Source organism: Perca flavescens, chromosome 4 (genome assembly GCF_004354835.1).
Source record: "Perca flavescens isolate YP-PL-M2 chromosome 4, PFLA_1.0, whole genome shotgun sequence".
NCBI classification, from domain to species: domain Eukaryota; kingdom Metazoa; phylum Chordata; class Actinopteri; order Perciformes; family Percidae; genus Perca; species Perca flavescens.
In genome coordinates, this window is record NC_041334.1 from 29,537,505 (window position 1) to 29,654,210 (window position 116,706).

A 116,706-nucleotide genomic window follows, 5' to 3' on the forward strand; every position below is an offset into this window, starting at 1 on the left:
ATAGCCTCCTTTATTCAGTGCTCCATAGAATTGGCTAAAACCAAACAAGTCATTCCCGATGGATGGATAACACAGGCTCTACCGTAAGTCTGTCCACCTGAGTGTGGTTTGTTATCTAAAACTAGTCTATAGTCTATTACCATGGACAGATACACACACACCCCCAATCTATTATTGAACAAAAGGCTCACGCCTCCGCTCAGCCCTTCAGGGAGGAATCCATCCCTCCATCCCAGAATAATTTCACACATCAGTAGATACACAAAAGAGAGAGAGAGAGAGAGAGTGAGAGATGGAGGAAGAGATGGAAGGAAGAGAGGAAAGGACAGAGAAGAGGAGGAGGAGTGGATGGGGTAAAAATGTATGGGGTCACAGCTCAGTGCTCGTGGGAGGCCAAGGTGTCGGGAGGAGCCATGCGTGACAAAACAGAGATCAGAAGATCATATGCAATCGCGCACATGGCCAAGAAAACAAACGCACTCACACGCACGCAGAAACCCACACACACTTGCACAGACATACGCATGCCAAGAAAAAGGTGAGAATAAGGACAGACTTGTAAAGATTGGGTCCGACTTAATCAGAGGCTCTTTATCTATCACACTCTCTTCCTATTCACACACACACACACACACACACACACACACACACACACACACACACACACACACACACACACACACACACACACACACACACACACACACACACACACACACACACACACACACACACACACACACACACACACACACGATGTGAGGACGAGGAAACAAAACCATTTATAGATTTTTCTTAGAAAATAGGGATTCTAAGGGAAACCCAAAAAGGCACAAATGTACACACATTAACAAATAATTACTTTTGTCAATAACACATCACCACATTTTATGAGCGACATCTAGACCAGAATGATATTATATTTGAATACAAACAAACACACTTTGAGAGGATGCGACTGAATAAATTAATTGAAAGCTTCAAATTTGACAGCTGACAGCTGATTGGTCTGAAAATCCCACGTATAAAATTGTGTTACGCCACAATCTATGGTGGATGTACAAACCCTACATGTGTCTAAAATGTAATGACCAATGATGATTTCAATTTTCAATATGCTGCTGATTAAACTGCTATACTTCTTGCAATGTCTGCAATACAGACAGATAAAAATCAACACACGCAGAAAAAAAATCAATTCTTTTTTGCAGCAGCAGCTACAGAATAATCGACCGCAATAATCTGGAGCTGTGCATGTCCTTAACGGACACACTTACACACGTAGGGAGAAACACATACACAGATTGAAAAATATACAGTACATGCACTAGACGCACAGTGAGTATACACGCGGCTCCCCCTATGAAAGCACCAAGCAAGAGGAGCAGCAGACACAATGGAGTGTTTAAGTATGCAGGAAACTTTATGCCTGGGTGGAAGAGGAGCTTTGAAGGAATCCGCTGAGGGACACCCAACCTCCCTCTGAACTGAGCCTATACCTCCTCATCAGAGAGAGAGAGAGCAATGGAGAGAGAGAAATAGAAAGAGGGAGAGGGGGGAGGAGAGGAAATGTTTGATAAAGATAGAGAGGACTAGATGGTAAGTTGGAAGGGAGACTGATAGAGAGGAAGAGAGAGAGGGCAAGAGAGGGGGCAGCAACAAGGTGCTCTGGGCTAGTCCCTGTGCCTTCTGCACAACTGCTCTTGGATAGGCTGATGTGTGGAAGTCCCTAACCGGCAGCGGTCACGTTGATCTGAACCGCGCGCACACGCACACACACACATGCACGCGCGCACACACACACACACACACACACACACACACACACACCACCTATTCATGTGAGCACACTATTTAGTAGGCGCTGTGCTTAACTCCCAGTATGACCTTCATTGAGATGGATTGCATGAAAAATGTAATGACTTTCCTGAGAGAAAAACCACAGGCCAAATCAGCTTTGTATTGCATAATAATGCTGGACTTGGTAATCAATAACACAAACACACCAACACGCATTCATAATGGAGTGCACAGCCTGCACATGGAGAAAATGTCTCAGCAGAGCCCCACAACATCACAATGGATGGAGCAAACCACCAGTGGTGAGCTGTGCAATGCATAAACAAGGAGCTATTGACGATAAATGCCTGCATCCATTTACATCCATCAAACACTTCCCTAAGCTAACAGCTTAAGTCTGGAACAACATGCAACTCTGAAAGGCTTTTCACACCCCAAATGTTTAGCTCAGGGTTATCTTTGGCCATGAGTAAAGAGCTGTCCCAACCTAATTTGGCCTCATTTAACAGTGTACCACTTAGCCAGCAGCACAGTTCAACTTACCTATTGTTAATGCTGCAAATATGTTGCTAGTTTTGTTCCAGAGCAGATCAAACTCAGCCCTATATTAATGACTGGTAGCCATGAGTTTGTGTGAAATTGTCGACAGTCAAAGCATACTAAAAGTTAAGATAGCTTTTAATTTTTTTTCTTCTATTTTTTTGTTTTGTAGGACAACTTTCCCCAATGTAACATAGCAGGGCTGGACTGGGACAAAAAATCGGCCCTGGCATTTTTGGCCCAGGCTGCCCACACCCACCGTGATTGGTCAGACACATTCCCTGCAGAAATATATCTTAAAATATGCATGCATTCTATGATATGAGTTGCCTAGTGTTCAGCCGCGTTCATGTGATAGTTTTGGATCCTTCAAGAGGGGTGTCAAGATTTATCTGTTGAAATTACACTTAAATAATTAATTCATTCTTAGAATTATGATTTGTATATTTATGGTATTTTTATATATATTTTTATTATTGATATTTGATATTGTATTGTCATTATTGTTATTATTACTATTTTGCTTAATATTGGCTTAGCAACTTTAAATTTAATTTTAACTATTGTAAGATTCATATTTTGTCGCTTTGGACAAAAGTGTCTGCTAAATACAATAACCATAACCATAACCCTTCTCAAAAGCTACAATAAAGCTGAGAGTAGTATATGCCCTGGAAAAGAGCACCAATACAAGAGAAGCTAATTAAGCTATTCAAGGAACACTGATGCTTGTATCACCACTGATTTTATAGATCACACAGACTTTTCAGCTACCCAACAGGCTAACCGCTAGCATTTTCAATGTAAGCTTAAACAGTTAGGTTACCTCACAGCCACTAACTTTAACGTTACAGACAAACTGGTTGTTGTCGTTATGACGTGACGCGCGCGCGCGCGCGCACACACACACACACACACACACACACACACACACACACACACACACACACACACACACACACACACACACACACACACACACACACACACACACACACACACACACACACACACACACACTCCCTCCCTTCCTGAGAGTCCCTGTTAATTTGCCTACTCCTTACCACATCGTCCTCTAGCCTACTATCTTTTCCTCACTCGCTCCCGTGGCCCTGTCGCCTCCTCCTCGCGGCTCTGTCATGAAGCTGTTTCTCTCTTCTCTCTCCTCGGCTTAAGGTTATGCTGATGTTGAAGCAGCTACTACAGCCCCAAACATGTCCGAGATTTTTGAGGAATCCGCCTGTAGATTTTTAATCTTTTTCTCCTGTAATTTCTCTGCACCTCCCTTGCACTTTAGTGGTCGTTTGTCCATTTTAACGGTGGATGCTAAACTTCCAGCATAACTATTACAGCTTGTGTGTCAGGGCCGGGAGGCGTGGCCATGGTGGGATTCGTAAATTTGCGGCCCGGAGTGCGGAAGGGGGTTCCTGGATTTGATTGGGTCAGGCCAGTGCCAATAAAGAAAATTAAGCAATGGGCCACTGTGAATTCTTTATGGGCCTGCCCGGCCAAAAAATTAAAAAAGGCCTATTTATATCGGCGATTCGGCCCAAAAGTGCGTCGGCCCACCGGGAAAATGCCCGGTATGCCAGATGGCCAGTCCAGCCCTGTAACATAGAGCATCATTTTTACGCATAACACAAAGCAGAAAAAAGCAACTATGAGCAGAAATGTGCCACACATTGAACAACTTTGTATGGTTGCATAGCAACAATGTTAGGTTCAGATAACAATCTGCATCCTACTGACCATAAGGGTTTTTGAACCCAGCAACACTCAGCAGTGGAAACATTCAATCTGTAGCCTACTTTTTTAATTTCTAAGCCTCTACGCCATATATAGTGATGTACTGATTCCTACGCCTTAATCCAGAGTTGTTTGGATTACCAAGCGAAACAGACAGCATCACACCAATTGGAATGTATAGTCAGTGGGATTTTTGGCTGTGAGCTTGGGTTGCTGTTTTTTTATTTCCTAGTGTCACAGTTTTAGGGTCCCAAAAAAGCTACCATTGTGTTTGTTTACCTCCTCTTCATTTCTCAATATGACATTAGCTAAAGATGGGTCAACCAACAAAAAACACTGAGTTCATCTCAATGTCACAGATATTTCCTTCTTCAATGTGTCTTAGTCTCACCTCGTTGGTGTTCCAGCGATGGCGCTCCTTGGGCAGAGAGGAACATTTGGGTAGACACTCTAGCAGCTTCTTAGGAAGGTAGATCTTCAACTGGCCTGGCTCATCTGGAGAGGGAAGGGAGGTAGGGGAAGAGCGGGGGTGAAGATAAAGGAAGATAAATGAGGGATGAGTAGGAAGAGGAGAGGAATCTCTCATCAGACACAGAGACATTGTGCAAGGAGAATACCAAAAAGCAGCATCTCTGGAATCTAGATGAATACAATCATAACACACTTTTATTGTGTAGCGTTTGTAAAGGCTGATGTAACCTTAGGCAAGTGAATTTGCACAAAGATGTGATCAGGACTATGAAAGAAATAAGATTCAATTCATTTTGGTCAATCCAGTACTTGATGTGTGATCACTTGCTGGGATTTGTGATTTATCAGAAATACAGCTGAGAATGTTTGGCATAGCAGTGAAGAGATGTCAGGCGTATACTTTGTATGGCCCAGTACAAACTAGTGTGTTATTCCTAATGAATAAAGCAAATTGCACACAAACCGTGTTTCATATTTCCAAGTCATCTTTATGTAAGTTTGTATTATTATATCTCATTCAATTATTGGTGATTCACAGTGATATAGACAAGTAAGGGCATTAACCTTGGCAATTAAGGTACAGGTACAAACAATAGTTAAGTTTGCAGTCACAGAGGGAGTGGCAGCACACTTATTTGTGGATAGCAGGTGGAGGTGCACAGCGCACCTGGGGCCCACCGGGAAACAGATTTGGATTAAGAAGAATCCATTATCATACATTATCATTGCATTTGGGGTTGGTAGCAATCATGGCCAACCACATGGGCATCCCTTATCCCCTTTAAAAGCAATGCTCTCCCGGCAGTTTTATATAGACAGTTTGGTAATAGAGCAGAGACTAAAAGACTAGCTCCTCTTGAGAGGAAACTAATATTCTTGTATGGGAGCAGTCACAAGTGCAAATATACAGCAGCCCAAATGTTGCTACAGGCAGGTGATGTTTAGGAGCTTCATGGTTTCTGTGTGTAATGATGCACATTATTTTAGAATTACAATGATCCAAACGCTACACAGGTGAGGAAACGCAAAAGTTGGTAAAAATCTGTTATTAACCTTTACCTCTTCTGTATTATTGCCTGGTGATATTCTTTTTTTTTTCCTTATTATCAACAAATTCTATAAAATGACCAAAAATCAACAATGGATCCTACTGACAAGTATTGCCTGTGTAGCCAAAGCTTAATACAGCTTATTCCTCTCTGCCATAATCCTCTATTGTTGTCCAAAAACTGTAAGTTATTTTTTTAGATCAGTGAGCTACACTGTTGCACTGGGTGCTAGCACCAAATCTGCAGCTGAAAATAGTCCCCAATAAATGTATTACTTATATCTGTTTGGGTAACATTTGCTAAAAACTACAGTGCCCAGCTGTTTAAGGAAATTGTAAAACAAAAAAACAAAAAAATCTAAATGTAACAATATACAGTATTTGTCACCCATGTTTAAGCCATACACAGAAAGGGAGATTTGTTGACAGTGACAAAAATATAGCGCACCTTAGCCTTCAATTAAAAGAAAATATGTTTTGTTTTCCCCAGTGTAATGACTGGTGGTAGAAGAATGTATAACTGAACAGGCAGAGAATCACCAAAATACTGAATATTTGCAGGTGAGGAAAAAAATCCCACTGTGCCTCAGGAAAGTAGTACTTTACCAGTGCATTGCGTCCACACAAAGATAGAGCCCCTGGTGTGTGTGTGTGTGTGTGTGTGTGTGTGTGTGTGTGTGTACACATGTGTGTCTACGTGTATGTGCATGTGTGTGCCTGTTTGTGATTGTGTGCCCAACGGGTGTGCCGCTCAGAAGTCAAAGAGAGCAAGCACTCAAAAGTTATAGATAAGCATTTGAGTAGAGGGCGTCCATTCATGACTCCCCTGGGAAGATAGGAATTATACTCTACCTGAGGGCAGACGACAGAGCGAGAGAAAAAGAGAGCTAGGTGGGGTGGGAGGGTCAGAGCGGGAGACAAAGAGGCAGGGAGACAATGAGCCAGAGAGAGACAGTTAATGAAGAAAAAAGAAACTTGGGGGGGAGAGAGAGAGAGAGACAGAGAGAGAGAATATTTAGAAGTAAGAATCATGCAAGGACGAGAAAGAGCTGGAACAAGGTAACAAAAAGACGGAAAGAGGAAATGATTGTAGCAGGACAGGAGTGGGGTCTATGTGTGCTCATGTGAGTACGTAGGTGTCCGGGCATGTGTGTGTTTGTGTCAGTAGGAAGTGTGTTCAGGCACGTATGCTCCCCCTAATCAATTATGCATTTATTAATAGAAGGCCTGAGAAGACAAAATTTCAAACAGCTGAACGGTGCAGCAGCTTAGTTAAACAGCTGAATGGTGCAGCTTAGTTAAAGCCTAATTTCTTTTTTAGCAGCACTCCAGCCTCTCTGCTATGAATGCCAATCAGCGTTTAAACCCCACCCCTCCTGGCTATAACCCCCTCCCCTCCCCCTGCTGTTCTGAAGAATTCTCATCAGAGCCTCGCCTTTGAAATGTACCAGAACCACCACATCAAACAAGCCCGTTGCACATGCGTCGGCACACACACACACACACACATACACACACGCACAAACACCTGCGCACACACCCCCACACGCTCATACATGCAAACAGACACACACATATACACACACAGTGCCTGCCGATCAAAGAACAGACATCACAGTATTTGTCCCAGAGTGGCGTTTTTTGCCAGTGACCTTGGTACCGAAATCTTTTTCAAAGCACACCTTCATGGACACGATCGTCATCTTAACCTATCCTCACATTTACTCTCCCATCTGACGAGGAATGGAAGACCAACTTTGCAGATTTGTTGAATGCTGATGAGCTTTTACACCCCAAAGGGTTGTATCTTGTATTTCTAACAATTCCGAACCAGCGAATGCGTCCCTGTTTAAAATAATTCAGCCTGGGTACTGTCGCAATTGTCTTTTCCATCTGTTCCGAATGGCTCTCAGTGGAGCTATACTGTGGTGTGACATGGGGCAAAAACTTCTCTTCTGTTTCTGGCTACCCAGGAAAATGAACCATCCTGGGACACGGGAAAAACACATCTAAATATGTAAATTCAGTGCTGTTCACATTTATGCTTGAAATAATCAAACAGTTTCAATACCTGCATTGCTTCATGTGAGTCCCTCAGCAGTAAGCCACACATTTCTGGCTGTACAGATCACTCACTCTCTTGCTAATCTAGTAAAAAGAGTCCAAAAGAGTGACAAAGCCTGAATGCTAATGTGAAACTGCTGGCTGATTAAGTTATATAGAGGTATACATGCTAAAAAGTGAAAATGTGCGGCCAAAGTGAAACGTTGCTTTGGTTGCCTATCAAATGCCATAATTTAGACTGGAATCACACAGAAGAGCGGCCTACGACTGATGAATATTTTACCTCATAAAACTGTCATCTCCATATTTAACACAGAAACAAGCCAATGCCCTTGTGAGATGGCTGTCAGTTAATTATAAAACTCTACTCGGTAAAGAGAGAGAAAAACGCTCCAAATGCAACTCTTAACTCTCCCCCTACTGATATTAGGAGGCGTCAGGGGAAATTTTCAAATTTTTCCCCTTTTCGGGATGAAATTAATGTGACAGAAAGAAAGGCTCATTGCACAGCAGCTAGATATAGGGATGGGAGGGAGGGTAGGAGGGCAGGGGGGAGAGCTGGGGCAGGGAGAAGAAAGGGGGGAGCATAGCATTGGATGAGCGAGAGTGCAGGAAGAGGGAGGGAGAGCAGGGGGCGGAGGGGGGATAGAGAGATGGGCGTGCATGCTAATTTTATCATTCTGCTGATAAACTTTTCCTCCAGTAATCCTCCAGCTGGGACGTGAGAAGAGATAGGAGACAGGGATAGGCCCTGGAAGTCTCTGCTCATGTTAAACAGCCATCCCAAACAGAACTATCTGTTCTAGTCTATTGTATTGTGTATTTTATTTTTAAAGATTTTATTTTAATTCTTTATTGGCTATTTTGTAACAGTCTTGTTTGCTCCTATCCCTCTTTACACAAAAAGAGGGTCTGGTGCAGGTATGAGGCCATCTGCTCCTTTTGAAATTGAAAAGAGGTTGGGGTGTGCGTTGGGGGGGGGGGGGAGGTTGGAGGGGAGGGGGGCGTTTCCACATACCTCCCCACCCTATACCCATAACCCCCACCACCACCTCCCTAAGCAGCGTGTCTCTCTGCTCCTCCTCACATCTGTTTATTTGCTTCCAATTTGTCCCCATAATACACACACACACACACATATACACAGAGGCAGAGACATGCATCATTCTGCGTCATGTCCTCAGAAATCAATAACCAATCAATGCAATCATTGCTTTTATAGTCCCTCTAACACACCCCAGCGATCACACAACCATGCCCAGGACACACGCATACAGCTACACGACCATGCGGCGACCCCAGATTACACCCTCCATCTCACTTCTTGTTTAACCAGGCCCATTGAGGATTATAGATACATAATGCCATGTGTACAGATTAGGTATGACAATAAACTACTGATAGGCAAAGTAAGCCCTGGCTTCTCTATGGCTATGTGTGTGTGTGTGTGTGTGTGTGTGTGTGCGCCCACTAATACTGTACTGGCATGCATGAATAAACATGATGTGTAACAGAGCTGAATTGGAATGGCGTCTCAGCACAGAGACAGTGTGTTTGTTTTGTCTACGTGTGAGTGTGTGTGTGTGTGTGTGTGTGTGTGTGTGTGTGTGTATGTATGTGTAAGTGTGATCTGTGACAGAGCAGATGAGAAGGAGACCTCAGTTCCCGCATCACATCATTCTGCCAGAAGGCTTTTATACTTGCTCCCAGAGTCACAATGTGCTACAGACAAAAGTGCGCATGCACACACAAACAGTGTGAAGGGCGTTTGTGTGTCTCTTACTGTTGGCGTCAGTGTCATCACTCTTGGGAGGGGTGTGTCCTGTGTAACCAACGGCAATCCTGACCATTCGCTCTGGATTTCTTATCTTCTTCAGTCCTACAAAGTGAGAAAGAGAGCGAGAAAGAGACAAAAACATATTTAGGAGACGCTCCAGACTTTGGTTTCCTTGGCAGTCGCACACTTTACCTCATTCTTCCTCCTCTATAGCCCAGAAACCAAACTCCAAGTGATATGCATGTGGGCTGATCCTTTTTCTGATCCACTAACTTGTATCCATTGTGTCCCCTGATCAATTGGCCACAGTAGATACACTGCCTCCATGTGTGTGACTAACTTGTACGCAGCTTTAGTTTCCCTTCTCTCTCATCGTTTCTCTGTTTCCCTGACCACTGTTGCTATGATACAAAGTAGACCAACCAGCGCAGAGGGAGATGGTCTTCCAGGCTATATGGTGGATGTTGTTCTCATGCCCACTGGTGTACTCTGCCACGCACATCTGCCAGGGGATTGAAAGAGTGGATCGCTGTTGTCTGGCTTTGTCGCTCCTTTGATTCATTTGGCTTCCATTTAGCATGGCTGAAGCTCGTAAATTATTACATCGCCTCTACACATAACACAGAGGGGGCAATGGACAAAAAAAACCTCATACTGTGAATACGTGAGTGTGTTTGCGTGTGTTTGTGTGTGAGTACAGCACAGTATGGGCAAGGGGGGATGGTTTTTATATTGATGTGGTGACAGTGCCTGCTGATCTGCCCATGGGCCATCTGTCTCATCTACAGTTTTAGTCTTTTCATGCAACGGGACTCTCAACCCACGGCCTTCTCTTTGCCTCTGGCTGCACTCGGCATGCTCTCCTGCACGCTTCTATGTATGCGTGTCTGACTTTTGGTCCTATACACCTGAACATTTGCATCTCAGATGTATGCTACTACTACTACTACTTGTAAAGTTTAAGTTATCAAAAAATTGCCCGTTAAAGACATCTTGCTCAGCATCGCTCCCTAGTGGAGAGAGGGTCATTTTCGGTATCACTTTGCTGAGGAAGAGATCAGAAGAATCAATTAAGAATAGTCAAAAATAAAACGGATGTCTTTAGTGCAGTGTCATTTTTAGCTCTGAAACTGCTGAGGACTGTGTGTGTCATCCATAACAAAACATTCAGATGTTGTGTGTGTTGGCTTAACAGAGATGTGTGATAGCAGTACTTTGAACAGGCAGGAAAACAAAAGCACTTCTTAGAGCAGACTAAACCAGGGGATGTTTATAAACAAATGTCAAACACACTGAGTAAGAAATAAAGATTTCATCAATCTATTAGTTGAGATGGAGATAATATTGCAATGGTGATTTTTGTCACCTTTTAAATAAATCATGAAAGAATGAATAACATTCCGAACAGTCTGAAGGAAATGGTGGCTTTTTGTGACAACAACGATCCCCAAGAGTTTAGCTGAGGGAGTAAAAATGTAGACTACAATTATACACGATATGACCTAAAACTGACACACATACGCCATCAACCCCCTACCCCCTCCCCAAATGCAGCCAGATTCTCACCTTCACTGCCTTAGCAACTATAAGCACACATCAGATGAACACAAACATAAACACGCAGGCACTCACGCGCACACACGCGCACGCACACACACACACACACACACACACACACACACACACACACACACACACACACACACACACACCAATTGGATTGTGACTAAAGAAATGCACAGCTGGTCTGGGAGGTTGCGTGCATGTCAGAAAGGGAAATCTACGATTCAGTGGTCTATTTTATGCTTAAAGACACACACACACACACACACACACAGAGAGAGAAAGCATCTGAATTCCTTCAGCGTGAACCACTCTCATCCTCTCTCATCCCCATCCCTTTATGCTAAACGCTTCAAAAGCACTCATAAACCAGCTGCTCAGGGAAAACGCTGGCAAGCACTGGACGGTGAAAAACTACCCTATCCCGACACACTCAGAGCCCACCGACGGGACAACTCTCCTTCCGTTATTTATTTGCTGTCGGTTAACCGTGCTCTACACAGTCGCTGGTTCAGCACCAGCGTCCGTGTTTTCGGGACGGGCTAGAAGAAAGGGAAAGCCGTGCCGTTATCTCTCTCCCCCTCTATGCCTCCGTCCCTTCATCGCCTCGTCTGAACCCCGAATAGCAGGACTCTGCCACCTCAAATAAAACCAGTTATTTCTCTCTTACCTTCCGGCTTGTTTTCGGCAGCCATTTCCCCTCCGCCGCGCGCCTCATCCCTCCTCCTCCTCCTCTTCCTCCTCCTCCTCCTCCTCGACTCGACCTAGTGGTGGTGGAGGTGGTGGTGGTGGTGGGGGAGAGGGAGGGAGGGGGACCACGCGCGTGCACAGAGAGGACAGCTCAAGGAGGGGGGCGGTGCTGAGAAGAAGGGGTGGGGGGACGAGCCTGTCGTGTTCAGCGAGGCTATTGGTCCAAACGGTGAGGATTGACAGCGGGGATCCGTGATGGTGACTCGCGGAACTCTCCATCCCTCCGTTTGTTCCCATTGGCCCCGCCCCCTGACGTTCACGCGCACTCTTCCTCGCTCTCTCTCCCCCCTCTCACGTCACTAAACGACGTCTGTATTCGAGGACACCTTGACAGCCTCCCACAGCATCATCATCATGCTCATCATCGTCTTCTCTCTCTCTCTCTCTCTCTCTCTCTCTCTCTCTTTCTCTCTCACACACACACACACACACACACACACACACACACACACACACACACACACACACGTATACATTACACCCACACAAAGGCGCGCGGTCATTTGTCCACATGCAAATTTAGTGGACTGTTGACAAAATGCTTTGTAAGGTCGTGTCTCGCCATAAATTATGAACCTCCCTTGAATCTAAATGACAAGAACTGCATGAGAGAGACTTGGATGTGCGGCTTGAACATTTTCGATGGGTTGGCGGGTGCTGTCATTAGCTGTGGTGCTGAAGCTCGCGGTGCTGAAAGGACAGCTCCACACGCGCCTACACAGGTTGTGCGCACTCCCTGCCTGCTGTCTTTGAGCCGTGTTATTGAATTGAAGTGATGGTAGGTCAGGTGAAAACTTATAGGATTAAATTAAACACATGCACCCCCCCCTCCCCGTCTCCCCTTGTTGCGTATTTTGGCTCTACCAGAAAAAAAATCGTTGTTTCCTTGCTGTAATATTCCTAGGGGAAGTTAAGTTTTTTAACGAGCCTTTCACGATAGTGTTACTGAGAGACTATTTTTGAATTCTACCGTTTCATACTAGGTTATCCCTTCTAAATCGTGGTGGTTAACCGGGACCATTGTGTTCTTGTTCTAAACCCACACTGTCGGCGAAGTGCTTTGCGTAGCCTCGAAGTGCAGAGGCACACAAGGCTCTCTGAATCGACAGAATTCGAGCAGGATGAATGCCAATGAGGAGCATGTACAGATTGTAAGATATGTAGCCAAAATAATCGATTTCATTTATTTAAACTTTCAAAGCCATTGGTCCAATGGAAGTATGCTGCTACATGCACAAACGTGCACGACAATTGTACTTTCATACAAACAACAAAGTCGTAGCTTACATTGCACATGATTAGGTTTGGCAGATACAAATTTCAAATAGAAACTAGAGTAGTCTATAACATATGAACAGAAATATAGCACTAAACCCTATAGGCTACTTTGACTAGTGGTTTAAAAAAATCCAAAACTATCATTTTAGGTAGAATTTTGAGGCATCTGTACTTTACTGATTAAGAATGCATGTCTAATCATAAAACTGGTCTACAGCAAATATTCTGTGCTGTATGTAATTCTAGCTCTGAAGTTGATGTAGAACCGAGTCTCATTCCAACACATTATTGTAGCCTACATTTCATCCAGAAAAAAATAAATAGGATGAGCTTCTAAAATTAGTATAATATTCCTATAGATCACGACACGTGTCAAACTCAAGGCCGGGGGTCAAATCCGGCCCCTTGCAAATTTTGATGCAGCCTGCATATCAATTTAGGTTCACAACTAATATTGGCCGCCTAGCTGTGCACAACACAAAAAGTCAGTCACATTGTAATTATGTGACACTTAAAGAAGATTTTGGCAGATTGGACGACATTGAGCCAAAAATTCCCCCACAACCAGAGAGTTTACATATTCAGGCTGTGAAACAGGTTGCTGGGAGTCAACTGTGTGGTAGCCTGCTTTTAAAAATGTAAGCTTTGTTTTACATGTTTTGCTAAATTCTATAAGAAACGTTATAAAGCTATATGAGACATGCAATAAAACACTTTGACTTTCTCGGTTAAATAAAAGCATGTCAGTAAACTTTACATGTCTGGCCCTTATTGTGATTCTCATTTTCCAGTGTGGCCCTTGCCCTGCTATAGATTAAGCTATGCCTAACAGTATCTGTAGCCTATTTAAAATTAACTCCACCATGACTGGCAACAACATAAAAATGCTGCTTAAATGTTGATGGATCAGTAATAATAATCTAATCTAATGTATAAAGTGGTAAAAGAAGTTGTCAGATAATTTACTAAATAGGCTACTGAAATAAAAAAAACAGTTTTAAAGAGAAATAGAATAATCTATTCCATGTAAAAGTCCTGCATTCAAAATGTTGAAGTACAGGCCTAGTAGGCTATGATAAGCAGAATGTATCGCTCCTGTCAGTATGATCATTTATTGTGTTTCTGATCATTACTGAACATAGGAGCAGTATTTTAAAGCTGTATAGCTGTATAGCATATTGTTTGGGAGTTTAACCCATATTTCTAATAGTTCTAAAAACTAATATTTTTTTATTGTAAAATCTTTATCTTTATATGGCGATGCCAAATGTTTTCAATGAGAAATAAAGGAATGTAACGCTAGTTTACTCACTGACAAATACAACACCTTCTATAACAGGGGTGTCACTAAGGGCCACACTGGAAAAAGAGAATCACACCAAGGGCCAGACATGTAGAGTTTATTGACATGCTTTTGTTACTGCGTGTCACTTTTTTTAAAAAACATTTTGTTAGCTTTTTTCCTCATTTTGTGTTGTTTTTGTTCGGACTTTTTTGTGGCTTTCTCAGACATTTGTCACCTTTTTGTAAATTTGTTGCTTTTCCCGAAAAATGTTTATGCTTTTTGTCGCATTGTTGTTGACATGAAGCCCTACAAAAGTCATCAAAAGAGTTCCTTAGCCATCATAGAATTTAGCAAATCAATCAAATCAATTTTTTTTTTTAACAACAACCCGTTTCACAGCCTGAATATGAAAACTCTCGCTGCTTCTGGGGGGATTTCTGAGTCTCAGATTCGGCAAATCTGCCATATTCTGCTTTGAATGTCATATAATTGCAGTTTTAAAAAACACTTTCCTGTGTTTGTGGTTTGGCGCACAACTAGGTGGGCCAACATTTATTGTGAACCCAAATTTATATACGGGCCGGATCTAAATCTGCAAGAGGCCGGATTTGGCCCCCGGGCCTTGAGTTTGACACATGCGTTCTATAAAGAAAAGCCACTTCACAATCCGCTTTCTTCTTGTATGGAGTTAGGACATCTATTTGGCACTAAACTCAAACCCAAATACAACCAGCAGAGGGCGGCAGAGCAACTTCCTCTTCCCGTACGGCTGACCAATGAGTTTCCAGAACACTGGAGGAGTGGGCGTGACCGTGCCAAACGCAAACATGGCGGCGTCCTTAGATGATGATGATTTTGAGTTTGATAACCAGGATTACTACTCTCTGCTCAACGTCAGGAAGGAGGTACGGTTCATTTCGTTTTACAATGACGCCGAATGGTGACGGACCTTTTGCCGTGAATGTCGGGTAGATTTCCATTGAGAAACTGGTCTGCAGTCGGTGCATCATCCTCCAGTTGAATGACGGTCTTCTTCATCAGCACGATCATCCGTGGAGGTTGAGACCGGTGTTGATGCCGCAGAGGCGTGAAAAGCGTGATATTTCAGCATCTACTTTACTTGATTGGAGGCAGTGTTTGCACTTTGAAGTGGGTGTTTGCAAAAACTAATGTCTGCATTGATAAGCACCTTCTCAAATATCAGTTCTCAATAAACCAGGGAGCCTGGGAGGCCTGGACTCACGTTTGGACGTGATAAGAACTGGAAAACGTTAGCTAACCTTAAATAGTTACTGTGGCAGACACCCTAGCTAGTCTAACAGGAAGTTGTCACACTTTTAAGTCCTCGTTTAATGTCAGTGGACTGTTTTTTTTTTTTTTTTTTTTTACGTTCTATAAAAATAGGATGCTTTAATGCAACAGTGTTGTGTCAGCACCGGGAATGAATTATTGATTAATAAGCCTTAGCCAACTGATTAGAAATAAATCTGCAAGGATTTTGTTAATAAGTTATTTTCAAGCAAAGAATTCAACAAATTAGCTGGTTCCATCCTCTAAAATGTGAAGATCAAATACTTTAGTGTGTCTTATATAATAGTACATTAAACTGAACTGTTTGGATAAAAAAAATAGCAATTTGAAGACCTTATCTTTTCTGGCATTTTACAGATGAAACGGTTAATTGAAGAATCAACAAAATATTTGGTAGATTAATCAGTTATAAAAAATAATTGTTGATTGCAGTCCTATAGGAGTGAGACACGTCCCCTCTCTTGTCACAGGCTACATTGGAGGAGCTAAAGGCGTCATATCGGAGGCTGTGTATGCTCTACCATCCTGACAAACATCGAGACCCAGAGCTGAAGAGCCAGGCTGAACAGCTTTTCAACCAGGTGCACCAGGCATATGAAGGTAAGGACGCTTGCAGGTATACACCAATTGGAATTTTAAACTATTTAGTTTAGATTTTTATTGCCATTCTTCTTGAGTAAATACAGATGAAATTATACTGGGCATGGAAGCAGACAAAATGCCATTCAAAGCACAAAGAGAATCAAGACAACAACACAAAACCCCTACATAAACTGAACCGTAATGTCCCTCTTTCGCCTCAGTGCTGAGTGATGCTCACTCCAGAGCCATCTATGACATCTTTGGGAAGAAAGGGTTGGAGGTGGAAGGCTGGGAGGTATGTATTCTGTCTAACAAACTTTTTTTTGTGGTTTTGCTGCTACATAATACATACTTGACATTAACATATCTTTATTGCCATACCTTATGGTGATGATGCTGCGTAGGTGGTGGAGAGGAAGAGAACTCCGGCAGAAATTCGAGAGGAGTACGAAAGGCTGCAGAGAGAAAGAGAAGAGAGGAGACTGCAGCAAAGAACTAACCCTAAGGTTTTCTCAGTCACAACTGCACCGCGTTCATCTGTCAACTTCACTACTTTCACTGTATTTCTTGTGTGGGCCGCTACTTTTATGCAGATATTACTGAATACATTGTGTAACACAACTCAAATTTGACTGTGGACGGTTTCCACATTCATTTCATTATGTCCCTCACCCTTTTCCTTCTTTCTTAATTAATTAATTAATTAATTCTGTCAAACTCTCCCCTTCACTCCCTCATTATTCAGGGCACCATCAGCGTGGGTGTGGATGCAACAGACCTGTTTGACCACTATGATGAGGACTTTGAAGAGATGCCAGGAGGAGGATTTCCTCATATTGAAATCAACAAGATGCACATTTCCCAGTCCATAGAGGTAAAACAAAACAAACACTGACTTAGCATTTTCTTACCTAAATGACCCTTACCTAAGCCTGGGTCACTGAATAATTCTCTGTTTTATCCGGCACAACTTTCCTGTCTTTCTTAAGGCTCCTTTGACAAACTCTGACACGGCGGTGCTGTCTGGTTCGCTCTCTACACACAATGGGAATGGAGGGGGCAACATTAACATGACTGTACGAAGAGTTACGTCAGCCAAGGGCTGGGGAGAGGTACACACACACACACACACGCACACACAAAAACTACAAAGTGCATGTGTTAAATGTTAGAGTAGGATTGTTTTAGTAATTTTGGCACAGACTTGCCCGCTCTACCAATACATGTTTCTGTGCATTCGGATTTGCAGGTGGAGTTGGGTGCGGGAGACATACTTGGACCTCTGATTGGGTTAAAGGTGTTTCGCAACCTCACTTCACGTTGGTGAGGCCTGATTGTTTGATCTAAGGGACTCTAATCCAAACTGTATTGACATATGAACGGCATTCTCCCTCTCTTTAATGTTCTCTCTTTTTGTCTCCTCTCTGTCCAGTTTCTTGACAGCCCAGTGTGGTTTGCAGTTCTCACCTCGAGGTCTGCGGCCAAGTTGTTCTCTGATGACAGCACGCCACCTGGACCAGAACACCATGGGCTATCTCCAGTGGCGCTGGGGGCCCAACAGCGCCATGACCACCAGCCTGGTCCGAGACACAAAGAGCAGCCACTTTACTCTGGCTCTGCAGGTACACACAAATGCGAGAGACACATGAGATTTGCTATTTGTTTCACTGTATATACTATATGCATCCTGTATTACTTCTCTCCCAACCCCACCCCTTCCAGCTGGGTGTGCCTCACTCCTACCTGATGATGAGCTACCAATACAAGTTCCAGGATGAGGACCAGACCAAAGTGAAAGGCTCTGTGAAGTATGTCTGTCTGCTTATCTTGTCTCAAAGGACTTATTTTCTGTAAATGAGCTGGTTTAACGGACAGGCGGTGTGCAAAAACATAGCAATGCAAAAAAATAATAATGTATTGATTAGCAGATGGAATTTCCTTGTCAAAGCAGCTTAACACAAGCCGAAAACTGTGTGTGTGTGTGTGTGTGTGTGTGTGTGTTTTGTGTGTGTGTGTGTCTAGAAGGATTTAAAGTGTTTTTTAATTACATTTTCTTGTTATTGCAAGAACATTGTGAAATTATTGTGATGTAAGCTTTTCATGAAAAATAATTACAAGAAAGCAGTTTGTCTTTTCAAATCCCAATAATGTCAGGATCAAAAATATGTTTTGTGATCATTAGTGAAGGAACATGAGAACTTTTAGCAGCGTTTTATCTACGATTATAAGGCTTAGGTGCAGCACCCAAGCCATTTTGGGCACCTATGTTCAAATTCATAAATACATAAAACATTCATAAATACAGACATTAACATCAAAGGAAATATAACAATAGATGCCAATTTTTTTTTTTTAGAAGTTGTAAAAAGAAAACCAGAGACCCTTAGCTCCACAGTTGCGCCCAAAACATTTGAATCTCTGGTTTTACCGTGCTTAACTCTAATGGTCTCTGTTCATTTTTGTGTGCCTCCCTTTCCAGGACAGGCTGGTTTGGTACTGTGGTGGAATATGGAGCAGAGAGGAAGATCAGTCGACACAGTGTCTTGTCAGCCACCGTCAGCATCGGGGTCCCTCAGGGAGTCACACTCAAGATCAAGTACTGGCCAACCCAAAATATGATCTCATTCTCTCGTGGATCCTTATCTACCTGTATCGTTATCTAATGTGTGTGCATGTTTGTCCTGGTGTTTCCGTGCAGGTTGGCGCGTGCCAGTCAGACGTACCTGTTTCCTGTCCACCTGACCGATCAGCTGCTGCCCAGTGCGGTCTTCTACGCCACTGTGGGACCCCTGCTGGTCTACATGGCCATTCACAGACTGGTCGTCATCCCGTATACACAAGCACAGAAAGAGCAGTCAGTACATCTCCTGTCCTCATAACCTCTGACACTCAATCAGGATCTCCCGTTGCCAGAATTTGACAGTGAATGCTCTGCTTACCTTTTACCAAATCTTTATTTGTTAACCTGTGAACTACTCCTTAAGCTTTGCCGTTTTGTAGCATATTTTTTTGCATGTATGAGGGATAGTTGAAGGGAACTACACAGCCCTGAGTTAAGCAGAAATGCAACGTTGTTGACATTGCATGATTATGGGTGTTAATACTACGGGGGTTTTCTGTCACACTGTCGTCATGGAGAGCCTCCACAGTGCATCCCAGTGGGTGATTGTCGATGTCTGCTTTGTGATTCTCAGAGATCTGGAGCTGCACAGGAAGAGCTCAGCCACAGACATCGCCAAGAAGAAGCACGAGGCAGAGTCTGCTGTGAGTACTCGCACTCGCATGCAAACACAGTTGTGTGTGTGTGTGTGTGTGTGTGTGTGTGTGTGTGTGTGTGTGTGTGTGTGTGTGTGTGTGTGTGTGTGTGTGTGTGTGTGTGTGTGTGTGTGTGTGTGTGTGTGTGTGTGTGGGGTGGGGGGTGGGGGTGGGGGGGGGGGTGGTCATTGATCATTGTTTTGAGGTTCAGATCGCCCTGATCACGTCCTCTCTCCTATTCTATTTTGTTCTTCTTCTGCTCCTCCTCTTCTTTCTCCCTCGGCTCCTCTGCAGGTTTTGCTGATGCAGGAGTCTGTGAAGAGAATCAAAGAAGCGGAAGAATCAAAGATGGGTGAGGAAACACACACACACACACACAAACACACATACACACAGACGCTACACCGTGGTGTGAAACAGAACCTTTTTTTAAAAATTTGCAGCCAAAACTTGGTAAAAATCCAAATGTGTAATTCAAACATTTTTTTTCATCGTAGCTCCAGGACTGTGTTTGCGTGACTTTCCTTATCTACTGCTGTGAAGCAAGTGATGAAGATGTAGCCCATCTCCATGCTGCAGTGTTTTTAACCTTGTTAGTCTGTGCACAGAACACCAAAGTGTGGTGTAAATCCAGTGTGCTAATGAAGTTCCTGTTATATTTGTGTAGAGGGTGTATGTTTTTAATTATTTGAAGAGTCACTATATGGGATGTGTTCACAACACCTTCTAGATGCTCTGTCCAAGAAGTAGAGGTATAAATTGTTAGCAGTAATGATATCAAGCTAACATAGTAGCAGGACCGCTGTTGCCATGCCACAGCTTGACGTAGCTGACATAGGTTCTGTGTTTCCACAGCTGTAGGTGGAATTTACACAATAACACTCATAGTCATGTCCTGTGCATTATTCCAGTCCGTGTGCACTGCTCTCTGTTTTAAACTGTGCATCATAATTCATATACTGTATATACACACCCAAGTAAAGCACTACACGCTGTACGTTACCGTCTAGGTCTGATCATCCTGAATGCCTGGTATGGAAAGTTTGTGTCAGACACCAGCCAGAAACAGGAGAAAGCAAAGGTCATCGATGTTACTGTGCCTCTGCAGTGCCTGGTCAAGGACTCCAAACTCATCCTCACCGAGGCCTCTAAGGTTTGTGCGTGTGCATGTGTGTTTAAATGTCAGTGTGTCCATTTGCTAATCCACACATCTGTATGCGTGCCTATGAATTGCCTCTCTGTGTGCAGGCAGGGTTGCCGGGTTTCTACGACCCCTGTGTGGGAGAGGAGAAGAGTCTCAAATTACTGTACCAGTTCAGAGGTGTCATGCACCAAGTCATCTCTGCAGACACGGAGTCGCTACGAATACCCAAGCAATGTCAGTATGCAGCCACTTTACCCAGAAGACCCAGTTTTCTTAATAATACAGCTGCACACTACTACAGTACATGCATGCATCCAACGTATATTTCTTTTCTTTTTCAGCTCACAGAATTGAGTCTGAGTCCTAGGAACCCACCGCTGTTGTATACACCAGAGGACAAAATGCAAACAAAACAGACCGTGTGCAAACAGAAGAACCCAAGAATGAAGGGGACACAACAATGAGTCTCTTTCTCTCCTCTGGTCCTCTTTAACATGGTATTAGTGAATCTGTTTATTGAGTTCCTCCGCTCCTCCTCCTGTGGCCCGTCTCCGAGGTTCAGCAGAATACGGGAGTCAGCTTCAGAGTTTCTACAAGATGTTAACGTTTGTGTCTCTAGTCTGCTACACCTGACAGGGCTGCTCAAATATCTGCGTGCTGCAGGAGATCAGACACCGGCCCTGAACATAGTTTTATATATGCACAACACGGAGGGGACTGATGGTCACTGCGGACGTGGTGACCATTCCCGTTAAATGATGAGCTAAAAGTGCATAAACATTTATAGATGTAAAATGACAGCACCGCTTATATACTTGACATTTGAATATGTCAGGTATATGAGCCGTGCTGTAATTTGACCCCATATCATTGTCGTCTTTGTCGTGTATGTGTATCACCCTGGTAGGTTTGAATCTAATCATGTATGTTATAACGTTACAACAGTAATTTCACTAACTCGTGCAAATAGTTAGAGTAACACTATGCAGGATCATGTCTCAGTGACCCTGAGGCTGGACTGAGGATCGATTGCGTAACTCATGTTATTGTTTTCTTGTTGAAATGTCCCATCCTCATTTATTATGCCTTTCAGTGACATGTCTGCTGCTCAGGTGTAAACTGGTGCTCAAAACTTGTATCTGTGAAGGTTGGGATATGGAAGTTGGAGGAGGGATTGTACAGAGAGGGAAAGTGCTAGAGATGCCCTTTGATGGTAGTCATCAAACCAAGGACAGAAAGGCTTGAATTCTCCAAACAGATTTTTTTTTAAAGATTGCAGCTTAAAGGCAGACGTTTCACTTCGATTTGATTTGTGTCAGTGTTTATTGATTGTTGCTGTGCAGTTGCAGCCCAAACAGAATTCCGTACAATGGTTTTTAATAAGTGAAGTTTATAGTTTGTACTTCACTGGTGTACATCCAGCCCTAAGCCCCTGATAACAGTTGCTACGGGTATGGATTTGTAATAAACTAGCAAAAATGGAGATGTGAATAACTGTTTTCTGGTTGTGATGCGACCAGTAGAGGGCGTAGGTCAACACTTTTACCTCACAAAGGTTGTGTTGCTGCTAAAACTGTCACTGTGACAGACAAAAAAAAAATGTGTGACTGGAGCTGAACTGAGCCACACTGCAACCATTCTGATTATGGCAACATACTTTACTTTATTCAGTTTGTACACCAGTCCTGTGCCATATATTTTAATTTGATGTCCTCTGTCCCTCTTTTTTTTAAATTTCAATTTAGGATTAATCTGCTAATGTCATGTCAATTCTTATATATGGTATATGATTTTAAAACCATGTGTGTCACTTGGCTATCATTGAGGAGATAAGCTATTAGCTATTAGTAGCTATTTTCTTATTAGAGTGGTGAGGTTGACATGGTGAAATCTAATGTGCTGCGATGCACTTTCTGTTCAGATACAGACGTGTTGTTGCACAGTAGTCCCAAAGTTTTTAATATTAAATGCACATTTAATTAAATTCACATTACAACTACAAACTCCTTTTTGCAGATTGACACTAACTACAAAGGGAAATGCTAAAAGAGTGAGTTTGTGAAGTATTCTTAATTTTGTTGGGCGACCATGTCGTGGGCTATGGGGAATCCCTGAAAACCACTACTGTAGGATACAGATGGTATTTCATTGAATACAAGGGGATATTTTGCACAAAATGTATAGTATTGAAACTGTAAAGCATATTGAAAGTGGTGCTGAAGCCTCTAAAGCTGTACAGTTTCACTGAACTCCAGGGTATACATCTAAGAAGTTTCGACTAGTCCGGTTGACTTGTAGTGCCCTTCATTGATTGAATTTTTTATTTTTTTTTTCCTCCATTGCTGTGATTGACCTGCAAGACCTAAACGCGTGGATAAGCTCAGAACAGTAAGCATTGAGATGGAAAGGTTTTGGTATTTAGTTGGAAGGAAATCTGTCTCTGCAGGGAGATGCAAAACGTTCTTGCGTTGGGGTCACCATTACAGCAGCCATTTTGCACCAATTCTGTTTGTAGTATTTGTATTGTCTCATTTGTTTAAAGTGTACTGTGAAGTACTTTGGCAGGTCAGCTGGTCACCACTGCTCTAGAGGCCAGCAGAAAACTGCTCCCTGCTGTTACACTCCAGCCCATCATCACCACAACTGACCTGCACTGGTATGTGAATAGACTGTATGGTTGAGGAGCCTGTGTTCTCTCTTGTCCTGTTAAGACTACAATAAATATGAAGCGATCAGAGTCTTGTTTGATTTCAAGAGCATTGCAGATGTACCATCCGGTTAAAAAACAAAAACAAACAAGGCATGTGATATTATGAAGGGAAAAGGCAACAAATTAAAATGGTAACTCTTTATTTACAATAGTTTACAATAGTTTCACAGAAACAGTTTGCACCACAGTACAGACAACGCTTTCTCTAAGGGGATAGGATTATCCAAGATCAGAATAAACGAGCATTGTTAACATTAATTACACTGATGTTTTAAAGACGCAGATTAAAATTAGAAATTTGTGCCTGAAGAAGTCTCTTCAGGTTCTCAAGACATTAACATCCTGAGAAACCGAAAATGATTTTAGGTCTTGAAACATCCTAAAAACACCAACGGATGCTTTTTTTTTGTAAGATCTGGCAATTGCTGGGTACGGACTATTTAACCAACATCTGTAAATACCAGAAGACAAGTGCAGAGATGAGCTTAACCACTTTAAACCTAAGAAAGTTTTTTCTTCTTTGCATACCAAACATTCATTGTGTGTGTTAGTCATTCCCTAGGCAAGTCGTTGATTCTCTGCATTGTAAAATCCCATCCTTGACTAAGATAAAGGTTCTGACTCTAAAATCTGTCACAACAGTATGGCTTTTATATAATCACAAACAGCAGATGGCACATGAATACCAATGCTTAAAATCAAATTTCCAGCAAGTTTTGAGGAAAACGTTCCCTACAAAACAACCCACTGCATATGGAAGTAAACTAATACTGCTGTGAAAACATGAGATGTGATAAGAGACCGAGATCTGTTCTTCTGGTCTGACCCTTCAGAGACACAAACAAAACAAACAGACCCTGCCCGTGGTACTTTGCTGATATCCATTTTCTCCATATTACAAAAAGGCCAAAAACCATGAAGTTTAGTTGAGCCATACCAGGACATGCTTTGCCTGCACCCTCGCACAGTTTCAACCATTCAAACAAACAAACTCGCATGCATAATTTCAAATGGACTCTTGACAGAATCTTTCTAACAAACACTATTCCAGTAAAGCTAGCTTTTTGATACTTAAACAGGACGGCCCAACAGGACGGCCATGAGTTCCCTTCTGTGAATATACTTGTCTCTGAAAACTGTCATGAGCATGGAACGGTTGAAAACAAAATGTGAATTTAAATAACTGTTTGGCAAATAAGGTATTTAATAACAATACCTCGGTTTAATCCTGTCATAAAATGCAGCAAAAACACTGACCAGAGGCAGAACAGAACAGAAAACACCTTTACTGAAAACTCTCATCTGAATCTCGTCTGTTATCTGGCTTTTTTAAACTGTGAAATAATAGTTATTTATTACAAAGAAAGAAAACTCAACAGAAAGAAAATTCTGGTGAAATAAGAACACCGTTTCAACATTTTTGAAAAGATAATAGTATGAAAGCTTTGTGTGTGGCCAAGTAACGTCTTGATTTAGGAGGAGTAGCCGAGGCTGGAAGACCGTTTGTGAAGTAGAAGGGAGAGGAACAAGCGCTTGGTTCAGTTGTACGGGCTTCAAGCCTCAATGATATTCTTTCACAATGTCTTAAATAACAAAACAGAATAAACACATGAAGCAGATGCAGTCTCTTGTCTATTGTCCTACATCTTTGTTCTACTGGATTATACCTCAGCTTAATACTATAGCACCATCTGAAGCAATTAACGCAAGGCTTAACTTGTTTTCTCATTTTTAAAACGGTAAAAGAAATCAAATCCAGTTTAAATCAGAAACACATACCTGCCTCTATGACAGAACAGTCATGTGGATTCTTTTGAAGAAAAAGAAAAAAAAAAAGTGAGAAAAGTGCAAACCGTCTTTCCCACAAATCCCAGCATGCACCATAGTGGGTGGCAGTTGTGAGGGTATTCTCTCTATATGGCAGTTCAAAGGTTTCCAGTGTTCATGAGACACCAAGTCACAACGGTAGAGGTTTGCTGCTATGCTAATGTCATCTACAAACAGACATCCATTCAGTGATTGCCTTACGCGCAGGGTCTGTAGGGAAGCAGGAACAAACCTTAGTAAATCTAAAATAGCACTCAAACGGTTTCCAAATGGGATAAGGGCTTGGGATAGGTCCATCAAAGTGTTTTTTTTTTTGTTTTTTTTAGAAAATGTTGGTTCATGGTTGACCATGAAGGACAGAGACCGAAGGGTGCAAGACCTGAATTGGAGGAAGGGACAGTCCAGCAGGTGTAGGGGAAGCAAGAGTGGAAAGGGGGTCAGAGTTCAGGGTTCGGCCTGGACTCAGTCAAGCAGATGCTTGCGTGGGCCTATGCGTGAGCGGTGGGAGCGGCGGGCATCTGCAGTTCCGCGGGACTCTCGGCAGCTCTGGCACACATATGTCTCTGGCACGTGGCTCTTGCGGATCTTAGCACACGACAGATGGATCCAGGTGTTACACTGGTTACACTCGATCATGGCCCGGCCCGCAAAAGGCTTCATGCAGAAACACGTCACCAGGTCCCACGAGTCGTCATCTGAAAAGACAGGAGAGAGCATAAGCTGAGTTAAGCTTGGTCACTTTGTCAAACTTGTAACAGTGCAATATATGCAACAATAGAAAACCTTACCGGAGTCTACCATGATGTCCTCATCCTCGCCTGATCCATCTTCGTCTCTGAACACCACCTGTTTCCCCTGGCGGAACACTGTTCTGTTTCCTGAAAGGCCCTCCACCTTCTGTACCTTTACCATCCCTTCTTCAAGGTCTTGACCATCCCAGTTCCGACGCTCCTCCTTGGGCTCCTCCTTGCAGGGGGCTGGGTTAGGCAGGTGCTGGGGGTGGAGGGGAATGCAGAAATCATCTTCAGGCTCTTCTTTGATCGTTTGGCCACCAAAGGAGATGGGGTGCTGCAGCTCTGGGACCGTTGAGTGGGCCTGCTGAACCCGGCTTTCCTCACCAACCGAATGCTCTCTCTCCTTTCTCCTTTTCTTCTTCTTCAGCTTGTCACCTTTCCTGCGGTCATCTGGGTGCAGGTTGGTGATTGTGTACTGCAGAATAGAAAATAAAAATAAATAAATAAATAAATAAATAAATAAATAAATAAATAAATAAAGGAGCATGCATGTCAAAAGGGATGATGGTGAACATATAAGGGAAATGATGTGACATCATCCAACTCACATCTTTCGTGTGACTGGACAGCGTGGCTCCTGGCTGTGGACGTTTCCTGCTCCTGTCCTGGGGGACCTTGGGAGGGCGCTGCGGACAAGAGGTTGGGGGTCCCGGAGTCCAGCCATCACTGTCAGCGGTGCTGCCTGTACTGTTGGGAGGACTGGAACTACTGCGCAGTGGAGAGTCCTGCAACATGGGAGAACAAAGGGTCAGCGAGCGCAAACTCAGACCTGGGGATAAAGCTGGGGATTAAAAGGGATGGTTCGAAGTAATTTCACCTTAGGGTCCTTCGCACCATGACCTCGAGCCAAACACCCCCAGAAGCTTCCCTTGGTCTAACATTGGGGGAGTTAGCGCTATCAGCCGAAATGGCTTATTGCAGGCGCTAATGGATCCAAAAAGTGTATCTCATAAATTACCCCACTAATAATGCCTGAAATGGTACCAAACTTCTACAATAGTACAAATAGGTTCTGTATTCATAAAACGAGGCACTGGAAAGTTTGTAAGTACACCAGGAGTTTATTTAAATAACACCTGATGGCTTTGGTCTCTACTACGAGCAGCCGGCGGTGAGACGGCAGTAAGACGAGAGCTTAGGGACAGTCTACAAACTACAACACCGAAAAGAGATACAACAAAAATATTTATTAATTTAACGATTAAATAAGGTAGTGTCTCCAAACTTACCTCAATTATAACTTGTCTCCTGCTAGTTGTACTACAGCACTTACTTTCAAAAAATAAGTTAAATTAATAAATATTTTTGTTGTATGTCTCTTTTCTGTGTTTTTTTTACGAGATACTCCTTTGGATCCATTAGCGCCTGCACTAAGCCATGTGGCTAATAGCTCTAACTCGCCCAATGTTAGACAAGGGAAAAAAGCTTCTGGGGGGTCGTGTGCCTTTTTCTCGCATGTAAATGAAGTACTGTAAATAATGTGAACAGTTAGTTTTAACCACACTATAATTTAACAGTTCCTTTTTTAAACTAAACAAGAATGGCTTATTCAAGTGCTTTAAACAAACATTTCACAACAGCTTCAGACTATGAAAATTTGGCTGTCTTTGGTTATAAATTCCATTTCCATTGTCTAACAATGCAGAAGCATTGGGGTTATTAATCGGTTTCAAAAAGTGACCAGTAATCAGACTGCAGGCAAAGCTAAAGTACATTTTAATGACAACTTGAATGTTGGGCTGCGCTATGTATCATATTACATTTTTCCACTTACAATTGAGATCTCTATGAGCTGTCATTCTGACGTGACAACAATTGAGATGCATTTACAGTAGCAAGGATATCTGGCACATAAAACCATCACCGAGTATCAACAAATGACACGACATGACGAAATGCACACAGCCAGAGGGGACGGAAATGAAAACAGAAGTGCAACAGTGACAGAAAAACCTTTAAAGTAAAAAAACCAAATTACAAAATTAGTCAGAATCTAGAAATCTCTGCCGTTGATGAAGTAAATTTGTCCAACATCAGTTCAAACACAATAAATAAATAATTTACTGAAATAAGGGGTCACACTTTGTTGCAGGTTTTAATGACTAAGCTTTCTATACAACAGATGGGCTCAGGTAAGGAGTTGACAAACGGCACTGTAGTGTAGATGACGGATCACACAGACCGATCCAGCAAACTAAACAGGAGGCCATGAAGCTATGTGTTAACACCAATAACAGTCACAACCGAAATTGTGCGTACAACAAAAAAGAAAAGGTTAGTTCTTTGCAGAGGGCATGCTGAAACTCAAATAAACTCTTAGAGCCAGAGAAACTAAGAGACAAAAGAAGCAGTTCCTGATAATGTCATTATCTGGCTATCTGCCTTCCTGTCCCCAAACAGTAGATGCTATTCAATGGGCAAAAGAGAACTCAACGTTCCATATCCAATTTACAGAGTCGACACAATTAAAGATTACATAAAAGATATGCGCCTTACTTGTTAAGACCGTATGCAAACACCTTTCCAGACAATGACATCCACCAACACAGTCTAGACTGCTCAATGTCAATCAAAACAAATTTCATTGGAAATGATTATATATACATTCAGATCCTCTGTAAGTGTACTGTCCTCATCAACTTACCACAAATATTTTGATTTCATTGAACGCATTGTGGGTATGGTTGGCCCCCCCTTGAGGAATTTTAGAATTTTGTTACCCACTGTAGGTATATTTTCATTTTGTTTTTAGATAGGATTTTCTACTACTACCAGGATATTTTCCTAGTTGTTTATTGGACTTTGTTTACATGAAACATGCTGTAACTCAATGCAACAGTCCTCAGACGTAAATGAAGTATGTCATGTAAATGTAGCTGAATAAAACGAGTGCATTTAAAAATATAATTTTTTATGTAAATGCAGTGCATGTAGCTAACGTTACTGTGTAGCTACAGGCACAAACGGTCTCATTTACTCACCTCTTGGGGGTATGGGATGTAACCGGCATAGGCCAAGACGAAAGTGCAAAACTTGTTAAAATCCTCTACTGTCCTCCTCCGATATGGCGGACTGAAACCCTGTCAAAAAGGAACATTAGCATTAAACCTAACGTTACACATCCTTATATACTGTCTATGTACACATCCTGACATGGCGCTGACATTAGCGACAAGTGATTGGCACACTACCATAACGTTACTCTGCAAACTGACAATCAGCGTCGCCTCGATGCGACGTAACAGTTAACAAAATTTAACAAAAAATTAAAAAAATACATTTTGACAAACATATGCAGAAGGTTAATTAATAGCATTGACAAATTTCTTTCTGGACTCATCAGTGAAACCTCCTACCAACAAACTATAAACGACAGCTAATAGTCGCTAGGTCGGCTAGCAATAGACAGCAAATAAGTAACTAACGTTAATGCTAAGAAGCTAGCTAGCTGCTGGCTAGTATCGGTGGAGTTTAACTAGCAAAACAAAAACTATGAAGTAATTAATACATTTGAGGTAAAGACTGTCGATGAGCCACAGAGAGTCATAAAAGCATCACTGTTATCTAACTGACGATACAAGCATATTGTGTGAATACGATGCTTAGTAAGCCAACGTTAATGTTAGCATGCATCGCAATGTTTTCTTTTCGATGAATCGTTAAGCTAGCTTTAGCGTTAACAACCTTACAAAGTACCATCTGAAGTAACGTTAATTTCTTAGCTATTCTTTAACACAAAGTTGACAGCTTTTCTGAATGCTTAGCGTGTGTAACTTATTTAATTTCTGCACCAATAGCTAGCTAACATTATGACAACATTAGCGCAGTAAGCTAACGCTAACTAACCAGCAGCTGCTAACGTTACAGTGTGGCGACAACCTCGATCAAGTTGACGTTTGCTAACGTCGTTAGCCATGTCTGCAGACAACTCACTGTAAAACAGTTAACGTTACTCTTACCTCTGACTGAAATGCATTGGATGTCGATGGGTTTATGTCACCCATCTTTACCAAGTACCCGGCCACCTGGCTTTGTGTAGATAACGTGACAGACTAGAGCGACTGGCTACTCGACGCGCCGTAAACACTGAGGTTAAACTTACCTAGCTTTTGCTTGCTAGACACCTAGCGCCATAGCTAGCTAGCTATCTATCTAACGTCAACGTAGGGTAACTTAACTAAAACTCGAAGCAACAGTGTTTGCTCAGTATGCCATCATCACCAACGATAACGTTGGACTAGTGCGGGCGGGAACCAACTAATCGGTTCAAGTTGTAAAACGTGTCTCCCGTGAATAGTTAGCGTTACTATTGTATTTACACCGAGCTGTCCGGTAATGTCTTCTGTTGACTGATGGAGGAGCGGTTCACTGTCAGAAGCTGCCTGCCCCCCCCCTTCTTCTTTTTCTCCTTCTTCTTCTTCTTCATAGTTATGGTAGCTAGTGAAACTAAATGGTGCATTACCGCCCTCTTATGTGTTGCGTGTGTCGTGGTTATCCCCTCCAACTCTTGGAATGACTATCAGATGATAGTGACGTCTTCCTTAGACCTCATCTCTTTAATCCACTGTCATGCCAACATAAAAAACATAAAACATGTTTGTTTGTATAAAACGACAAGTTGTCATTAATTATGTTCCCAATATGACAAATGCGATATTTGTAATGCATTGGTAAAACAACTGTAGGCTACTAATACATTTCTCTCCACTGGTTTCTCTGCAAACTGACAATCAGCGTCGCCTCGATGTAACAGTTAACACAATTGAACAAAAAATTCAAAATAAAAAAAAAAACATGTTGACAAACATATGCAGAAGGTTAATTAATCGCATGGACACATTTCTTTATATATATATGCTTTTTATTTATTTTTAAAGAAACTAATAGTAGCTTAATGCTTTTTTTAAACTTGTCATATAATATGGTACTATTAAAATGCCAACAAATCAACTGAGGTATTGTTATTCTTATAATATTACTTGAAAATGTTATAGGCAAATAAAATTCATTTATTTTATTGCTATCATTGTTTGAATTGTCGATTATGTTGAATTTCTAGTATATTATTTTTCCTGTATACTATAATAGTAGGCTTTAACATTCTACTAGCCAATGTGACTAATTAGCCTATATGATATGGTCATACGCTATGGAAGCCCCCAAAACTCATGGAAATGGTTATAAAGCTATGTATATTTATTGCTATATGATTGTAAAATTATCATTTTTAATGTCCTATGGACCTTCCATTTGTGTCCTGAATAAAGTTATTATTATTATTATTATTATTATTATTATTATTATTATTATTATTATTATTATTATTAAGCATTGTATTGATTGATGTCTAGTCCACAGCGCTGTGGAGATAGGTCTGGCATTGATACTAAATTGATGCTTAATCATATCAGGTACACCTCCACTGAGGAATGAATTGCCAAACATCATGATGAGGGCGCTCATGTAACAAATTTAAAGCAACACCAATGATTCTTTTGTACCTTAAAGGTCCCATGGCATGAAAATTTCACTTTATGAGGTTTTTTAACATTAATATGCGTTCCCCCAGCCTGCCTATGGTCCCCAAGTGGCTAGAAAAGGCGATAGGTGTAAACTGAGCCCTGGGTATCCTGCTCTGCCTTTGAGAAAATGAAAGCTCAGATGGGCCGATCTGGAATCTTCTCCTTACGAGGTCATAAGGAGCAAGGTTACCTCCACTTTCTCTGCTTTGCTCGCCCAGAGAATTTGGCCCACCCATGAAAGAGAGACATCATGGCTTTCAAATGAGCAAAGTGGCAGTTGGTCAAGGCCACACCCCCACCCTCCACCTTGCCTGTGCTCATTAGACTAATCCCTCAATTTAAAGGCACCCTTGGATTCTCATTTTGGGATTTTGGTATCGGATTAACAATTGATTTAAGCCACATAGATGGTATTTTGCCGGATTCAAAACATCCTTTAAATAAATCACACAAAATATCAAATAGTTTGGGTGATTTCAGTATTTCAGTTGGGATATTTTCAACCCCTGTCGCTTTTCCCAATTTATCTTGTATGTATCTGTTTTCCGTTGGATTCGATTATAGATTTAGATTTGAATGAAAAATAGATTTGAATGTTAAATTGCTAACTGTTTAGTGTTTGTAATAATACTACTACTACTACTACTACTACTACTACTCTTTTGATAATACCTAATTATAGTTTGAATGTTACATATCTAGTCGTTCTGATTGGCTGCTGATATTTATTTGCTTTTTTTTAAAAAAACTTAAATATATATAATTTCTATTCACAAGGCTTTTTTTGATACCTGGGAAACTAATACATGTGTTTGTCATTCAATGACTTGATTTTGATTATTTTTGATAACATTAGTAACAACAATAATAGGCCTATATTAGGGCGTAATCATTATATCAGTATATAAGCGGCCCTCTATCTGCTAAAACCGCACTATGCAAGTTTGCCAGGTAGCGGACCTGTAGTTCGAATGAGAACGGTAATGGACAATTCCGCTTCCAACCTGTAGGGGGGACCGAAGAGGAAAAGTGCTTTGGTGTTGCTTTGATGCCAAACGTTTTTAAAGAAGAAGCCTTTTCCCAACGGAAGTCTTTTTTTTCATGTTCCGGTTGATTTTTTGAGGGTCCGCGCGCTTCGTTCGCATTCCTCAAACTCAAAATATTTCAATCTCACCCTAATTAGTACATACGCGTTCAAGATGTCGAACACCAAACTACAGAATCTTCGGGGCTTTATAACTGAACGATTTACTACCGTGGCTGTGGAGATATTTGGAGAGATTGAAACTATTGTGGAGGCGTACTACGAGGAAAACAAACGCCTGCGGAATGTACTGCACATGGTCCTCAACCCCGAGATAAAGTTACCGAGGATAGGTTTGTCCCTTTAGATACTCTCAACTGAATAACGTGACATACTACAATGGCACCTGCTTTGTTGAAGTAGGTTGCAGCAGTTTGTCTTTGCATAAGCTTGAAAATGAGCTATCTTGGCTTAATGTATCATAGCATGTCTTCATGTATTTACATGTTGCATTTTATGACTAGTCTCGCACCCGAGTGCAATAACAGATATCGGTATGATCAGACAAAGAATAGAAAATAGCAAAGATGTCTCTTTTTGTTGTTGTTTAGTCTGTCCTACAACTTTTGTTTTCTGGTGTGTAAAAAGAAATACAGATTCAAGGGGCCACTACTGTGGCTGGTTTTCTTTCCCCCTCCCCACAATAGATGTTAGCAGCCAATACACTGGAGCAACAACAGATGTCCGAGAGCAGCACCCTGACCTCAATACTAGGGCGGACCTGGAAACATCAGAGCCGTTGGCTAAAAAACCCAAAGAAGAGGAAATTGAATGTGACATAAGTTGGGAATCGGAGCAACAGCATGGGCTGGGGGAAACTGAACACTTTATTTCCCCAGATTGTGTGAAAAATGACCCAGAAGAAGAAGATCCAAGAATGCTCTGCATTGCCGAAACATTCCACATAAAAGTGGTTGAGTGCAACCCCCAATCTTCAGGCACTCTCTCAGCTGATGAAGATGAGGACTGTTCTGCATCGGACTTGGAGAGACTCACCGATTTCCCACAGCTATCCAGGTGCAAAGAAAGCTCAAGTGGAAGTCGGGAACCTCAAAAACATGATATAAAGTCAGGGAAAAGCTTAACGGTAAGCTTGTTTCAATGCTCTACATCCCATAGATCTGACTGTGACAGGCTGGAGAAGCTTTGTTATGTATTCAAAAAGCCATGTCTTACATCCGTGTGGGTCACCAGTCAGTCATCAAACACCACCTCATCCTTGATTTTAGAGCACTTTGTCATTGCATTTATTAACTGTTGAGCCTGCTGGGGCAGAGCAGTTTTTTAGATGAAAGCAAAATGATGTAGTCATTAAGCTTTTATCAGAAACACAATTACAATGCTGCCCCAGACGGGCTAAGGTACAGAGCGAAGGTTTGGCTTAACTATTCGGTTCATGTTAGTGCTGAAGTGATTAAGCAATTACCTAAAGAAGAATTCATTTCCAGTTTTGATCAGTTAATTATGTACTTTTCAAGCACAAAAATACAGCATATTTGCAGCTAACAACCACAAAACTGTGAAGAGTTGTTTGCTTTTTTTCCTGTTTTTATTACAGTGGTGCTCATAAGTTTATAAACCCATGCTAAAGTTGACTAAAAAGAGGAATACAAAATCATTTTTTGGAAATTGATCTTAATGCCTTAATTAAAAACAAATTAGGAAAGATCCAACCTTTAAGGACACCAATTTTCTTTGTGAATGAATAATGTATTGTAAATAAATAAATGTTCTTCCTTAAAATACGGGGGGCATAAGTATACACACCCCTATGTTAAATTCCCATAGAGGCAGGCAGATTTTTATTTTTAAAGGCCAGTTATTTCATGGATCCAGGATTAAAATAGCCCCCCACATCATCACATACCCTTCACCATATCTAGAGATTGGCATGGGGTACTTTCCATAAGATCATCTCTCAATGCAAATCAAACCAGCTATTAGGCTAACTGAAATAAAACCATGCCAATCTTTAGGTATGGTGAAGGGTATGTGATGATGTGGGGCTATTTTAATTCCAAAGGCAAAGGGAACTTTATCAGGATGCATAGTATCCTGGATCCATGAAAAAAACGGCCTTTAACAATCTAAATTCCTCTATGGGAATTTAACTTAGGGGTGTGTATACTTATGCCCCCCGTATTTTAAGGAAGAACATTTATTTATTTACGATACATTATTCATTCAAAAGAAAATTGGTGTCCTTAAAGGTTGGATCTAGGGCTGTCCTCGACTAAAGTAATTCTTAGTCGACTAACACTTATACGATTTTGTCGACTAATTGATTAGTTAATTTAATTGACAGAGCTGTGCACTTTGAGAGGTGGTTAAGACTAGAAAAGCACAATATAAATGTAGTTAATTAACCATCTGTAAAACTGAGTTTCTCCACAATTAATCCTGCAAAAGCACCACTTTAAATCTTGTGTTTACCATAAATGTGCTCAGAAGTTTCTTTGAAATAAGTAATTAAGCATGAATAAGCATAAAAAATGACTAATCGACTAAAGAAGACCAAAACGACCGATTAGTCGACTAATCGACTAAGAGGTGGCAGCCCTAGTTGGATCTTTCCTAATTTTTTTTTTTAATTAAGGCATTAAGATCAATTGCCAAAAGATGTTGTATTTTTTTTCCCCCGTCTTTTAGTCAACTTTAGCATGAGTTCATAAATTTATGAGCACCACTGTAAATTGAATGGGGTTTTAAGCTGACATTTTCATAATATAGCTTCCAGAGATCACTCTTAAACCCCACAGTTCATCAGTTAGCCTAACACTTGTCTTAAATGTAGCAAATTCAATTTTTGAAGTTTGCATAAGCAGTTCTTAAACCAGAAAATCTGGATTTGCCTCTTCACTGAAACTAACTCAGGATAACTTTTTAAGCGTTTTTTTTCTTCTTCAAACTATTCCCTTGTTTCAATGTTTGAATTAAACCAACCAAACTCTTACATGATCAAATGAGACTGCCACAGAAAGATGGATAGAGTTTCTAGGCCTGAAGATTGTTTACATTGCAAGCCTGGTTTATTTTTTAACAGTTGAAGCATAAAATAATGAGTTTTTCTTTTCTTGCTAAGAAATGGAAGAACCCAAAGTGGTCCCTGCAGAAAACCATGCTAGAATTACCAAGGTAAGAATGGAGACTCTTAATGACTGCAGTTTTATTTGTAATTGTTTTATTTGTATCATTATATAGCTAATGGTGTTAACCATCTTCATACAGGATGGTCCCCCAACAATGTTTCATTCCTGCCCCAAATGACTGCCAGGCCTTTTTGGCAAGGCTCACAGAAGCCTTCAAGGACTTTCCAGATGACAAGAAGCCTCTGATAACCAAAATGGGCCTCACGGAGAATGTGGAATTAGTGGACTGTGCTTTTGGCAAAGTCCCTAAAGGTTCCCCCCTGTCCTACCAGTGCCCTGTGCCATCAGGTCAGGATTACAAGACTCATGACGATGCTCCCCCTCGACCGCTGCTTCCCCTGAGTCATCACAAGCTGGAGGTAATGTTGCCTTCTCGTAGCCTCAATGCCAAAGAGGCTGAACATATGGAAGTCATGGAAATCACCTGGGAGGCAGCACGCAGTCTGGAGCACTCCACACGTGGAAGTGAGGAAGCAGTAGAGGAGCTGCGCAAGCTGCGCTTGACCAGTCATTTTAGGGAGATCTGCAAACTTAAACCAGGACGGAGCAATGCGAAGCTCCTGATATTCAAGATGCAGAAAGGTTTGTCCAGGCGCAAGACGGCACAGATAGAAAAGCAGATGAAGGCTGAGGCGCTTCGGGAATATTGTAACCATTTGTGTGTCAACTGGTCCCCCTGCGGTTTAGTGGTGCATCCGAATGCTCCGTGGCTGGGGGCGCTGCCTGACGGGTTGGTGTACGACCCCAAGGAGAAACCTAGTTTTGGGCTGGTGCATGTCAAATGCACCAGGTTCCGGAGCTTCATCGAGTGTGGGTTCCTGTTCTGCCAGGATGGAGTCTTGCAACTGAAGAAGAGCCACTCGCACTATTGGCACATCCAAGGAGAGATGATGGTGACGGGCACGGAGTGGTGTGATCTGTTGGTGTTCTCCAAAGATGACATACTGGTTCAGCGCATCTACAGAGACTTGGTTGTCATTAACGTCATGAAGAAGAAGTTGGATAATTTCTTTTTCCAGTTCTACCTGCCATGTCTGCTTTAAGTGAGCTCACAGCTTGAGCATCATCGCAGTCGTACACACTTGCTGTTCCCCTCAGGTCCTTAGTTGTGAGTTTTAACAGATTGTAAACCACTTGAAAGTGGTCTTTTCTGACCACGAATGTTCTGTTCTTGTTACATATATATATTTGTTATTGGTTTCATTCAGTCTAGTCATGACGAAGTTTGTGATTTTGGTCAAAGCCATGGATACATTTTTGGATCTTTTGTATTTTCTTTTACTTTGAAATGTCACATACCGTATGCAATGTGAAACTGAAGTCGAGTTTATATTTGCCACGTTTACCTCTTTTGCTACTCTCCAAAGGTACCCTGTTCTAAGGCTGCACCTACTGCAAAGATTATTTTTTTTACTACTGATTTCATTGTTTATCTGCTGATCATTTACTTGATTATTATATTAATCATTTAGTCCACAAAAGGTCAGAAAATGGTGAAACATATTTACCTCAGTTTTCCAGAGCCCAAGCTCACATGGATTATGTCTGATGGTATTCTGTTTAATATCCTACAAGTCTTAGAAAACTAGCAAATCTAAACATTTGAGAAGCTGGAACAAGGGGATATTTGGCTTTTTTTTTTTTTTTCAAAAAAATGACATACATGGTTGATTGATTACTAAAATTGTTGCCAATTAATGTTTTTTTATTTTTTATTGTTGATTTGTCAACTAAGCATTTTTTCATGTTGGTAGAAGCATTAAAGGTTCAAATGTTGGCACATATGGGAAATTTCAAGAGACTACCGAGCACAATAAATGGTTACTGCAGTTTATAAACAGAACATCACTTCAAGCTGAATGTCTGCTCTTCTAACTTATACTACTTACACTGTTCATACACAACTGCTTCAAGTACCTACACTTCAGCACTGCAACAACACTGCCATCCACTGTAACGGACCTCCGTTTCAGTTCTTTACTTGAACAGGCACTAAATATTTCAGGAAAATGTATTACCTTACCTTACCTGACATTTCTACTCCTTTTAGCACTTTCACTTCAGCTGACACTTCACTCAGAGCTTACACTTAAACTTCACTCAGAGCTTTATCTTCTTTCTTTCCTTTTAGCCTCTCGGTATTTGTATTTCTACTTTAACCAAAACTTAGACCGTTTAAGTATTCAGTTCAACTATTTAGAATGTTTAAAGGTGACCTATTATGCTAATTTTCAGGTTCATACCTGTATTTTGGGTTTCTATTAGAAAACATGTTTATGTGCTTTATCCATCCATCCATCTTCGTCCGCTTATCCGGTGTCGGGTCGCGGGGGGAGCAGCTCCAGCAGGGGACCCCAAACTTCCCTTTCCCGAGCAACATTAACCAGCTCCGACTGGGGGATCCCGAGGCGTTCCCAGGCCAGGTTGGAGATATAATCCCTCCACCTAGTCCTGGGTCTTCCCCGAGGCCTCCTCCCAGCTGGACGTGCCTGGAACACCTCCCTAGGGAGGCGCCCAGGGGGCATCCTTACCAGATGCCCGAACCACCTCAACTGGCTCCTTTCGACGCAAAGGAGCAGCGGCTCTACTCCGAGCTCCTCACGGATGACTGAGCTTCTCACCCTATCTCTAAGGGAGACGCCAGCCACCCTCCTGAGGAAACCCATTTCAGCCGCTTGTACCCTGGATCTCGTTCTTTCGGTCATGACCCAGCCTTCATGACCATAGGTGAGGGTAGGAGATGTGCTTTAATGTTTGGAAAACTTTATTTTTCTCATACTGCCCATGGCTGCTTCACCTGTATTCACCCTCCATCTTAGCTGTTCCACTGTAGCACTGTAGCCTCCCCCCACACTTCCACATCTGTACCGACTGTCATTGATTGCAGTTGGTGGAATAATTGTTACAGAGTATATCCCACTTTCTACTGTTAAAAACCACAAGAAAGGCTTCTAAACCAAAACTTATACAACCGGACATGTTGGGAATATGATCCGAAATTGACATCTGCAACCATGATTACAGCTTTCCATGACATTAGCATGTATCAGTGTAATGTAGTGTAAACACTGCAGTAAACATGCCTGGAGCAGTTGACCAAATAAAGCAATCTGTCACAAACTGGCCTCAGTTTGAGCCAAGAGTAGAAAAAACTGTTGGAAGCCGAGTTTTCAGAACGAAACCTAAGGTTTTTTCTCACAGGGATTACTTTTACATAAGATCACTACGTTTTTGCCACGTTTAATATGAACATCCAACATTGTAACATTATAAATATGACAAAAAATAAGGAAAAGCATAATGGGTACCATTTAACTGCACAATTTCATCAGCGAGCACAATTTCTTCATAAAATGATGCATTTTCTAGTTGTTTGAGCACTAGTATTTTCTTGTTTTGTTTTGTTCAGTCATATTTTATATCACAGTAACCCTAAATACAAGAAGTACCACAGTTTCAAATGGGACATTTTAATTTACTTCCAAAGCAAAATAAGTGCAAAATCTGGGGATAAAGTTAACATAGTTCTTAAACAGAGCACATCTTTAAGCAGAAGGTTTGAATGTTCACAAAGAAAAATTCTTACATCTAACCACATTAAAGCTATAGTGGTAGTTTTTGTTGCCCCCATTAATTCTAAGTAATGACAATAACACTGTCGCCACATCCACATGATGCGAGCCTTCGGTGACTGCGCACCACCCTCACCCCTCCTCCACACAGTTATAGTAGTTGATCCCATCAAATCAAGGCACGGAGGATTTAAAAAACATAATGGACTCTTCAGAAGAGGTAATTATCTTGTAATGTTTATGTCCTCTTCATCTCAAAAGCTGAATGCTGCTGTTGTCCTTCCTCCGTGGTGACATAAAACGCACCACTTGAGATTCTGCGCGCGAATATCGCATTGACATATGGAATTTCGCTGGACTAGGCCTACACCATTTTGTGAACTAAGATACAGAGAGTTTTGTGGAGCTGATAGGCTTGATTAGCTTTTGTATCAACTCATTTTGCAATGGCTTGAATGTAATGCAGCGGACGTACAATAATATTGAATAGTTAGGCACTATAGCTTTAAGTCTGTGTCACTAATCTTAAATACTCTAGTATTCTCTAGTCTTAACCATTGACTGTAAATATTGTCTTAACCCAAATGTTCTGTTTGGGTTCCTGTTCCATGTTGGGAGTTGACATATGTCTTTACATGTCCTCTGCTCCTGAAGGGGGCGCTGTGGTCACTCACTATGTGAGGTAGTTGCAGGACTGAGACTGAGCAGGATCTCTTTAGTTCGAATCAGATGACGTAGACTGAAGCACGGTTTTTTTTGTGCAGCTGGACAGAAAAAAAAGACAAAATCCTCATCAGAAACGCTTTGTCATGTTTCTACCCCACGCGCGCGCGTGTGTGTGACAACAATCATTAGTCAGCAGTACACAGTCACATGTCCTTTTAGGCCCGTTTGCAGAGCAACCGGATGCAGTTGTTTTGAAATTACCACTGCTCCCTCTCTCTCTCTCCCTCTCTCTCTCACAGACAAACTCACACACTCGGTTCTCGTCTGACGTCTCGTCGAGCCTGTGTCCCTGCTTATAACATTTGTTTTGTGAAAATGGCTGTTAATAAAACATATATTAGTATCGGCTATGCCTCGTTTGGTATACTCATGGGGTTTTCGGCTTTCCTGGTGTGGAACATCGCGTTCAAACAGCCGTGGACTGCAGCCATGGGAGGACTGGCAGGTAAACATTGTTGTTTGTCTGCAACTAACTTTTTTTTTTTAACACATCCTTTTAGCGTGTGTTATAGTAAACCACTGGTGTCCTGTCACGTGCACGTTGTTATTCCAGCCTTCGGCTGAAACACCAGTGACCTCTTCCTCTGGCTGAAGGTGTCACATAACCTACGGATTGCAAAATGAGCCCCATAGTTGGACAGAGATCACAGTACAAACGTGTTTTTGAAGGGTAGAGATGTCAACTGATCAACAGTCAAGTCAAATTATTAATATTTTTTAATCAGGGCAGTATATTCTGCAGCAGATGTTTTATTTAACATGACCTGTTTCAGCTTGGCGTTTAGGGGTCCACTTTTGACCTTAATTGATCAAAGGTCACTTTAGGAATAATAATAATAATAATAATAATAATAATAATAATAATAATTAAAAAAACGGTTATAGCTAATTAAAACATTGGAGATGACAATTATTCTAAAGTGCCGAAATATACAAACATGGGCCACACATTACATTTCACACAAATTATTATTACTGGGATACTGTGACTGTTTTTGTATTAGTTAGAAAAAGTTATAATTTAATTTTTTTTTTGTCATCCCACATGTAAATCACCCGAACCTAATAATAATTTTCACAAGTCTTTAAAGCATGTGGCTGTTTTTTCCCCCACACCTTTCAGGCAGCTGTTGGTTGGCATTCATTTCAAGTGTCTGCAAGTTAATTTGAGCTTATATTGTGCTTAAATGAATATAAAACACTGTTTGGTTGGAAGGCACAACATATAAAATAGTATGAACCTTTTGAGTCTGGTCATTTCTAAGTGTGGTTTTTGACAACATTTGATCCTGTTCCACCCCCAAAAAAAGATAGAATTGTTGGCTTTATGCATAATTAAGCAATTGGTTATTTTAAGTGTTGTTTTCATGGAGCTGAACTTTGAGCCACTGTTGAGGTTTGCCAGTCCATATCTATAATCTCTGAACTCATCGTGACAGGATGTAGTGTAATTTATTTTAGTGGTAGTTAAATCATAATACATGTTCCCAAAGATCAAAGTGACTTGATTGGGCTCTTTTGTAATAAAAAAAATAATTAAAGAACAAGTGTAGCATGTCCTCATACTTTCACACATAGGATTAGTGACCCGCATACATGCACTTAACCACATTCTCATGCACAAATTGGCACCAGTATAAAATATTACTGGTATCTGAGATTTGGACACACTCCCTGAATCTGCATTTTCATTTTCCATAATGGAACTGGCTGCAAGCTGTTCCATGCCTGCTTTGATGATTGACATAATAATATTTCCCCCCCAACTAAATTACACATGATGTATTAACATGTCTATCGTCACAGTATTCGGAAATGTGTTCACTCTGCATTCAACAATGTGCACCCGACCTTCACTAGAAACACACATTGAAGATGCTGTCATATTGGTACGACTAGTTCCTTCTGTTACGGTTTCCGACTCGGTGAGGGTTGTGGTTGCTGGTTGGTCAAAAGTTGGCATAACTGTTACATGTGGCTGTGATTCACAACACCGGCTGTAAAAAAACAAAAACAGAACAAAAAAGGTAAACATGAAGACAGAAGTAGTGGGATTTATTAACTTAGCAATCGGCATAATGCGGTGTCATGATGTGTCTGAAAATGCATACTCACTCTTCATACCACTATAATGACCATACAAACTCAGGTCAATGGCTGTTACACACTGTGAGTGTGTTGTCTTTAAAAATGGTTTTGCATGTTGCAGCCCATTGTATACTTTACACACATACCATCAGAATTTAGATTTAGATGGTGCCACTAGTGTGCTTAAGACATTTTAGAATATTAGAATATGTAGTTTGTTCAATTTGTGATTATTACGTAAAAACAGCATTGTGTTTGTCCCTCAGGTGTGCTGGCACTTTGGACCCTGATCACTCACGTCATGTACCTGCAGGACTACTGGAGGACCTGGCTGAAGGGCCTCAAGTTCTTCTTCTTCATCGGGGTCTTCTTTTCTCTGTTAGCAGTCGTGGCCTTCATCACTTTCCTATCTATTGCCATCAACAACAAGGAGTGTAAGTTCTTCTACATCGCTTTCCTGTCTCACATAATTTGTGTACATGCTGGTCTTCACCAAATGTGTTTATGCGCTGTGGTATGGTATAATCAGACCAATTGTTGTGTGTCATCACACTAAACACGCATAACTAACTGCCCCAACAAACAACATGTAAAGGTAAATTTCAGTACGTAATTGAAATGTTTTGGTCTTTCACAAAAGAAAGATTAAACACAAAATGCCTTTTCATTTGACAGTTCACACTTCTGTATTTCAGCATTTAAGCAATAATGTAAATAATCACTATAAACAAAGATACTAAAAGATGCATCATGCAGGACAAATTTAAATGACATAACTGAAAGAAGCTGGATAACCTGTTGAGTCAGATGACTGAGTCCTGATGGAGTTTGGTGTCTCCACTCCGGATCCACAAGTTTACGTCATGTGACGATTTCCTACAATTACCAGAATTCCCTTTGACGGCCCTGAGGGAAATTTGTGGAGCAAGTTTCTCCAGTTAAGAAAATGTCAGAAAGTCAATCCTCTATCCAAAATGCAACTTGAAGATCATTTTTATTCCTCAAAGCTACTAAATCGAAAAATTGTATGCTATATTTGTTTCATACTTTTTTGTCGGTTTGGTCTGCATTATCAAACTGCTAAAAGGGAAGTAAGTAAAAGATAAAACCTTTTCTTTCACTTTTATTTCTACTCTCAAACTGAGGAATAAAAGCCATTTATCACATTGATTACAAGTCAAAAATGCTCTTTAATTTAAAGGTCTCATATTGTGCAAATTTTCAGGTTCATACTTGTTTTGGGTTTCTACTACAACATGTTTACATGCTTTAATGTTCAAAATATACATAATTTTTCTCATACTGTCTGTCTAAATATACCTGTATTTACCCTCGGTCTGAAACGCTCCGTTTTAGTGTCTGTCTCTTAAAGCCCCCCTCCCGAAAAAGCCCGGACTGCTCTGACTGGTCAGCGTTTCTGGGTCTTTCTAATCTGCACTCTGAGTCTCTGCACTGTCATTGTAGCCGGGGAATGGATGTAATGGCACTGTAGTGCCACTTTCTATCTATATATAGTATAGTATGGAAGAGTTTCTGAATACAGGCTGTGTGCAGTCCATTGCTTAAAACCAGAGCAATATAATAAAAACAATAACTGGGAAATGAGAGGCGTTGCACTCTGAAATACATACATAGTATATTTTTGAACTGTGGCAAATCTAATTGAGCATTTTGATACTTTCGCAGTATTTAAATAGCACCTCAACCTGCTTTATAATCATAAGACATGGAAATCTCATTTTAACAATATGGGACCTTCTAAGAGAGCTCCAGAGGTGTCTTAAATTAAGAGTAAGATCCTAGATGGCTGCAGTAAAGAAACAGATTTGACCCCCCACCTTCTGAGACATGTTATATCCGTGGTCATGGTGAATGATAATCTGTATAATTCAGAAATAGGGTAGTGTAGCCTTCTATTTTCATTTTGAAATTTGATTATGAGGTGTTCAAACAAGAATAAAGCTGGAATTGATTTTCTTTTTCACTTTCCAAACATTTTCATTGTCTGCACTTGTCAATGTGGTACTATATTTTCCTTATTATATGATTCCTTTCTTTTACCATTTTTACCAGCAGCAGAATTTCTTTCCTGTTCCAGTTTGGGTTTCTTTTTGTTTTATCCCTAATTTCACATTAATTGATACTCTAGATCAGGGGTCTTCAACAATTTTTAAACCAAGGACACCTTAACTGAAAGAGAAATAGAGCAGGGACCATCTACTACATACTGTATGTTGTATAAAATGAAGTTGCATAATAAACTGGGCCTACAATAACCTGAAGGGCAGCCTAAAGCATTTATGCATAGCTTTTTTTGCATATAATACTAAACTATTAAAATTGTTTAATAATTGTTGGCACAATTTTATAAATAATGTTTTAATGTTAAACATACTGTACATCGGGTGCCAGGATAGCTCAGTTGGTAGAACGGGCGCCCATATATAGAATATTACTACTCAACGCAGCGGGCCCGGGTTTGAGTCCGACCTGCGGCCCTTTGCTGCGTGTCATTCCCCCTTTCTCCCCCCTTTCATGTCTTCACCTGTCCTGTCAAATAAAGGCCCAAAAATGATCTTTAAAAAAAAAAACATACTGTACATCACAGTGAATCCTTGGGATTAACTGCATCTGTAGATGGCCTCAGTGACTACCTTACATAAAGGCCAGTAAGCAGTGGGGATTCATATTTGCTAATAATATGTTGGACTCATGTTAAGACTTGACAATAATTGGAAAGCCCCCCTGCATTGACTCTGAGGACCCCCTAGGGGCCCTAGACTCCCTGTTGAAGACCCATGCTTTAGATATTAAGTGTATTACACAAATAAATGCATTTGCAGAACAATATGCTGTCAATAATTATTTTAAGACTGACTTATATAGCAGACGTAGGGTAAATCCTTATCTTTGATTGACATTTCTCGCTCAGAGGATACATGAGATCACTTGCTCTCAAAGGTTACTTCACAGTAAGTAGGATTAAGTCGCTTGATAAATGCGTCTAATTTCTCTTTTTCAGGGAAGAACTTTTTTTACTCCTAAATTGGGTCTTTAAAGCTTTCTTGAGTGTAATTTTAAAAGTGTATGGGCCCAGGCCTTATTACTCAACATCAGTGGCCGACCTCACTGATGCGCTTGTGGCTGAATGGGAGCAAATCCCTGCAGCCATGTTCCAACATCTTGTGAAAAGCCTAGGAAAAAGAGTGGAGGCTGTTCTAGCAGCAGATTAATGGTCTGTGTGTCTCCCTCCCACAGCCCTGACTGACCCTCAAAGTTTCTACCTGTCCTGTGTGTGGAGCTTCATGAGCCTGAAATGGTCCTTCCTGCTCGTCTTGTCCGCTCACCGCTACCGCAAAGAGTTTGCCGATATCAGCATCCTCAGTGACTTCTAAGGGCACTTAAAAACATCCTGCAGTGACCACACAGACTTTGGCGTACACTCGCTGTGCTGGCTTCCCAGTCTGAGAGTCCAATGGTGATGGTGGACATTTAAAGAGAAATCAGAGAAAAAGTTGAAATACTTTGTGTTGTGGATGAGCACCCTGATCCTGGTTACTCCTTTGCCTTCTTGGCCCATACCACCTCCTCCTTTTTTATTATGTGTGCAGGGTTTGTTGCTGACTTGGCCACTTTACAGACAAATCAAGCCCTATTTTATATGATCCTGTGATAGATTTTCCATTTTCACTTCCTCATCACCCTACTTAGTTATGCATCTTCACAAATGACTAAATAAATGTAAAATATGGTAAGGTTTTTCATAACTCAATGAAGGGAATTGCTGTGCTACAAGTAACTGTTGTATTTTCATGCTGTAGCCACTAGTGGGTGCTGTCCTTCCAACAGTTAAACACTATGTACAGTATGTGTGCTTGACCCGACTTACATCTTTGTATTATGTATATATATTTTTTCTTGTTCAATGAATGATGAAGAGTTGCACAAGTTTCACATACAACGGTCGGATGATGAAATCTGCACATCACAATGCATCCATCCAATGGTGAATACATGATGTACATCAAAGCATCGCTTTAACAGAGTGTGTCGGGGTCTTATAGGGGGCAGGTCACCTAAAATCCTGCAGCATCCACATGAATGCATTCACGTAATAAGCACCACATGTCCTGGTCTGATATATTTACGAACCAGAAAGGGGCATTTTAATGTAAAGAATGATTTTTGTATTGTATTTTTTTATCAGTGTGACAAACAGAAGTAAGTGCAAGTGTGAAATTGGCGCTCAGTTATGGCTTTAATTTGTGACAGTAGGGACACCACTAATGTGCATGCATTTTGCTTTACATAGTATTGTCCTCATCTGAACCATTTATGGCATTATATTGTAGCTTAATGAGATTAGTTTGCTGTATTTCCTTTATCTCTGCACATTACCATGTTAGAAATGAAGAATGGCATTGTGTATCCACATGTATCACATGATTGAATGTAGGTATTTGTATAAGAATGTGTGTGAGAGTCAAGTTAATAAAATATGTTTTTTGACATCCCCTGTGCATCGATGTGTCTCCACAACAAGATCTGGAAATAGACATGTCAGGCTCCTCTTGTGTCCTCTTTTTTTTTTTTTTTCTTCTTCTCTTCTTTTTTAAAGAAGGAATGTGTTTTTCACAGTTTCTATTTCTCCAAAACATTTAATTCCTTTGTAGTTTGCAAAGGAATTAACAGCAGAAAAAAGAACATTTATTATTTTCTTTATAAGCCTTGTGACTTTCATGTAACATGAGAAAATGTCACAGGCAGATTGAAGGTGCTACACATCCTTCTTCCTACTAAGCCTGGGTCAGGAGGGTCAGTGTTGGGCATTAGGGTGGGATTTACGCCATGAGTGGAATGAACCACTTTTCCCACCCACCCAAGCCACATTTATGAAGAATAAAAAAAAACAGCATTGCAATCATAACAGTAAATGCAAGACAATAAGCTGCACTTTGAAGTCGGGCAATTATTCCATCCATCCACATTTTTATTTTACCCCTCAAAGGGAAGTTTTTTGGGGGGGGCGCCTGAACTTTGAAGTTGATGTGGAAAATATGTGACTGAAATATGCTATGCAATGCTATCAGTGTTTGATGCGTCGTAACTTATTTAGTAATCATTTACTGGACTATATCTGGTGGAGAAATGTTTCTCTTGAATCCTGCAGCTGGTAAGGAAAAACTAAGTGTAAAGGAAAGTGAATGTGGCTTGGTGTTTCATTATTTACTAGAAGTATCAGTAACTTTGATCCGTAAGAAGCCACTATCATTATTTCACTCACTTTGTTGCTTTCCTGCATCCTTCCACTGTGTTTTAAGGACATTTTTGGTGGTACTTATATGTTAATTGCATTACACTGGTTTGTTTGTAAGCCCCCAGAGTCTCATTGCATCAAGGTAATTGCGTTGTTGTGGTTAAATCACCATGGCAAAATTTTTTATCTGGCCGTTATAAACTTCGACATTAAGAAACTGAAAAACAATCCGGCTCACTTTCCACTGAGCAAGCTGGGGGCTTTGGAACCAAATGCGTCCTATTAAGTTTATACACCAGCCTGTAAAACGTGTGTGTGTTTGTGTGTGTGTGTGTGTGTGTGTATGTGTGTCTGTGTGTGTGTATGTGCGTGTGTGTGTTTGTGTGGTATGTAAAGAGAGGGAAAGGTCTCGTTTTATTCAATTATGGGACTCCTTTCTACCCAAATCAAGGAAGGAAGTTGTCTCAAGTGTTGACTGGCAGTCTGGCAGAGTGCGGTGAGACTGGAAACAAAAGGTTTATACATTCAAATAACACAACCATCCTAAACATCCTGTATACTAAAGAGCAACAGCAGCTGAATCAAATTCTATAACAAACAACCTGAAACGATTCCCTTGTATTGCACACATGCACACCTTTACAGCAGATGATGGCCAAATTCAAGTATCTGAAAAGGACACAAACATACTGGTTCTCTATGAGCATCCACCCGTCTCCCCTCAGACCTGTTTATATATACTCGCTGACACGTCTAAAGTAGTTGTTCATGTACATTTATTGAATTACTGTACTTAAGTACAGTTAAGGTACTTGTACTTTATTTGGGTATTTTTGTTAAACATTCTACACAATAACATCTCAGGGAAATGGTTTATTTTTTGCTCCTCTACATTTATTTGACAGCTTTAGTTACTGTTTTCAGATTTATATTTGACATCCAAAACATGGATAAAACTACCCAACAGTGTAAAGTATTTAAAATTAGGTTTCTTGACTAACTTCAACATTAAAGTACTGCTTACATATTAATGCATACATAATCATGACATACATTATATTACAACACTGACAGGGGCCATTCTGCATGATAAGCACTTTTACTTTTGATACCTTCATTAGGCTACATGTTATTGGTCATACTTCTATACAGTACTTTTGCTTAAGTAAAATTGTGAATGCAGGAACTTTATTTGTAATGGATCATTTGTATTTGACCCTTTTACTGTGGTCAGTAATTTATTAATGGCAGTGATGAAAGAGGGATTTGTGATCTTTATATCATACTATTGAAATCTTCATTTAAAAGTTAAAGTCATGCACTCAAAACATTACTTCAGTTTAAGTACAAGTGTATTAGAAACTAAATGTAATAAAAGTAGGCTATGACAGTGAAAAGCACTTCTTAGGTAGCAAAACATATATTGTAATGCTGGAATATTATTACTTATGTATAAGCAGCATTTTAATGTTGGCGTTTTAACTACTTGATATACTATTGGAAAGTTGAATCTATAACAACACATCATATGTTATAGGTTGATCATATGTTCTGTATGGTGATTGTTAAAGTAACTGTATTTGTCTGATAAACGTAAAGGAGTAAGTTGAGGGATAGAGTTACAAAGTAGCATAAAATGCAAATAAAGTACAAATAGCCTACCTCAAAATTGTACTTGAGAAATGGTACTTAGTTACTTTCCACCAAAAGGTGAACAGGGATTCACAGCTGACTCATGTCTGTGATGCGTGCTGGCTAACAGTTTGATTGTGAAATCTGACCATTGGTATAAATGATACCAAAAAATGAAGCATTTGATCTAAAAAAAGAAGCATCAGGAGGAAAAACGCTAAATGAAAAGCAAACATCTTGAATTGGTCGAGAACCAGATGGCCTCTTTGACATTAAGAAGCCGCTTTGGCATTTTAAGAAGGCAGTCCCAGAATGATTTCCGAGGAACTTCCGCAAAGCGAGGTACAAAAGCCCACAGATATTTAAGCAATATCCATAGCAATTTACTGTTTTATTTACAAACTGAAACACATGTTTCCAGACCTTTGCAGCCCCCCCCCTCCCGCCTCTCCTTATTACCACTCTGATTTACTGCTGCCGGATTTCTCCCACACTATCTGCTTTTTCTTTTCCTTTCTTTGTCTCTGTATTATCTTTATCAGCTTCTCTCATCACTCATCAGTCATTCAAACTCTCCCTGCAGACCTGGATGTTAACAGCACATGCCCTACCTTAGTTTTTATCCCTCCTCTGAATCAGAGTTTTCTGTGTGCGATGCTGTCTGTGCCTCTGGGACCACTGCGAGCTTGCATCTGAAACATTTTAGAGAGACACATATTTGCTGTTTTAGAGCACAAAGGGATATGCCATGGCAGAGGCTGTTTGAAGTGGCTTCACAGGAGGAACCAGAACCAGAGCGAGGGATTTGAGAACCCATAAAAAAACGTTAGCACAATGTAACGTCGGTGAATTCATCTAATCTAATGGAAGTGGGGATTGATTCAATGTGAAGGCGCTACCCCTTTGAAGCTGGCCCTGTTGATGTTTCTAATGCAATAGCTCTGTTGTAGAAACGCAGCATTCCTCTCTACCTTGCAGGCAGTGCTTCACTGTGAGTTTGACAGGAGTGGATGCGTGATAGTGCCTAATCCCAGAGATCCTTGGTTGACACTGCTTCCAGTAACAAGTATTTGAAATGAGAGATTCGAGACAGCAGCGTTTGACTCCCTGACAGGCTCCTTATCTGAAGACATGATGTTCAAATTGATTTGTGGGGTGTTTTTTTTTTTTTTTTTTTAACAAGAAGCTAAGTTTGTAGAGAGTCTAAAAGGTGTTTAATTGTCCTTACAATATGAAGATATTCTGATTTACTGCAGTGGTAACTGAGAAGAGAGCTCATTGTACCTAACCCATCAAAACAAGAGAGGACTTGATCCACATTTGTCTGATTTAGATTTATTTTTCTATCCATAGCTTTTTTATTGCATTGGTGTGAATATACAGGTTTTTACAGCCTATATTGTGATTGGGCCTCATCACATAGGCTACCTTTATTTTGCTTGTGCATTCAGGTGCACAAGTTTTGTAAAAAGTCCTCCTGTAAGCAGCAGTCTTGTGGCTTGATATGCTCTTTTCTGAAGTTCAGGCTGAAACAGGATTTTACCAACCCGAGCAGCCACATGGTCAGCTCTGATCTGCTGACTCACCGAGAGTCTTATTAGTGTTTGCAAAGAAAGTGAACCTAAAACATTGAATTTGAGTAGCTGACTCAGAGCGAAAAAATTACTTTTCATGTGACGATTTGCTATATATAGCCTAGTGCTCAATCACGTCAGCGTCTTTCTGCCTGGCTGATTAGTCAGCATTATTAACTGAAAAGCAGTGTTTTTCCAGTTTGTCATGTACGGTAACGAGTTTGATAGAAATGCAAAGATCAATTCCTCATCCACATAGAAATTACTGTCCAGCTGTTCTTGTGTTTTTGTGTTGCCCTACCATATTATCACATGCACATGGAGATCATATGACCTGCTGTGTGCACATAAGGACATGATGTGATGTAACATTCAAGCAAACCTTCCCACTCACACACGTACACACACATCTAGCCTCAAATCCTAAAACATTTCATGTGATATCTACCACTTGTTTGTTAGCCAAGTGTGTGGAAACACTGACAAATTTCTTTAAAAAACTTGGCTATGGGGCGACCTCTAGCTCACCCAGTAAGAGGGTTCTCCTCATGTTGGCTGAGTCCTGCGGCGGCACAGGGTTCAAATCTGACCTACCCTTTGCTGTGTGTCATCCCCCATCTCTCTCCCCATTTCATGTCTATCCACTTTCAAATAAAGGGAAAAGCCCCAAAAAATAATCTTTAAAAAAAACTTGGCTATCACTTTTTAAATAAGGCACCCTTTGTAAAGGCATTATATGTTCTACTAACTAATGGCTTTATTAACCTTTAATAAGTAATTTGCCTTATATCAGAGTTGTAGCCAAGTCACCAATTGTCGAGTCAGAGTCCACTCTTGAGTCCCCAGTGTTCGAATCCGAGTCCAAGTCCTAGTCATCAAAGAAGAGTCCGAGTTGAGTCCTGTGTCCAGAGTCAGAGTCTAGGACTCGCATTCTCCATCACTGCCTTATATGAATGTTAAAGTCATTAATAATAACAATTTTTGGGTTGCCAAGTTGTGACTGATTGGACCATATAACCATTTACTTTCTGGAAAAGGTATTTTTTATTAATGATAACCTACATTTAGCTATAACTTAATTATTACCAAAGGGTTTATTAATAGATTATAACTTTGATTAATAAAGCTTTTACAACTTAAATGCCCTTTATAAGGAGTGCCTTATTAGTGAGTGGTATTGAAATGTGTCTCAACTACACACAGTGGATGTCTGCTCCTAACTATCCCACATTGCGTCTTCCCTGGATGTCCCAGAATAAGGCACACGCGGCTTTATCCAGCCTAACCTGCTGCTCAGCGTACACCAGCCCAGCATGCTGTAACCCCAGCTCAGCTGTGAGCTCCACTGGGACTGTTTGTAATGTGCCATGGATGAACCCCAGCACTTAAACACTGTAATCAGAGCCAGAGCAGGATATTGGCTAAATTACACATGAAAGCAGGGACATTTGAAGGAAGCTTGAGTACTAAATATTATGATAAATTACGGCCTAATACGAGAAGATAAGTCACATCTAAACAAGAATAATACAGGCTTGCACGCAGCGCGGGAGGGAAGGGTTTTTAATGCATGATTGCACTTTCATATTTGAAAAACACATGTTAAAGGTACCTATAAATATTTGACAAAACACATCAAGGTCCATTTAGTTGATCTTCTGTAGCTTTGAATCGTACATGATCTTCATCAGCAGATGTAGGTTGCCAGTTGTTATGGAACTGTATATTCCATTTCTGAGAACTTTAAAGTCCCTGAAAACCTATTATTATACAACGTATATACATTTCTCTATAACATTAATTATTCATGAGTGAATAAGCAAAAAACTAAATCAATATTATTTATAAAGATTTTAACACAAATAAAAACCTTCATCAGGACTGTGTTGGTGTAGTGTGGTTTGATTGACAGTGGCCTGGCAGCATGAGCAAACAGCCCCACAACTGTCCCATTTTGATTCAAATACTGTGAATGGTGCACAGATGTAGGCCTATTTCATCTTTTTTCCATATGAGCCAAGAGGACCACAGACAAAAACCATGCAGACAGAAATCTCTCATGTGAAATAATCAAAACTGCTCCAACTTTGTCAACAAATGTAATTTCATTCATAGTGAGGAATTAATTCAGAAAAAAAAAAGTTTGTTGGTTTATTAGTTATATAAATTAGAATATCTAATAAGATATATTCTCTTCTTACAAGCTCCGCTTTGTATAGAATCTCTTTATGAATTGGATTTGTCACAAAACAGCTAGTCTGACACTGTCCTAAAGTAACAAATCCACCTACCTATATAGTCTCGCTTTGCCAGACCATCCACACGCTGCGGAGCGGAGGAGGGTCTGGCTAGTCCACACAGCATTGCGGCATGGGAGAGAAACATGTTCTGGTTTATTGGCATTTCTTTAAACCAATCACAATCGTCTTGGGCGGTGCTAAGTGCCAGACGTAGCCGCTGCAAAAATAGTTGTGCAAGAGAAAACTCAGATTGGACAGATAGTCTAGCTAACTGTCTCAATTTACCCTGCAGAGATCTGAGGAGCAGTTAACCATAGTCCTCATAAATCCACCGGAGTTTAAAATTCCAACAAAAAAGAAAGCGGAAGGAAATGGAAATCGGCAAAAAGACATGCATCCGGCGGAATTTCCCGCGGTACCAAAGCAATCCCAGAAGTGGAACGTCGAAGGATATAGACTACTACTTATACAACTTTTGTGAGGATTGAACAAGATAAAAAATTGTCAATTAGCTACTGAGTTTAAGAGGTCCTGGTAGGCTGGTTTTGTACCTTAGGACAGAGCCAAGCCAGCAGTTTCCATCTGTTTCTAGTCTTTATGCTAAGCTAAGTTAAGCTAAGCAGCTACCGACTCCAGCTTCATATTTAACGAACAGACATGAGAGTGATGTCAATCTTATCATCTAACTCTTGGCAAAAAAAGTAAATAAGTGTGTTTCCCAATTAGCTGAACTATTCCTTAATTCATCTGGTCATCATCTAGAAAAGGCAGGTAAAGATTCTGTGTTCAATGGTGGTCAGACTTGGACTATTGAACCTTTTTCCCACCCTTACACATTTTGCATTAGATTTGCTTATCATCCACACCTCTCGTCCTCATTATCATTTTGCAAGCACCCCCCTCCCTCACTCCATCCAGTCCCATCACCACCATCCCCCACATACCATGCACCTTCAGCCCTTCAGTCCCCCCCACCCCGCTCCTCCTGAACCCCTCTAAGTGGATACCCCACAGGAAGGACTTTTCCAGGGGGGAAATGGGTCCCAGATGTCTGCCTTTGTGCCACTAAGGGCTCCTCGGGAGGGATGGAGCCGTGGACGGGTGGGTAAGGGGTGGAGGAGCAGTGGAGGGAGGGTGTAGTGTGCTGTGAGCAAACATCAATAACGCCATCCAGGAGGGTGAAGAAAAATCCTGAGGTGAAGGTGAGGAGGAATTTAATGATTAGTTCCTTTTGTCAAGCCAGCGTGGATTTCCAAACACATCATTTATGATTGGTCACACTGCTGGGCTCCTACCAGCTGAGCACGTCATTGCAGTGCTTCGACCTTTTGGTGGATGACAGTAATTGAATTGACTGCATTATGAACGTAAAGAAACAGTTTTCCTTCTTTTCTTTTTTTTCCTGGAGAACTTCAAAAGTTTCAACATGGCCGCTCCTCAGTGCAGTATTTCAGTCAGGACCAAACCATGTGTTGTAGAGACAGAAACAGACAATACATTGGTCTTCTTTGATATCCAAGCACCACTGTGTGTGTGTGTGTGTGTGTGTGTGTGTGTGTGTGTGTGTAGCCCATATATATTGATATATATTGATATGTGTATGATCTATTTTCAGCTCCAAAAAGGGTTAATTATGACCCCCGTGGAAATAAAACAAAGACGAGAGCAGGGCCCGAGTGTTTAGTGAAACATTATGTCAAGACTTTGACAAGGAAATGAAATGTGCAACATCAATCAGCCTATGAGGACAGAGATCAAACGAGCCTCCACACTCCTGCATCTGGTTCTGTTTGGACAGCCTCACTTTTTTCCCCCTTCTCCCTCTCCTTTCTTCTCCTTTTCTTTTCCCCTTTTCTTATTCTTCTCCCATTCTCCCTCTCTTTTCTCTCCCCTTCTGTTCTTCTATATGCCATGACATTCCTGTAGGCCTACTCGCTTTGTTAGCTCATTTTTTCCATGATGGTGGCACAGAGCCACGCTTTCGCTAAAGGTAAGCGGCAGCTCCCGAGATTAGCCCCAGCAACAATGACTTTCCTGTCCCTCCACTGTCTCAAACCAGAGCTCCCAATAAGACCCAATTCTAATACCAGTTAATCCTGAAGTTGACTTAACCTGTTATGTAAATACAACCTCATATAATTCACTGTCTCTGTCCATGGCCTTGCTTTGATGGCCAGATGAGTTTTTTTCTTCCAAGTTGATTGAACCCAACTGGGATCGAGCTACTTTCCGTTCAACGTCCCTCTCTGAATGAAATGTAAACCAGTGCAATCACGAGGCTCATCAAAAATCTTCTGAACTGCTCTCAGAACACACGGCCCTTCAAATGCAGCGGCAATCACACCCAAATGGTCGGCTAAAGTTGTCAAGCAGTGTGTCAAGACTGAAATGAGGTTTAGTTACTGAGAATTAATACTCATGAAACTTTTGTTAGTAAGTAATACAAGTTACTTAATGTCTTGTCTCTGCGTCTTCATGTAACATCTTTGGACAGTGACTGAATTTCAACCAGTTTTAGAAACATCAAAGATGCAACAACTCTTGTAAAAAATGTTTTGGAGGTGTTGAAATATAAAGGCTACCATTAAGTATGTTGTCATCAAAAAGTACCAGAGTCCCGAAGCGTAAAGCAGCGGAAAACTCCCCGCAACATTTATCTGCAGTGATCCACACATGAGTCACTCAAGTCGTGACGCATGAAGGTATAAACGGACACAGTGTTGGGAAACTGATTTGGATTTCAAAAGCAGATTTGCGCAAGACGTAACAATTTGTTCAAATTGGAGGTTGTTCTACACGCATTGAACAAACATGAACCTGAGCTATATGTCCCGTCATTTTATCAAGAAGTTCTGTCTGCTGTGTCATGACTGCTGACGTGTAGAAAATGTCTCTAAGTGGCTGCAGACCCAGATGGGTTCGCGGTATGGAGGTGGAACATGTGTCGGCTCTGCCCAGAGGCCATGGATGGCACAATTAGGTGCTCTCTCACCTCTGCAGACTGAGGTCACTGGGCCACTGAGGTTAGGGGTTATTTAGGGTCCTGTCTGAGCTGCCTTCCCAACCCAACATATAGATGACTAGGAGCAGCTGACGTCACTATTCTAAACCAAGCACTGGTTAGGTGTTAGATAACAGATGTCTTTAGAGGTTTTCAGTAGTTGAGTATACATTAGTGTTTACAGGCACAATGATATGTTAGGAACAAGCTCATCTTATGAAATTCTTTCTAGGATGTGTGCTTGCACAACTTCACATTTTGTCTCAGATCTACTGTAGCTGCTGCGGTCGAACAGATTTATGAAAAATCCTTTTGTTGGTTTGTATGACTTTACGGTCTGTCACGGCCAAATTTGTAATTTGTGCCATTTATAAACATAAAGTCCACATCATAAAGTGCATTGTTTGATCTATAAATCCTCCTTCAGTCTGTTAATCTGCAGTATTTTCATTGACTTGGTCAACGTTGTGACCTGTGGTTTGACAGATTTGTTTTTATAGTGTCTGGTTATCAGCATGATAAAAACCATGGCAGACAAATGTTGGTGTGAACTCGCACTTGTTCCCATGTTAAAGGAAAAAGTGAAAAAACTTTTAGCGCTGCATCAATGCACATGATTGATGGCTTTAATGTTGTAGAAAAATAGCTGTTGAGAATGTGTGTTCATAATAATACTATATATTAAATATTCAATTTTAAAGTTTACATCAATGACTGTCAGAAATATAAGGCTTAGATTAGTTCATGTCCTAATAATGAGTTGATGAATGAGAATGCAGACATGAGGGTGCATACGGACTGACGCTCCAGCCCCAAATCTGGAACCCATAAAGCCTCAGACATCCCTGCAACATTAGACACAGCACTTCTTATTGGCTGAGAGGGCCACTTACCCCCTTCCCCTATCGCCCGCCCAGCTAACGCACACTTCCTGCTTCTCTGCCTGGCTCAGGCCGGACCACGCCCTCTGGAAGTCCGCTTAGCCAAAGAGAACTGCCCGCAGGCCCCGGGTTAGAGTTTGGGTATAAAAGAGGCGGAGGTGGACCTGCCTGTCAGATGGTTTGTTGTTGTTCTGTCTGCCAGGTTGAGAGGGGGAATGTGAAAGTGAGAAATTTAACAAGTCAACCAGGAAACAGGGCAGCCAGAGCCACGTCCAATCCGATGGAGCTTCAGAAGCCGTAACTTTCTTTGACGAGAGAGAGAAAACGTTTGTTAAAAAAGCTTGTCAAGTTCAGGTTTGTTGTCGCTTGAAAAAGAGCATCACAGCGTCTTTTCTTTGCAGTGGAGGCTGAAAGGTTGTTGGTGGACGGTACGATGAGAGAAGAGGTGTCCTGCACCAACTCCCCCGAAGGAGGTCTAGGGGCCAGCGAAGAGGAACTGGAAAGAGGATCGAAGAAGACCCTCCAAACAGGAAATCGAAAACGTTCCCCTTACCCCAAGAAGGACAGCCTCTGTCAGTCAGAGGAGAGCAGCACCGGCAGCCCCAACAGCCTGCTGCCATCTGTTCCGAAGAAAGTGAAGAAAAGCCCTTCGACGGTTGTGTCGTTGGCCCCCACGTCGCTGGGCCCCAGGCTGGATCAACCCTTCGAGGACCTCCACTCTCAGCGCGTCATCGCCAATGTGCGGGAGCGTCAACGCACTCAGTCCCTGAATGATGCCTTCGCCTCTCTACGCAAAATCATCCCCACGCTACCTTCAGACAAGCTGAGCAAGATCCAGATCCTGAAGCTGGCCTCACGCTACATCGACTTCCTCTACCAGGTGCTGCAGAGCGACGAGATGGACGCCAAGCTGGCCAGCTGCAACTACCTGGCCCATGAAAGACTGAGCTACGCCTTCTCCGTCTGGAGGATGGAGGGGGCCTGGGCCATGTCCGCCAGCCACTAGGATCCCATCGAACTTCTCTCCTAAACCCTCTCGTTTCCACATCTCCACCCCGCTGCCTGTGTCTGTGTTTGCCCCCATTTTCTGACCTCTGATTTCTTCCCCTTTTGGTCTGATCTTAACCTTTTCATCTAAGACCTTTCCATACATTCCTGCTCTATCTATGTGCTCTATAATGGTTCACTCCATCTCTACACCATTATTAACATTCAGAGTTGGATCTTTGCAACTAAAACCTCTCAGAGTTCACCCCTGTTCCCCTCCATTGTTTCCACCTCCACTGCTCTCCCTTGTCTTTCCTACAGTTTAGTCCAGTGCAACAAGACGCTCCGCTGCAGCCCCTCAGGTATGGACAACACACAAACACACACACACACACACACACACACACACACACACACACAGCATGAACACATACAGAAATCATACAAACGCGAACACGCACATGTGTACACTCACTTCTGTATTCACCATGTCATCAGCACATGTGTCTTTCTTTCTATGTTCCAAATAGTCTCAAGAGTGTTTCAGTACATTATTTGTAGCCTTTCAGCTCAACAAATAAATACCGCAAATGCACTTTGCAAACAAAATCCCCAGGCAAGAATTAAAAAAAAATCTGTGCTGGTTAAGACCTCTTTAAGTATCCAGTTCAAACAGAAGCAAAGATACAAAAAAACATTTTATGTTATGAATCATTGTGAGACATGCAGCATACATTATTATGAAAAGGCTCGATCACAGATGTGAAGAACTTCAAGCAAAGTTGTTCTATAAAGCACATTTATGATGCGCATAAACTATTGAAATTTCAGTAGAAAGATAAACTGTAAAGATTACTAAATTACAACGCATCAACATTACATACAGTACTTTACAGCTATGAAGTTAGTTTAGCCTTGCATTCAGGTGTAAAAATATACAATGAACATTTTTATGTTTTTTATGCAAATATACTAAGCTGTTCTTCAAGTTATATAATAACAGTTATATTTTAATACAAATGATGTACCAAATTCTGATATTTGAATATTTATAGGTTCAAACTAGTACTGAATCTATTATCTTCAGTCACAAAACTAAAACTGTTCTAGGACATTTTACTGATTTTGTAAAAGGTAATATGCTGTTAGTTATTGGCTTGTTACACAAAACTGATTTAGTTAATAAATGTTACGTAGCCCAGATAACTTAAAGTAAGTCATCAAATAAAGTGTTGGTTCTGTCAGTTTGTGCAATTTATTTTGCTATTCAGGATGCAACTCTTGAAAACAAGATGTCAATGTCAAGAGTCATTTAAAAAATAATAGATAACAAAAGTAATAATGTATTTAATTTGCACGTAATATATGGCTTGTATAAAATATTTCATGTAAGATTACAATACAAAATGCTTCACATTAAATTATAACAATGTAAAAAATGTCAACAAATGATATATAATGTAAATATTCATTTTAAAATAATATTAAAATGTTCGTAAAAAAGAAAAGAGAAAAAGAAATGTCTATAAATCCTGTCCAAACACATCTAATATATGAAAAAAACTCTCATAGAAAGCATTTTTAAGCACTTTGGTTGGTTCACGTTGACTGAACTGAACTAACAGCACATTATCGTAATCATAATCTAAACTCTCTAGTGTTTGACAGACCTCTGATGTATTTAAGACAAATGTTTTCCTCCAGAATCTGTAGGATCGACTTCACACAGGGTCTGGGGTTTTTCAACCAGTTTAACAGACACCAAATTCCTGCACAGGTACAGCATGAAAGGAGGGAAAGAAAGAAAGGGAGAGTGGGGAGAAATAAGTGGAGGCACATCTCTCTCTCTCTCTCTCTCTCTCTCTCTCTCTCTCTCTCTCTCTCTCTCTCTCCCCCCTGCAGCCTTGCCCTCTCTCCTCAGGATCTTGTATCGTGCAATCAGGCCCCGCCGGGGCCCAGACTAGCAGGAACCTTTAGATTGGAAACAGTTGTGAGGTATTAGGAAGGTGTGTGTACCAGGGTTAGGGTCAGGCACACAGGCCTGTGTAATGGTGTGTGTTTATGTGTTTGTGTGTGTGTGTGTGTGTGTGTGTGTGTGTGTGTGTGTGTGTGTTTATAGTGAACTTTAATTACCTGTTTGTGTGTGTGTGTGTGTGTGTGTGTGTGTGTGTGTGTGTGTTTGTGAACACATCTGCAGATTAGTATACACTTGCAGATGTTGTTTCTGTGATTTAATCTTCCCCCTCTCCTGGTTTTAGTTTTATAAGACTTACAGTTTTTATTTTTTGAAAAAAACAAAACAAAGAAAAACAGCCAGGAAGTCCTTCAAATTAAAATGACAACATCAAGATAAGCCTTTAAACAAAAAAAAAGAGCGAGGGGCAGAAATGTGACGAGGTGCAGAGACTGTGTAGAGGTGAATGTGTGTTGCTGTGCTGGAAGGAGAACACACTTTTTAATCAGCTGGATGACAGGTCAAGGTAAACACTTTTCAAATAGGCACATACACTGACAGATCTTTGAACAGACATGAATGCAGTGTCAAGCTATTCATTGTGCAGGAATCACAAATAATACTACAAGTACTACTACACAGACTACAAACAACATATATACATTACACTGTCCAGACACACACATGCAGCCCCCGACCATGTGCACACTGCAGGTGTTCCACTCCGCGTTATTATCAAACCTCCAGTGGTTCCAGCAGCAGACGTCGAGGTCTCCACTCAGTGCTGTGGATGAAAATGCCAAGGCCCCTGCACATGGTAGCGGAGTGTCCTTGAACGCAGCGTGGTAGTTATTACCTACCACTTTGCTTGCTCTGCCTGTTATCATCAGCTCAGCAGGGGCCGCCACAGAAAGTGCTAGAAATTCAAGGCCTGAAACTGACCAGAACATCTAAGTTTAGGAAAGATGATGAGGTTAGAAAGAGTCTGAGACACATCAAAGACAGCATGTGTGTGTGTGTGTGTGTGTGTGTGTGTGTGTGTGTGTGTGTGTGTGTGTGTGTGTGCGTGCGTGTGTGTGTTTGCGCGTGTGTCTGTGTCCCTGTGTGGTGTAATTTAAAACAGTATGTATACATGCGTTTAATGACGTGTAGTCACTTCTATATGTAAATACCCACAGAAAATATCAAGGATGTCATCCAAAAAGTAAAGTTGAAAAAAAATCCTGCTTTTCTTGATCCACATCCCCTCTATGGTGGGTGGTATGTAGGTGGGGGGTGGACAAAATTATTGTAAACTTGACAATATTTTAAAGTGTATAACATTAACATGTTATGTGAGTTGAGGCTGTAATTTATGGTGATGTACTGGGTTGCAGTTCCTTGTTGAAGGTGTTTTTGTATTATGTCCACCCAACATAGTTATTTTTTCTCCAAAAAACAACAGCAACTGGATAATTGATTTGACCTGGGTTGACACCATGTGTATACTACATGATACATATCCCTAATATTTTGTACTGTCACTGTAGGAGAACCTTGATAGTCTATAGCATGCACACACACACACACACACACACACACACATGAACGCCCGGCGGACAGATTTGTACATTTTGATGAGCATGATTTTAAGACATGTGGGTGTCTGGCTCAGGATGAAACTTTCAGAATGAGAGGATTGTTCTGTTTGAGTTGGAAAAATACAATACTCTCCCTTCTGTTTATACTATAATCAAAATGCCTGTCACTGATCTTTCCTCTGCCGGATCTCCTGGCTTTGTTGCGTCCGTGTGTGTGTGTGTGTGTGTGTGTGTATGTTTTACAGTTTGGACTGACCAGCTGTTGGATGCTCTGCTGTGCATATTAAATCTCTGGCTTTCACTCTGGACTGATCTGGGACCAGATGTAAAGTCCTCTGCGGCTCATCTGCGTTTTAAAAGTCTCATCCAGAAGTTGTGGCTTCTGATAGTCATCTTTATTTTTAGAGAGCCAAACTGTGAGGCGAGCACAGGTGGGAGGGTTATGTGTGTGTGTGTGTGTGTGTGTGTGTGTGTGTGTTTGTGTGTGCGTGCGTGTGTATTACTGTGTGTGCATTTGACTGCTGCATGCATATGTGCTTGTGTATTTGCATGTGTGTTGGCCTTGCTCAGACAGCTGCAGGGATAGAGTTATGGAGGACTGACTTCTGGTTTGACACGTAGGCAACCAAACGCAGCATAACTTGGGTCCAAAATGCATCAGGATCTGTCATTTACACACACAATTCACAGAAACAAAAAGGGTTATGTGTGATTTAAAATAAAAGTTTAAATAATATTTTTTTTTTTAAAAGTACAAAGAAAAATGAAAATGAAAATGCTCCCAAAAATACTCCAGAAGCACGTTTAAATGTTTTTCTTCAACGATTGTTTTCTTTGAATCTCCCGTGTTTAGGTAGGCAAGTCTAAATCTTACTGAGTGGTGCAGTCCGCCACTACCAATAAAAACCATGATATAGAGAGGTAATTACTGAATGTACATAAATCATACTATTGCAGAAAAATTGCAGACCACATGCAGTATCAAACACAGGGTTTGATTTTATTAACATCTTAAGGATTGTAACTTTGAATTTTGAAAAACAAGACCAATAAACGTCAGCTTCAAAAGTAACTTTTGCTTATACAAGATAAAAGCAAATGCAAACACTTACATTACATGACAAAATGAAAGCTTTTGTGTTACAGTTTACACATTTTATGGCATAATGAAAGTCATGTGACGGGCTGACACCCACAAACATACGTCTAACTCTTTCTGACTTCTCTCTGTGTGTCTTTCTTGAAGCGTGGAAAGACACGCTGTAATTAGGGTGAACTGAGAACGCTCCAGATGAAATGTTTGCTTGTTACAACAAGAGAGGAGAAGTTAAAGGAGCTTTAGGGATTTTTCCACTTTCCACTAAACAGAAGTGTTTGTTTGTACACACATTTCATAACCTCAACACACATCTCAAGACTTTCTTTTTTTTGCAGAAATATGTTTCAGAATGACATGTCTTCTTATCTTGAATATGTTACTTACAATGTTACCTCATCTCTGTGTTTTTTATCTCTGCAGAAAACCGACAAATGGAAAATTCTCTACACTCTACACTCAAAGAAGAAATATGTTCCTGCCTCACAAGACAACCCCCCCCTAACCCCCATTTTTTTTTTTCTTTCAAAAAAACTTTTTTCTCTTTCTCTGGACACATGCTCGACTCATGACACTGAGATGTACTCTTGCAGCTTGACTCTAACAGTCCTGTGTTTCTGAAACACTGGTGAGGACATGACAGTCAAGTGCTGAACATTTGATGAATGATGAAAACAAGGGGGGGAAAAAAAACAACAACAAACAGCTGGCCTGCGTTGACAATGAAACAAAATGGCTGCTGGTTCGAGTGCCTTGGGTAACACCGTGATAACCATCATCCACCCAACTCTTCACATCGGATGACTCACTGCCAGACAGACTTTAAGATGACTAATGATAATGGCACAGTGATGGTTAGAGGGCGGTCACAGCCAATGAATGTTTACAGCTAAAATGCTAATAAGCTAATCGCTCTGGCTCTCAAAGCCCAGTCTTGTGGGAAAAAGAGGAGCATGAGGAATCTGACGCAGATCTTCTACTTTGTTGTGCTGTAGTAACTGGATAGCTTTCTGTGTAATTTTTTTTTTTTTAAAGCGTATCTGTTTGTGAATTCGGTCTATGCACTCTGTATTACTTTAACTCTGCTCATGCATTACACTTGGCTTTAATGAAAAATGCCCATGGGAAAATGTCTTAAACCACTGATCACATTTTAACCACTCATTCCACTTCTGTTTAGTTTCACTTTAGCTTTTGTGTTATTAGTGAGTGTCGCAGAAAGTTGTATTTTAAAATGCAAGATAATCTGATTAATGTCTATTTCCTGCAGCTTTATGAAATATCTTTGCATACTTGCTGTGAGATTTTTCACTGAATAACGCAAAAACTAAAGGCAGAAAGTTTCTTTTAAAATGCGCCAAAGTGACAATGAAGTGATTCCAGACACAATATAGAGGATTCATTTGAAACCATAGTAGTCTAATTACTGTTTGATCATGTTTCTTTTGTATCGTTTTGCATTTGCTTTTGATAATCTTAATTGTGTCAGCTCCTGTGGACAATAAAACTCTTTTTTTTAATGCTGTATATGACTGTCATATTTTGATAATCAAAGGAATAATGCATGATGTATCACCGTTCAGTTGTAATTCAGATATGAGAGGAAGCTGCCGTGAATTTGGTAATTTACCTTTATTAAGGATTTCTTTTGGAAACAGAAATAGTAGAAAAGACAAAGGCAGACAAAAAAACAAAACAAAGTCATTATGTACACTGTACAGATATAAGTCAGAGAGTCTGTTAAGAGAAAACTGGACTTTGTCTGCAGTCTTGACTAAGATCCAGTTTGTTAAGGCTACCTTCACACAGGTTGGTCAGCATGATACTCCAAGGCACACAGGCTGAAAATTTGGTCTCTAAGTACGTACATATTTTAGATCAAATACAAAAATAAGTCATTTGCATGAATTAAGACAAAAGATAAGACATCAGATATGTCAGCTTACTGTCATGAATGTTCTCGTAAAACTATGCAAAGCTACACTCGGACTGTCCTACAGATATGGAGTTGAAACTCACCGTCCTTCGTTTTCACATTTTCATTACATTAACAAAGATTTGACAGGTTTTGAGTTGCGTTCACAATGCAACGTAAAGAAAGAAATGTACGTTGGCAAACGTACTGCACTTAAAAAGGAATAATCCATAGCACCGTCAAAATTATGTTAAGACATACAAAGAGCACTTCAAAGACACATAATCTAAATAGAAGATTTTTTTTTTTTTTTTTTTTTTTTTTTAAGAAATGAATTTGTTTATATATCCGTCCTGTGCTTTTTGTGCTGTTCAACTGTTTGGATAGAAAAAAGAAACATTCACAAACTCTTCAAAGTCTTTGAAGTTCTTTAAGCCATGCCAGTCCTGGGACGGCACATTGTTCTCATAAACTTTGGTTGTGCTTAACCTGTGTCCAATTGCACTGTGTGGATATTCAACTATCTCAGTATTATTGCTCCATCCTAACTGCTAAAATGTTGTTGTTTGGTCCGGGGAGCACAACATCACCGCCGCTGACGGTAAACAGAACGTCAAACATGAACAAAGTACACATCCGTTTGTCCTTGTTATGAACAAAATTAAAGTTTAAAATAAATTTACAAAGTACAGCAGGAATGCTCATCCACAGGTAGAAACACTGGTCCACTTAACAAACATTATCAAAGTTCAGATTTTAAGACCCAAGTCATTGTGATCCCCGAATCCTGAGGGCAATGGAAGTGCACTTTAAGTGTGGGATTGTCATGAAGTCTTTGGATGGGTCTCATCCAAAATTTGATCTGCATTGTCACATATACAATCATTTCTGAGTGGTCACGCTGTACTGAAGCATCATGGGTGATTTCTGTCTTTGCTGACGTGTAAATAACCTCTTTCTCCCCTGATATTATCCAATGACTAAAGGTATTAGCTCTTCATCTACAGTATGTCTACGCTTTTAAGATGCACTTCATCAAAGACTGCTGTGTCTTCTTTTATCTGCCAGGGAGCCATAACAATAACTGCAGCCATATAGAGTCTTGCTGCATGTGCTCCACTGACAGGCCAAGAAAAAGAGAAAAAAGACGATTTAAGAAAATATGTGGACATTCAAAACAATGTGAAACATATGTATCTCAAATGTCACTGTAGCTTCACTCTTACTGGATTCTTAAACAAACAAAAAAATAAATCTGCTGCTGACATTCACAAACATGTGTGCCAAACGTCAAATGAAAGAATATTGAAATTAACTAAAAACACGAACGAACAAGATGTTTGATTGTCAACATGGCCGATGTGGCTGCGTCTCCTCCATCTTGTCAAGTTCACATTACAGAACGGTGCAGTGCAAAACGCTCAGAAGCTCCTGTTTTTTTTTGTTTTTTTTCCTTCCTTCCTTCATTGGATGTCTGTCACATTCAGACAAATGACATCATCATAGTGGGACGTGGAGGATATGTCTGCTCTCCTTCACCGGCACGTCCTATAGGGACGACTCCTTCCGCTCAGAGTGATTGGCTCCAGCAAGCCCAGGTGACCTTTGACCCCGCCTTCAAGGTTTCAACAGTGCGAGGAGTCTCTCGCAGGTCTTGTGGGAGTCATTTACAAGGTGAATGTTTAACGTTGCAGAGCTGTGCTTTGTCAAGTGTGTATTCATGCCAATGCTACAAGAGAGTGAAGATCCTTCATGATTTCGCCTCTGGTTGTCTTTATTTTCCACTTCTTCTCAGTTTAATGACCAGGAAAAGCCTGTCGAGGCGTCACGAGAGTATGATTGTTTCCCAGGTGAATGTTGTTGCTCAGTGTGTTTGAATCAGACTGCAGCCACTAGTTACACTGGTGGAGGAGTTTTTGTGAGGTGATGAGTACAGTGGTCAAACTGAGGAGGACATCTGCTTCCATTGATGGTCCAAATGCATAGCTTTGTCTGTGTGTGTCTGTGTGTGTGTGTTTCCATAGACTTGGTTGAACGCAGCAGTCAGGATACTCTTTCCTCAGAGAGAATCACCTTTCTCTGTCAGTTTTTCGGACCGTGTCTGTTTCCTTAATGAACGAGAAAAGACAAAGCTTGTATGATACATAAAGTGCGGTAATGTAAAGTCGCTAAAGCAGAAGATATTAAATACAATGTCGTCCCTACTTGTCAGAGGCGATCGCCCCCATCGACAGCGAAGCGATGGCGCTGACGGCCTCGCTGTCCGAGTCTCGTCTCAGCCGCCGTCTTTGCGCCTGCAGGTAGGTCAGATCCACTGTGGCGGCCGAGTCCTTCACACTCTGCCAGTACTCACCTGCAGGAAGCCAGGAGATGAAAAAGAGGGAGAGGAGGAAGGGAGGAGAAAGAGAGAAAGATTAATGGCTTCAGATTAATGTTGGTATTCCAGTGTTGTTTTCATTCAGAATGCTTCCTTGAGGGAAAGTGCCTGCACTGTATTATTAAGAAGCAGTACATGGTGTTTGATCCACCAGTTGTAGCTGTTTGATCTGAATATAAGCATTGCTTGTCTTATAAACAGCCTGGGGTCCAAATATCCATGTTGATAATTTCAGAAATGTAAACTCAAATTCAATGTGTTCTCTCAGGGTCTCCAGACTTGAGTCCTGTGACACAGTGGAAGTCAAATCAATCAGTGTCTGCAAATGTGTTCGTCTATGAGCGTGTGTGTTCTGGCTGTGCATGCAATTCGCATATATTTCACCCCGGGCCAAAATTATGGGCTTAACATTCTTGTGGCTTTGCAAATATTTTTAATTAATCTAATTTGGTTGGGATAACATTTGTGTGCAATCAGGAGGGGATGTTGCGAAGGTCGTGTGCCAGAGAAGTGTTTGAAGATAATTGGAGCCAGGGCGGCCGTGTGTGTGTGTGCGTCTGTCTGTGTGTGTGTGTGTGGGACGGCTGGAGGGAGGGATGGGAGACAGGGATGTAAAGGAGGAGAGGTGGCCAGTGAGCAGGAGGGATGAGGAGACACAAGAAAGAGTGCTGTGTGGAGAAATAAAGAGACCAAAGTTAAAGAGTATGGAAAAGCAAAACAAATAGAAATGGAATTATTTTCTGTTCATTGTAACTGATGGGATTTTAAAGCTAGGAAACCGGATTGAGAATTGAAAAATGTTCCCCTAACTTGACAAATATTCAATAGATTTTTTTTCTTCATTAAACTGAAAATGTTTGTAATGTAAAATAAAACGATAGCAGCAGAAGCAAGTTTGCAAAGCAGAAGTTTTCATTTCAAACGCAGAATTTTGGACACCCTAAAATGTTGACATTAAAATCCTTGTAATTATAATAATTCATTTTATAACATTATAAAAATGTATTATGTTGTTCACCCTAAGTTATCTGTCATTTGCGGCTGTATTACAAAAAAGTACTTGAAGTCCTTTCATGTTTCAGGTGGTAAACGTGGAATGACGTGGTGTGACTATTCTCTGGTGCTACATAACAGGCGTATCTCTTTGATCTTATCTTCAACTTAACGCATGTATTTCAGCCAACACCAGGTAGCAAAAACAAATTGTTCTTGTTTTCATTTTCAAGCCTGCCCATTTACTTGAAATCAGTTGATAGGAATATATTTACATTTACATCTCACATTTATTGTAACATTTGCTTGTCAATTGAAGCAGCTTACTGAATGACTGGCCATGGTGAGAGTGAAAAACTAAAAGGCGACTGAGACAGACAATGGAGTGAAGGAGAAATTGTGCAGGTTAGATAAAGAAAGATGGCAACAACTTTAGAGGAAAAATGGAAACATCAAATGGATTGTGTTTCCAATACTTGCAAACAACTAGTAGAACTACTAGAAGAATAAAACAGCACAAATGTGCGAAATAATGGAGGTCTCTGACCCCCTAATGAACACCAAGGACCCCCCCCGAAGACGTGAAAGTAAAATTTTGGGGGGGGTCTAAAAATCAAATTAAAAAAAGCTAATTATTTTCTATTTATCTATATTGTAAAAATGATTTTCATGTTTGAATTTTGAAAGGTAAGGAGCAACAGAGGAAATATGACAGATCGTGGACATGCAGCTGGTGTAGCCTTGAACCTGTGCTTCCGCAGTAATTCTGTAAATCTGTACAGTTAATATAGGCAAAATAATACATTCTGAACTCTGCGGTTCTGCTCCTCCTCTCCATTTTGAAAAACCTAATTTATGCCTCATGTCCTTAAAAGAGTATGGTCAAGACCTGCTCTATATGAAGGGTGTCATGAGATAAAATTCTGTTGTGAGTTGACTTGAACAGTAAAAACTACAATACACTAAAATGTTGAGACAAAATAACAAAACATAGGGTTTGGAGATTTCATAGTCTGCTGCTATTCTGCTATTATACAAACAATATCAATGTATAAACGCTGAATCTTTCAGAACAGCCTGCTGCACAAGGTCTATTAACAGTTAAATCCCAGTGTCCTGTCGGAGGATTTAAATAATTAATGAAGCTGTCCACGCTGTGTGGAATACAGTATTACACATGGTTTTGGTTTTGAAGAGGTGTCAGTGTGTGTCTGTGCCATCCAGTTGGTCTGCTCAGGTGGAAATACAAGTGAATAATATTATAGAAATATTAATTTACTAAAAACCAGGGAGGGCTTTTCTGCCGGTGCAATCTGCACGTGTAACATGTTTTCATTTACTTAACATTTATTTTTTTAAACATTTATTTCCCCCTTTGTTATGCACCCCTACAGTTTTTGCATAAAATGTACGGACCAGCAGTCAGCTCAGAGCATATTTGATTAGATATTAGCTTAGAGATTATTTGATAATATTAGGTTGTGAGTCTTATTTTAACGTGTCAGGCTGGGTCGGGTCTGGAATTGTTTTAGCGATAATTTGCAAGTAGCGGGTCGGTTCCAATGCTGAGCAGCAGGTTTGCAAAACTGGAAACATGCAGGACTCTGGACAAATATGTTAAGTTGTTTTTAATACAATTCTTATTTTTTTTCCCGCTCCATTGGCCTACAGGCATATAAGATGAAAAACTGTGTGTGTTAACATGTTGCGGATTTATTTGTTGCATTCTGTTTTATGCACCCACGACCCATCACAACAGAAAACACTCAAAAATGTGTATGCATATATTTTTCACAGTGCTGCAAACCCTCTGAGTGACGTGCTGCTGAGGGCTCTGAATCATACAGGTTTTGTTGTGTTGAGGTGTCAGTTCTCACCCTGAACCTGGATGACGCTCTGCAGTGACTGGACAGCATTTTCACAAGGCTTCTGGTCCAACACGGACTGGGACAGAGGCTCCACCTGGGACACAAAAGAGTAAGTAGTTCGATAAAACACACCGTATATTTCTCCAACACACACACACATACAGTATTGTACGTACGCGCGCACACACACACACACACACACACACACACACACACACACACACACACACACACACACACACACACACACACACACACACACACACACACACACACACACACACACCTCACCTCCATGCCTAGCAAGGCGCTGACGCAGGATTCAGAGGCATCACAGATGGCCTTGAGGTCATGTCCCCCCTCCAGAGCCAGGACCACCCGACCCCCGGCCAGTGACATCAGCTGACGGGTCAGGAAGCCAAAACCTAGTAGAGAACACCCCACACACACACACACACACACACACACACACACACACACACACACACACACACACACACACACACACCATTGCCATGCCATTCATTTCTATTTAGATCAGTGCTCATCTACATTTATCTAAAAGTTATTATTATCCTGCATTCAAAATAAGGATATTAACATAAAATGCAGGGCAACTTCATATTGACTATTAACAGAGGTAAAACATGAAATAAAAACAAAAGCAGGTTCATATGAGGAAGAGGTCCCTCAGGAAACTAAGACACACTTTCAAAACCAGAGAAATCATTACAGATATGTATAAATAAGTATGATTGGATTTCAGACTGCACTTTGTGTGATGTTAACACTGATTCATATCTATGTCCCTATGTGTGTGTAAGAGTACGTTACTGTAATGTGAATGTGTGCTGTATTAGAATGAGGTGCTGATTGAGGCTTACACTTGGCTGTGACTTTGTAGCCTCCAAGTGATGACACATGTCCTTCGACAGCATCAAAGCCAGCTGACACCAGCACCACATCAGGGGAAAACTCGTGGGCAATGGGCATCACCACGGCTCTGAGGAGGAAGAGAGGAAACAACGATCATGCTGTGAACCAAATGCTGTATCGTACGTTACATTCATGCAAGCCCTGTGGCCTCGCTGAAATTAGATAGTACATTTAGGAAATCATGCTTTCAGCAGGTGTTCATAATTTGTAAAAAGAAAAAAAAAGAATACTTGGAACAGTGAATAGAAGAGAATAATGTGAGAGGGGAAATCATTGAGGGGTTGTTTAACACCAGAATATACTGAAACAGATTAGTTACCGTACAGTAATAAACAGAATTTTTAAGTTGCCTGTAATGTACAAAAAACAACATCAAACTGAAATCACTGCAGAGTTGAGGTGATTGATTTGCGACTGGAACACTTGTACAATGAAATACTTTTCTGGATTGTTAACTGCAAACATTTAGTTCATTGAAAACTCCATCCATTTGAAATTGATGAAAGATAAATTATCAAAGGCCATGTTCCAAGCGCTTGATCTCTGTTCTCGATCTGCTCCTGGTAAGTGGCCAACACTAGAAGGTGGGCTAGCTCCCAGGTGTGAATGTGTGCAACTGTTTAAATGTGAAGCAGAACACTTCTGAAAAAAAAAAGCATGAGCGCTCTGAAAAACTTTCCTGGATATATAAAGATTGGAAAACGGTCAAAGTAAAGCATATTTAGGCAGGTGGCAAACACTGAAAAAAATTCTGTTTTTGCGAGTGACACAAGCAGATAAAAATGAGACCCTTGACATATCTGGACTGAGACGCCCACATACTGTATACTCTACTCAGGGGAGACCACTTTCCTCGCCTCTATGCTCTCCTCCTCACTTCCTCTCGTTTCCCGCTGCCAGTTATTTAGCAAGAGCGCATGGCCCATGCCGCGTTTGATTCTCTCTCTCTCTCTCTCTCTCTCTCTCTCTCTCTCTCTCTCTCTCTCAGCGGCAGTTCAAAGGCGTTTGTGTGCGTCTGGTTCCTATTAGGAGCTCGTCCCTCTTCTCACGTCACTGACAGCCAGCCATCTGGGATCCATTGGGCCTAATTACGCCGCCTTTGGATTCCCTAACAATGCACCCCCCACTTCTTCTCTCTCTTCTGCTTTCCTCTCCTCCATAGTTTGTCATTCATAAGTAGCCACTGAGAAAAGCACATGAAAATATGTGCATCCACACATACATGCTATGCATAAGCCAAAATATATACATACGTATGCTCTTTCTTTGAAACTGGCCGTTTCGTGTGTGTGTGTGTGTGTGTGTGTGTGTGTGTGTGTGTGTGTGTGTGTGTGTGCTGTGCTACTGGTGATTAGACTGCCCTTAAATTCTGACCACCTTAGTAATCCTCCACACATACACACACAAACACACACCCTATCTCATGACACTTAATCTCAACGCAGCTGCGCTTTCTCTTGATTGTACTAGAGTCCCACCGCCACTCTCGACCACAATATTTCCCCTGTCACTGACACACACCCAAAAACAGAGACACACATCATCAACAACCGCTAGTTTTCTGTTCCATCCTGAAGAGAAACACAGAGTCTGGAACATCCTGTCGTCTAAATCATGTATTTAAATTGAATTACAGAACTGGCACCAGACTAGATACTTAATTGCATAAACATGAATTCATGATGCATTAAATTTTGTCTGCATAGCGTGTTATGCTTTTATTTGCACCAGTTAATCCACAGAATGGTGGCAAAGTCCACTGAAAAATGTTTGTAGCATGTGTTTTTACAAAGATCCCTTCTGTGCCGCTTCATGTATTTTGCTTTTTAAACATCTTGATTATCTAGCTGCAGTTGCAAACCCAAATGACATTTTTACTATTATTGTGGATTTTTTTCGCCTTAATTTGATAGTTGAAAGTGGCAGCAAATATGGGGTTGTTCCCCATGATGACTTGCAACAAAAGGTCTTTGGCTGGATATGCACCCCGGACATCACAGCTACATGGTATGTACCTCAAACCACTGGACCACCAGGACATTCTGTCTCCACAGAGCTTTGATTCAGGGCAAAGTTTCTTGGGGTAACACACAATACGGTACAGTACTACAGTGTGGTTAACTGAGGAAGTTTTACACATGAAAACACTTGCCATTTACCAAACTGTATGAAAAATACCCAAACCAGACGCCTGCTCAGGAAAAGACCATTTGTTTCTTAATAAGCATCCAGAGCTCCAGTAAACACTGGACTTAGTGTTTCCGAGCCTGCCTATTGGCTCTATGGATTTTTACCAGTATGGGTTAGCTCATTAGCATCTTTCCTTTGACGAGGGGCCCACCCACTGTGTCTGCTGCATGCAGAACCGTGTAGAGCTCACATAATGTTTAATTATCTAGTGGCGAGCCAGTGTTGCTGACAGAGTTTGTCACAGTGCAGAGCAGAAGCAAAGTAAATTCATTCAGGAAAAATAGCTTGAATGAAATGAAAATTGTGGTAAGAGCAAAGGTGAGTTTCACTAACACATCTCTGAATGGTTTTTTTCGCTCAACAAACAATGGAAAGTTGTGGCTTATATCATTGTAAAAACCGTATCAACGTTTTGTCCATTTAATACAAAGTGTGTAGACATTTTTTTAGGGGAGATCAGGACTCAGAGATGAAACCTGTTTGAGATACTACAGGTCATTCATCGCAGTGAATGAGATCCAGCATTACAGTATAATTGCATGATAATACACCATTAAAAAGTATGTCTCAAATGTGTTGCATTCCAGTGGGCTTCAACCAGGAGGAGAAATAATGGCTTATTGTTTGTCCTCCTGGCATACGCAATTCATTCTAATTGGTGAAAAAAATAAAATAAAATAATATGCTTTCTGTCTTTTCTTGACCTGGCTGGTTTCTGCTAACCTGACTCCGCCAGATGGATTGCTTCGCATTTGCTCGGCATATCCATCTGGGAACTTTCCGTTGGAGAACTTTTGGGAAGGAAATACTGGTTATTTGATTGGATGAACCATCTGTCTATCACCTATGTTGGTGATAGACGGGCCAAATCAACCAATCAGATCCACGAAGCGTATGAAAATACAACCACAAGCCCGCCCCTGCTGCTGCAGGCAAAGCATAGCTCGTTATCTCAGCATGCAAGCAACATGTCGGTAAAGGATATTTGCCGTTTGTGTAACGAGAATTTAGGAATAAAAGGCACCATTTCAGGTTCCCGGACCATATTCCAAAAGAAGGATCCAAGAGAAAAAAAGCATTAGCGATCGGCTAACAGAATTAGGGCTACCGCTGTCTGAAAATACTGGTTAGCTGACTGGATAAACCATCTGTCTATCACCACCTAACCCACCTCAAAACCAATGCTGATTGGCCCGGCCCGGTCGTTTGGCTAACGGCTCCAAATTTTCTCTCTCTCAAGATGCCAGACTGATCTGCGAGTGGAAAACTGGAGCTCGCGAGATCGGGATGGTCTCACGAGGCTAGGTTTCTGCCATTCTGTCATTGTAAACCTGGTTTTGTTATTAGCTAAACTAGCTTTCCAACATCCTGGTACAGAACTGACAGCAAACAGTACCTGAGGTGATGTAAACAACAACCTTGACAATGATTTGATTGAAAGCAGTGTCACAAACTGAAACTTATGATGGCCTAGCTGTAGAAGTACGTATATCGAATTTGTAGCAAATAGAATTGCACAAGCAAAAAAAAAAAAAAAAAAACAGTGCAGACCTTTAATTTTAGGTTATAAATTGCAGAGTACTACAGTATGGAAATAAATATGATGTGCCTAATAAAGATAGGTTGCGGCCATTCTTTACCTGAATGCAGCCAGGTACTCTGCATCACCCATGGGAGGGTTCAAACCCCCTGTCCAGCCTACATTCACATTGAAGCCCTCGCCTGCACCTGTACCCACCTGGATGGAGAGAGAGAGAGAGAGAGAGAGAGAGAGAAAAAGAGAGAGAGAAGGAGAGAGAGAGTGAGACAAAGAGATAAAGAGTCTCTGTGAATGTCAATAGAGTTAATGAGTCCCAGACAAAATTGAGAAACTGCATGACAATGACAGATTTGTGTCAAATGTTCACAAAATAAGCAAGGCTCTTCCAAAACCTTGCATTGCACCAATCGAGGAAAAGTTACGGCATCTCTTTAAGACAACACCAGGGAGTGATTATGATTTCTAAATTAAAGACGGATGGCTATTAATTCAACACCCCTGTCCCTCCATTTTGATTTTGATACAATTTGTCAAATGGCCTTATAAATCACTCCGAGCCACAACAGAGCTACACCCGTTTATGATTCCCAAGATTTAGGGTATAGCTATACTTGGAAATATTTCACATTTGGAAATTGCTGCCTGATCTTGTAAAATGTTCTTTTTATATATTGAAAATATAATATTTGTATATAACTGGAATCACTGTATATGTGTTCTGTAAGACATTTAGTAGGTTTGGTATGTATGACATGTCAAATTAAACATACATGGAATACTACTCTAACCTACATATTTACATTTTATGACGTACAGTGAATGATTTTTGTGAATTTTATTTGCTGTACTGAGATTGACGTGTACTTCCAAAATGCCAGGCAGTGGATGGAGGTTCTCTCAGTTTGACCTCAAATATTTGGGGCAGAGAGTGAACTGAGGCCCGGCTATTGGAAAGAAGGTTTAAAGATTCTTGCCTTTCTCTTTGTAGTCCTGCTAGCAGCCATTTAGCTCTTCTCAAAGCCCTTCACCATCACTCAATGTGTCAGTTTGAGGGCAGAATGAGGAGGTTGATTGACATAGTCTTGGCAACAAGGCATGGTAATTTGTGTGTGTGTGTGTGTGTGTGTGTGTGTGTGTGTGTGTGTATATACATGTGTGTGTATGGGTGTGAGAGGATGTTTGAAAGAATGCTGATGAGCATTGCAGAGCGTCTGTCTCCATTCTTCTCTCAGTGGACGGGATGTTCACAGGGCAAACTAAAAACACATGAGGCCTTCTGTCCTTTGCCAACTGGTAATGTACCCGCATGCACATGCATGTGCACACGCATGTGCATACGCATGTGCACACGCATGTGCATACGCATGTGCACATGGACGGACACACACACACACACACACACACACACACACACACACACACACACACACACACACACACACACACACACACACACACACACACACACACACACACACACACACACACACACACACACACACACACACCAATTCCTGCTATTGCTCCAAGTCTCTCGCGCTCCTCTCTGTCCTGTTTCACTCTTTCATGTTTCAAGAGTTGCTGGACTGGATTAAGCCGTCGCTGATTTCTGTGTGGTACTCGGCACTCTCTGTTATGGCTATGACATCACACCCCTACCCCATGGTGTGTTATATACCTACACGGGGGACAGCGAGACTCCAGAGGTTTACCACACAGCTCAATAGAGGTTGAGGGGCCACTTAAGGCAAAGCCACATCCAAGCCAGCAGTGTGTTTTATGTACCGTCCCTCATCGAGGGATTTTATGGGAAAACATTGACTATTTTATCCTCATTATTGTGGGGGAGGATGGGAGAGTAAGAGGAGGGGATGTGGAGGGGATTGAATGGGTTGTGAATGCCACCATGGGTTGGGGTCAATTCATCTGACTGGGGATAGTCATCACACTTGGTTTCTGGTAAGACCGCAGGCGGAATTCATAGGCATCTCAATTTCCTGTATGCAAACATAGGCATGCAATTCGTCTGTACACATCCTGTTGTGAGTTATTACATCCAAAGCCCTGAAGCTTCTTAAATAAACTACAACTAGGGAAATAAACCTACAGCAGATACACAAAATCAAAAGGTGATAGGCTTACGGCGAGTTCACCGGATAAACAAATTTTCAGCATTTGGAAATTTCATGTTGAATAAGTCAAAAAGTTGCAAGAATGACAGCGAACTAAAGAAAATTAAGCTAATATGAGTTATTTATGTTAAGAAAAAACCCTAAAACTATAACAGAAATTCTAAATGTTGTTGAACAGACATTTTCAGATTAAACTTGAAGCACTTTGTGTTCAGCTTTATTATTGTAGGCAGCTAAAATTACAAGATTACATTGCTTAGATTCCAGTGGTATAAGTAAAATATGTTTATATATATATATATATATATATATATATATATATATATATATATATATATATATATATATATATATATATATATACACACACAGTATATATGTCTAATCGAGACAGATCCGAGATGTCTGATGCCCAATCGTAGGAAAGATCTTTTAGTCGTAATCCCTTGTACACCGCAAGATAATCCATACTAAACTGTCCCATTTTTCTCCAGTGCAGTGCAGACTGTGATCAGTCATCATGACCAAATTGAGGTTATAATTGGGGCATTAAATCATGTTGATTCTGGGATTTATTTTTACAATCATTCTTCCTGTTTTGACAAGTATATGCTAAACACAAGGCTCTTGATCTCCCTAATGTCCCACTGGAATCACATCATTACCAAATATTTCTATGCCAACATATCTATCACCACATGGGAGGTATTCTTATAAATTCTGTATTCTTAGGAGTCAAAGTAATATAAGATACTCAGATCATCTACTCTACAAAGAAAGCCTGTGTTGTCAGTATAGTCTCATGTGTTGTTCTTTTGTTCTATTGTGTATCTAGGTACATGCAGAAACACACAAACACACACAAACACTCAGCCATCACCATGACAACACAAACAAAGCAGAAAAACACAACACTGCTGTAGAAGACTACCAACCTCACTGGGATGTCCACTACCAGGAAAGAAGTTGCCATCGTCATAGCGATGTAGAGAGATGTACAGCACGCTCGGGTCATTATAGAAGGCTTCCTGGGTGCCGTTACCATGGTGAACATCCTGGACAGTGATTGGATGACATGTTAGGAAGTTTCAAAGGGCCGAAGCAGGTATTTCACACATAATTAAAACCTTGATGGATTCACATGTTTGTTCAAAACAATTTAAATCAATCAGAAGAGAACTCCATTGTCTATTAGCCTATCATGAAGTATGCATAGAACATAAGACACAAAATGCAGAGCATGGTCTGTAAAACCTACAAGGTTTTTTCCCTGTCAATGGCAAATGTGTTTCAATCTTAAAAGCTTTTTGATGAAGCAGGTAGTAATTAGTGTTTGATGCAGTAATATGTCAGAGAGCACGGTGTGTAAAGACATGATACAGGCTCATGTAAACACACATGGTGAACAGAGACAACCACCTGGCTGCGGAAAAGATATATGCACGTGTGTGTGGGTGTGCGTTCATATGACTGCGTGTGATTTTGTGTCTAAGTATATGTGACAGTTCAGATCTCACATGGAGACCAGTAATAACAGTGCCTTAATGAAAAAAATGATAAATAGAAGTGCTACTGTAGAGGGCTGCTCTGCTTCTGGGACCTTGTTTGTGCCCATGATACATTTGTGTGCCAGTTTGTTTTCATCTGTTTATTCCTATCCATGTGTGGACCAGTGATGCTGGTCATGCGGTAGGTCCTCACCCAGTCCACGATGAGGATCTTGCTGACGTTGAGTTTGTTTTGGAGCTGCTTGGCAGCGATGGCCACAGAGTTGAAGAAACAAAAGCCCCTGTGGACAAACAGACAGGAAGAGAGGCAGCCACATGTTTTTATCAGAACGACATCTTCAGAAAATGTATATCATAGAATCCCCATATGGACCTTAGGAACCTCTAAGACATGTCTCCAGTTGTGTGGCGTCATGTGGTGGCTATTCAGTCCAGGTTGTGACAATCACAGCACTGACTCTAATGTGCAAGTCATAGAGGGAAACTCCTGCCAGGCAAACATTTACTGCAAATTTTGGAGAAATGAGGATGTTTCATTTCAAGTTGTTTTGCATTTCATCTTCCACTGCTGACAAACAAAAAACGGCTTTTCATATTAGAACATTATGCTGAGCCTAAAATCTTGTACTCCTGGGAAATGCAGAACCCACACATTTTGTGACAAACAGAAAACCAAGCTTATCATAAAATTCCCTTCACATTCCAAATGATAACAGCGTGAATTGCTGGAAGGACATGTGAGATGATTTCAGAGAAATGAACTCACAACTTGGCGCAGCAGTTCCCTCAGCACTTGCTGTCTACAGTAAAGGTATGCAAAAAAAGTGTTGATGTATGAAAAACAATGGAGGAATGTTGGAAGTGGCAGTGTCAGCAAGGGTCGTAAACTGTGAGTGCTTTTGTGTGTGTTTGTGTGTGTGTGTGTGTGTGTGTGTGTGTGTGTGTGTGTGTGTGTGTGTGTGTGTGTGTGTGTGTGCGTAGACGGTATATCATATATGCTGTCCAAATCTGCTCATCAAGAAAAGTCATTATCATCCCATAAATAAACAGTGACAAGCACTGCTGAGCACACACACAGTCCCAGCTGAATGTGGTTACTTGGCTAATGCCTCCTATCAAAGACTGACACAAATCCATGCATACAAATACACACACACATACAGTGCACACACTCACATGCACAGGTTTCTTTTGCTTTGTGTCTCGAAAGTGTAAAAGAAACTGAGCAGAGGGGGTATACTGCCTTGGGCATCAGTCAGGTAGCACACATCATACAAACTCAGACACACACACACACACACACACACACAAAGACAGAGAGACATAGGCTCTTTCTCTCTCTCTTTCTCTCTCTCTCTCGCTCAGAAGTGTAGCTGATCTGTAATAAATCCTTTGAAACACTTTGTAGAGACCTCCTGGTATGTGTATGTGTGTGTGTGTGTGTGTGTGTGTGTGTGTGTGTGTGCTGCTGTACTTACAGAGGCGAGGAATGGTTTGCATGGTGTCCAGGAGGTCTCACCACTGCAAAGCCATTCTGTGAGAGGAAAGCAAAAACTTTAACACCTTTCTGCTTTCAGGGGTCAACCATCGCAGTTCACATCTTTAAGCTTACACCTGGCTAAATTGTATACTGTACAGCAATGTTCATTGCAGACAACAGCTATCTACGGTAGGGGAGTTACTAGAGCTCTACTGTCGAAGTGTATATAATGGTTGTTTACCCCACACAACTTGTTCTGAAGCTCTTAAAATTCCTAAGTAAAAAATACATGTATTTCTTGATAAGATATTTGGTAACAAAGACAGACCTTTAGCTCTCCTTGTGCCACCTTCAGCGCCAGGTCTGTGACACATCCTGCAGCAATACGGGAAGCTACTGATGTGTGAAGTTCATTCCAGATTGTATCAATGTCTACCTGTCAGTACAAAAGAGAGGAGACACATAAAGTCAGTTTAAAAGTCAGCCACAGATATGATTTCTGTTTAAATATACATACATGTATATACACACATATTTTTGCAATTAGTTTCAGTTTCATCAAAACTGGGCTCATTCCAGACTGATTCAACAAGGTTTACTGAAATACAGTCGGACCGGTTTGCAGAATTTTACAGTCCCACCGGAAATCGCCAGTCAGCAGGTTGCAGGACATGAATAATTATTCTTATAGTGTATTAAAAAAAAAAAAATGTGTGAAGGTGGACCTTTAACATCTGTGGATATTAACAATTACTGAGAGACTTTTTTTTGTATTCCACATCAATTTACTCTTTGTTGCATCAATTTTCTCCATAAACCCTGTATTGTGTTTTAACGTTACTCCATGTTTCAAAACTCACTTTGGTGGTGTGCCGCGGTGGAACAATGAAATCAGAGGAATTTCTTTTATCACAGTCTTTACCATCTTGTTCCAATCACTGCTCTTCACCAGAGCAGGCAAGGTCCGGAAATCCAGGCAGATCTGTCGTCTTATCAACTAACACCCAGCCCCTTTCTTCTTTTCCTACCTCCTCTCCTCTCCTACTCTCTTATCTGCCTCCTCTCTTGTCATTGCGCTTCACAACAGTTTCTCATGGGCATTTCTATCTGTGTTTTGCCACATCAGAGGAGAAAACGTTTAGGAAATCTTTAGGTCCTTTTATATAGTCTTCACTGTTCCTTCTCTGATAGTCCATTGTTAAATTTAATTTATTATGTTTTCCTACCTTCAGAATTATTCTTCTGTCTTCTTTTTCGTCTTCTGTATTCTTAGTCCCTGTTTGCGCACACCCATTCTCTCTGAATATAATCCAGTTTCACTGGAACGCACCGCTCCAAGCTACAGTCTCTATGTGTACCCTCTTTCTTCCCTTTTTCCTCTCTCTCTCTCTCTTCCACATCTCACCTTTGTACAGCCTTTTGATTTCTGATTGGGTTTCAAAGTTATCTTAGCCAAAAACAATAGCATTAGCAATTTGTAGTATTATTAGTTTAATTGTGTAATGAGGCATAATCAGCCATGTGATGTTTGCTGTACGCAATTAGATAAGTGGAAAGAATCCCACATGACTTGTGTTTTAAAGGGGTCTACGATGTGTGTGTGCGTGTGTGTGTGTGCGCGCATGTGTGTGCGTGCCCGTGTGTGGCACTCACCCCAACTCCTCCACATGGTAACATCACAAAAATCCGTTGAGACAAGATCCCTGCAGAAGATTATTTCAGTTATTCAACTGTCATGTCATATATGTTTATATTATTATTATTATTATTATTATTACCATTATTACAGTATTATTATTATTTTTTCACAAGTATTATTGATATTACCAGCCAACTTGCGGTTGTCCAGCTTGAGGCGGTTGAGTGGGTTGGTGCCGAAGAGAAGCACATGTTTCTCTGAATGGACTGACTGCAGCTCTTCTAGAGTGGCCTTCCTACTGCGAATGCGCTACATACACACACACAACCCACACAAACTTAATTTAAAACTGACTCTGGGGGTACGGATCTGCCAGTATGTGTAGTGTGTGTGTGTGTATGTGTGTGTGTGTCATACCTCACACTGGTTCCTGAGACCTCTTTCATGCAGTCTGGACCAGATGCTCTGGACCCTCCCGGCATGCTCAGGGTGGCGGCTGTTATCCCCACAGGTACACTGGTGCTTCTGCATCTGAGAATCATAGACCAGACCTGGAAACAGACACACACACACACACACACACACACACACACACACACACACACACTAAATATGTCACCAGTTAATGGGATTCATGGCCTCTTTTCACAGTTTCCTGTTCAAAAAAGCGTCCCTCACCTGTGGTGAAGCGTAGGTGGACATCTGCAGCAGGGCTGGACAGTGACAGGGTAGGTATGGCTGTGGGGGGATGTGGAGGAGGAGGCAGGGAAGTGGAGGCTGGGGAGGACTGGGTTCGAACCAGAGGCTGGTGAGGCCAAATTAGGGCAGGCACACCCATGGGGTCAAGCTGGAGACCAGATTTAAGGTTTACCTGCCTCTGTGGTTCCCAGGAGAGTGGGTGAAGAGGAGAAAAAGGGAACGAAGGAGAATTTAACAGTAGCAGCACATTACAAAGACTAACTGGAGTAAACCTCCACATATTTACAAGTCGAATGCCTCTCTCCAGTACATTACTACTACTATTATTTTGTCAATTTAATAGTGCTTGTCTATAACAAGCAACTGATATAGAAAATACAGTATTGCCAAGCATGCTTCCACAATATTTTAACTCTCCCTTTTCATCATGTCTAAATAAAGCTACAGCGCCCTCTGATGTCAAAAACATGCTTGAAACAAGTGAATTGAAGTACATAAGACTAGGGATGCACATGTAAATTATTTATTTTTTCCTAAGTCAAAAGGAAAAATTTATAGTTTAAAACTTTTATTTTAAGGAAAAGTAAAACATCATCCCCCCAGAAAGCTATGCATATCTGTGCAGGTGAGAGTTTATATCAGTACCTGACTGAGTGAGTGCGAGGGCTCGATCAAGCTGTCCCGTGAGGAGGTAGTGGATTCCGTGTCGTAAACTGAGTCTGTGCTGGCAGTGCTTTGTCTCCTGCGGTAGCCGTCCTCACACATAGAGCCCGGTTCTGAATCGCACACAGACCCGGGCCCCGAACCTGATCCTGATCCAATCTCCTCCAGGTCCATGTCCTCTGATGGGATCTGGGTCAGACGAGGCTTCTCAATGGACTTGCTCGTCAGCTAATATAAGGTATAGGTTTTACAGTGTTAACAAGTCTCAAGGTTGCAAAAGCTCTCTTTAACATGCCTTTCTATACAACTGATAACAAATTACTTCTGTATTTAGTCAAATAAAAAATAATAATACATTTTTAAGGGAAATCCAAGCACAAGTCAACACAAGGACTCCACAGAATAAAACTCATAAAGATCTGCCACTGTCAGTATTAGTTCATTTATTTTCATGCAACATGCTTGTGTCCACGGCTGCCTCCTCTCCTCTCACCTTGCTCATGTGTGCATTCTGCTTGAACCTCTCCAGCCCGCTCTTGTGATATTGCTGGGACAGATGGTGGTGGATGTGTGAGTGACGGCTGGCATGCAGAGTAAGGGGTGAGTGGCTGTAGGGCGGAGGCTCTGAGCGTGTTCGCTCCAGGGGTCTGTGGGAGGGAAAGGTAACTACGCCTTCCCTTCTGGTGGGGGAGGACAGGTGAGGCTGCTGCTGCTGCTGCAGCAGAGGAGTGGAGCTCAAACCATGAACTGCAGCGAGGAAGAGAGAGTGAAACAGGTTAAACGGTGGTGAAAAAAGATGGAGGCTGACAGAACGAGAAGAGGCAAAGGGGTTAGACTACATGTGAATGAGAAAAAAAATAAAGACGCACAATAAATGGAGATAAACATGACAAAAACGGGGGCAGAAAAAACAACGGGGAGGAGGGAAACAAAATGGAAAGAAATGGATAGGGTATAAGGGAAAGAAAAGAGGGCTACGGAGAAGAAAAATAGGACAGCTGATATAAATTGTGAAATTATAATAATCTAGATCAATTATCCATATCTGACTCAGAAAGTGCAGAGTAAAATATACCATAGCTGTATTTATGTTCAAAATAATGCAAAGGAAAATAGGCCTCAGTGATAATGTTTGAATTTACAGAATATTTCCGTAATTTCTTTTGCAAAACTGCATCACCATCAAGTGTCTAGTAGAGGGCGCCCTTGTGCTGTTTATATTATAATATTCAGGCAAAAGAAATGTTCACAACATCACTGTTGTTACAGTCTTGGATTTTATATGAATATACTATTTTCACAGCAGACATTTAGCAGTAGTGCAGGTGTTACTTACACCTTAAACCTGCACACCTAAAGGTTACGAAGTTCTTATTGACATTATCAGTTACACCTGTGTTTATCCTGCTAAAAAAAAGTAGAAAATGTCTGCTGTGAAAAAGGTCCATTATGAGTATTGCTAATAGTTAATATACAGGCTTTTTGTTGTGATTGACAGAACTTAAATAAAGGAAAGGTAATACAGCAAAAGAAAATATAAAAGTAAGTGTACATAAATTTGGTAATGCTTCTCTTACAGATAAGCAATTAAACATACACAAAAGCATAAATTGCCTTAATTGACTGAAAAAGAAAAATTGCTCAGTGTTTCTTTCACTTTTAAAGTGTAAGTGTAACAGCAAGGAACATTTCAGTCAGGAAAACTCATAGATTTAACCATTTATTGCAACAAATGGAAATACAGCTATGCTTGGCGCTGATGGCTCAACCCTTAATAATGCTCACTGAATTAGCCAAGCAGCATGCTAAGCTGAAACAGGGAGCGCAATGCAGAAAACCCCAATCGGTATACAAGAGTGGGCCCTAAGCAAGTCATTGAAAACCATTTTAACCTTTGGGTCATGTTACGACTTGGAAGGAACTAGAACTAGGAACTAGGAAGGTGGAGCCTGGGGTGGTGGAGGCAAAGCTTTGCCAGCAGCCATATTCAAATGGACCGCTTTGATGGGAGAATGGCTGTGATTAGTGTGTAACTGATGAAATGAGAGAAATGATAATTCAATCAGCGGGCATATGACTTTCGTGTCTCTGCCATTCTATGAGTTTCTCTGTGGGCAGAGAAGTGTTCCAGTTATCACCTTGAGAGTCAAGCTCTCTTCCAAGCAGCCTTCCTTGTACTGTCACTGGGGCTAAGAAGCTCAGGGAGTCAACACAGTGTTCATGGTTGAGAGTATACCTCTTTGACTGAATGGTTTCTGGGATTCAGGGATGGCGAATGTGAACATGTCAATTGTCATATTCCAAGTCACCCACTGGCTGTGCTGGACATGTAATCATCAACAGCAAGGGTTAGGGTTAGGTAAGGGAAGCAGGTTTTCGTAGATGATACACCCCAAAAAGAAGGAGGCACCAAGCTTCCCATCCCTGTCCTAATGGTTATCTAGGATGCCTTGCATTAACTCTAATATGTCATATTTTATGGTATGTTTTTCTTTGGAAATAACCCCAAAGGGAGCCATTGGTATGCATACTGTTAATTGTTTGAAATTTTCTTGGCTGACGAAAAGGTAGGGGAGCAATCCAGCTACCTGTGTAATCTCTAACAAATCCCACTATCCATTAACTGTTTCTGTTGTACAACACATTTACGGCTACACAACTCACAAGAGACAAGTTGGGAGTGCACCAGTCCGGTGTGTGGTTCCAGTATGAGCACAGGCTGCAGGCGCTGATCCAGGGCTGGATTGCATCCTTCCAGGGGCAGGTAGACCTGGTGAAGAGCAGGTACTGCCAACGGTCTGGCTACTCGCAGGTCAGCCTAGGGAGAGAGGTGAGGAGAGGAGGCATGATGGGGAGAAGGCTCCATAGAGGTCACTAGGGTTTAGGGAAGCCCTTGTCATGGTTGCAGCTTAACACAAATTATCTAAATGAAGAGTTAGTGCATAAGACGAGGGCTTCATGGGCTGTTCACAATGTAGATAGAGTCATCTAAAAACATGTTAATATTGTCATCAAGTGAGTAAACTACCACATGACTGATTCACAAGATATGAAAGCACCACAGAGATCAAGAGGGAAGTGAAAGCCTGAATATACCACGTTTCTATAAGTGTCCAAATGTGCAGGCACTATTTTAGACATTCAGTCTTAGATACACATACGTTCATAGCATTAATGTCTTCCCATTTGGTCTGAACATTTTTTAGTTGTGAAATAACACGTCAACAGTTTATATATTTATTTTGAAGGGAACCCTAGAAGGTATCGTAGCTTACATGTGCAGGTAGTCCAGCAGTGATGTTGGGCATGGCAGTGGGGTTGGGAGGCAAGGTAAAATGGGCCAGCAACCTCTGTGCCTGAATGAGACAGAAATATTCATTATACAGATGATCCGTACAGATAATCGCATACAAATGATCACATCATCAAACACAAAAACAACAAAACACATATTTATTTACATATTACACATATTTTACAAAGTTAATTTGACTTCTCTCCTTTGTGCCATAAATCAACTTTCACACAGATGCTTTTAAAATAGTTACTATACAAGACTTGTGTGTAAAAAACTGAAAAATCCACTCTACTGTTGTAACCCAGAAAATTATGGTAAGTAAATAGAAAATGGATTTATATTAATATTTTAATTAGATGCGGAGTGATCAAGTAACATGTATTTGTACAATGGGCCATCTGGCCTTCTCAAATCTCCCTGTTTAAAGCATTTAATCATTACTGTACTGCATTTAACACCAAATTAACATTCAACTGTTGGTGGTTGTCCTTAAAAGAGCAGAGGTAAAATCACTAGACCAGGACTATATGTTACCGTTACAAAAAGAAAGCTAAAGGTTTTCCTGGAAATATTTCATGAATAAATCCATAAAAGGAAGATTTAACAAAGGTGCATGACGGTTGAACATTTGTTGTCTCCTGTATTGTGTTGATGTAGTCTCCTAATTCCTTACTCCACAGCGCTGTGGAGTAAGGTCTGGCTCCTCCACACATACAGTACAGGCCAAAAGTTTGGACACACCTTCTCATTCAATGCGTTTCCTTTTTATTTTCATGACTATTTACATTGTAGATTCTCACTGAAGGCATCAAAACTATGAATGAACACATATGGAATTATGTACTTAACAAAAAAGTGTGAAATAACTGAAAACATGTCTTATATTTTAGATTCTTTAAAGTAGCCACCCTTTGCTTTTTTATTAATAAGGGACAAAATTCCACTAATTAACCCTGACAAAGCACACCTGTGAAGTGAAAACCATTTCAGGTGACTACATCATGAAGCTCATTGAGAGAACACCAAGGCTTTGCAGAGTTATCAAAAAAAGCAAAGGGTGGCTACTGACCGATTGGAAAACTGGGTTGGTCTTTCAGGCTCAGTACTAAAGTGGTTTGAATCATATTTAAAGAATAGGGACTACTTTGTGTCTATAGGTAATTATACATCTGAGCATACAAATATGACGTGCGGAGTTCCCCAAGGCTCAGTTCTGGGGCCTCTTCTGTTCAACATCTACATGCTTCCACTGGCTCAGATTATGGAAAACAACAAAATAAGTTACCATAGTTATGCGGATGACACACAAATTTACATAACCTTATCGCCAGGGAACTATAGCCCAATACAACAATTAAATATGTGCATTGAACAGATTAATGATTGGATGTGCCAGAACTTTCTTAAATTAAATGAAGAAAAAACGGAGGTGGTTGTATTTGGAACTAAAGAGGAACGATTGAAAGTCAGCGCTCAGCTTCAAACGACAATGTTAAAAACAACAGACAAAGCAAGAAATCTTGGTGTAGTCATGGACTCAGACCTAAATTTTAAAAGCCACATTAACATAATTAAAAAATCAGCCTATTATCACCTTAAAAATATATCAAGGGTTAAAGGCCTTATGTCTCAGCAGGATCTGGAAAAACTTGTCCATGCTTTTATCTTCAGTAGACTTGACTACTGTAACGGTGTCTTTACAGGTCTCCCTAAAAAATCTATCAGACAGCTGCAGCTGATTCAGAACGCTGCTGCTCGAGTCCTCACTAAAACCAAGAAAGTGGATCACATCACTCCAGTACTGAAGTCTCTACACTGGCTTCCAGTGCCTCAAAGAATTGATTTCAAAATACTTTTACTGGTTTATAAATCACTAAACGGTTTAGGGCCAAAATACATTTCTGATCTGCTACTACACTATGACCCACCCAGACCTCTCAGGTCGCCTGGGACAGGTCTACTTGTTGTCCCCAGAGTCAGAACTAAACAGGGGAAGCAGCGTTCAGTTTTTATGCTCCACATATCTGGAACAAACTCCCAGAAACCTGTAGGTCCGCTGCAACTCTCAGTTCTTTTAAATCTAAGCTAAAGACCTATCTTTTTGATGTTGCTTTTCTTTAAATAATCTATTTTATTAACTTTAATTTCTTATACTGCACTGTAACTTTTATTCTTATACTGCACTATCAATTTTATTCTTGTCTTTTAATGTTTTTAATTTGTTTATTATTGTTTTTTAATTGTTTTCTAACTGCTCTTTAATGTTTTATGTAAAGCACTTTGAATTGCCCTGTTGCTGAAATGTGCTATATAAATAAAGCTGCCTTGCCTTGCCTTGCCTTGCCTACTTTGAAGAATCTAAAATATATGTTTTCAGTTATTTCACACTTTTTTGTTAAGTACATAATTCCATATGTGTTCATTCATAGTTTTGATGCCTTCAGTGAGAATCTACAATGTAAATAGTCATGAAAATAAAGAAACACATTGAATAAGAAGGTGTGTCCAAACTTTTGGCCTGTACTGTACATTGCAGGATAGGAGAAGATAACGCTCTGGGTTGTTTGCATTTCTTTACACCAATCACAATCGTTTTGGGCGGCGTTAAACTCTGGACTGCAAAATGTTTGGTGGAACATTTGCACCCTTATAAAAGAAAACGCCACAGATAATATGAAATGAAGTTAACTGTTCACAGCAGTGTTGTAGTCAAGACCACCTAAACCGAGACCAAGTCATCCCCGAGACCAGAGTGTATTGAGACCAAGTCAAGACCAAGACTTTGAGGGGTTGAGACCGAGTCAAGACTAAGACCAGACCAGTGCCAGACAGCCAGAGCTTTCTTGGGAGTGCGTGTTAAGGGGGCGGGGAGAGGGGGTTAAAAGTAACACATTTTAAATTACAAATGAGTGAAGTTATTGGTTGCATTTGAAGCAGGAAGTTTTACATCCAATCACAGTAACGATGTTTAACACATAAAATTAGACAATGCACAGGCAACTTAGTGATATTCCTGCAGTTGTGGTCTTGACCGATCTCGAGTACTACAACACTGGTTCACACAATACAATTAATTAAATTGTTAAAAATAATAAATAAATAATTAAATTAGCTGGATACATGGTTAAACATAATTTGCTCTTACCAGTGTATTGCCCTGTGTAAGGTTACTTCATCAACAGCAATCTTGCCACAATCACTTGCTAATGTGGATAAGAAAGTCTGCTAAATGGCTATAATATAAATATAAAAGAAAGGGTCACCTCATGAGCCAGTGGGAGGTGCCCGTTGTCCGAATGGAGGCTGTCATTTGGTGAGCTGCACCCTGAAGCTGGGTTGCTGCTGCTGCTGCTGGGAGAGGAGTCTGGGTGACAGAATTGAGACACGCCCATCAACTAATGAAAGCCAACAATAGTGTCAGAATAGATGTGTTCATACAGCACCAAAAGACAAGCATATCAAATTGGAAAATGTATCAAACTGTGTCAGTACATTATGTGTTTAAATTACATGTAACAAAGTAACATATATAGTAATGGTATATCAAAGCAGCATTAACTTGAAATAGCTAAAAGCGCAGTGCAAATAAAACAGAAGATCATGAGAGTGTTCCAGCTAAATGTAGATACTCTACCCAAAGTTTCTGTCCTGTGCTTGACAGCGGGAGGGGCACTGATCTTACGCTGCAGCGGGTTTGGCCTTGTACTGATGAGCTTCTTTAACTTCCACTTCAGAGTGGGCTCAGAGACTGCACACGCACAAATATACACAAATGAATATGTGAAACACACACACACACACACACACACACACACACACACACAGACCCATACTTATCCCAAAGGTCTCATAAAAAGGAAAGATACCTTTCAAACGCACAAATTAATGATAAACTGACTGATGTCATATATCTTCTACATCAGCAAGAATGCTCTCACTCAGTAAGGCACATACTATAAGGATGCACTCAATTTCCATAACAAAACTAAGTTAAATCAGCTGAACCATGCAACTACCTCAACCCAAGTCAATAGCATAAAAAGTCCCATGTTTACATTGGACAGGCTCCAATAAGCCCAAACAAAACAATCAATCAGTGGCTGGCTCAGAGCAGATAAAAGGCAGCTTTGTGTTGTTGCTGTGCCAAAAGAAATCACTGGAGTGCGTGTTTGTGTGCACACCGGCACCTAGGAGTTCTAGGGCAACGCAGATAAATAATGTTTGTGTACTCGCAGAGATGTACAGGAAGACGAAACAACTCTCATTCACATGGTGAAGGAGACCTGCTCAGTACTCTCACGCGGTTCATTTTACAAATACCTTCCTTAAAAATTATGTAAGTGCTTTGGTCTTTGTGTCTCGCTGTTGTTTTTATGGGTTACTGTTTGGTCTCTCTCTGGCCCCGCAGGTCTGGTGCTCAATGAGTTTCCTTTGTCTCACTGTACATTCATTCTCTCCATTCTCACTTTCTAGTCCAGAATATGTAACATAAATGACAGTTTGCTGAGACACTAATGTTTTGCATTCAACAGACAAAATATCCCACTGAGCTATGCATTCAGATCACTTTGAGTCTAACTCAAATGACACAGAGCGCACTGCAACAGAACAGACCTGAAATGGAAAATCACCAGTGACAATTCACAGCTTTAACCTCATGGTGGGAACCCTCATCACAGACACAAACAACCAGAGATATCTTACCTGTCCTGCGCAGGGCGAGGTCTTTACGCTGGTCACAGGCTGTAGACTTTGGGGACATGTCAGGAACCGGGAGCCTAGGTAACCAAAATAATGTTGGATATACTGGTTTAATCATGAAAAGGTATGGATAGATTTGTTCTTTTTTTTTTTTTTATTATTTTTTAAATATTCTTCTTATTTTCATATTATTTTATTACCTTTATTAACACCAGAAAAGGAAGTGGTCTTCCTTACAACAATAAAATTCCAGTCATTTTTTTTTGCTAAACTATGCTGTGTTTGCAGCTCACACAGTCAAAGTTCTACTTTGAAAAATCATTGATCTTACTGTCTCTCTCACCTGTATGGTGTAGGACTGCTGTGGTTGGGAGTGACCCTGTCATGGCTGGGCTGGCTCTTCATAATTATGTGTTCCCGAAGTTTCTGCCTTACCAGAGGACTGGCTACAGCACCTACCAGTCAAGAAAATCAGGAAGAAGGCAGTGGGGCTGATAATATAAAATAATGATAAAATGTTTCAATAAAGACGTAGGAATAGTTTTTTTCACTGATACTATAGTATCAAAAAAATGTCAGGAGATTTCTGAAGTAGGATCCAGGATATCTGTCACTTTCCTCTGAGCTCTCTTCATTTCCTCTACATGGTAAAAACAGCACAAAGTGTTTCCTGAAACAAGTGTGTTTGTTTCACTTTGATTTGATATGAGTACAAATTTCCTTGAAATCTGAGAATACATCACAGCACTATTGGAAATCCCCAATTTTTTCATTGAAACAGAGTGCTATGACTCAGATGAAGAGCACGTCAACAGCCAAATGGTCTTTTAGAGAAGCTATGAAAGCACAGTACCGTAAAGAGAAACATATTACATGTGATACTCACTCTGCTCATTTTTACTCTTTCGTGTCAGCTGTTGTAGCTCTTCTCTTTTCTCCTGCTCCATCTGTCTTTGTTCAATGTTATACTGAGAAGAAAACAATTAAGAGATATCAACATTGACCAGTCCAGTCTGCATGGACTGCGAATATGGGATTTGAACAAAAAGAGACAAACATTGCTACTGCATATCCCTAAATAACTCAATATTGCCTCTCGATTTGCATATTTAATAAGACTTCATGTTAAAGTAAAGAAATATAGCACTAGAGGTGCAGCACAAACCAGCTGATCCATGATCAGCATTGATCAGAATCTAATGCTAAGAAGGTGGTCTGTTTACAGTAACCTGACTTACTCATTTCTACTGAACATTCATCAACCTGTAAGGTATTGCAAAAACAGCTGACTTGTTTTTGTGGTTGATGTGGCAGGAGATCTATCTGCATTTCACTCTGTGCATCTCACCCTCATCCAAATAAAATGATGATGTAGTGATGAATGTTGCCAGATGTGGCAAGACTTGACGTAGGTAAAAATTTCATGAGCATAAATCGTAGATTAAGCGGATGTATTCATACTATTGCTGGTTATGCTTGGTGCTGCTGAAGCTTTGCTTTGTCACCCTCCACCTATACTGGCTCAATAGTGTTATCCTCCTGACACACAAGTTTGTCCTTACCTGCAAGTGCTGCTGGGAAAACTGGGAGCAGTGCTGTGAGGTGAGGGGTCCCAGAAAGAAGGGAGGGCCGGGGGCCAGCATGGCCGACTCTAGGCCTGGATGTAACAACCTCTGGGTCACACTTAGGTCCATGGGCTACTCTCCATGTATGGATGATGAAACCTAATTGCTGATAATCACGTCCACTACAGAAGGAGAGACAGGGAGATATTAACACATCAATTTGTTGAAGAGTATCACTGTATGAGCTTCTGAGTGTCAATGTGGGGTGAGGATTATATGTCTCTCTGGAGTATAGGTTACTTTCCTTAAATGTGACTATTTTTCAATGTCCTTCATGCTGGTCAAAGATATATAATCATCGTAGATTAATTATTATAAAAAGTAGTACAAATATCTTAGATGTGATAACACAAAGGGTAGCATGTTTTTTTTAACATATATTCACAGGAAAAGGCCAAGAACAATCTGAGTGACATTTGCTGCTTATGCTTTACATAAACATGATCGAGAGTGCATTCAGTTTATTTGGCATAAGTGTATGCCCAGATGTGAAGTGTACTTGAACTCTTCACAATCACCAGTCATATTTCATTTCATTCAAGTCTTCCTGCCTCAAGTGAACTGGCTATTGTCCAACACTACATTCAGGAATGCAAAAGAGAGGGGTGTTTGTGTGTGTTGGGGTTGGAGGGGCACAAAAGAAAGAAAGAATGAAGGAAACCGGGTGGGGCGTTGGATTTGAACATTGTGTGGTCAAGGCATTTGGGTCAGGTACATTAATCTGTCATCTCCATTCCAGGTTTTTGCTAAAATGAAAGAAATAAAAAGCTAAGTTTAGCACAAGTGAGACAATTGAACCAAGCTTTGATGTCTTAATGAAAGACATATGTCTTTTTATAGGTGCAGGAGAGTTCAAAAAGTTCTCGATCCATTTATGCAATCCAACGGCCACTGTAAATATGTTGAAGCAACCTTACTTTTCACCTTGAATGATTTAACTGTAGCATGCATAGCACAATATGGGCCTGCTGGTATGACCTATAAAACATAAAGCAGACAGGAAGGCTAATGATAACTGGTAGTGAGGAAACATCAGTCTTGAGTTTTTCTTAAGTGAAGTGTGATGTACCATAGTAAGTCAAAAACATATGCAAGCTCACAGATAACTTGATACAGTTTTCATGTGTCATTGCGACTGACACCTGAAACCAATAAACATGGTGAGGAATGTTTTGGTACCGATACAAAAGATTAGACACATACACAGTATGGAAGGTGACACCTTGCTCCCTCTGGGGCAGAGGGGCAGAGGGACAGTGGGAGGGAAGGAAGGACATGGAAATGTACTGAACCCTTATGCCTGAATGACTGGAACCCAAAATATTACTCAACATTACTCATATAGCCCAATTCCTGTAAATAGACATTTTTTTACTGGCATACCCTGCTGGATTATGTTATGAGCTGTGGACAGCACTGTAACACAGTAACAACTTTGCAATGACAACACTACCTCTCACATCACAGTATCTTAGAAAAACATACTTGCATTGCAATTATTCACTTCTTTGAGGAGTTATCCAGGAGTAAACAAATAGAAGCTTACATTATCAAACCAACTACAGCGATAAGGCACACTAAAAAAAGAAGGATAAAATCAAAATGCCAAACCAGCAGATACAAGATAAGTGAGTGTGAGTTAAACACGCAGTGTTTTAAAGTCTTGGTCATCAATGTCTACCATTAGAATTAAAAATAGCTCCAGCAAAAATAGTTCAGTGGCTTCAAAGAAGCCCACAACACTTCCAGAAGTTGCAGAGACAACATCGTCAGTTCTAACTTTCAGCTGTGCGGCTCAACAAACTTCCATATACACGTTGCACACAAGTCCCACTGAACTTCTCTCCTGCCAGGAGCCATACAGAGAGTCATACAGACCCAGGCAGCGTTATTTGGCCCTTATTCCCAACAGCAAGACTGACTCAGAGAGAGAAATATTCATGTCTGTGAAGGCGTTTTGGGTTGACAGAATTCCTCTTAAGAAGAAAACACTCACACACGCTTATTTATGCAGGTCAAGTGAGACTTCCACATAGTAGAACATAAAAAAAAACAGGCGAGGAGGTAATAAGATCAGGACTATTGACAGTACAAGATGAAATAATACAGTTTAAGTCAAGTGTTTCAGTTCTGTTGTCCTGCTTGATAACCAAATACAATTCATATTAACACTCTACTACAACCATGTGTTTTCATGTTTTCTGTGTGTAAAAACAGAAATATAGTTTGTGTGAAAAGATAAGCCTTACTGTAAATGATACCTGCAATTTACACGTTTCTTGCCATTGGAATCCTACCATGCCAGGTAACTCAAGGAAGCCATGACGTGTCAGACAAAACATGATTTCTGAAATATTTGAACCTGTGCTACTATCAGCTGGTTTATGTATGTGCTACAAGATGTCAGTGTTAAAGTTGACAGGGCTTGTTTTTCTTTGGCTTTTTACTGTAATTAAAAAAAAAGTTAAACATGTAACAGGAAATACCTGCTGCAGCAGAACAGTATGCATTACCAGAAGAATGTCTGTGTGTTTTCAAAGTAAATCAGACAATCAATGGAGCAGCGGGACTGTGGTGTAAGTGGTGGTGGGGAACTTAAATAATCTGCATTGTCTCTCTCTCTCTCTCTCTCTCTCTCTCTCTCACTCACACACACACACACACACACACACACACACACACACACACACACACACACACACACACACACACACACACACACACACACACACACACACACACACACACGATTGCCAAACAAGTCAGCTCCCCTGAGAGAAAGGAAATGATCAGGAAGTCAGTAGTGCTTCTCATCTAAACAGAAAAGAAACACCTGTGGTATATTTCTACCGTGAAAATACAGCGAAGATCAGGCTACCATACGTATCTTGGCTTCTAATTACTTTAAATAATGTAAACGTCCTCCGAGAGACACACACTCCTACTACACTGACCACATTTTATTTACTAAATTGTCGGTATCTTTCTGCATTTTTAAGGGAAAGGCTACTCTTCCACGCAAATTAGTTTTTGTACTGACACTGAAGCTATGTAGCAGTGAAGCACTGAAGCAGTGTGACTCATGTGACAGGACACAAAACTAGCTCGGTCACAGCATGACGCATGTTTAGAGCCAACTAAACAGTCAAGGTTTCTAAAAATGCAAGATACATATCTTAAAACTGAAAAGAAATGCTATTTATACAACAAAATCTGGAACATTTTAAAAATAAGGAGAACTGCATCTAGATAAGATCTGTGTGTGTTTCTCTCATTTGAGCGTTGTGGTGCTAAAAATAGGCAGGAGACAAACTTCTGGTTTCTGTAATAGCATATTCGTTTCACAACCATCATCCTCTTTCTGTGTGCCTTCTGCAGCAACACATTAAAGCACTGATACACACACACACACACACACACACACACACACACACACACACACACACACACACACACACACACACCTGCACATATGCATAGGCTTTACTGGTACGTGCATGCACACATACACAAACACACACTCCCACAGAAACAGTGACTTCCTGTTTCTAAAGTTAGTCTGCACCATAACATCCTCTTGGTTCATTTAGCTGCTATTTTGGTTAGATGGCTTCATTGGCTCATTTCTCCAGTTTGAGAGTTACAGATGTCCTTCAGCAGTATTTATATCCACACTGTGGCCCTAAAATGTGCTTTGTTTTTTTGTTTTTATTTATTTGTTTAACTCCACAGTGGTATTGGATAGAGTTACTTCTGGAAGTCACACATCAGGTTAAGTGCTAGCTACTATTTGTATACATAAACACTGGCAGCAGGCTCAAGGTTTATACCTGCATGGGTAGATGAGCAACAAAGCAGAAAGGGCAAGAGTTCAGAGAGAAAATGTCATGTGAAGTATAAACAAATACAATTAATATTGTTTCTAGTAAGATATCAAGCATGCCAGCTTGTGCCAAGTGTAAATTCATTATGTTTACAATCACGCTCACATTGAGCTCTGTATTAACAACCCCCCACACACACACACACACACACACAGTAGCAATTTTATAACAGCTACTCCACCATGCCGATTACCTTCATCAGTTCCCCCAGCCCACCACCTATCTCTCCGTCCCTCCCCCGTTCTAAAGTTTAGAGGAATCCACAGCTGTTGGGGACATTCTGTCCCTCTGCTTCCGAGCAGCTGGAGTATCAATTTCCGTATGTGTGCCTCCATTTATGCGTGTGTGCTTGTGTGTCCATCCTATATGCGCCAAGATATTAATAGCTTGCAGTTGTTTCTTTTGAGTGTTCACAGCAGGTCTTTGTGTTTGCATAAGTAGGATCTGCTTGTGCGACAGTTGAGGGTGCGTGTACACGTGTATCAGTGCATCAGTGCTGCAGTGTGTTGGTTCCAATGTATTAATAGTGCCCCTTTGTTTCTTTTGAAGGAGCACTGTGGCTCTTTGTGTAAGTTTCAATATATGTAACCATGCCAACTTATTTTTAGTGTCACCTGTCAGTAAACACTTGTGTTATTGTGTGTAATCATGCAAGTGCACATGTGTTTTAGGACATTGAGTTGCATTGCTGTTTTTTGACATATTAATAGCACCACACCACTTGTTTTTATAAGTGTGTGGCATATGTGTGTGCGCTTATAAGTGTATTAATAGCATTCCCAATTGCCCAGACATGCTTCAGTATGTGTATGGCGTGTGTGCAAGTGGCTGTCAATAACTTCAGCTGAATACATATCAGCCTGCAAATAGCTTTGTGGACAGAGAATGGGTTTACTACAGCCGGCTACGATGAGTGAGATGATATAGGCTTATGCCAGTATTGGCATATATATTGTTGGCAGATAAGTAAACAGAAATTGCAGGACATAAATATTTCAGTGAAGTTGACTTACAAAAAAATGTACTATTGTTAGGCTACTTGTTGGGATTTATAACTGTAAAATATATTTATATATACTAATAACTACTAATAAATGTCATATCCTGCATATCTTTTTAATGGCTAAATCTAAGGTTTTTACCATTATCAACATGGCATCATGACTTTGCGTAAACATAGACGCCACTTTCCTTAAAGTCAAATGGCGTGTCATCTGTACGCATTTTGAGCCATCCACGTGTATGTCTACGCTGTATACAGCGTATGTAAACATACACACACACGTGTTATTGCGAGAACGTGCCGTACTATCGCGAGAACAACGTCACGCGTGTAAAACATGACAAAACGGCATACGAATTTATGAGATCAGTCTGCCATTATGAATAAATGTGCAAAGTATTTTGTGAATTAATTGATTGATTGTTTGGTAATTGTTTTTGCTATAAAATGCCAGAAAATGTCAACCACAATTACCCAGGGCAGAGCCCAAGGTGACGACTTTAAACTGCTTGCTTTATGTCCAAAACACAAAGGTTTTCAATTTATTGTGACACAAAACAAAGAAACGCAGGAAATAATGACATTTAAGGAACTGGAACCATTCAATGTTTGTGCTTTTTACTTGATCACTCAAATGATTATTCAACTTTAAAAATAATCAAATTAATTATCTGTCAATTATCTGATAAATTTACAAACAAATTGTGAGGAATCCTTGTCAAAAATCTTTGTCATGCTAAGACTATGTGGCCTATATGTCATTTTGAGATGTTTGTTTTACCATTGCAATAAACTCATTAAAGCATACCACATTTCATTTCCATTTCCCCCGAGGCTTATGAAGTAACAACTTATTATGACACAACATAAGCCATACATTCCTCCACTTGATGTCAACAGGACAATCGCACAGGCAAATATGAGAGTCCTTCAACGTCTAGTCTTTTTTTTCTTTTTCTCAGAGTCATCAGTACATTTTTATAATGTCTCCGTCACTCTCTTCAACCAAAGGTTCAGAGGTCAGGCAGTTATAAGACTTCTCTTGATGTTGTGTCCCTGAGGCGGCAAGGGAAAAAGATGAGGGGTTGCCAACTCACTGTAAAGTTGTGTGTATGAGAGTGTCACAAGCTAGCATGTCCTTTAGTGTGATTCTCTACCATGATTTCCCACAGCCAAAACAGACTGACAATTGTTGAAATGGTTTCATTTTTTCTCCTGTGGGTTCCAAAGGGTCATCTTTTTCGGAGGGGGAAAACAGCTAAATGTGACGCAGGGAGTTGTCATACGGTTGGCATGAGACTGAAACTCTGTGTTGCCCGAGAAAAACACTCACAATATGTGTTACTGCTAAAAGAATTGACACGGAGACTTTCATGACTGAGCAGCTGCTCATTGTTCATACGAGAGAGTGGTAACAGTGCATTAGTGCTAATAGCCTACACACCCTCATTCAGACATACAGTACCACACAGAAATTATCACCTTGACATTGCCCTCAGTTATGCAAATGAAGGCATGAGCCACTGTTTGACCTGACGGCAACACCAGCTGACTTCCTTTATCTGCTTCAAAATAAACAGTAAATGATTCAGGTCAGTGGTCTGTGCACCTCATTTTCACCTACAGTACTAAGATCCACCCCCACTTTATGATCCTGCCATTACCAGATGTTACCTGAGTGAATGTGGCCTTTTACACACACTCTCTCTCTCTCTCACACACACACACACACACACACACACACACACACACACACACACACACACACACACACACACACACACACACACAAATACTGACTTATAGTTATATTTGTACAAACGCCTGGCATGAAGAGCAGGGGGGGAGGGGGGGGGGGAATTTGACAGAGAGAACCGGTTCTCATGCCCACTTCCTACTCGTCGCCCTTGTATCACAATCTGTTATTGCACACTAGGTTAGAAGACTATGTACATAGAAGGGCTTATTTGTTTTAAATACATCCTGCTGTCAGTAAGAATAAGCGTACTGTCCTTTGGTACAAGCCTGCTTTTACTGGTGGTTTTGATAAAGTTACCATCTTTGTTGATTTCCCTAATACTCTCCATCTTTTGCCCTATAACTCTCACACACACACTCACATGATACACAGGCAGAGCGATGGTCCTGTTGCTGTGTTTTTGAGGAGCAGCTTGTATCAGTAGTCAGCTGAGTTGATCTTAAATCAGGAACAGGAAATGTGATCTGGGGCTCTGGCCGGTCCAGAACACTGTCCCTATTGTCAGTGCGCTGCTGTGGCACACACTGGGAAAACACTGGGGACTTTTAAAGGTTATCTTTCCTGGGAAAAGGTTGATATTCACTTTCACAACTTGCCTGCAGCACAAAGGTATAGGCCTACCTAAAATGGATATGGATGGATATGTTTGGATGATGGCCTCATCACTAAATTTGACTTTGTCTTTGTTGTGTTTCTTATTATATAAACAAAGGCCTACCTGGGGTCAATAGAGGAGCTTCTCAAACAAGTTTCTCTATCACACTTTACTCAACTAGGGTTGAACCACAAGTCTAATAGATTGGAAAAAAATGATTAATCCACCAGTGGTGGAAGGTCCCTCACCGGTCATCTTAGTCATCCATGCAGCATGCAAAGTAAAAAATAAAGCAATCCACTGAACTTTTAATAAGCTCAGCTTAATTAAGCTGAAGGCATTAAAGACATTTTGAATGTGTGTCCCATCAACAGCTAAAATTATTAACTGATTTATTGTTTATCATTAAAGTCATATTTTAAGCAATAAAAGCAAACATTTTATGACATTAGCTTGGGCTTTAGGAAATTTTTCAATATTCCCTGACATTGTAGAGACCTTACAAATACTGGATTAATAAAGCAGATTAATCAATGATGAAAATAATTGTTAGATGCAACCCTAGTCCGATATCTCCAACATCTCACCAATTAGTAGGTCAATTGATTAGTTGATAAATAGAAAATAATTCCACATCTATTTTGACAATGGATTCATCTTTTCTCTTTTTGATAGTGAACTGAATATCTTGAGGTTTTGGATAAAACAAGCAATCTGAATACCTCATCTTGGGCTCTGGAAAATTGTAATCCAAATTTATTTTCTGACGTTTTCTAAACAAAATGATTAATCAATTATTCAAGGAAAAACTTGGCAGATTAATTGAGAATTAAAGTCTTTATTGCAGCCCTACTTCCAAACCTGAACTCATCATGATATAAAACAGAGAAAGGCATCCATGGCAGGTAAGCATTAAAATGCCTAATTTGGGGTTCTTTGAAATTTACTGAATAAATATCATTAATAGACTTTTTCTTAGCCAACTCTTAAGGAAACTCAAAAAAGGAAACCAAAACAACTAGCACACCTCTCCACATATTCTCCAACAGTATGTGTTAAACCACACTGTGAATTGAATACTCAGAAAAGGCTCTAAATAAACATGACCATCTTTTTTTATTAGATAACTGAATTTCTTTTAGATGGTTGCCCATTATGCAAAGTGAAACCCAGCAATTCAAAACAACACTGACTGCTAGCAACCACATTGCAGTGCAACGATGTAATAATAATTAATTGCAAGCATTACCTTACAATTAGTTAGGCCAGAGCGTGACTTGCAGCTGATGCCAACTGTAGAAGCACAGAGGTGACTTCTGTGGACATCAAAAGGTCTACAAGAACAACACAGACAAAAAGAGACAAATGGAATTTCCAAATCTCCAGTGTTAAGTGGGAAAAAGTAACCTTTTTTTCTAAGATGATAGTGATTAAGTTTCACTTCAACCTTTAGCCATATGAGGGCTATTCTGTGTTAATGACTGTGACAAAGCCAAACCCAAAGGCTTTGTCCCAACTTGTGGAGCGAAAGGGTCTTTGTGATCAACGGTTTGAGCAAGATGACACCAATCAGGTAGCACAAAGGGCTGGTTATTATGGTCAGAGTCTTTATTCAGTGATACGCTATTGGAAACACACACACATGCCTGGATACAGTATTTGCACGCCGAGGAGACAACCATGCATTCACACAGGCAGACATTTACCCATTCAAAGCAATAATGAAATGAAATTTAACAGGCAACAGAAAGGGGCAGAGTATAGGTGGTGTCAATTCCTTTGGCATGTCCCACATGAAACTAATGTAACTGTATCCCTGCAACAGCACTAAGGCTATGACCTCATCCCGTCCAGAGAGGGAACCTGGACACATGAGAACATTATTCCACGCATGGCTGCCGTGTGTATGTATGTGTGTTTTCATTTTCTAGGGACTGAATTAGGGGCTTGGGTGGGATCTAAACATTTTTAAGACTTCTGTCATAATACAGCGCACAAACTCACACAACACAGCTGCCCACCCCATGGTCCATCAAACAACCAAACATGTGTTGCCTAGTAGTGAATGAGTCAAACTTTTCAATGACGTTATGGGCAGAAATACATCCAGTAGGAAATTCTAGAGTAGCACTAACAATGAGACCTTAATACCATAATTACATAATTATTTGCCCTATTTATCAACTTAAAATAGTCATGTTGCCTGTCAGATTACGACAATTACCAGGGCACCTTGTCACACACAATCAATTAGTTCAGGCAGGTATAATGTAGCTATACTATCGGTTTATCATCCGACTCTGGGTCATGACCTCATGACATTGTACACTTATTCTGATTTTGTAAATCATTATGGCCATTTTTTGTGGTTTGTACTGCATTTATTTAAATAAAAAGATTACAAAATCAAACTGCAAATCTTAGCCAGGTGAGCTTTTACACCTGTTGAGTTTGGACGCAAGCCAGAAAAGTTTAACATGGATTTAACAGTGTACGTATTGTAGACAGCCAGCAGCTGATATTTTTATCACACAACAAGGTATAAGCAACACTACGTAAGTTCAAGTAGCTGACACGCGTTCTAGTAAACAAGAAAGCAGTAAAGTAGCAGTCGATATACATTTTTAATTATAGCCTCTTTATTTTAAGTAGGCTATTTAGGCTACAAGTTTTAACCGGGCTTATTAGCTTAAACTTAACGGTGCACGTGAGCAAATAACGTTAAACATCGCCTACCGTTTGGAGGTGAAGTTCAAACACGACGCATTTCCAACTTCAGGCGACACCGGAGGGTCTGACAGCCAGTTTAAGGTAGAAATAGTCAGAAAAAAGACGGATAAAAACTTGTCTATCCAGAGCTGCAAAACAGAAAGCTATAAGCCCGCGGTGTTGTATCGAGGCACTTCAAAATGTTTCGGTGGTTATACAAGAGATATTCTGTTCCCCCGTCACCGAAAGCTGCTCTCCACTTATCCGTCTCCTTCTCACTGATTGTCGGTGGTGAAACTGCTGCTAACTGCTGGGAGTCTCACTTTCATCCGCGTGTGTGCTGCTGGTGTGAGGGCTCCATCTGCTGAACTCAGCTGGGTAAGGATGCTCTGTGTGTGTGTGTGTGTGTGTGTGTGTGTGTGTGTGTGTGTTTGTTTTTTTTTTTAAGTTTATTTTTATTGTATTTTTTACAGTGTGCACTTGGCGCACCTAATTTTTAAACTTTATTTAAGTACACATTTAAGGTAGGCCTACTTGTACTTTACTTATTTCCATTTTATTCCACTTACTTCACCACAATTTAGAGAGAAATATTGAACTTGCAGTGCTGCCTATTCTCACATGTCCTCTCCCAAACTGAACTCTCACTGTCTATTACAGTTTCCTCATCTTGCTTGTGGCCAAATCCACCCTCTGCCAAAACAAAGACAACATCACTCGATCCATTAAGATAAACTAATCTGGAACAAACCACCAACATGTAGTTAAACTGAGTCAGTCTTTTATTTCATGTGACCCAGGCCAGTCCTGGTCAATAGCTTTGCTGTTGCTCAGTTAAATTGTGTACCTAAGGGGGAAATTACGGCCTGAGTTTAAAAAAAAAAAAATGCTATCAACAAAACTCAGTCTAATTTCAACAACAGTATGTCTTTTCCTTTTGTTCTCTTGGCAGGACTTGACAGTCCATCCCCCAGTCACGGGTTTGACTGTGTCCTGAATCATTTGAGATACGCACAAGTAAATTGAATTTCTGGCAGATCTTCCATTTTGAACAGCACATGCTTGAGACAGAGCTTCTTCTTTGCAGATGTCGAAAGTGCTTGGTAACTGTTGCTGCTTAAGTTCCATTTTTATTTAAAGGTCCAATATGTAATATTTATACTGTAATAAATCCAAAAATGATACCAATGCCTCATCAGATATTAAGGAAACATGTTAAACTGAAATACTATCTTTTCTGACAACAATGCTAATTTCAGTATTTTTCTTTTTTTTTTGAATTTACATTCCGTGACGGAATTTATGTTTATGTTTTGATCTGTGTGTTGTTATCAACGGCCCAGTTTGACAGGCAGGCCGGGTTGCCAGATATACCTGTAAAAACGTAAACCCAGCACGCTACAGCTGTAACGGTAGTACAGCCATGAAAGCAGCAAACAAACGAACAGGATCAACGGAGATAGATTCTACATGACATAAAAAAAAAAAGAAAACAGCATGTTTCTAACAGTTGCGTGACCAGAGACGTAACAATATAAATATTGGAAATGTATTTGAAAAGATGGAGACAGCTTAGAGCCCAAAAGGATGCAGAGTTGGCTTATTTTCTCCTGAACAGGTAAGCATTAGCTTCAGGCTAATTTATCACAGCTACTAGGGATGGGCATTTTTTGTCATTTCAACATTTGTGTACTCACATTGAATTATATAGCAAGAGTACCCGAGTTGGTTACTCGCAAAAACAATTGAGACATAGCCAGTAGTGATCCCGACTGGTCCTGGCTAACGCCGCCATGCTAACCCTGCTAACTGTTAATGTTACCCGGAGGACCAGGCAAGCAGCCCATTGCTGTTTACAGCGTGTAGCCTCTTCAGCGGCTGGAGCCGACAACGGTGAGTTATTTTAAACCACGAGAGGGGGGCTGTAAATCGGAAAGAGAGGACTGTGAGTTTGCAGTGTGTTTAGCGATTGTTGCCGTAATTCTAAGCCAATGAAGTGTGTTCCGTCGGAATGGTAGTGGTATTTTTAGCGTTTCGTATTGTAATTCTAAGCCGAGGAAGTGTGCCTGACTTGCGTGTGGAGAGGACAGTGAGGTTGTTGTGTTTTTAGCGGTTCATACTATAATTTTAAGCCGAAAAAGTGTGTCCGTCAGTTGGTTACAGAGCTCCGCGTGAGCACGGGCTTTTATGACTGTCAATATAGCCAGCATCTAATGTTAGCTACTCGGCTGTGCTGTGGAGTAATGTCTGGCTATGTGAGACTAGCATCTAACGTTAGCTACTCTGCTGTGCTGTGGAGTAACGTCTGGCAATGTGAGAAAAGCGTCTAGCAACATTGTTGTGAATGCTTCGGTCTCAACCTGGCAACCCCCGTGAACTTCGAGTCTGGGCAGGAGGGGGCGGGGGAAACGACTCTCCTGTATTTTGAATTGGTAGTGCAGTAACTATTTTAACCGCTAGCTGCCAGTATTACACACAATATTACATATTGCACCTTTAAAACCTTTTGTTTGAAAATCAAAATATCAAAATATTCATTTATTCACTGTTTTGTTGTGGCCTTTACAAATATTTTCATGAGCCATCATCAACACCTCATTATTCATAGTTGTGTCAACAGGTCTCTGAATCTCCGCTCCAAGGTTATGTATGCCACATGTTCAAATGATATACAATCTAAAATGATACTTGTAGGAGCTGATATCTGAAAGCAAGTACCAATTCTGAAAAGCATAATAATAGAAAGTAATAAAGTCCATCCATGGCTCTGAAATTGAATGCTGTACTGTTAGGATACTATGTCCAAGTACATTTGAATGCAAATATTTAAAGTGCCTAATAGCTGATTATGAAATGGAATACAGCCTTGATGACATTTTGATACACAAATGGGAAAGTTTCACAGTGAGTCATTCAGAAATGTTTACATTAAAACTATAGCCATGAAAAACCGACATTAATTTCCCATAACATTTGAAACAATATCTTAAGGCTACTAAGTGGTCACTGTGAGTTTTTATTATCAGGAATGATATAGTTGGCACCAATATTTGTGTTTCTGTTACCATCATCGCATCATCATCATCATCATCATCATCATCATCATCATCATCATCATCATCATCAGATGTAAATAGAGCTCTCTCTTCTTATCTTCCCCCCTTACACTATTTCTACACTGTCTCCGCCATCACAAGGGCAGTGGCAGTGCCACTGCTGGGTAGCATGCGAGTTTTTGGATATGTGTGGGCATGTGGGCCTGACTGGATCATAAAGAGAGGGACAGTCATTAGATCCCTCAGTTAAAACATCCCTACATTACAGTGCAATGAGACTATGAGTGAGATGCTGTGGAAAAGTCATCCTCAAAATCTTGTCGCCAGACTTTGATAGATGTAGTTTTATACTGAATCCCAAAGAGGATTTAAAAAAACAACTGAAAGGCAGAACAGTGAAGAAGGGAAAAGACACATATTGCATACATGGGTAGGACTCCAAGGTAGAGTTGTGTGGCCAGTAGGGCTCACTCCTCTTCCAGTCACAGGAAGCCAGTAGGAATGAGAGGAATGCAGTCAGGCAATACGGTGATGGAGAGAGCAGCAGTGCAGGGCAGATTGCCAAAAGTAAAAGAAAAGGAGTCCGGCAAAAGATAGGGAGAGTGAGAAAGTGATTAGAGAGAGAAAAAGGTTGGGGCGCAAATAATTAAGATAAGCAATCAGCAGTGCTGCCAGAACCACATAGCCACGCTCACATACCTAAACAAACGTCTAGTGGCGGCTTTTGTAGTTGCATGCGTAATTGTTCGTATTGAAGGTTTGATGTGGATAATGTGTGTGATATTGGAGGATCCACCGACGGAAATGCCACAGTACATTATTGTGACCCGTGGAATGTGTGGAGTTATCAGTCGCACAGATTTCCTGGTATTGGGTGGAGACTGGGGGTCCGCAAAACAAGAATTTGTTTTTTACTATGCCAGGGGGTTATCCTACTTTACAGACAAACACATGCATGCAGAGACATGCACCGATGCAGACAGCAAACCCAGACATGCACACAAACAGACGCAGACAGCCATATGCATAGAGTTCTCTTTGTCTCTGTCTCTTTAGCTTATTTTAGCTCATTGTTTTGGTTTTACTGTAACTTTACTGTTTTGATTCAGTTCCGCTGCTCTCAACCCTGTGGCCAGCAGCAGACAGTTTTTTTTTTTTTTTTTTTACAGGTCTGAGAAATCCACTGTACACTACCTGCTAAGTATCAAACAGCAGACGGACAAATTTAAATACTAGCTGGTGAACATAATAAGCATTAAGCTACTAAAGAGCCAAATCCCTCAGTAGTTGGTGGAGACCAAAACATGTTTGCCACAAAACCTTTATAAGCAGATGATATGTCAATGTTGTGTTTTCAACTTGTTCCACTGTCCCAAAGTGACCAAAAAAATTGGTTAATGCAGCTTTAAATCACCAGTTAATGTAAAATGCAGGAAAGAGAAAAATAATTCAACTGAACCAGGAATCTACAGATCACTGGCTTGTTGTGAACATCTAAGAAAAAAAGCTCCATTGCGTATGTAAAACAGTGGTTGTAAAGTACGTGCACTCAGCATAACAAAGACCATTGTGTGTGTTCAGGTAAGCCACGCTAAGCTCCAGCTAGCAGCTGTGCGGTAACTTTGAACCGAGAAGGCTGCACGCCGTGGTGGGTTGCCTCTAAAGCCTTTCCATTCCCAACAGCAAATCAAAGTCAACCCACAGAGGGAATAAATAGCACTCAACGCTCACCTAGTTTCTCTGGAAACTGACTGTGATGCTGGAAAGTGTTGCTTTACAACGCCTTCACACTCCCGTATGCGCACGTGTGGAAAAAGGTCAAAACATAGCGTTTAGAACAGAGTGTACCCCTTTGAAAAGGTTTGTGGCATGCCTTGCATGTCAAACTGAATAAACCTGCGAGCTGGTGATTACACTTGAGCTGCTGTTGAGTTAATGCTCATTTTGAAAAATTCTATACTTAAATTATAGAGAAATTAAGAACTTTTATTGAGTGAAACATCCAAAAGTAATGAGAGAAACGATACATTTTCAAAATTCATTGTGCCATTTAACTCATGGCCTGGATGATAATGTAAAGTGGAAAAGGCAACAATTTTATACTTTTATATTTCCTGCTAAAACTTCATCTATGTACAGTAATTTCTGAAGCTAGTTAAATTGCTTCCTCCCTGACAAATCTTTCGGACAGTTTTTCCATATAAACTTCCCCATGGCAGTTGCATCTAAATTAGACCAGATTCTTGCAGTAAAAATACTTCTCCACTAGGGGGTGGTACACAAATAAATGACTGCATCTATTGTTTGTTATCTTAACACAAACAGCAGCTTGTTCAGGTTTAAGAGATCGAAGTGAACTTACTATCAGCCGCTCATTAGTATCATGATCAGTATCTCGAGTTCCTTCTTCATTTCTCAGTGGGCAGCCTGTGCTGTGATGAAGAACCCTCTTAAAGGGGGAGTTCAGCCCAAAATCAAATCTTACCTAAATGTAGATTGTTTTGGTGTGACTTGCCCAGGGTTGGAGATATCGGCCGCAGAGATGTCTGCCTTCTCTTGAATATAAGGTATCTAGATGGCACTCGGCTTGTGGGGCTCAAAGCCTCAGAAAAACACATTTGAAAAACTCAATAGCAATGTCTCTTAAAAGCATGACCTGGTTACTCAAGATAATCCACAAACCTGTTTGTGTGCAGTTTCATGTAGGAACTATTTTCTTTCTTCCGAACTACAACTGCCAACGCATGGAGGAGAGGCTCGTCCTCCACGGCTGAGCTGTAACTGTTAACCACTGTTAGCTCACAGAGAGGTATCGGGTTCAGAGACCCTGAGAGAGGGAGAGTTACGTCCCTGAGGGCCACTCCCAGCTGACTGGGGCTTCTTAACCTGCTGCCTTTTGACCTTTACAAACCAAACAAACCCAGAGTATGAAGATTTATCACTATGACATAAATATAGACCGTCAAGTTTATCAAGTTATTTATACAGTTTGGCTGCTTAGACTGATTTCTTTGTTCTCCCCTAATCAAATTAAATATGGCTTCAGATTTAAATGTGTTTATTTTCTCGATTAATCAATAATCATTTAGTCTATAAAATGACAGCAAAAAAAGAAAGAAAAAAAAAAGCCACCACCAGTTCAAGATCATCTCTAAATGTTTTGTCTGATCAATTGTCCAAAATCTGAAGATAGTTCACTGTCACAGAAGACATTTGAGAAGCTGGAACCACTGTATTGTTGCTTAGAAATGGTTGCATTCTTGCTTAAAAATGCATTACGAGGAATCAATTTTCAGAATGATTGCTCATTCATTTTCTGTCTATCAACTTATCGATCAAGGGGTTGATAATTTCAGCTCTCATTCTTACCATAAATAAACTGATAATCAGATAATCTGAGGCACAGCTGAGTGATAATGCTAAAACGTTGAATTCCAAGAAATAAAACAAGCGTGTATACGTTTGGACAGGGTGGAAGGGTCCTTTTTTATCAGTATTTAAATCCCTAAAACAGGAATTTGTGTCCATCAAGGCAGGGACGAGTCCAAATAAACCACAAATATCATTATTATATCCCCATTATTTTCAGAGAGAACACAGAGGACTTACAGTCTGATTTATAACCCAACAAACCACGTAGACAAGCCTCTAAAAATGAAGCAGCACGGGAGAGTAAAAATAGAGCGAAAGTTTAGTGTTTTGGGTGAGAAAGGCTGAGACCAGCATTTTATCTTAAACAGCAAGATTTATGTACTGTGCACAAAAACACAGAAGGGGGGGGGAGGTGAAAAGCTAAACCTGCTATACAGTGGACTCTACTAACTTTTTACTTATTGTTTTAATCATTTCTAATCGAATAAGAATGTTGTGTACAGGGCTGATTCAGAATTCTATAAAAATATGTGTCCATGGGCAAAAAAAGTATGCATGCACAAGCAAGAATTGACAACATTACCATGTCAAATTTTTTTTCAGTTTTTGCTTTTTCTTTTTTTTTAAATATACAGGGTTTTTTTCAGTACAGAGGATAGCCAAAGTTGTGACAGCAATTTAATTAACTCTCAGTGTCAACCAAACATCTTTCTAGCCTTTTTCCGAACACATTCTCGCTCTCATCTCTGTCTATATGCTTGTCTCCCTAAGCATTGCAGTGTGAGGGACTGTTGTTGTGTGTCTCCTTCATTCTTTGCACTTTAATACTTTTCCTGGACAGACTAGCTCTCGGGGGCTGTTTCCAATTTTCTCCCCTTTCCCCGTCCTGAGAACGTCCAAAACCGAACAAATAAAACAAATACAAAAAATGAGGTACAGTTGTTGTGTTTTGCTGTTGCTCACCACAATGTTCTTCTTGCACATTTTACGTCTTCATGATTTTGAAGCATTTGCAGTGATATCAATGTAAAGGGTAGCCGCTACACTGAATCCAAAGCAAACCCCAGCTTCTCACAGCCGAAGCCAAACAAAGCTGACCATCTGCCGGTAGTAACAGTAATGATGAACCAAAGCAACAACAAGACTCTTCCGTTTGGGCAAAACTGTGTCCACATCAAAACCCTCTCTTCAGAGGATAATACATAAAAGATTACTTCCATGTTTTCCTGGTGATTTAGAGACATTGATGGACACATTTTTACACAGCTGTTACACACTCGTTCACAGATAGATATATTATGTGCAAATGTGCAACATCACCTACCGGTTTTGGCCGCTGACATCCAGTGAGAGGTCCCTCGGTGCTCCCACAGCAGTTCAGTCAATCACAGAGGCCGCAGTCAGACAGGGTGGGAGGGTCGGGGAGAAGATAGATCCTGCTTTGACAGGGGAGTGGTGCTGCAACGCTGGAGCCCGGCTGTGCACTGACAGAGGGAGTCACAGTCAACTGCTTGACACAACCCTCTGACTTTTTTGTGTCGTGCACTTCCTCTCATGTGAGCTCTCTCTCTCTCTCTCTCTCTCTCTCTCTCTCTCTCTCTCTCTCTCTCTCACACACACACACACACACACACACACACACACATTTAATCACTCCCCCTAAATCTTTCTTTCAAAGAAGTCAGAGTTGCTCTGCCCTATCAGCCCCCTGTAACTTTTTGTAAGTAAGCTCCAGGGATGGAGGAGGTTTTGTGTGTGTGTGTGTGTGTGTGTGTGTGTGTGTGTGTGCGTGTGTGCGTGCGTGCGTGCGTGCGTGGGAGAGAAAGAGAGAGTGAAAGATTGCGTAGTTGCTCATGTCTGACAGACAATAGCAGGAAGTGTTGCTTTAGGATGCACAAAGTACACAGGAGCGATATGAGAAAGCTGCATCAGGCATTATTTGTTAAAAGACTTATTACAGTAGTATTACACACGGTGCTTGTTAAAGGACCTGTAAACAAAAATCTACAAAAATCTACAATAAAATTGTCTGTCTGTTTTAAACAGACAGACAAATTATTAAAACAGACCAAAAGACTTGGATTGTTTCTTCTTTAAATATAATTCATTACCTTAATTTGTTTAAATTAAATGTGAATGTATAAGTTTATTTGTAAGTTATGTCATCAGGAGGGATATTTAGTAGTTACCTATTTAAAATGTTTAAAGTTATTCAAAGGCAGTCATTCACTCATGTTTTATTTTTTACTTTCATTTTGGCAGCAGCCTGGATTTTCGTGATTTACGAGAGTAAAATTTAATAGTCATCATACTGATGACCTGCCTAAATCATTCTTGGTTTAATGTGAGAAACAAACAGGTTGTAACTTCATTATATAAATGCATGTTTTGTCGAAGGTACAGTGATTCTGGTAACTGCACATTTCCCTGGAAATACGGGCGGAAAAGACGAGTTATAGCGTGTGGTTTTCTCACAGGTTTGTTACCGCTGAGATCTGTGACGAGCCGGAGATTCATTCATATAAAACTACAACGGAGAGCTAAAACAGGCTGAGCCTGTATTTAGTATGTTTGGATGCAACATAACAAGAAGTCATGGGATGAGGATGGAGCACATGTATTCAACGTGTAGTTTGGCCGTAAAATCCCAATTTTGTATCAGCTTTTATTTAGTGGAAACATAATTTTCTCTAAACTACTGTAAAGCCATAACCTCATGTGTCCGTAATAGTCAATATCCTAATCTTACAATTTTTAAAAGATTCTTATCAGTCCAACACACCAAAATATTCACTTATATATATATATATATATATATATATATATATATATATATATATATATATATATATATATATATGACTAAGAACAGCTGCAATGATGAATTATGGAACCAGTGAATGAAAAGAATGATTTGTTTTTCAAAATAGTTCCTGATTAATTTTCTGTCAATCATCTAATCATCTCAGCTCTATACTTAAAAGCACATTCATCATGTTACATACATGTGATCAACAGGATGTAAAAGTCAGAACACCAGTGAAGTTTGTGTGTCCACGTAACACAATTCTACGCCAGCCTTGTCATCCAACTGTTTGGCAGTAATGATTGCACTGTGACTAAAATCCTTTGACTTTGAAAGCTTTTACTCCTGCATGCTTATAGGCACCTAAGACCATGATTAAAATAAGGCTTTAATACATTTGCTTAATTTGCTTTTGTATATTTGTTTAAAACATGGCCATACGATCTAGATCTGATCAAATAAATAGTACATGTAACTACATGAATGTCTTTGCAGTTACTCTATGATGTCAAGATCTCTGCATTTATGAGTTCCCTAAATGTGCAATGATCAGTGTTATAGTGATAATATGTTTTTTTTCTTCTGCTCTTATTCAATCAACACATCTTTAATCTGACCCATCACAAACCTTTCAGCAGACATAACAATGCCACAGAGACAGACACAACAAGTCAGAAGCAGTTAGCAAACTGCAGCTAAGCTAACACCCATTAACCTGAGTTGTTTTTCAGGGAGTGCATGCTCTGTGTTTTTCTGTCTGTCTGTGGAAGAGAAATGGAGCTAAAAAGGTCGACAACCTTCCTGACCTCAACTGCTGTGTGGTCTGGCTCCCTCCACCACTGCACGGACAACTATGGATTAGCTTTCTGGTTCAAATGTAACTTAATCCTTTGGGAAAACATACTGACCAAAGGAAACTCATGTTTGGAGATTATGACCCTTTGTCCTCATGGCAAGTGAGAGGGATTCTGTGATGTGCAAATTTGGAATATACTGTACATACAAAAGCTTAAAAGCAACAAATTGATGGTTGCTTTTATATTTTTGTAAAAGAAACGGCAGTGGATGCACGTTCTGCCTCATGAGAACAATACCAAAGTATGTAATGAATTTAAAGAAATGCTAGTGTCTGTGTTTTAACATTTTCAATTTAATTTCCAGATATCCAAATTCCCACAATTTCCACTTAGCCACTATGAGAGCATGTGGCTTTTAATAGGCATAAAAGAAACAATCTGCATGAGATGAAACCACTTTTCAAGCCCTGTGAACACAAATTCCTCACAATCCGGTGTAATCAGTGTCCAACCACTTACAAGGTTGGGCTTGAGTTGATACAAATAGCAAACCTGTTCCTTTTGGAGCACAGAGAGGAAAGGAGACACACACAAAAAAGACGTCAAAGCTGATAAGAAGCAGGTTAGGAGTCCTTGAGGAATACAATAGGATCTGCATCATCTGGAAACGTGAGGTGCACACAGGCTGTTAAAAGTCCCGAAAGATTAGCGTGAGGAGGAGCGGTAGGAAAGGGGGGCGCCTTTATCTGCCAGAGCAGTGGAGACAGATCACAAGAAGAGGAAAATACTGGAAATGTTTTCTCAGCATGTGAATGACCATCTTTTTCCCCATAATGCGTCTGCTTTATGATTGGCCCTCATGGCATTTACAAGAATGTGTTCTGTTCTGTGTGCTGTGTTTCAAAACTTCTTTTTGTTGCTTTAGCATCGGAGGTGCCTCCAACAATTCTTTCCCTCATGCTTGTCTTAGTTCTTCATATATTTATCATTTGAAATATATGATGCAATACCTGAGTTTCAGGGACCAATATCAAAACAATAGAGAAACATAAAAAACACATTTTTCTACACAACCCTATTTTCATTTACCAAAAGCCCTTAGGTCCGTCTGTGGCTGTCAGTGAAAAGCACATTTGAAGACATTTGTAAAAAAAAAACTTGATTGTTAAAATAAAAAGGCTTAGTTATTTTCTTAAACAGCTGGCCACTGTAGTGTTTTAACAAACAGGAGTAAATAGTGCATTTGTCAGAAACTATTTTCAACTGCGGACTACTGTAATACACAATGGGTGGTCTTGTGAGTAGCAGGATGGTGTATGTGTGATTTACTTAAAGTGCTCATATTATGCTCATTTTTAGGTTCATAATTGTATTTAGAGGTTATATCAGAATAGGTTTACATGGTTTAATGTTCAAAAAACACCATATTTTTGTTGTACTGCACATTGCTGCAGCTCCTCTTTTCACCCTGTGTGTTGAGCTCTCTGTTTTACCTACGAAGCGAGGCATCGCACTTCTGTTCCATCTTTGTTAGGAGTCGCACATGCTCAGTAGCTAGGTCAGCACCACAAGCCAGTCAGAAGCAGAGTATGAGGGAGTGCCATGCTAGCAGCTAAGCGAGCATTATAACGTGTTACAAAGTGACGCACGTTCATCACGGAAGTAAAGGCTGGATTACAATAGAGCTGTTTGGAGCAGTTGGTGAACAGTGTTTTCTGTTGGAGATGGTAAGTCCCTTTGGGGTGGAATTTTGGCTTTTTCCCTTTGTAAACCTATAATGTGCACAAAAAAGATATATAACACAATAAAGGAAAGAAAAAGCCAAAAAGCATAATATGAGCACTTTAAAATAAACCGTTTTTTTTATTTGTTTTTAAACAATGGAGATCTGTGGCTAAGAGGATGCTATATCAGGACTTGGCTACACACAAACAAATACTTGTTAGTATTTAGTTAGTATTTCATGGGATTTGTTGACAATAAGAAAAATACAGAATACAACCAGACTGTTCCTTTATTTAAACAAGATTACAAATCTGGCAAGACATTCAACTTTTTAGCTTTTCAGTACTCGGTTGGTTTAAAGATAGTATTGACAACAAACAAAATAACTTTTGCTGTCTAGACCACAAAGGTTGACAACCCATGTAGGTTGTGATGACCTCTTGAAGAGTGTCAAACGCTCTCACACAATGCTGGCTGTTGTGCTGATTGCCTGAGCGGCGAGGCAACCCGTCTCTCACAGGAAGGGGGAGTTTCCTGAAAGGTCACAGTTGTTCCAGCAGACCAAACACTGACTAATTGCTTTGTTGTTTGTCGGGTCGGTGCCTGTTTTTGTGTTGCACTTTTCCTTTGTTTAGCATTCCCAAGTATATTACCTGAGCCCGTGGCCAAAGGTTTTGGAGGATGGAGACTGAAGTTTGAAGAGTGGGAGACAAAGGAGGGGGAGGTTGAGAACTGAAAATATGAAGGGAAGCGGTTGCACGGTGGATGCCGTGATTAGGCCGTGAAGGAGCCCCCCGTCTCTCAAGCTAAAAATAGCAGAAGCAGGAAGGTGCTTACGGGACCTGGGGGAGGACCGGAGGGAACAGGACTAGCAGGGACAGCAGTAATTGGCGAGAGGCAAACAGCTGGGGGAGTATGTGTGTGTGTGTGTGTGTGTGTGTGTGTGTGTGTGTGTGTGTGTGTGTGTGTGTGTGTGTGTGTGTGTGTGTGTGTGTGTGTGTGAGGGGGCTTTACTCCATGCAGCTGTACTCTGTCTTTCAGGCTCTAGATCCCTCTCAAATTGTTACATTGCCTCTTTCTCTCTCTCTCTCTCACACACACACACACACACACACACACACACACACACACACACACACACACACACACACACACACACACAGCAGGAAGGAGAGTAATGGGTCCCTGACAACCAGAGCCCTAAAGAATGAAAGAATGTGCAACATGAGGCAAAGGAACAGCTGTATAGAGGGGGGGAAACATGAGGGTGGGGGGCAGTTGATTCACAGAAGAGGGGTGAGGTACAACCACAGAAAAGATGATTAAAAGGGGGGGTGGGGGGCGGATGGTCTTACTTGAGAGTTACAGTATGTACAACGGGTGGACGTTTCTGGAAGTGGAATCAACAAATTTATCGGTTTATGTCAAATGTTGGTCTAAATCAACCCCAGAACGTGCTGGCTGGGACTGAGGACCCAGCAGATGTTTTGCTCAGCTGTTGCAGAAACACTCGGCTGTTGGGTGGATGTGCCTCCGATTAAGTGGGATCTCTGTAATGAAACAGCCTTGGGAAGTTGAGGCTGAATGAACAAGACCAATGCAAGGACAACAAACTACAGATCCTTTATCGTCTCTGTCGGGCCAAAACCTTGTATGTCCAAAACTGTTGCTTTTCAGGAAATGACTTTTTTTTTTTTTATATATAAAAAGATTATTTGAAAACATTTTATGTGTATGTGTGTTTGTGTGGGGGGTAGTGGAAATAACATGAAGTCAACCTTGATTAGAGGGTACTTGCCATTTGGTTTTGGCTCTGTGCTACATCTTCATACGGTATGTTAAAGCTGGACCATGGAAAAATGACTTGATGTTGGTGTGTTCATTTGCTACAGTACATACTTCTTCCACATGAATTTACAGCTCAACACATTTATGAGCTGTTAACCACCTATTTAAGGGGAGATCTGGCCAAGATATACATCTGTACGTTACATTTCTGTCTTTGTCACTGTCTGTATTTTTATGCTAGAAAGCATCTGTATGTGGTTTGTTGTGCCACTCCCATTTTTCAGAAGACAAGCTACATTTTTGTTCAGCATACGCACAGCGAGGGGAGAGAAAAAAATAGCTTTAAAAAAAAAAAAACTGCACACAACGCAAAACCACACAATGATCATGAGATAGAGCCAGAGGACCACAGTGCCACACGTGTAATCTAGATACAAACATGCACAATCATTCGTGTACAGGGAGACACATGCAAACACATAACATATATGTGCAGAAGTACTTTGCTCAGATTTAGACCTCATTCAGCATTCATTTTAATTCCCTCTCTTTGTGATACTCACAGCTGGATCACACTGTCACACGTTGTTTGGAGAGTCTTTACCTCTGAGGCTTCACTTCTTGTGAAATCCCCTCCTACTCGTATTTCTACTGAAAATACCACCGTCGCCGTGGTTTTAGATGACACTTATCGCAGCATCTGTAGAGTGTTTGTTGGTGTGTGTGTGTGTGTGTGTGTGTGTGTGTCTGTATGAGATCAAAGTTGTGCAGGGGCTACATGTCACAATGCACCTGTGTGCTGGCGGAAATGCAGCCTTACCCCTCTCCATCACCACAATACCAATTGGCCACCTGTACTGTATCTTGTCTCGTTACCTTAAAGCTTGAGTTGTTGAACACATTCTCACTACAATTGTGTCATTTGTCACCACTGAATGTTGTTTTCATTTTTTATTTTTTGTTGTAAAAGTCAGTCAAATTAAATATTAGACTTTTAAAATCTAAAACTTTAATAGGATGCTTTATTTAAGAATGGGCTAACAAAGATATCTGTCTCTGATGTGTATCAGTTTGTCTTGGTGAAAGTAGTGTAAAAACAAAACATAACTACAGATATTTGAAGTTTGAAGTACAGATAAAAATGGTAAATACAGTATTAATTAATTAAGAGAATTGCTACAACAATATAACATGTTTTTACATATATATTTAGTGTTAACCATGCATGCTTTTAAGTATAGCAGGATACTATATGAGAATATTTCAGTAGCAGTGTACTTTACAATTGTGTACATTTGCGCAAAATTATTTAATAGTCATTTTTCTTTAAAGCTGCTATAAAAAAAAATTTAAAATCAAT

General features: G+C 40.6%; 7 protein-coding genes across 12 annotated transcripts in view; 4 read left to right on the forward strand and 3 right to left on the reverse strand.

Moving 5' to 3' along the window:
- The window catches only part of LOC114553740 (calmodulin-binding transcription activator 1-like), a 35,832-nt gene extending 24,081 nt beyond the window's left edge, over positions 1-11,751 (reverse strand). The window contains exons 1-3 of the mRNA XM_028575081.1: positions 11,680-11,751; positions 9,453-9,548; positions 4,478-4,581 (exon numbers count right to left, since the gene is read on the reverse strand). Of these exons, the coding sequence (XP_028430882.1) occupies positions 4,478-4,581; positions 9,453-9,548; positions 11,680-11,704 (225 nt within the window). The 5' untranslated portion in view covers positions 11,705-11,751. The remainder of the gene's footprint in view (positions 1-4,477; positions 4,582-9,452; positions 9,549-11,679) is intronic.
- A 3,318-nt stretch (positions 11,752-15,069) lies between these two features.
- LOC114553657 (dnaJ homolog subfamily C member 11) lies at positions 15,070-23,349 on the forward strand. 2 transcript variants are annotated; one of them, XM_028574970.1, is made up of 16 exons: positions 15,070-15,227; positions 16,104-16,233; positions 16,437-16,510; positions 16,620-16,721; positions 16,961-17,089; positions 17,205-17,327; positions 17,465-17,538; positions 17,648-17,837; positions 17,938-18,023; positions 18,695-18,811; positions 18,914-19,069; positions 19,410-19,479; positions 19,765-19,822; positions 20,481-20,623; positions 20,719-20,848; positions 20,956-23,349. In XM_028574970.1, exons 1-16 carry the CDS (start codon positions 15,099-15,101, stop codon positions 20,979-20,981), a joined length of 1,737 nt encoding a protein of 578 aa, XP_028430771.1. In that variant the 5' UTR covers positions 15,070-15,098; the 3' UTR covers positions 20,982-23,349. The 2 variants fall into 2 exon arrangements, with proteins under 2 accessions (XP_028430771.1, XP_028430772.1); XM_028574971.1 differs by lacking the exon at positions 15,070-15,227 and adding an exon at positions 15,234-15,471.
- Positions 23,350-23,447: 98 nt separating this feature from the next.
- Positions 23,448-30,422, reverse strand: phf13 (PHD finger protein 13). Its single transcript, XM_028577006.1, has 5 exons — positions 29,905-30,422; positions 28,927-29,025; positions 26,494-26,670; positions 25,940-26,360; positions 23,448-25,846 (listed from the first exon to the last, which is right to left on the reverse strand). Exons 1-5 carry the CDS (start codon positions 29,947-29,949, stop codon positions 25,614-25,616), a joined length of 975 nt encoding a protein of 324 aa, XP_028432807.1. The 5' UTR covers positions 29,950-30,422; the 3' UTR covers positions 23,448-25,613.
- A 2,058-nt stretch (positions 30,423-32,480) lies between these two features.
- Positions 32,481-37,554, forward strand: LOC114554178 (uncharacterized). Its single transcript, XM_028575838.1, has 4 exons — positions 32,481-32,844; positions 33,199-33,638; positions 35,634-35,686; positions 35,780-37,554. The coding sequence occupies exons 1-4, from the start codon at positions 32,667-32,669 to the stop codon at positions 36,741-36,743; spliced, it is 1,635 nt and encodes a 544-aa protein (XP_028431639.1). The 5' UTR covers positions 32,481-32,666; the 3' UTR covers positions 36,744-37,554.
- A 1,815-nt stretch (positions 37,555-39,369) lies between these two features.
- slc48a1b (solute carrier family 48 member 1b) lies at positions 39,370-46,600 on the forward strand. 2 transcript variants are annotated; one of them, XM_028576252.1, is made up of 4 exons: positions 39,370-39,492; positions 40,238-40,443; positions 42,353-42,520; positions 45,345-46,600. In XM_028576252.1, the coding sequence occupies exons 2-4, from the start codon at positions 40,314-40,316 to the stop codon at positions 45,479-45,481; spliced, it is 435 nt and encodes a 144-aa protein (XP_028432053.1). In that variant the 5' UTR covers positions 39,370-39,492; positions 40,238-40,313; the 3' UTR covers positions 45,482-46,600. The 2 variants fall into 2 exon arrangements, with proteins under 2 accessions (XP_028432053.1, XP_028432051.1); XM_028576250.1 differs by lacking the exon at positions 39,370-39,492 and having other exon boundaries at positions 39,988-40,443.
- Positions 46,601-57,104: 10,504 nt separating this feature from the next.
- On the forward strand, positions 57,105-57,677 carry LOC114554813 (twist-related protein 2). Its single transcript, XM_028576860.1, has one exon. The coding sequence runs from the start codon at positions 57,105-57,107 to the stop codon at positions 57,675-57,677; it is 573 nt and encodes a 190-aa protein (XP_028432661.1).
- Positions 57,678-63,901: 6,224 nt separating this feature from the next.
- On the reverse strand, positions 63,902-109,761 carry LOC114553980 (histone deacetylase 7). 4 transcript variants are annotated; one of them, XM_028575484.1, is made up of 26 exons: positions 109,555-109,761; positions 100,343-100,427; positions 91,790-91,974; positions 91,114-91,195; positions 90,571-90,682; positions 90,231-90,304; positions 89,161-89,274; positions 88,790-88,890; positions 85,504-85,584; positions 84,893-85,046; positions 82,722-82,975; positions 82,211-82,456; positions 81,545-81,743; positions 81,284-81,417; positions 81,055-81,175; positions 80,881-80,930; positions 79,556-79,663; positions 79,226-79,281; positions 77,941-78,028; positions 77,175-77,294; positions 74,208-74,305; positions 70,326-70,444; positions 69,733-69,866; positions 69,451-69,535; positions 66,409-66,556; positions 63,902-66,311 (listed from the first exon to the last, which is right to left on the reverse strand). In XM_028575484.1, exons 3-26 carry the CDS (start codon positions 91,919-91,921, stop codon positions 66,263-66,265), a joined length of 2,859 nt encoding a protein of 952 aa, XP_028431285.1. In that variant the 5' UTR covers positions 91,922-91,974; positions 100,343-100,427; positions 109,555-109,761; the 3' UTR covers positions 63,902-66,262. The 4 variants fall into 4 exon arrangements, with proteins under 4 accessions (XP_028431285.1, XP_028431284.1, XP_028431282.1 ...); XM_028575483.1 differs by lacking the exon at positions 109,555-109,761 and adding an exon at positions 101,830-102,182; XM_028575481.1 differs by lacking the exon at positions 100,343-100,427.
- Between the last annotated feature and the right edge of the window lie 6,945 nt (positions 109,762-116,706).

What these genes read in the sequence shown, in the direction of transcription:
- LOC114553657 (XM_028574970.1), top strand. Translation starts at nt 15,099, where the DNA reads ATGAGTTTCCAGAACACTGGAGGAGTGGGCGTGACCGTGCCAAACGCA. An exon ending in GGTGCACCAGGCATATGAAG is followed by an intron (nt 16,234 to 16,436) that starts GTAAGGACGCTT and finishes CTTTCGCCTCAG; the next exon opens with TGCTGAGTGATGCTCACTCC. An exon ending in ACACAAGCACAGAAAGAGCA is followed by an intron (nt 19,070 to 19,409) that starts GTCAGTACATCT and finishes TGTGATTCTCAG; the next exon opens with AGATCTGGAGCTGCACAGGA.
- phf13 (XM_028577006.1), bottom strand. Translation starts at nt 29,949, where the DNA reads ATGGGTGACATAAACCCATCGACATCCAATGCATTTCAGTCAGAG. An exon ending in CCAATGCATTTCAGTCAGAG is followed by an intron (nt 29,026 to 29,904) that starts GTAAGAGTAACG and finishes CCTTTTTGACAG; the next exon opens with GGTTTCAGTCCGCCATATCG. An exon ending in GGACATCATGGTAGACTCCG is followed by an intron (nt 25,847 to 25,939) that starts GTAAGGTTTTCT and finishes CTGTCTTTTCAG; the next exon opens with ATGACGACTCGTGGGACCTG.
- LOC114554178 (XM_028575838.1), top strand. Translation starts at nt 32,667, where the DNA reads ATGTCGAACACCAAACTACAGAATCTTCGGGGCTTTATAACTGAACGA. An exon ending in GATAAAGTTACCGAGGATAG is followed by an intron (nt 32,845 to 33,198) that starts GTTTGTCCCTTT and finishes TCCCCACAATAG; the next exon opens with ATGTTAGCAGCCAATACACT. An exon ending in ACCATGCTAGAATTACCAAG is followed by an intron (nt 35,687 to 35,779) that starts GTAAGAATGGAG and finishes ATCTTCATACAG; the next exon opens with GATGGTCCCCCAACAATGTT.
- slc48a1b (XM_028576252.1), top strand. Translation starts at nt 40,314, where the DNA reads ATGGCTGTTAATAAAACATATATTAGTATCGGCTATGCCTCGTTTGGT. An exon ending in AGCCATGGGAGGACTGGCAG is followed by an intron (nt 40,444 to 42,352) that starts GTAAACATTGTT and finishes TTTGTCCCTCAG; the next exon opens with GTGTGCTGGCACTTTGGACC. An exon ending in TGCCATCAACAACAAGGAGT is followed by an intron (nt 42,521 to 45,344) that starts GTAAGTTCTTCT and finishes TCCCTCCCACAG; the next exon opens with CCCTGACTGACCCTCAAAGT.
- LOC114554813 (XM_028576860.1), top strand. Translation starts at nt 57,105, where the DNA reads ATGAGAGAAGAGGTGTCCTGCACCAACTCCCCCGAAGGAGGTCTAGGG.
- LOC114553980 (XM_028575481.1), bottom strand. Translation starts at nt 91,921, where the DNA reads ATGGACCTAAGTGTGACCCAGAGGTTGTTACATCCAGGCCTAGAGTCG. An exon ending in ACCTCCCACTGGCTCATGAG is followed by an intron (nt 85,585 to 88,789) that starts GTGACCCTTTCT and finishes TGTCTCATTCAG; the next exon opens with GCACAGAGGTTGCTGGCCCA. An exon ending in CTGCTGGACTACCTGCACAT is followed by an intron (nt 85,047 to 85,503) that starts GTAAGCTACGAT and finishes CTCTCTCCCTAG; the next exon opens with GCTGACCTGCGAGTAGCCAG.